At 43.8% G+C, this 144,179-nt stretch overlaps 1 protein-coding gene and 1 pseudogene across 4 annotated transcripts; one reads left to right on the forward strand and one right to left on the reverse strand.

Moving 5' to 3' along the window:
* Window positions 1-16,225: 16,225 nt before the first annotated feature.
* Window positions 16,226-98,994, reverse strand: TAC3 (tachykinin precursor 3). 4 transcript variants are annotated; one of them, XM_088473188.1, is made up of 7 exons: window positions 98,940-98,994; window positions 92,029-92,179; window positions 33,071-33,173; window positions 30,807-30,839; window positions 24,609-24,662; window positions 21,196-21,262; window positions 16,226-16,957 (listed from the first exon to the last, which is right to left on the reverse strand). In XM_088473188.1, exons 2-7 carry the CDS (start codon window positions 92,137-92,139, stop codon window positions 16,939-16,941), a joined length of 387 nt encoding a protein of 128 aa, XP_088329314.1. In that variant the 5' UTR covers window positions 92,140-92,179; window positions 98,940-98,994; the 3' UTR covers window positions 16,226-16,938. The 4 variants fall into 4 exon arrangements, with proteins under 4 accessions (XP_088329314.1, XP_088329315.1, XP_088329317.1 ...); XM_088473189.1 differs by having other exon boundaries at window positions 98,898-98,957; XM_088473191.1 differs by lacking the exons at window positions 92,029-92,179; window positions 98,940-98,994 and adding an exon at window positions 36,266-36,448.
* LOC148523567 (5S ribosomal RNA) lies at window positions 25,664-25,783 on the forward strand (annotated as a pseudogene).
* Window positions 98,995-144,179: the final 45,185 nt, after the last annotated feature.

Raw genomic sequence — 144,179 nt, forward strand, 5'->3', positions numbered from 1 at the left:
TATAGGATACACCCCTAGCTCCACCTCTGGCTTTAAAGGGTACTGAGGGATTTTAGGAGCCTGTCTTTCACCTTTTAAGCTAACCATTACAGGAGCTACGTTTGCCATTAATCCAGTGGCCTGTCCATCTTTAGTCCAAAGGGAACCCGGTATTTGAGATAACATCTCTTTTACCTGAGATGGACTTTGCTCTAAAATGGTAGAGTGAAGCATTAACCTTTGTGGAGTGTCCAATATATCCCTTACTTCATGCTCAACTCTCTCTGGGATATCAAGGAATATACCATCAGGGGTACAGTAAATTACACATCCCATTTTACATAACAAATCCCTTCCCAGCAGGTTAATAGGAGCCGCCGCTGCCAGGAGAAAAGAATGCTTGGTATGCAATGGCCCAATAGTGACCTCTGCAGATTTGGTTAAAGGATAATGCTGCACTTTACCCGATACTCCCATTGCTGGTACTGTCTTGCTGGTCACCTGTAAATTTGATGGAGAATTTAACACTGATTTGGTCGCCCCTGTGTCTACAAGAAGTTCAAGTGTTTAGTACCAGCTATGTCTACTGTCATTGTAGGTTCTTCCCTAGTACTCTCAGTTAACCTGACTGGCTGTAGACTACAGGTATGACCTAACCCCTAGCGCTGGCTATCATTCTCTAACAGAGCATTCACTGCCACAATGTGGGCAGGTGATTGCTGGAATTTCCCTGAATTTTGGGGTTGTCCCCTCTTCTTTACTTTACAGAACCTACTTACATGTCCTAATTGGTTACAATTAAAACACCTCCATGATTTAAATGTGTTTTGTGTCTGTGTGGTTTGGGGTGCGTGAAGAGTTTGCGGCTGTGTATGGTATGGGTTTTGTGGCAAGGTATGTTGATATGTGTTTTGTTACTGAACGTGGTATGGGTGTTGTGTCTGAGTGTACATTTCCTCTAAAGCTTGAATGCTCACTGCCATTAGCTTCTCATTTTGTGTTTCTCTCATCCTGAGGATGTTTTTATTGTGTTCTATAACTTTTTCACGTCGGTATTGGAGGGGAGACATGCCTGTAATACCACTCGCCAATCTTTATTCGTTGGCTCGTGGGCATTACCCAAATCCTTAACAAACTTTTGACACTTAGCTAATTGTTTTCTAGGATTGGGGAAATCTGACATTATGGAATGTAACTCTGCCCTCGTTCATGGACAATGCATAGTTACTTCCCTCGTGGGAACTACACCATCTCCATTCGGATTCCCATTGGGAACAGTTATTGTCTGAACAGGATGGACGCCTACCACTTTGCTATTGTTAGAGTTAACTATGGGAACTCTGGCCTTGGTACTTGGGGGGTTCAATCTGCTACTGCTAAACACAGGCATTATTACCGGATAAACGAGTGAAAGAGGCAAAACGTCATCTTACATGGACGAACATCATCATTCCTGAACAAAAGTCCAGGAATGATGACGTTCGTCCATGTAAGATGACGTTTTGCCTTTTTCTGAGTTCCGTTTTTTTGGAGGGAAAAATCCGAACTCAACGTGCAAACTCGAACCTATCTGAGCCTGCAAATCCCTAGTCAAGACCATCATGACCATCGGGCTTGCAACGAGACCCTTACGGTAGTGTCTCATGGCCGCAAGCCCCAGTGGACTTCCTGCTGTAATAGAGCAGGAAGTCCACCTACTGACATCATGAGTGATGTCAGTAGGGCCGCCCACAAACGGCAGGTGTTCCTACAGGAACGCCTCCATTTGCCCAGCAATCCCTCACCCTGCCTAAAAAACGGGGCGAGCTGTCGATCTACATCGACAGCCGCCCCATTTGTTGCGAGCACCGGAGCGAGTGCTTTTTGTGCTCACTCCAGGACTCACGCGTACGCACTGGCCCTCCATTGACCCGCTTGCAGTGCTATATGCTTGCCAGTGGGTCTGAATCAGGCCCACAATGCGTTCTTACCTGCATATGGCGCCTTTCCACCCTTTGTTGTGGAATCGAGATCCGTTCGCTATCGTGCGACTTCCGGTGGTGTGATATCAGCTGCGAGCCCCCATCTATCGATACCTCTTAATCTATATACCCTAAATGTCGCTGTTTAGCGCTACAAGTCGCATAAGAAATAATTGATTTCCAGACTTATATTGTGGTTCCAAAGCACATAAGTTCTTATTGCACTAAAAGAAAGTTACACGCTTTGATCTAGCACAATTAGCACAAAAGACAATTAAATACAACATATACAAGCAGATACATACACGTGCACTCTGGTCCTACTAAACAGTCATCTCTCCAGAAGCCTGTGGTCATCCAAGAAGAATGGCTGTATACTATAACCAGTAAGCAGGCTATATACCTTACAGAACAAAGAAACTAGTTAACAGGTTTCCATTGGGTCTTGCTCCTGGACATTCTGGTATGATGCAGGTCATTGGACAGTTCATACAGCATCACTGGGGGTATGTTTCAGTTCCTCAGATGTTGCTTTGTGTGGTCTTCCCGCTGAAGAACTGGTTTAAACTAGTCAAAAGACACTACATATAACCTTTTTAGAACAAATTGAATATGTAAGTGTGAGAATATTGTGTAGTTTCGCTAGTTTGCGTTGTGCGTATGTGTGGGTGGGTGCGCACTCAAGGATGCGTGCGCATGCTAAGGTGCGTCGTGGACTGCACCGATATAAATCATGTGAGCGGACGACCAAATCATCAGATAACATTTGTATTGCGATCATATGCAATTATTCGACTTTGACAGCTGTCTTTTGGTAGATGTTGCTGCTGCTGTTGCTATTGTAGGCAATGCACCTACCCAGTGGGCTGTCACAGTCATGTAATCCTTAGTTTGCCCTGTCCCACTTGTACACATATCAGTGGTCAAGTGGACAGTGGGTACAACGACATTTCTGAGGACATTAATAAGGTTTTTTTTAATGTCCTTGTACAGTCTTGGAATTGCTGTTCTAGCGAAGTGGAATCTAAAAGGGATCTGGTAGTGAGGAAACAAGACCTTAATTAACTGTTGAAAACCCACTGCAGTAATGGCGGATACTGGATGCACATCTAATACCAGCATAGCTGTTATGGTGTCAGTAATCTGCTGTGCAAATGGGTGATTGCTGTCATACTTGTTTGCCCTTGCAAACAATTGTTTGACAGTTAATTATTTTTTGGAGGATACTCTAGAAGTAGTCTTCCTCCTAGTCCCCTTCTGGGATGAAGATCCACTGACAGCAACAGCAGCAGCAACAGGCGTAGTCATCAAGGATCCTTCTAAGGAATCACGGATAGGAGAGGAGTCAATCATGCTACAAATACCAACAGGTAGCTGGATGACTATGCTAAACGACATGAGTGGGCAGCACAAACACGTGGCCCATCTAGGAGTGACACTGCAGTGGCAAACAGGATGGCAGTTTGAAAAACTAGGCCCCAAACAGTACATAATGCAAAGAAAAAAAAGAGGTGCAAGATGGAATTGTCCTTGGGCCCTCCCACCCACCCTTATGTTTTATAAACAGAACATGCACACTTTAACAAACCAATAATTTCAGCACCAGGGTCTGCCACAAGACTGTGGCTGAAATGATTGGTTCGTTTGAGCCCCCACAAAACAAGCTGGCAATTAATCTGTCCCTGCACAAACTGGCTCTATGGAGGCAAGATGTCGTCCTCATCCTCCTCATCCACCGATTCCTGACCCTCTTCAGTGTTGTGTACATCCTCATCCTCACAGAGTATTAATTCGTCCCCGCTGGAATCCACCACCACAGGTCCCTCTGTACGTTCTGGAGGCTGGTCTCCCTGGAAGAGTTGATAATTCATTTTTATGAACATCATCTTCTCCACATTTTGTGGAAGCAACCTCCTACGCCTTTCGCTGACAAGGTTCCCGGCTGCACTAAACACTTTTTCGGAGTACACACTGGAGGGGGGGCAACTCAGGTAAAATAGAGCCAGTTTGTACAGGGACCTCCAAATTGCCTCTTTTCCTGCCAGTACAGGTACGGACTGTCTGACATCCCTACTTGGATGCTGTCACCGATGTAATCCTCCACCATTCTGTCAATGGTGACAGTATCATATGTAGTGACAATAGACATGTCAGAAATTGACGGCACGTCCTTCAGTCCGGACCAGATGTCCAAACCAGCCCTTGACTTATGACACAGGCGCACGCTTGGCGCTGCTGCCGTGTTGATGCACGTGCGGCTACTGTGCATACATTTCGCACACTAACACAGAAAAAAAGAATTGTTTCTTTTTTGTGGAGTGCAATTTGGGGGTTACACCACCCTTTAGCAGACAGACGCACGCTTGTCGCTGCTGCTTTGAGGATGCAGGTGTGGCTACAGCCCATACAATTCACAAAGACAGAAAAAAAAGAAGAATTTTTTATTTTTGTGGAGCGCACTTTGAGGGTTACACCACCCTTTAACAGACAGATGCACATTTGTCACTGCTGCTTTGAGGATGCAGGTGCGGCTACAGCCCACACAATTCACAAAGACAGAATAAAAAAGATTATTTTTTTTGTGGAGCGCACTTTGGGGGTTACACCACCCTTTAAAAGACAGAAGCACGCTTGTCACTGCTGCTTTGAGGATGCAGGTGTAGGCTACTGCGCATACATTTCACACACAAACAGAAAAAAAGAAGATTATTTTATTTTGGTTGGAGCGCACTTTGGGGGTTACACCACCCTTTAATAGACAGACGCACGCTTGTCGCTGCTGCTTTGAGGATACAGGTGCGGCTACAACCCACACAATTCACAAAGACAGAAATAAAGAAGATTATTTTATTTTTTTGGAGTGCACTTTGGGGGTTACAGCACCCTTTAATGGACAAGCCATCTGGCCCTTTACTTATGACACAGGTGCACACTTGGCGCAGCTCCTTTGTTGATGCACATGCAGCCACAGTGCACACAATTCACAAACACAGAAAATAATTCCTCCACCATTCTGTCAGTGGTGACAGTATCATATGCAGTGACAGTAGACATGTCAGAAATTGACATTGTTGGCACGTCCTTCAGTCCGGACCAGATGTCCAAACCGGCCCTTGACTTTTGACACAGGCGCACGCTTGGTGCTGCTGCTGTGTTGATACACGTGCGGCTACTGCGCATACATTTCGCACACAAACACAGAAAAAAAAGAATTGTTTATTTTTTGTGGAGTGCACTTTGGGGGTTACACCACCCTTTAACAGACTTATGGGACACAGGCGCACGCTTGGTGCTGCTACTTTGTTGATGAACATGCAGCCACAGTGCACACAATTCACAAACACAGAAAATAATATTTTATTTTGTTTGGAGTGCACTTTGGGAGTTACAGCACCCTTTAACGGTCAAGCCAGCCAGCACTTTTCTTATGACACAGGCGCACACTTGACGCTACTTTGTTGATGCACGTGTGGCTACTGTGCACACAATTCGCAAACACAAAAAAAATATATTTTTATTTTTTTTTGGAGTGCACTTTGGGGGTTACAGCACCCTTTAACAGATGAGCCAGCCAGCCCTTTAAATATGACACAGGCACATGCTTGGTGCTACTTTGTTGATGCATGTGCGGCCACAGTGCATACAATTCACAAACACAGAAAATAATATTTTATTTTGTTTGTAGTGCACTTTGGGGGTTACAGCACCTTTAACGATCAAGCCAGCCGGCCCTTTACTTATGACACAGTCGCACGCTTGACGCTACTTTGTTGATGCACGTGCGGCTACTGTGCACACAATTCACAAACACAAAAAAATATATTTTTTTTGGAGGGCACTTTGGGGATCACAGCACCCTTTAATGGTCAAGCCAGCCGGCCCTTTACTTATGACAGAGTTGCACGCTTGGCGTTACTTTGTTGATGCACGTGCATCTACTGCACACACAATTCACAAACACAAAAGAAAAATGTTTTTTTGGAGTGCACTTTGGGGGAGCACCCCTGATGCACAGATCACCTCCTGGACAACACTGCAGCACCCCTCTAGGACTACAGCCTTTATGGGACACTGCACAACACAGTCCAGCCAGCCCCTATAGACTTTGGAGTGGACACAGCCCCTATGACTGCAACTGACTGCACAGCACAGCCCAGCCAGCCCCTATGACAGCAGCACAACACAGCCCAGCCAGCCCCTATGGACAACAGCAGCACAACACAGCCCAGTCAGCCCCTATGGACTGAGAGGTCACAGCCCTTATGGACAACAGCAGCACAACACAGCCCAGCCAGCCCTAGCTCCCACCCTCCCTCTTCACTGTCCACAGCCGGAGTGAGAAATGGCGCCGAAGCCTTGATTTCAGATCCGAGTCAGGTGGGAAAAGTCGAGCTTGACTCGGATCGGGGGGGCTCGGGGGCGTTCGGATTTCAGAAATCCGAACCCGCTTATCCCTAATATTATCATAAATAAATAGTGCTGATGGATTCTCAGAGGTCAATTGTTAGGTGGTTGTGAGGAGTGAGTGTCCCATACACTGTGTTATATCACGCTCCGCATGGCATAATAGCAGCATGGTATAACTCAATGTATGAGACATTTATTTCTCACAACCACTTAACAACTGACCTCTGAGAACCCATCAGCATTATCTATTTACGACAGTATGGGAGTGATAAATCTAAAAGAGAGTGTCAGTGTTTAGTGTTAGCGTAGCTTTGCATGACATAATAAACAGCAGGAATGAGAACTGTATGACTTCTATAGTCCACATACCAGGATTTAACATTATACTTTATGTGAATATGGATGATATATCATTATAAGTTCCCACTGGTCATATAACGATTGGTCTGTAAGAATCTGTCTATACAATTCTGACTATAGAACAGTGGGAAATATAATAGGAGAGATAGTTCATAAGCTTTATATTATGTATCAGCTAACATATGGTTAACACAATTGCAGCACTAAATTAATAATGAACTAATAGTATCACTGTCCAGACTAACAAAAGCTGATTATGATTACAACACTGAAGAGGCAGTATAGAATGTATATTGGCTAATTAAAAGCCATATCCTTCAGTTTAATATGATTGAATAATATGGACTTCATATAGAATTGCTGTATCTGCCACTATTAGTAGTCTTTTTGCGTCAGAATAATAATAACGATAAGCCCAATACATAGAGAATAATAAACCAATAATCTAAATATATTTGATATACTTGAGGTATTGATTTTATAGAACTAGTATATGGATTCTGTGCACTTATAAACGGGACATATGAGTGGATGTGATTGAATAACCAATGTAGTACACATAGTGATGGAAAAGAGGAGAGTTGTCTGACTCCCTGGAATACAGTCCTATTTGCAACATAGTTTGTGTTAGATCTGCCTCTTTGTGTCAAAAGCACAAGAATTACAAATGTATCCAGTATAACTGGAAATCTAAGGTTTACTGTCTTATGTATTTTCGATTACACACTGATACAATCTGCCTGCCAGAATAAATAACAACTTTGATGGGAAGAAATAAGTGGATTTAATTAATGATTGACATATATATATATATATAAAAATAACAATATAAACCACTATTATATATATATATAATTTTTCATGGAAAATAAATATACAGACGTGTATTGGTCATATTAATTATTTTAATACACCATCTCTAATTCTTTGTTCACATTCTTCTTTCTTTTAATATTTCACACACTGTAAAGTAAAATATGCATAATATTTTAAAATACCAATAAAAGTTACATTTTAATACTAACTGTGCATCTAAAAAGACAACTCTTTCTTTATCTGTGTGGACTTTAGATCAGCAGTCAGCAGCCCAGGACACAGCAGACAGCACCAGCACCTCTCCCAGCCCTACACTACCCACCCTCCCTGTTCAGTCTCCACAGCCGGAGTGAAATGGCGTCCATCGCGTGGTCCCTTATATACTACATTGATCATAGAGACGAAAGCTTGCGAATCGCGAGATTTCCGACTCTATGGTTTTGCCTTGGTTTCGAGATCCTAGTCAGGTGGGAAACTCTGAGCCTGCTTGGATCCGACTCGGATCTGCTAAATTCTGGTGGGTTCGGATCTCTGGAATCCGAACCCGCTCATCTCTACCAGGAAGTTGCATTGCACCCATATATATGTGCTGGATGGAGAAATAGACACATTTGTACTTAATTTGGTGTGCTGTGTGACCAGCTACTGTATCCTACAGTCAGTAATCAACCCTTGTGTCAGTGCTGACTGTGGAATCTAGATGAATCTAGGGGGTATTTTTACAAAAGTGCTTGTTTTAAGAAGTGGAGTTGTTGCCCAAAGCATCCAATCAGATTCTAGCTTCTAGAAGGTGCTAGATAAATGTTAAGTAGAATCTGTTTGGTTGCTATGGGCAACATCTCCAGTCAGGGGTGTAACTAGAGCTAGGGGTGCCCTATAGCAAAATTTTCATGGGCCCCCCTAGGTTCCCGCCTCCCCTCTCTGCACTCCCCCTTCCCTCTCCACGACTTACCTCTGGTGGTCACGTCCTCCTTCAGTGTGTGCTGTGTAGAGCAGGCACACCTCCTCTCCCAGTCGGCCACGCCTCCTTCCAGTATCAGTCAATGAGGAGAGCTGGAGGCGGAGCCGACCAGGAAGGCAGATGTGATGCACAGAACATTGCTGGAGGATGCGACCATGGCTGGCCTGTCACCATAGGGGTCCGGGCATCATTGTAGCCACAACCCCTGCACCTAAGGTAGTTATGCCAGTGTCTCCAGTTCTAAAAATCCGCACTTTAGTAAACATACCCCTAGTAGTCATACCCCTAGTAGTCTCCCACAGCAATTCCACAATCTTTGCAGTTGTACCATTGCTTTCTTAGGAACAAGAATGTTTACATAACATATAACTATTTGTCATGAAACACAGATTTGAAGCTGAAACCAATCACAGCTTGTAAAAATCAGAAACAAATTCACCTTGGATCAAAACATAAAAATAGCATTTAAAACAATACAAACTGATTATTACACATAAAACAATTTGAAGTATTTAAATGTTTATTTCATTAGGTCTCAGAAATAATCATATCGATGATGTTAATATAAGTGGCATAAGCATTCTAGTACATATATTGCTTTATGTAGCCTGAATTCTTTAAAAACACTGGTTAATAGAGCACATGTACAGTAGTGTGTCAGTGGCATTTACAGTGCCTGCAGTGTGCAAGCATAAGGAACCATTAATCGCTGGGTTCCTGTGGCTGATATATGCTGAGACCTGAGAGCTTACATGTTTCCTAGTTTAAATGGTAACTACTGTTATCTCTCTATGAAAACTTTTTTTTTTATGTCTCTTTTTACTTCAATCTACAGATGTACCCAGATTAGCAAAACTAGTACAAATGGCTGTCTATAGTTGCCCAAAGAATCTATATATTACAATAAAAGGCTAGTGACAGGTTGGTTAAAACTCTTTTATACCTGTTTCAGACCGTCGACCCGGGAAATACACAGGCTTATCAATCCATGAATTTCCCGGGTCTCAGTCCTTGATCCTGGTACATACCATGGTCGTGGACCTGGGACTTCGACCCGGGCCATTTGTATCCACACATAGCAAAAACCCGGGTCAATGCATGTTCATGTGCAAAAACCCGGGTTTATGTACTGTGTGTGAAATGGGTATTACATATCTTTTAACAAATCAAATCATAGACATTCCAGGTGATATATTTGAGAGCCAGATTGCTTAATCAATTGTGCAACTGTAATTGGAACTATTAACCTTCGTCATATTACTGAAAGTCATGACAAGTATATGCGATAAATGACCAAGAATTTACCTACTACAGTAAATGACTGGGTGCCCCTAATTTAAATTTAGATAATAAATGACAATACAAATACTTAATTCTAGATGAATATGCTTGAACATAATACAACATAATCAGACGTACTGTAGTATACAATAAAGTGGGTGAATATAAAACTGTCTGAAGTATGATAATATTATTTCTAAGGATTGAATCAACTTCATTTTATGCTAAGTAGATCAATTCTCTACACTGAGAGTGCGCACAGAAGTCAACGTAATACACAGTGTAGGAGTTTGGAACGGTGCAGATAATTGTCTCGCTCAGTGTGCTTTTAGTCAATGCTAGTTTGTGGAAATTGCTAAGCAGTTCAATCCATTAGTTCAGAAGAGTGAAGAATGGAGCTACCTCAATTGTGTATGCTGCTGAAGACTGTGAGCTAAATTGGTTCATTGTCTTTCTTATGTTATATAATAAATCGTGTTTTCATGGCTTGTGCTCCACATGACTGAGAGGAATTCTGATTTTAGCCTGTGAACCAGACATCATTTTCTCTGGATGAACTTATTTTCTAAATAAAGTTGAAAAGTATACTAAGTGGCACATTCAATTAGACTGACTTCAGTTGACTTACTTTTCGCCGTCATCGGAGGTTTTCAGGTCAAAAACTTATCGCACTCGTCCCCGCGGTCAAGTCCAAATCAGCGAAAACCGGACACGGCGAAAATGAAAACAGCAAAAAATCCTTTCATTTTTTGGGGAAATCAGCCTGGCATCCCCCAAAAGATGCTCTGATATGGGGGTTCACTACAGGTACCCCCGAATAACCCTGCTAAAGGTATTTTGGGTCATTAAATGGTCTCAATAGGTGCCATTTAGCGTCTTTGAGCAAGTGGTGAAGAATAGTATTTACCACAGTTTTTTTGGAAAATTAAGTAGTCCCTTCAAATTTGGGGTACATGAAAATGGATGCAAGCATATCTAAAAATCGCTAAAGTCAAGCATTAAAAAGCGCAAAAAAACACACCTTCAGCAAACACCTGCAATCAACAAAACACCTCCCCATACTTGCAGACCCATCCAAAGGCTATTTCGCTAGTTTTTGAATTTGTACCCCCACTTTGAAGTATTTCGACCCAAGTGCTTTTTTGGGGTGTCCTTTGCATTTTTTAAAGTTTTTTTTTACGGCGTTAGCGTCAATGGGGGAGTACAAAGGGTGCAGAGTGGTTTCCGCACCTCTGCACCCCAAAACCGCAATTCTGCACTTTTTTCCACCGGGTAATCATAGGTGAAACTTTTTCAACTATTACATTGCATTGTGTTTTCGCACCGGTGAAAAGATGCTACAATGGAATACGGGCATAACTGAGAAATACGAAAATGACATCATCAGTGAAAAAGTTTCACCGAGAGCGGGTTTTCACAGCCTAATTGAATACGGCCCTAAGTGGTATACAAAACAAAAGAAAAATAGTGAGTATAATGTATAACCCTTAAAGTGCACAACATTTTTTTTTAGATACACAAAATAATTGACTTCAGTTTCAGACTGGTTATTTAATTAAATAGGAAGGGTAATGGTAATAACTATTCATTTATGGTAGGGTGACGGGACTTCATAATGCTGGGGTATTTGGGGACTAATAACTGAATGTCTGAGTTTAGGAAGGCGGGATGTTTATTAAATACGTACAAATACTCATTTTTCAATCTTGGGCTATTTGAGTGAAATGGGCATACAGTATTTAGTGTAAATGCTATTTATTTAGTGTCAGTGCTGGTGTAAGTGTTGAGGCATATTAAACTTGGGTTCTACATATTTAACGTCAGAATTTGTTTGGGGAGATGAGGCCTAGAAGGTTCGCTCATTGCTAGCTTCCATACTTCATTTACCTATCTTCTTTTCCAAAAAGTTCCCCAACATTCCAGGTTCCAGACCAGCAGCATATAATTTTAGCTGCAAGGGATAGGTAGGAGAAATCGGGACAGTTCTGCTATCTGTCCTGATTCTGGTGGGGCCAAGGCCATAACTAATAGTTTGTGAGTGGTGCCAGCGTATAGAGTGCATGGCTTTGTGGGTATCACTGTTAGTGCCACACAGGCCTTGCTTCTAGCTTGTAGAGTGCCTGTAACAGCATCCTGCAGCCAGGATCGATGTGTCACGCTCTGGCTAAGATGATTCTTCACCATGAGATTAGAAGGCCCAGGTTGAGGAGGGAATAGGAGGCGAGGGGCCTGGAGTGTCTTCCTCATCCACCAGTACCGGATGCTGGCAAGACCTGACCAAAGGCACGGAGTCTAACCTTCTGGGAGTGTTCACCAGTGACCCCTCTAAGTGGGATTTGGGCTTAAGCTGCAAGCGGTAGGCAGGTCGCAGTCCTTTGGTCAAGTATCCGGCACAAGTGGGAAAAAATGGAAGAACACTACCTCAGGGCAAGCACAGGAGAAAGATATTGGAGGATTGTATTGAAGTGACGTACAGAGAACTGGTTTCAGTAGCAATGCTGGTACAGGAGATGGTATAATGAGCAGGTACTGATGTACTAAGTACACACACTGTGACTTTTAGACGCAGCACTGACACAGGAGAATGGTATCACAAGATGGTACTTGAATGATGAACTCAGTACACACACTGTGGCCTCAGACGCAGCACAGGAGAATGGTATCACGAGATGGTACTTGAATGATGTACTAAGTACACACACTGTGGCCTCAGATGCAGCACAGGAGAATGGTATCACAAGATGGTACTTGAATGACGAACTCAGTAAACACGCTAAGGATTCAGCCGCGGAGCTAGCACAGAAGATGACTCGTAATAAATTGTACTCAGAAGCCGTTCTGAGTACGCACACCATGGAAAACAATAGGAACAAGTCACTAGAAGGAACGGAGCTTGGAACCTGGAATACTGCAATAGCAAGTTAACACTGGAAGTAACAATGTTGTACAGGCAACTTCCTGTTGTCCAGAGCCCAGTCATTCGAAGTTTAAAAGAAACCTCTATATGATTCAACACATGATTGACGCTGGGAGTATCTGTACACACTATCACTGCTCTATAGATACCTTCACTTGCTTCGTACTACCGTTCATTATTGTAAGCGAGGTACGATAACTCCGCTTCTAATTTCTGGATATAGAATAAACTATCCTAGGCAGGAGAGGGCTATCCTATAGTAGGAAACCTCTGCCCAAAGAAACCATTTCATGAGTCTCTCCCCTCCCTGAATAGTGAGTGGGGTTACGCTCCGTCATACTTATGTCTAGCTATACATTTATGTGAATCTAGAGATTCACTGCATTATTTGTGTTACACGTTTTTATTTGTTTTTATGTACCATTGTGATAATCCATCACCATTGAGGATTTCTACTGAACAAAAGTAAAGAAACCCAATCATTTACTTTAAGCTAAGTATACATGTTTTTTTTGCCACTCAAGGTTAGATGACATAGATATTAGTGCTACTATACACATCATACCCAAATATTGTTTATCTGCTTTGTGATCTCTGTGGTAGATCTTTTGACATGAAAAGAGCTGCATTTTATCTGTAGAGGAGCGCCAAACTCACCTTACCTATATCAGCGGAGGGCTCGGATCCCTCTTCACATCCCCGAAAGTGGGTATCCGAGAACAAGCTCAATCTGAAGAGTTTGATGAATATCAGGTGGCCCATTTAGAACACCTGATGATTAATAGCCCGGTAACTAAAATATGCTAGCGTTTCCGCATGGTTACCGGGCCATTTATCGATGATGAATAGGCCCCTTAGAGTGTTTGCCAACATTTGAAGTTCAGGTCCCAGGCAACTTTGCTTTTCAGCAAGTGGATGATGGCTTAAATGTTTTTGCCGCAGCTACAAGATTCAGCTTAAAAAAAAAAAAAGTCCACAGTGGTAGATGGTATGCGTAGCTGCCCATTCCCAACGTCCACTGCGTCCATCTCACTTGTTGTCCTGACAAAACTAAATCCGGCAATTATATCTTTGATACTTGCTACAATATTTTGCCAACAAACTCTTTGAACATACAACCGCTACTGTGCTGTGGAAGCCGCCGGGCTTCTACAGCTTTCACATACCGCTTGTGTACAGAGGAGAGGATCGGCTTAAAAAGTGACAGCCTGCTGCCACGTTGCTAAGATCCTATCCAGCTGGAAGTAATCACAACTTTTGGTTCTAGCGTGGGCTTCGGGTAATACCCGCTCGGACATTTTACACTTTGGAAGCACGGTCCGGTATACTGAATAAGCTTTCTTGTTAGGAGGACTATTAATTGCTGGCAAATGTTATCTAACTTGGAGACCAATATTCCAAAAAAGAATTACAGATGCACAACTCCAACATTACTCATTATATATAATAATACATTTTCCAATAGAATTTTGCAAATAATAAAAGAGGTTTTGGCATAATCATGCCCATGGTTATGGGCCTACCCAATGCGCCCAAGTAATCTCTGAGGGTAGGTCCCTAACATACTGGGGTTGAAATCCAGAGCACAGGACACTCCCAAACCAGCCCAGCTGAGCCACCCCAGGGCATCACTCCAATAAGAAAAGGTGAAGTGTAAAAAGGTGTAGGACAGATAAGAGCAGCTGCTGCTGCATATAGTGATAAATAAAGATGTGAAAATAATACATATATATTAAACTAACAATAGAAGGGCTAAAAGTGCAAGGAAAAATGTGTATATAATGTGATGCCCTGAAGCAGCCCAACCAAAGCAATCCAGGGGACCCACGCCCCAAAAATCAACCCATAGCTGCACTACAGTATAAAATTTTTTAGGATCTACCTAGATTGTTCCTCTTGTTAAAGTGCAGTCAAAATACCAGATCCCTGCTTAAAACCAATAAGAGAAAGGTGGGAAGGGGTGCTAGCCTAGATTGAAGGCATCTCATATCTTCAGGTGTGCATAGGAGACACTAAATAGAATATGTGGAAAGGGATTGCACACCCTGAAAATATATATATATATCGACTTGTTGCTTGGATGATACGGGATGTGACATTCTGGTCTTGACAAAGGGCACTGAGGGGCCTGAAACGTCGACTGTACATATTGTCTGAGGTGATACTATGAATTATTAAAGTTGTCTACCCACTGTATGAAGATTGGTGAGTGGTCTCTCCTCCTTTACATTTGTATGTGGCTGCCTATGGATGGATTCCGTTAGGTGTCCTGAGTTATGCACCCCAACAAGCTGACAATTTTTTTTGGTGAGTGCCATTCCTACATATCTGGACTATATATATATATATATATATATATATATATATATATATATATATATAATGGGAGGTGCTACCTGTGGAGACTATTGTTGCAAACATACAAAAAAGAATTACATATGCACAACTCCAATTTTACATTTAATTAATATCCTGACTGATACTATTCACATCAGATATGATGAATATATGAACTGACTAAATATTTTAGGTGCTGCTATCACATGGTGACTATTTGAATTGATCTTTTTTATATATATTGCACGCCCCCTCATGGGGGGAAGCCTTTTGCTGCAGCGCTGGGGAAGAGGGCGCTGTGAACTCCTCAGCCCGGTGCAAACACGGGGGGGGGGGAACGATCAGTGTGATCACTCACCTCCACAGGCAGAGAAGACTGCTGCTGCTGCTTCCCTGCAGAAGTGAGCAATCTCCCACTGCAGCCCAGCACACAGTGTGCTGGGCTGCTGACAAGAGGGAGGGGGGTTGGCGTCAGACCCGTGCCCCCGCCAGGCTCTTCCAACAAGCACAGACCCGGGTAATTTGTACCTGCTCCCCTCTCCACTCCGTGCCACAGGGTACAACATCTTGTCCTGAAATAAGACATAGCTGAGCTTGTGGCATGGAGTGCAAATTATATCATTGGGGTTTTTTTATGGACAGTGCTATATGTGTCGGTGTATATTGTGGAATGGAGCTTTTGGGAGCATTGGGGCACAGTGGTGACATACGGGAAGACTGATGCGGAGTTGGACACATATGCACAAAACAAGCTCTAAAAAAGGCACTCGTAAAAATAGCCCAGTAACTCCCATGTGTTGAGTCGGAAGCTTCACAGTGCATCTAGCTCTGCACCAGTAGCACATGTACCAGGTGTGCGTCAGGTGTGCTTACACCCAGATACACTTATACCCAGCCTGGTACTAAGCACACATTTGTGAACATATATATAACGTCCGGCTCTGAATCAGGCTCTGTGTTTACCCAGCTTCAGAGTACACAAATGCATATGAGTTTGGCTTATCAATCATGGAATGTCAGTGAGTTTCCAATTTGCCACATGTAGCCCACAGTTGTAATTACAATTTCATAAATAGTTATAATAAAAAAAGAACCTTAATAACTATAAATACAAATAAAAATGATACCATTCTGTGGCTTTAGGGACACCCATGGATTTCTTACTGATGAGCAAATGTATACCACAAAACAGTTCATCCACTTTAATTGTGCTTTTATGCTCTTACTATTACTGTGTATTACAAATGGTACATTATGCTAGCAGAAAAAGACTCAAAACACAGGATATCATATGTAAAAATATTATTATTATTGAATGTGATTGTTTTAATCTTAAGCTACAGTTTATTTTTAAGCATGGCTGGTAATGTGATAGGCACGGCATTATGAGTGGGGACATAATAGAAGTTTTACGTAGAGCACGAGAGAGAGGGGTCGCCTTGTATGTCTCACAGCAAACTCCAAGCCTTTCTTCTTCCGTATCTCCTGCAAGCCACCGATCTTCATCCATGGTTGTATTTCTGTCAATATGGCAGACAAGCCAGCAAATGAAAGTACACAGGTACTGCTACATGTTTGTCTCATTGTTCACCAAAAAGGATCTGTCAATATTCAAATGCTATTTACAGAGATCATAAAGGAGTCAAACCTCATGACACAAAGTGACAACAGAGAATGGACAAACATGTCAGTGTATGGTAAATATGATGTTAGAAGGCATCTAGAGATAGACACCTTTGTCTGATATATGATGATGTACTGAATCAGCATGATGGAGACACAACCAGAAACAAAGGAGGGTGAAAATATATTGCGACAGATGTGGGGGCTTTTCATCTGTGGTACAAAATAAGAAATCCAGCGTGTTTTGCATTGGACCGATAATGTTTACGTTCAGAAGACCACCTGTACTGTACATTTTAAACTGAACGTCTGAACCTGTAGATTTTAAAAAAAACAAAAACAATAATAATATTAATACATATGTCTGCTGAATGCATGCCTTCTACAGCTATTAGATGAGATTATTACATCATATTTCCCATTGCACTGTTTTACCTAGATCAGTTTTGAACAAAGCCCAGGAACCAGAGAACCAATGGACCTGATGCAACAGATGCACCTTGGGCTGTTGCACTGCAGGTGGGACAGATTTAAAATTTGCAGTGATTTAGATGTGAGTGGAGACAGTCCAAACTTAAATTTAAATTAGGGATGAGCGGTTCGAATTGGCTGAAAACCGAACACAACACAACTTTGAGGTTCTGAGTTGAACCGAGTCCCATCTCAGATCACTTTGAGTTCCAAGTAGAACTGAGGGCCTGATTCAGAGCCGGACGCTCTTTCAGAGAAAGCCACCCACAGCTAAACCACCCACAGCTTTTGCGAGCGGCCAGGTGATGGTCGCGATGGTCGCGACCATCGGGCTTGCGACGAGACCCTTGTGGTAGGGTCTCGTCCATTGCAGGCCCCAGTGAGCTTCTGGCTCTAATAGAGCCAGAAGCGCACTACTGAGGCCGCCCCTAAACGGCAGGCGTTCCTTCAGGGACGCCTCAGTTTGGCCAACCACCCCTCCTACCCACCTCCAAAACGGGGCGAGCTGTCAATCACAATCGACAGCCGCCCCGTTTTGGTGCGAGACCCATAGCGACAGAGAGCCTGTCGCTGGCCGGGTCTCACGCATGCGCACACCGGAGCCAGCTCCGGCATGCGCATGCGCAGTGGGGGACCATCGACCCGCTAGCGAGCGCTGTGCACTCGCGAGCGGGTCTGAATCAGGCCCTGAGTCCCGACTCGAGTCTTCTCACAAAGTTTGGAACTCAGATCTAAAAACCGACTCTTGCATGTTCTGGATTACATTTAAGCCCCTTCCTCGTGATTTCAGGTGCTGTGAGGTGTCAGAATTGACTTTAAATGAATGCTGTTGATGTTACTAATACTATAGGAATAAAAACAGGTCCAAGTTACATGATCTTACAGTAGCTGTTTTTATAAATTTTTAAAGAAATCCAGATCCAAAAGCAAAACTGGACCCAAAACACTTGATGGTAGTTTTGCCAAAACCAAAACATGATGATGATGATTTAGAACCAAATCCAAAACACAGAGGTCTGCGCACATCTCTAATGTAAATGTCTGCTACCTATCATTTATCTAGTACAGTCTGTAAAATTACAGTTTATTGGTTGCTATGGGCAATAAACCTGTCTGGAAGGTTTGATACATCTCCCCCTTACAAGAGATGTATTAAACCTCTAATGATGGCTGTGGAACTTCTAAGATACCTCCTCCTCACTTTCACTTGAGGGGCTGGAAAGTGGGTCTTGGTGGTGGTGGGGGAGGGTGGAGGCGTTTCAGTAGGCTGAAGTTTTGCCTAGGGAGCAGAGACACCTTAATGTGCATACACACGGTATGATATCTATGAGCGATAACGATCTTGTTCACTGATATATCATTCTATAGTTCATTTTTATGCAGTGAACGACCAACGATGTGCTCCCGCATGAACGATAACGATATCTATGACCGTCCATACATGCAAGCCAACTTGCACGATATTGTCAACTTTGCGTGTTCAGAGATGTGGCAGGATGACTTCACTGAAAGATATCTTTCAAGTCGTTGGTGGTACAAGTCGTACTGTGTGTATGCAGCATTACACCGGCCCTGATGTCAGTATAAAAATAAAGCTGTTGGATATATGTGGGCTACATGCAAAAGCAGCCAGTATTAACCCTGCATTAAAAAATAAATGTATTTGGCCAGGTGCAAAGTTGCTTGATTTTTTTGGCTTTGCTCCCAACTCAGAATCAACACCAATGTGTTTAATAATCAACTGTGGCTCATACCTATTAAGGGTTATTTCTACTGATTTATATGGATGTACCCCTTCCTTGGCTCATTAAAGGATCTTCCTGGCTCCTAGACTGAATGGCTCATAAATTCTATATTATTCACATCAACACTATATACTTATGGGAAATCCTACTCATATTAGTATTTAAATCCCAATCTGTGGCTTCCTGCTTGCTGCCATACTCCTCCTCACATCATGATGACACTGACCCTGTCCAAGACAGCTACAGTATGTCATCAATCGCATAGGTGAACAAGGTCATCACACATGTTATGTAATAGTTCCATGATTATTGTGATGATCTTATATATACTGTATTCCTATCCACTTCTAATATGGCGTACACAGACTAGTGAAAAATAAAGAAAGAAGGTGGTCTGACCATAGTCAAATTAATCTTAAGAATGTCGCCTTAACACTGCCCTACCATCTTGGACATATTTTCCAAACGTGTCCCACCCCCCGTATTTCTCTCACAGTATCAGCCAAGAACTGGGAGGGGTGTGTGAGTGAGAAGACAAATTGCAAGCCGCAATCAAGATACTGGACATTATCACTACTTCCTCTGCCACCATTTAAACATGATGAGTTTTATTGATTTAGACCCATCAGTGCCCTGGGAACAAGACTGCATGTAGCTGTCACCAGGACCATGTCTAGGAGAATGGGGCATGTTAGTTACACATTTATCTAGGTGGTACTGTAGATTTAACATACAGCCTGTATAACGTTTGAAGGACCACCTTAATTTTTTTTTTTTTTACTCCTCCTAATACCTAACACAGGACATTATTGTGGCTTTAGTGCAGTTTATTAGAAGTTCCTCGATTTGACCAGGTCTGCTCTACTGTATATCTTGAGAAAAAGCATGTTTGTCCTCCATTTGATGTCATATTATTGTATGAAAATACAAAGTAATGGCGTTAGTCCACTTTTTGGGAGGGAATTTAATAGTTTTATTGTGGCTGCAGCTCCCATCTAAAGTGACGGGAGCAAATCAATTATTTTAGGCACTCATTACTTACTGCGGAACTCTGCTCACAGCCTCCTGAGGTGCGAGCAGAAATCTGCCCAAAGTAGGGCTTTTGGATGCCTTTACCACATCTCGCCTTGCTTTTGGGTGCCTTAACTGGCACTTTAGATGGAAGAAGCCACTTTACGCCGCTAAACCCCTGCATTTTGGGCATTAAGTGATGGGCGCCCTACAACAAATGAATATCTCCCCTTACTTTAGACAGGAGCTGCTGCGATACAGCAATTTAATGCCCCCTTTTGTGTTAGTAATTTACTCCTGAAGATTCCAAAAAGTCTGGTTTGAAACGTTCAAATTGTTGACATTCAGCATGTAGACATCAGAATGTCAATATGGTCTGAATATCGACGTTCAGGATATTGACATTTCAAGAATATCGACATTGTGCATGTTGACATTTGGTATGTCGACCATGTGGTTTCTCAGAGGAGTTTTAACTAACCCTAACTGCGTTCTAACCCTGACCTTAAAATTGGCAAAAATCGGGTGTCAACGTTGTGTCTATTGACAATCACAATGTAGACACTGGTATGTCGACATTGTGCCATTATGGATATCAACATGTTCAATATCAACCTTCTGAGCTTACATTGATTCTAACTATATATGTACATAGAAGTTTTACATGACAGACAATGAGCTTACTTAGTTTATGAAATCATAATTGTCATCCAACTAACAGTTAATATTGGCTTTAATTACTTAAGTGACTAAGGGGGTCTATTTACTAAGCAGTGTTAGGAGAAGTGAAAAGTGAAGAGTGAAAAGTGATAAGGTGCCAGCCAATCAGCTCCCAACTGTCATTTTTCAAACACAGCCTGTGAGATGGCAGTTAGGAGCTAATTGGCTGGCACCTTATCACTTTTCACTCTTCACTTTTCACTTCTCCTAACACTGCTTAGTAAATATACCCCTAATATTTTTTCAAAAAATATACACAAACTAGTCAACTTAAATACTAGGTAAATAACATGATTCAGTTTATTTTTTTTAACAAATATTTGTTAATAAAATAATACTGAAGAAGTTTAAATATGTAACCAGCCGGGTGGGCTTAGATCCAACAGCCGCCGGCAGGCTTTTCTGACACGGTTGCATCAGAAGTGACCATGTCAATGAAAGCCCAGCTTGGCGTGATTGCATCTGATGCGACTACACCAGGCAAGTTTATGTTTGCACCATTCTATAGTTCTGAATGTGCTGACGACAGGTGTACACAACATGCATGAAGTCATACAAATCTAGGTGCAAACAAAAGAGAGTCTATGGCGTTCCAACTCAACTTACTTAGTTCTGCATTTTGTTGAGTACCTGGAATCAGACTCTGCTTCCTTTTCTTCAATTGCTGGATTCCCTAGAAGTAGGCAGCATTTCAGTGGTTAGTATGCCAAAAGGTTAGTGTGATATTAGATTTACCATTCCTACAGGGATATTTTCTGATTGGAGGCATGTAACACTGGATAGATCTGTTGTGAGTCCTACACATAGATAAGCATACCGTAGTTCCTCACATTTCCAGATTTAGTGAAGATTACCGCCATATTATTAACTCCATAGTACTGTTGATATCCCCCCTACCCACATATTTGATTCCACGAGTACCTAGATGCTGGATCATCAGACAGTAGTATCATACAGAGGGCAAAATGTATAAAACCTTCTTAAGAGGGCATGGAGTAGTTGTCCATATCCCATACCAACCAATCAGCTTCTAGCTGTCATTTATCTAGCACATTCTATAAAATAATAGGTATAATCTTATTGGCTGCTTTGGGCAACTTCTCTGCTTGTTCTCTTTAGAAGGTTTGATAAATCTCCGCCACTGTCTCAACAATGTGGGACATCAGCAGCAATGTGGAGTATAATAAACTACTAGGACTGTAGACATGAACATTCCTCACAATTGTGGTTTGTTTATTAATAAAACATGAGATTGGTGTGAGTGTTTCTTACACATATACATATTTAAACTTGTTAGCATACATGATTGATGGAAGATTGCAGAAAAGTATATACATATACCAGTTTATATTAATCTGTATACAATTTGGTTACATTTGAATAATCAAAGATTAATTTAATGAATTATTATGCATTTGTTTTTCTTCTGCTTCGTAACCTTGTATGTGCTTAGGGTATTAAGATATACTATGCTTTGTTTTTAATGTAGTCTTGTATAATCTGATACATGCAATTACACTTTTAAAAATGTGACATTTTAAACTTTTTCAAGCTATTTGCAACAGTTCATATTCTTATGTATTTGCTAGCAGTGATTACTGTGTTTGTGGTACTGTAGTATTCTTCTCTTTGCTAAGAGCTATGAATTGTTTTATATCTATTTAGCGATCACGATAGTATTAACACTTTCTGTGCAGTTAATTTAAGTGTGCATATAGATGCAATTGGGATTTCTGGGTACTGCACTAAGGGCCCCATTTAACATGAATACATAACCCCTTTAGCACTCGCTAAAGGGGTTATGTCATCCTTTCAGTTTCTACAAACAGCGCTACTCTAAGATTACTGCTGGTTGTCACTGCCCTGCTCTCTCCATCTTTAGATAGGTAGAGCGATACGGTCCCCATTGCCAGAAATGGGCTTCAGCGAAGCCTTCCAGGCACTGGCGGGTCCCTGCGGGGTGAAACAGTCATGCACATGTGCAAGGCCATTGAGAGCCTGGCCGGGCTCGGGTAATGGAGGGGGCGTGGCCTAATTGCGGTAGGCGTGGCCACGCCCCCTTGGAAAAAAATGAAACAAACATTAATTTTTCAGCGCCGCGTAGCGGCGCTGCGCGCTGGGAAGTGGGGCGCTGCAAGCCCCCCAGCCCGGTGCTAAGCAGGGGGGGGTGCGATCAGTGTGATCGCTCCCCCCACAGCCATAGGAGACTGCTCCGGCTGCTGCAGCAGCCGCGAGCAGTCTCACACAGCAGCCCAGCACAAGTTGTATGCTGAGCTGCTGGGCTGGAGGGAGGGGTGACGCCAGACCCCTAGCAAGCCCGGGCCTGGGTAAACTGTACCCGCTCCCTCTCCCCTCTCGGCGCCCATGCACATGTGCAGACTGACCGTCGCACATGCACATGACATAGAAACCCGTTGCTGGCAGCGTTAGGCTGCCAACAGCTGAGCAGAGGACACTGCCGAGGAGGGGTTCGTTGCTGGATCTCATCGGCGAGGTAAGTAATTATGAATACCGGTTTCATATTAATTTGTATCACTGCGATACTAAATAAAATATGCTGCTGGAATTAAGGTTTGTTAATAAATATGGCCCTAAGTGTGAATTGCGCTCGCTCTTTGCGGTCTGTTGACGCCTCTAAGTCTGAGCGAGCGAACAAAACATGCTCTCGCTATTTTGTAAAGACGCCCCCTGGCTATTCGCATCATACATCATCTCCGCTATTTATTAGATTAATCGAGTACATCGAAAGGCGTCTGAACTGCTCGCAGTGCTTGTGGTTGAATTTTCCTACAGCAATCATGCGAACAGTTCAGGCTAAGAAACAACCAAGTGACGTGGCCGATGACGCTGCTTTGTTAATTATGCACACCCTTAAAACGCCCGTTTTGACCGTTTGCCACGCCTGCGTTCGGATCACCACTCCCCGTTTTCAAGCACCTTCCCCTGTTACCACCCACAAACGCCTCATTCTGTCACTCAAATTAGCAGGCACTCGCTATTTTGCGAGCGCATGATTTCTGACCGCAATGACTGGTTGGAGCATGCACATTACGACCCATACGCATGCCCAGATGTGCGAACATCGCTCGGAGCAAACGAGCGGCTGCTTACGAGCGTCTCTGAATCAGGTCCATTGTCAGGCAATCTCCCACACTCATATATCTAAATGTATTTGTCCACATCGGTCGATATTTGTGCTCTGCGCATGCATCGCAGTGTGTGTGCGTGAACCGGCTGCTGCGATCGGGAACCGATCGCAGTGAGCACGCAGTCCAATCGCATAGTGAGTGACAGGAAGTGACCGTTTGGGGGTGGAGAGGGAGGTTGGTCGGTGGAACACAGGCATGCCTGTGCGTTTGAACGCCGCTACAGGGGCATGCATAATTAAGCCCCTGCGATAGCATACGCTGGCAGAGGTTTAGATGGCGACAGAAACTTTAGCAGTTTGTGGGGTAGGGTCAGGTCAACCACAACCGTGCGGATGGTTCTGATGTCACACGATGTTACCAATGTATTTGCTGACTTGCGGATGCATGTCATGGGAAGTAGGCAGCTTTATACAGTGATGGGCGTCTTGGTATAGTGCTGTGGTTGCCGTGCGATTGCATTCATTAGCAGCTAGCGGGTGCGTACGAACGCAGCCATGTGATCCCTGCTGAATCAGGCCCACAATGTAGACTGATTATAGGATGCATGATAAATAAAAAGTAATGAAGTTGCAATAATATGATATCCAAGTATTGTAGTGCTTTAGATTATTTTATAAGGGGAGATGGCTATACAATGTTTTGGATTAAAAAAAAAATATATATATATATATATATATATATATATATCACTTCAGGTTTGTTAGTAAAACCTTTATCAAATGTGTTTTTGAGTTAAAAATCATATTTTTCTAAAATACAGCAGCGAGATGGGGAATTGTTTTGTATTTTTACGTTTCATTTTCTTTTAATAATTCAATTTACTTTGAAGAGCTGTGCAAATGATTTATCAAAGCATTGGTAATTACATACCTGTCTGCAAATTCCTCTTCCCCATTAGACCAACAAAGAAATCATGCATGTCTCCTGTCAGGCATCAATAAGAGAATTCATTTGGAGAACAATATACACATTATAAGCCTTCTACAGATTTTCAATAAGGCCTGCCCAAATAAATTACAGTAAGCTGGCTCAACTATACTTTTATATTTTAGTCTTACATAATGATCTTATTTTATAGCGTTTAGGAGGCAGGTATCAGTCCCTGTCTTTTGCACCAATCACAGTTTCTCCAGGAAGCTCATTAACATATGTAAATTAATCAATGTAAAAAATCAATTTAAATTTGAAATAAAGGTCTGTGGGCGGGATCTATTAACAGGGAAACTGCGGTAAAACCCCCGAAAACACCATTTTCAAGAGTTCTACCACATTCCCCATATGTACAAAGCCCCGGAATGCATCATCCTGGTGGGTAATGCCACCTTCAGTAATTTGCGCCCATTTTACTACCAACTCTACATCACCCTCTAAGGCCCTGATACTGAGCTGGACTGAAATCGAGCATGCGTGTATATTCGCCCATACAGTATGAGTGGCACACCTCTATCAGTATGCTTTGCTTTGGTGCAAGTCATCATAAGTGCAGACTTACACCAGCACTATGAACATAAAACCGAAGAAGGAAGTAGGGCTTGTTACTGGGGCACTCTTAAATCAAAATTCACATAACATATAGCTTTTATTATTGATCATTGAAAATTAATAAGGTCCCAAAACTACGTATAATTACTGGCAGTATTAACATGGAGTGTGGCAAAATAATTTTTTTTTTATTTTTTTTTTTATTTATTATTATTTATGTTTTACGGGGCTATCAATCTCCTGTATGGCAATGATGTATGTAGGACTATCTCATAAGAGGAGTCCGCTTTGTTAAAGAAATATACAGAATCCAAAGAAAGTATTTGCATTCTTTGGATTCTGTATATTTCTTTAACAAAGCGGACTCCCCTTATGAGATAGTCCTACATACATCATTGCTTTGTGTATACCAGGGCATTTCACACCACTACAATTGGTAATACACCTACAGCCATACCACACTGAGTATGCCCAATCTCGTCCGTATCTTGGAAGCTATAAAGTGTTGGGCCTGATTAATACTTGAGTGGGAGACCACCAAGGAATATCAGGTGCTGTAGGTTAGAGTGTATAGAAGGTGAATTGGGATAGAACCGTAACACAGCAAATTCTATTTACAATATTGTTTTCACATACATATTGACTTGTCAATCAACCATCAGGGTTTTATATTATGTGTTCAGGGTTATCAGGGTAATCATCTCATTACGCAATTCATGTATATGTCATGTTTTGACCCCTATGATACATTAAAACTGGAGAGTGATACCCCATAAAACATAAATAATAATAAATAAAAAAATAAAAAATAATAAAAAAATAATAAAACTAAATTATTTTGCCACACTCCATGTTAATACTGCATGTAATTGTACGTAGTGTTGGGACCTTCTTAATTTTGATTTAAGAGTGCCCCAGTAACAAGCCCTACTTCCTTCTTCGGTTTTCTGTTCATGTGTTATATCTTGGGCTTTGGAAGCACCACCAACGAAGTATATTGTATATTATAATATAAGGATGCAATATGTTGGTAGATAATAATTCATTATACAACTAATGGGTTCTGTGCGGTACCCCCTTCCCCTCTTTTTCTATGGATTACACCAGCACTATACCATGTACTAATGATATGCCTGGATATATTTATATATGTGCTTACGTCACACTCTGCTAAGTACCCAGTTCCATCAACATGGCCTCACTGAATTGTGCCTACTGATGTGTCCTCACTCGTCTTTGCTGCAGTTGTGCCAAACAGTCCCTCTCGGAACGCCTGGTCCCTTAAGACACTGCTAGCGATGGGCGTCTGTTTTGCCAAAAACGCGTCTAAGGGCCATATTCAATTAGCAGCAAAAAGTCAGAATCCATGGAAAAGTATTGCGGATGACGTCGTTTCGCCAGGCGGAAACTTTCCTCCGTATTCAATGGCAAACACTTTTCATGTATGCAGAAAGTCGATGCAATGTAATAGGCGAAAAAGATTCGCCTATAAATAGGTGGTGAAATGAAGTGAATTTTTTTTATTTGGGGGTGCAAAGGTGGGGAAACCACCCAGAACCCTTAGGCCAGCCCCCCAATAGATAACTATAAAAAAAAAAACTAAAAAAAAGTGAGGAACACCCCAAAAAAGTACTTTCGTTTTGGGGGCACAAAAGTTCAAAGTTGGGGTACAAGCATACAAACTAGCGAAATAGACTTTAGGGGGGTCTGCAAGTATTGGGGGAGGTATTTTTTTGATTGCATGTGCCTGTAGTTGGGTAGTTTTTCACAATTTTTTAAACTTCACTTTAGCGACTTTAAAATATGCTTACACCCATTTTAATGTACCCCAAATTTGACAGGACTACTTAATTTCACCAGAAAATATTGCTTAATGCCATTCTTCACCACAACTTTAGTACCCCAAATAGCTTTATTGGGGCTATTCAGGGACCTCTACATTGATCCCCAATGTTAGTGCATCTTTTTGGGATGTTCTGGCAGTTTCCCTATTTCTGACAGTACTTCCCGCCTGTTCTGACTTCGCGGCTTGCCGTTTTCGCGTGTTTTGGAATTGAATAGGGCGAATAGCGGGGGGCGCCCAATAAGTTTCCGCCTCCAAAACACGCGACGTCAGCTGAAAGTAGAGCAGGTGAAAAGTCTGGGACTTTTCACCACTAATTGAATATGGCCCTTAGTTGCAACGCATCCTTGCTCATCTAGCCTCAATACACCATGCAGCACGATTTGCTTGGCGTGAGTGAGCCATCGGGTCCCGTGCAGCTCAGCTAATGTCTGCTATCTTTTTTTTTTTGCTGAGAATGCATCTAAGTGGCAATGCGTTGTGCCTACAACATGCCATGAGACTGCTTATTAATTTGATTAGTACAGTAACACATGTATATCTGTGGGCAACTCTGCTAGTGTTGGGCGTCTCTCGATGCAACTTCGCACCAAGAGACTGTGAGCCGTATTCAATTTGAGCCGAGCCGCGTTAAGTTAATGTGGCCGGACTTAACGCCGACTTTGCCTGTTTTGTAGGCATTAAAGTTTTGCGCGCGTGCTCGCTTTACCCCATATTCAATTTCAAAGTACGCGTAAACGGCACCCGGCGATACTGTAACAAGCGCAAAGTACTGTCATTTTTGGGAAAATCAGCCTGTCACCTCCCCAAATGATGCTCTGACATGGGGGGTTCACTATGGTATCCCCCGATTTGGCTCGCTGAAGGTATTTGGTGTTTTATATGGGCTCAATAGCTGGTAAATAGCGTTTTTCTATACCTGATGCAGAATAGTATTTAGGAGTATTTTTTCCAGAAAATAACTTATTCCCAGCATATTTGGGGTACTTGAAAATGCGGCTTTGAATAAGGTGATGCAGAAGAGCATTTAGAAGTTTTTTTAGGGCAAAACAACTAAATTTGCATGCTAATTGGGAGACTCAGTCGCACACAGATATACATGTGTCACATATCAAATTAAGCATCAAGGGCCCGTATTCAATTTGAAGCGTTAAGTCCGGATCCGCGTTAAGTTACCGCCGATGACATCATTATCGCCTGTTTTAGTTTTACCCCGTATTCAATTTGAAAGACTTTCCGCCTAGGCGTTAAGTCAATGCAATGTAATAGGCGGTAAAGTATCACCTATGAATGGCAGGCGTTAAAAAGTGTAGGATTGGGGTTTCGGGGTGCAACGTTTCTTGAACCCCCCTGCAGCCTTCAGACAGTCCCCCAAAGGTAATCTGTGCCAAAAAATAAATAAACTAAGGGCACCCCAAAAATTGACTTTGAAAAAGGGAGCAAAAGAAAAAAAAGTTGGGGTACAAACTTAAAAAATAGCGAATTTTACTCTGGGGGGGGGTCCCTAAGTATGGGCCAGGTGTTTTTTTGATTGCAGGTGTATGCGGCAGGTGGGTTTTTCACTATTTTTTTTAAGTCACTTTAGCAACTTTAAAATATGCTGAACCCCATTTTCAAGTTCCCCAAATCTGATGGCCATAGTTGTTTTGCCCTAAAAAAAACCCTTCTAAATGCTCTTCTGCATCACCTTATTCAAAGCCGCATTTATGCACCTGCCGCGGCTATTAAAAACCCAGACTTCCTTCAGTAGTTAAAAATGGGGGTACCCATAGTGATTCCCCATGTCTACACATCTTTAGGGGGGTCCCTAGAACATTTCCTGAAAATTCCTGTTTTGTTTAACCTGTAAAAAAAAGTAGTAAAAATTTACCAAAAAAATGACAAAGTCCCCCCCAAAAGCCAAACCAGCCCCAGGCTTGCCAGCCAGTTGTGGTTTCTAAAAATATGGGGAACAAAAAGTGTAGGGTTCCACCATATTTTAGAAACCAACCCAAGGCTGCAGGGACCAGCTCTGGTTTTAAATATAGGGGTAACGTGGGCGAGTCACACCATGTGGGAACTGTCAGTTGCCGGAGCCAATCAGCGGCCGCTCTACAGACAGCGCGGCCGCGGATTGGCTCTCGGGACTGCCAGCTCCGTGCATGTTCCGGCAGCTGGCATTCGGGAGCTATGAGTATGTGTGGCAACACACATACTGATAGCTAGTGCGTGGATCGGGTAAACTCGTTTTTTTGTTTTGCCAAGTCCCGGGGATCCTGCGGAGACCAGCGCCAGGATATAGGCAGTATGAATTCTTCTTTGCAGTGCCATGTTTTCGGATATTCTACTGCAGAAGAGGATAGAATCATCTGGTATACTTAAGTATGTATGATTGGGTAGGTGTGTGTAATAAAATTATACTATTCACGGTGTGTGTGTTTTGTCTTTTTTTAACTATTTATTTTACAGTGAAGTTACAGGTGCCGCATGTCTGCTGGCACTTGTTGTTCCACAAGTGCACAATGGCAGGCATGCTGGCACTTGTAGTTCCACTGTAAAACACAATATTTTTACATTATATGGCCCCCCCATTACCTCCATACCCACCAATCCAGGGGTATGGGGAAGAGCCCCGGGCTTCAGCGTAAGCCTGTGGTGCTCGGGAGGGGGAGGACCCTTCTTTGGGGGGTCCCCGACCCCCCGAGATCACCGGCTTGTACTGACCAATTTGGGTTGCTAATGCTTTGGACCTGGAGCTCCGGTGATTGGTTCTCCAGGCTGTGGCATTACACCCCGGTCGGTTGGGTCTGGTGCTGGTCTTAAATATAGGGGGATCCCCAAGTTATTTTTACCCCTATATTTAAAACCAGAACTGGTCCCTGCAGCCTTGGGTTGGTTTCTAAAATACGGTGGAACCCTACACTTTTTGTTCCCCATATTTTTAGAAACCACCACTGGCTGGCAAGCCTGGGGCTGGTTTGGCTTTTGGGGGGGGACCTTATGTAATTTTTTTTGGAAATTTCTACTACTTTTTTTGACAGGTACAACACAATGGAAATTTTTGGAAAATATTCTAGGGACCCCCCTAAAGATGTGTAGACATGGGGGATCTCTATGGATACCCCCATTTTTAACTACTGAACGAAGTCGGGGTTTCAAATAGCCGCGGCAGGTGCATTTTTGCAGAATTTAAAAAAAATGCATTTTGGGACTTAAAAATATGCTAGTACTCATTTTCATGTACCCCAAATTTGATGGGACCATTTTTAAAAATGAAAAAAATAAGCTAAATGCTCTTCTGCATCACCTCTTCAAAGCCGGGAAAAAAAAACAACTGCTGCAGCTATTTAAAAACCTGATTTTCTTTTGCAGCCAAAAAGGGGGGTACCCATAGTGATCCCCCATGTCTGGACATGTTTAGGGGGGTCCTAGGATTATTTCACAAAAATTCCTGTTTTTTACCGATGATCCAAGTATCGCCGGGTCCCTTTTTCGCCTACTTTCAAATTGAATATGGGGATACGCGGGCACTTGCGCGATGCTTTAACGCCTGGAAAACGTTAAGTCCAGGCCGCGTTGAGTTAACGCGGCTCGGCTCAAATTGAATACGGGCCCATATTGTATAGTGTGTACCCAGCTTAAGTTTTCCCGAGTAACTAAGGCTGTTTTGACACCCAAAGTGAAATGGCGCTATATACATAACTTCATAATCATAGTTATTTTTAATTACTATTTAATAATCAATTTTATGAATCTTTACTTACGTTTTAAGGGCAACGAGGGGAATTCCTTAGAGTCTAGAAAACAGCAAAATAACCTAGTTATAGAGGATCACGGTGCTGATTGTAGTGCATTTCTACATTATTAGTCCAATATGTCAGTGGAAAGTTTATCACCTGGTGTTTTCATCACACCTGCTGCTCACATCTGCTTCCTGCCTGACTGCACTTTATACAAGCTACATGCTGCTATCTATTATGTATAAATGTTACTTGTACATCATTTCCATGCCCCAGTGCCCTGCACTGCTATCTCCTATGGCATGTTATAAATAAACTATAAGGGAATTATATTAATAACACATGCAGTTTATATGCCATGGAGGTCATTCTACTAACAAGCCAGTGTACAAGCATGTGATTCCGATTAATAATAATATTAAAAAAAATTTATTCAGTGTTACAAAAATAGAAAGTTTTAGGTAGCTGATCTTGTTACTTTGCGATGCTCAAGCTGATTCCATACTTGATGGATATGTCTACTTCCTTCATAGCTCTTGCAGTAGCTCTTCTGTTACTGGTGTGTAAGGTATTTTCTCCACCCCCAGCCACTAGCGGCTTCACTCAGTGTCGTAGTCAAGGTACAAATAGTTTATTATTCAGGTGACTTTGGCAAACACATCTGGGGTGGATGGCAAACCATATACTTCATGCATTAGTATTAGGAGAGGCTTCCCCTGGCTACCAATATACATTTTATAAAACTAATGGACTATTACATTACAAACATGTAATTTTCCTATTTAAAATCAGTGACATGCTAGTAGCTCTTGTGAACATAATTACATTTTTCTCAATATTTATTAGAATTGATCTATACTTTAAACTAGTCCTAACCTGCATCTTAAAGATTTTTTTTGTGTGAGACATCTTGGCTCTTTTTCTTTACTGGGCTGTGACTATTAGACATGTTTTTGATTTTAACCACTTAACTGGTGTGGTGGCATGGAATGCTTCCGCAGTCAGCCGTGCTTCAGCTGACAAGGTCGCAACCCATGCCACTGTGCCACCCCACTGCTTCCCCAGGCTTTTAAAGAGGAGATCTGTTCTGCACATGTTCAAAATGGATGTCCTCTGACTCCCCTAGGCAGTAACCATAACTGCCAACATCACTGCCAAAATCACTCTCCATAATGACGTATAAACGGCATTCTGGAGCGCATACGCCGAGTACAAAAGTGCGAGAAGAGGCAGTATTTGGCTGATCTTTGCAAGTGTAGAGATTAGCTACAGCAGGGGATACTAATCATCAGTCCCCTCTGACCCTTGCTCTGCTGCGCTTTGCATGTGTGGAGGGGGAGGGGTAAAGTCCCATAGGGGTAGGGGGTAATAGCCCGGGGAGGGGGAGAGATCTACTTTCAGTGGGGATGGGGTATGGGTACAATTACATTATTTGATACTGGAGGAGGGGTTAAGATAATTAAAAAAAATTACACCTGTTACAGAAGAGGAGGAGGAGGATGTGCAAAAACAGGGATGTTTTACACGGGGGTGTTGGGTTATTCTCTATTACAGGTTGAGTCTCCCATATCCAAATATTCCGAAATACGGAATATTCCGAAATACGGAATATTTTCAGCATGACTGAGATAATGAAACCTTTGATTTTTGATGGTTTAATGTACAAAAAATTGTCTAAGGCACAAATTATTAAAAATATAGTATAAAATAACCTTCAGGCTGTGTGTATAGGGTGTATATGAAACATAAATGAATTTCATGTATGTACACAAACTTTTTTTAATGCACAAAATTATAAAAAATATTGTATAAAATGACCAGCAGGCTGTGTGTAAAAGGTCTATATAACACATAAATGCATTCTGTGTGTATATTGGGGTCCTATTCCCAAGATATTTCATTATAATATGCAAATATTCCAAAATACGGAATATTCCGATATCCAAAATACCCCTGGTCCCAAGCATTTTGGATATGGGAGACTCAACCTGTACTACTATTGGGATATGGGGGGTACTGTTAATAGGATCTGTGACTACTAGGGGGTCTATTGCCAATTGGGGGTAAGAGGTAAGTTTACAACTGGTGCCTATGGATATGAAGGGGTGCGAGTCACCCTCAGGCATATTGTTTGATTAATAAAATATATAAATATATGTTTAAAGAATACTTTCTAAACTTTATTAAATTTAAAAAAAATAGACAATTTTTGAGCGGTTTTGAGGAAAAAAAATGTAAGTTAAGTGATTAATTATATTTCAGTGATTTGCGGTAAAGTTCAATATTACCTGAATTTCTCCTGCCCATGAGCCCAACAAAACCGTCATAGGAATCTTCATCATATAATCTCTTCAGAATGGATGCTGGAAGTTTGTAGATGTCTGAACTTTTCTGTTATGAGAAACAACAAAGAAAATCCATAATCACTTAAATAGGTGAGCTAATCATTAGGGGCCCATTTAGCAACGAGATGTATCATACGCAACAAGTTTTAAACTAATTGTCTATGATAGTGGTGCTCCAGCCAATCAGCTCCTAACTGTCATCTGTTTGAAAAAATGTTTTAAAACTTGTTGCGTATGATAAAACTCATTGATAAATGGGCCCCCATTAATCTCTTGTGGAGGATCATTGTTCTCTTGAACCCAGTTGAATACAGGGCCTGATTCAGAGCTGAACGCTCTGACCAGAGCGCTCGCTCTGAATCAGGGCCCTCCTACCTTTTTTTGGAGCGTCCTCATGGACGCTCGCATAGCTGTGGGTTACCACCCACAGCTATAGCGAGCGTCCATGAAGATGGTCGCGATGGTCTTGACCATCACGACCATCGGGCTTGCGATGGAGACCCTGCGGTAGGGTCTCGCTGCCGCAAGCCCTGGAGTGATTCACTAGTGATGTCAGTGGGGCCGGCTTGAGATGGTAGGCATTCCCATGGGAACGCCTCCATCTGGCAGGCACGCCCCCGGCATGCCCACTAAAGGGGGCATGCTGTCAATCAACATCGACAGCACGCCCCCTTTGGTGCGAGACCCGGAGCGATGGAGAGCCCGTCACTCGCCAGGTCTCGCGCATGCGCACGACGGAGCTCCCTCCGTCGTGCGCATGCACAGTGGGGAAACATCGACCCGCTCGCAAGCATACTGCCGCTCACGAGCGGGTCTGAATGACCCCCACAGTCAGGTATAATACAGTCATACAAAGTAAATCCACAGTGAGCCCCACTGAGGGCCCACCCCCTCCTCAAGGCGTCAGATTCCAGACTGTGCACTGGAATTATACATTATTACTCTATTAGAGGGCCAGTTAACTGGAGGAGAAAGACCACTGATAAACATGGGTGCATGGTTCTTTTCTATAGAAACTACATCAAGATTAGTCCTCCTGCTAAACAAAGTCGATGATCACAACACAATCCTGTCCCCTCCACTTGTTAGCTGTAGGCTTTAACACAATTATCACTGGACCTGATTCAGACCAGCTCGCAAGACGAGATCGCTCGCTGGCAAAAGGGCCGGATATGTAAATTAAGCGCTCGCACTGCGTCGCGTATGGACGCCTACTGTGTGTTAGTGAGCTACGGCAAAGTGCACTCGCAATTGTCTGAAGACGCCCCCTTGCCACTCGCAACACACGTCATCTCCGGGAAATGTATGATTAATTGGGACCATCGTGAGCCATCGGAGCTGCTTGCAGCCCTTGGGGTTGCCTTTCCCCACCGCAAGCACAGCGATCAGTGCGGGCTGAAATACATGCAGGTGACATGTACAATGACGCTACTTTGCTAATTATGCATGCCCTTTAAATGGCGTTTTGACGGACAGACACGCCTGCGTTCGCAACACCACTCCCCCGTTCACAAGTACCTTCCCCTGTTACCACCCACAAACGGCACTGTCTGTCACTCAAAGTAGCGACCTGATAGTGGCTTACAAGCTACCAAAATCAGATCGCAACGAATGGCTTGCGCACGCACACTGCGAATTATACGCATGCGCAGATGGGTGAAAATCGCTCACAGCGAGTGATCGCGCCTTAGCGAGCGGGTCTGAATTAGGTCCAAGGTTCCTACAAGTGACTCCAATGACATTGTAGCTTTGCATTCATTCACTAACCTACAGTTAAGTAATTCCAGTGGTAAGAGCCTAGATAGCTGAATCTTTTGTTGTTGTTGTTGTTGCAAAGACATGTATTTCACAATTAATAGACCTAGGGCATTTCTCATTGTATTTTAGACACTGAGTACCATGGTCCCCTATTACATGTACAATGCATTAATGTAGTATATACAGACAAGATCATCATCATGTGCTTAATTATTATACATATGTTACATTATACTGCATTCTCTGCACTATGGTGTATAATTCATAAAGGAGCCCAGACCATGCACTCTCTGTAGAAGATGGCATCACCCTCCGTTGACCGACCAAACCCTTTAAGAATGGACCCCTACCACTGCATTTCCCCGGTTGGCCCTGCATGGCCAAGTCCAACACTACCCCCCCATTCCCCCACTGACTCATGCGTCAGCTGACACCCGCACATGCTTAGTAAGTGCACAGGTGATCCCGGAAGCTGAGTGATAGCTTAAGCTGTAGTAGTAGGGACACAGATGACAGCAGCAATGTAGTAGTAGGGACACACTTGACAGCCAGGGGCAAACGCAGGAGTTTTAAAAGGGGGTTTCCAAACGGTTGATTTAAAAAATAAAAAAAAAAGCAACTACATATATATTTTTCCACTGTTGCCACTTCTTACAGTGGAGACTCCAGGCTGCATGCTGGCACCCAGGTCATATTGTATTGTAACCCCAGCAGCACAAACAGAGATGGTGGCTATCTGTGACTCCAACCAGGAGGGTTTTACAGCACATAAATAAACAACAAAGCAATTATATTCCCCAATCATTCCTTTCCCTGTCACACATAGCAGCAGCACACACACTGTATCACACACTGGAAGCACACACACCGTGTCACACACTTGAAGCACACACACCGTGTCACACATAACGGCAGCACACACACTGGAAGCACACACACTGTGTCACACACACCGTGTCACACATAGCAGCAGCACACACACTGGAAGCACACACACCGTGTCACACACTGGAAGCACACACACTGTGTCACACACACCGTATCACACACTGGAAGCACACACACCGTGTCACACATAGCAGCAGCACACACACTGGAAGCACACACACTGGAAGCACACACACCGTGTCACACACTGGAAGCACACACACTGTGTCACACACACCGTATCACACACTGGAAGCACACACACTGGAAGCACACACACCGTGTCACACACTGGAAGCCCACACACTGTGTCACACACTGGAAGCACACACACCGTGTCACACATAGCAGCAGCACATACCCTGTCACACACACCCTGCCAATCACACCACCCTCTCAGTGACACACAGCAGCAGCACACACCTCTCTATACTGTGAAGTACAAATGCCTACTTCCTGCATCCAATGGGTTAATCATCACGAGTCAGTTTGCCGGCAGAACGGGACTCTGGAGGAGTATTGGGGTGAGGAATGCAGGCTGCCGCTGCCTGTGTTACTACTTCAGACATAGGAACACACACTATTGCACTTTTGAAATTGCCGCGTTTAGCTGCCCGGGCTGTAAATTTTCTGACATCCGCCTCTGGCACTGCACGCATGGACCCAATTACACTGTTTATAAAGAGCGGTGCCAGGGCTTTTAATCTGCCAGAATGCCACCTCAAGCCCTAGAACACCCTGTACCTTTCTGATGGTGTCATCCTTTCTTTTACTCTTTCTGGCTATATGAGCTGCCTGTCACTCCGTTGGGGTGCCATTTTAGACCACCCCCTCTGTATGATGATACCCTGGTGCACTACACAGTGCCTATGCCATCCAAGGTGAAGTGCACCTTCCTCGGGGCTACTCCACTGCAGCATCCCCATAGGGAGGTTTCACCGTTCTCAGTCAAGGTGTCCTCCTCTGCTCTGCTGCTAGCTGCGGAGTTCCTTCGAGGTGCCGGGCTGCTTGGTGATCCTCTAACTCCCCTGGGAGGCCTGCAGTCAGTGCCTGGGCAGCTCTAATCGTGGTGGGTGGCCTGTGACTGCTGCAGAGACAGAGACAAGGCTGTCTCTGTCACTGGAAAAAAATAATTTTGGTCCTTCAGGGGGGGTTTCTGGGTACTCAGAAACCCCCCCCTGCGTGCGCTACTGACAGCAGCGGTGTAATAGGAATATACATGACAGCATGTATATAGTAGTAGAGTAGTAGGGACACACATGACAGCAGGGGTGTGATAGTAGGGACACATATGACAGCAGGAGTGTGATAGTAGGGGACACATGACCAGAGCCGGCCCTAGCCAAATTAGTGCCCTAGTCAAGATTTTGGGTGGTGCCCCCCCTCCGCTCCCATGGGATCCATACACATATATACATATATATACACACACCCACATATATATACACACACCCACATATATATATATATATATATATATATATATATATATATGAGTGTAGATATATATATATATATGTGTATAGATATATATATATGAGTGTGTATATATATATATATATATATATATATATTTGAGTGACCGTCATATATATATAGCTGTGCTTCATATTATTTGTCCCACCCTGAGTCAGTCTTCTTACCTGTGCAGCGAGCGTTATTTTACAGTGGCTGTGGGCTGTGGCTGGGACAAGATGGAGGCGGAGCCATGAGTTGTTACTCATGGCTCTGCTCCGCAAAGGCCCATGGGAGGTGTGGCAGCGGCTGGGCATGCGCAGCATGCCCTCCCGCGGCCATCTTAGCGCCTCCGACCTGTACTGTCAGAATAAGCTTCTATGCAGAAGCTCATTCTGACTTTGGGGCCAGGCAGATGCGGATGATGGTCACATGACCGGCCGCCTGGCCATCTGCTGCACTGCCCGATCGGAGAGCTCCGATCGCGGCAGCACGCTGGGGGGTTAGCTGTGCCGACGGGCTCTCAGGCTCTGGGTAGGTGCCGGTGGCACTGGGAAGCAGCAGCGGCTAGCGGCAGTTGCCGGCGGCAGGGGGGGTGAGGGAGAGGAGGGATTGGAAGGACTGACAGTGTGACAGATTAGGAAGAAGAGGTGGCCGCACGCAGAGCTCAGCCTCAGCCCTGCTTGATGGAAAATGCCCCTAGCATGCAGAGTCGCCCCTAGGCATTTGCTTATCATGCCTATGCCTAGGGCCGGCTCTGCACATGACAGCAGGGGTGTGGTAGTAGGGACACACATGACAGCAAGGATGTGGTAGTAGGGACACACATGACAGCAGAGATATAATAGTAGTAGGGATGACAGCAGAGGTAGTATTAGTAGGGACCTAGATGACAACGGAAGTGTTATAGTAGGGACACATGACAGTAGGGATGTAATAGTAGTAGTAGGGACACATGACAGCAGGGGTGTAGCAAGGATGTAGTAGTGGTAGGGACACATGACAGTACGGATGTAATAGTAGTAGTAGGGACACATGACAGCAGGGGTGTAGCAAGGGTGTAGTAGTGGTAGGGACACATGACAGTAGGGATGTAATAGTAGTAGTAGGGACACATGACAGCATGGGTGTAGCAAGGGTGTAGTAGTGGTAGGGACACATGACAGTAGGGATGTAATAGTAGTTGTAGGGACACATGGCAGCAAGGATGTAGTAGTGGTAGGGACACATGACAGTAGGGATGTAATAGAAGTAGTAGGGACACATGACAGCCGGTGTGTAGTAGAAGGTAGGGATTTCGAAGAAAAAAAACAAAAACTATTCGGTTATGTTCTTCCATCGATGGAGGGAGTCCAACTGGTTCTCTCCCATCGATGGCAAAAACATTCAACATCGGCCATAAACCATCAGTGATTATGAATCACCAATGGTCGATGGCCATCCCTAGTAGCAGGACAGCAGGGATGTAGCAGTAATAGAGAAATTCAGAGGGTGATGCTAGGGTAGAAGTTAATTACATGGGAGGGGACATTAATTGTATGAAGGGGGTGCATGAACTGACCTGGGTGAAGTATGTATTAATTATAGGGCATGAAGTTATCTGTGGTAGGCATGAATTGATGTGGTTTGAGTTGAAGTTGGGGGTATGTGAATTGAGCTATGCTGCGCAGGAGAACTTTTAATTTTCTGAGGCTTCGTCCACTGGTGTGATCATATGATGGATGACTGCTGGGTGGGCTGCTGTCTCTACAAGTTAAGAGATCCCAGCACACATATTCCCCGATCATTTTGAATTTATGGTGCTGCTGCTGGTTGTCAACCAACACCTTATCCATTACATTTAGAATGACTGCATTTTTCATGTTACTGTATTTACCTGGCTGAGTGTAAGGGAAGTCTACTGCTGGTGATGCCGCCTCCATCCTTTGGTACAGATTGAATTGTGGAACTCAGGGCCTGATTCAGAGCCGCTCGTTAGCGGCTGCTCGTTCGCTCCGAGTGATGTTTGCACAACTGCGCATGCGTACGGATTGTAATACGCATGCGCGAACCAGTCAGTGCGGCCAGAAATTGTTTGTTCGCAATATAGCGAATGCCTGCTATTTTGAGGGACAGGAGGAGGCGTATGTGGGTGGTAACAGGGGAAGGTGCTTGAAAACGGGGAGTGGAGATCAAAACGCAGGCGTACTTAAAGGTGAAAACGGGCATTTTATGGGTGTGCATAATTAATACAGCAGCGTCATTGACCACGTCACTGGGTTATTTTATAGTCAGAACTGCTCGCAAGATTGCGGTAGGAAAAACCAACCACAAGCACTGCAAGCAGTTCATACGCCTTTCCATGTACTCGATTAATCTAATAAATAGCGGACATGACGTATGATGCGAGCGGCCAGGGGGCATTTTGTACAAAAAAACGACCGCAAGTTTTGTTCGCTCGTTCAGACATAGAGGCGTGAACAGACCGCAAAGAGCGAACGGTTCATTTGAATAGCCACCACTTTTTTCAGAACGAACGGCCGCAAATAGCGACCGGCTCTGAATCAGGCCCTCAGCTCATCCAACTGTCTTCAGTAAGGCGATGCAGAAAGGTATTTATATTGGGATACTTGATTAGTGTTTGTTTAGGAGTGTGTATGTATGTATTTTCACTGAATTTCCAAGGTGCATGGAGAGTAAAGAGGTTGGAGTGTGGTCTAGTAACAGGGCATCAGGCATTACTTGTCAATCCCTCTTCTGGAGGCACAAACTGGGCCAGTCAGCCTGTGCTCCAGATACTGCTATTCTCGTCGGTGGATCCCTATCTTCCTTTTTGGCCTAAGACCTGCCCGATTTTGCAGCATGTCTGTCACTCTCACAGAGAGGCCTATTCATCAAACATGCGGAAACGCTAGTTTCTGCATATTTTAGTTACTGGGCCATTCATCATCAGGAGTCCGAAAAGGAGCGCCATCTTCTTCTGCTTCGGTTATCAGATCCCTGCTCCTTCCTGTGGGAAGGACTTCTGGGGATCCCTCTGCTGCCTCCTCACTACCTCCCCGGTGGCTTTGCGCATGCATGACCTCAGGTCACGCATGCGTAGCCGCGCCGTCGGGAAGGAGGTAAGTAACACAGCTACTTCTGTAGCTGCAATACTAACCGAGGGGACAGCTGCTTTTCGGAGCAGTTTTCCCCGCACCGGAGCAATGATGAATTGCTCCGGTGTCATGCTTCCCCTGCTGTGAGTTGGATACTTAAGTATCCCTCGCAGCGAGATGATTACTTAATCATCGGAGGCCATATGGCCTACGACGATGAATAGGCCCCACAGACTTGTAGGGCAGATGCAATTTGTGTGCACAGTCACTTGAGACGTGGCCACATGCAGCTGGGCATATATTTACATTTTTTAAGAAAAAAATAGTAAAATCTAGATTATATACAATGTATTATATATATATATTATATATACAGTGTATATATATGTATATATATATATATATATATATATATATGCACCTATTTAAAGAAACAAAGTTTAATTTATTTTATTCTCTTGGTACTTGCTAATTAGACAAATGCCACTACAGATGCAGCATCTTGCCATGTTTTAAACCTTATGCTACCTGCCTGACATGATGACTTATTCACTTACTTGATGCCAGCAACAAGGTAATCAAAAGCAGCAGTTCTAAAAGATGCAGTGCTAGGCTGAGGTTGATCTACGGCTTCATCCACATTGAAATCGCTTCTGCCAACATGTATTTTTATATGAGGTGTTATAGTTGTATTGCTTTGCATAGGGGCCCTGTCGCTGGAGTGGCCCCGCATGACCAGCAGCGCTATACAGACTGGTGGTAGCAGCACCTTCACCCACCACACAAGAATATCAATGTGTGCCCTGAGCACTGACTGCTGTGTACCCTATCCGATTCCAGTGAATGCGGGCCCAAAGCATCTCCCCCCACCCCTTACCGTCCGCACTCATCGTGCCACACCGATCTCTTGCATTGATGATGTTAATAAATTTGGTTTTGTTATTGCTCAGCTTTAACTTGATGGATCGAGATAAAACAAAGTGCTGGTTATTTCTAGGAGTTTCCACTACAAAATTATGCAGTTTTCATCGGTTCAGTAGTTTTTACGCCAACTTGGTACAAACAGACAGACACAACGTTCTTATTACATTAGTATAGATAAAAGAAAATAATAAAATATTTCTTGACCATGCCCCCTCTAGTGACTGGTCTCACCTCTCTGCTTCATGGCAACGTCCCTTCAGTGCCGTGCTGCAGCGAATAGGCCTATATCATTGTATTTCCTCTCTGGGCCCTTCATATCCCAGTCTGCCACTGCATCCATCCCATTTCCTGCAATACTTTGCAGTTCATTCCTTTTTCTACTTCAGGGTCCTTAGGGGGTCCACAGGGTTGACCTTGGGTATAGGTTGGGAACCAAATCCGGGCACCACGCAGTTAAAGCTTTCAGCTCTCAGGATGCACTGGTCCACTCTCCCTATAACCCCACCCCCAAGCCAGAGGCACCTCAGTTTTAGTTAGTGCCCAGCCGGAGTTGAGTCACCCTTGGCGCAGGGGGGCTGCTTAGCAGCCCTTAAGCTTAGATTTTATTTTAAGAGTTTTAATTTATTTTATTCTTTTTTATTACTCTTCAGAGCGGCAGCATCAGACTGTCCATTGGTCGTCCAAGCTGCCGCTCCTACACCCCGCAGGCGCTGCGGCGCCAGAACAAATCTGGGGATCGTAGCGGGACCCAGAGTCTGTACTAGCCGGACTCTGAAGGAATCCCTGGGTTGCTGCTGAATCGACGGGGATAGGTAAGTCGCTGGTCACCGCTTGCGGTGACCCGCGTGTACATGCAGCCTTATGCCTCCAGGCGCTAACTGTGGCGGTGGGCTCCCCCTCCATAAAGGCATACCCCGCGGGTCCACTAGACCAGCAGGGATTATAGTGGCAGTGGGAGCTGGCATCCCGGGGGTTAATTGCTAGCCAGGGGAGGCAGCCTTCCCTGTCTAGTGGCTCCTCCTCTCAGCTCAGCGCGCCTTTCCAGCGCATGGTGTGGCATCCCTGAGCTGCTTCCTCCGTGGGCCACGCTTCCTCTGAGGTCTCCAGGCGGCCATTTTCTCTATGGTGCAGCAGAGAACTCCTAGGATGACAGTGAGGGCCTAATTCAGACGCGCTCGCGAGCCTTGAGTGCTCGCAAGTGGGTCGATGTTGCCCAAGTGCGTCGTTATGGGTCTCGCACCAAAGGGGGCATGCTGTCGATGGTGAGTGACAGCACGCCCTCTTTGGTGGGCATGCTGGGGGCGTGGCTGCTCAGACGGAGGCGTTCCCATGGGAACGCCTACCGTCTGGGGCCGGCCCCACTGACACCACTAGTGATGTCAGTGGGAGTGCTTTTGGCTCTGATAGAGCCAAAAGCACTCCAGGGCTTGCGGCAAAGAGACCCTACTGCAAGGGTCTCGTTGTAAGCCCTATGGTCGCGATGGTCTTGATACTAGTCTGATTAAGAGCGCTACTACGCCTTACATCCCTGCTCTGACAGATTCTATGGATACGTAGGTGGTAGCTTTGCCTGAAATCAAATATACTCGCTTTCAGGGGCTGTTGCCCATCCAACCATGGCTAAATGCTATTGAGAGATGGGCTGATGCATTAGTAGACCATTTTTCCCTCAAAAACTTCTGGGGATCAGATGTCTCTTGCTTACATTCAATATGCAGATTTCATATGATGGAGTAACAACTTTAGGTACCAGTCTCCTAACCTTCAGGGTTTCGGCCGCGACTGTATCTGCCCACCATACCCTATGGCTGTGCTCCTGGAAGGCAGAGGTGGACTCCAAAATAGCCTTTAAAATGGATTACCCTATAATGGGGAGATCTTGTTTGGCCCTGACCTTGACAAGATTGGAACAACGTTGGCAGTATAACAAATTACATTTCTGCTTTCAGCTACTTACACTACAAGGCCACGAACTACATCTGTTTAGTCCTTTTGTCCTCAGGGAAAGCCTAAAGGTCAGTTTTTTCCTAGACTGTCAGCCTCCACGAGGGCCGCCATGCCCAGAACCAAGCAGACCTGCAACTCCAGACGCCCTGCTTCTAAACCTGATGAGGATACACCTTCCGGCTGACGGGACAAGCCTTTATCCCAGAGTGAGATACCAGTGCTGGTGTCAAGTCACCACGGATGCTTGGGTAAGAGTTGAATTCTCTCACGGGTACGCCCTCTCATTGCTCAGACAGCCTCCCCACACTTGTTTTGCTATACAGGCCCTTCTTCAGACCCGAACAAGGCTTTACAAATCCAGAAAGCCATACAGTCCTTGCGGTAAGCAGGAGTAATTATGCCAGCCCCATTATCTCAGCGGGGGACTGGTTATTCTACTTTCTTTCTGGTGCAGAGGCCGAATGGTCCTCATTGGTCTATCCTCTATCTGTAATCCCTTAACCAATTCCTAAAAGGTGCCTAGGTTTAGGAGGGAACCCCCTACGCTCCATCATCTGAGCTATGGAACCTGGGGACATTATGGTATTGCTGGATATTCAGTACGCATACCTACAGGTACCTATAGAGCCCTCTCATCAGCGTTGGCTCAGGTTTGCTGTGCCACAGAAACACTTCCAATTTTTGGGCTCTGCCTTTTGGACTGTCCACAGCCCCACTGGGGTTTAACAGATTTATGGCTTTTATGACAGCCCACCTGTTCAGGGTATCCGACTGCTCCTGTATCTTGATGACCTCCTGCTCTTAGCAGGATCACCAAGGTACTTTAAGAAACATTTTCAGTTAACCATTGCTTTTCTTCACAAGCACGAATGGTTAATTAACTGGGAAAAAGTCCTCCCTGAATCCCTCACAGGGTATGATCCATCTGGGAGCCCCGCTGTATTCCCAGAATCAGAGAATCCTTCTGACGTCAGACAAGATCTCCTCTCTTCAACTACGAGTGTGCAGATGTCTCCACAGTCGACAAGTGTCATTACACTCTGTAATGCAGGTTCTGGAATCCAGGGTGGAATCTGCTCAGTTCTATGCCAGGCCTTTGCAAAAACTGTTCCTCTCCACATGGAACGGGTTTCTCCATCGGATCACTGTTCAGACGATCATGCCCTCTCCGGAGGTGCATCTGTCTCTATCTGGGTGGCTATGGCCATCTCATCTAGGGTAATCCTTACTACGAATGACAGTCTCTGGGGCGCAGTGACCAGTCCGCACTCCTTTCAGGGCAGTTGGACGTCTGTCGCTTCCGCTCTGCCAGTCAACTTATTGGAACTTCAAGCTGTCTTGGGCCCTCGCTCTGGCCTAACACATGCTTCACCGTAAACCTGTAAAGGTTCAGTCTGATAATGTCACAACAGTGGCTTATATCTAGGAGACACTCGTAGTTGGGCAGCAATGAAGGAAGTGTCACACATTCTGACACAGACCAATGGTCTCCTCCTGACCATTTCTGCAGTGTTCATATCCGGGAGTTCTCCATTGGGAAGTCGACTTCCTCAGCCATCACAATGTGCATTCTGGGGACTAGTCTTTTCTCCAAGAGAGGTTTCAATCCCTAGTGAGCAGAGGGGGCCTCCCAGAGGTGGCCCTCATGGCCTCCTTACTCTATCACACACTGCCGGTGTTAGGGTCCAGAACTAGAGGTACTGGAGCAACCTTCAGTGACGCATTATCAGTGAAGTGGTCCTTCAAATTTGTGTACCCATTTCCTCCGGTCTCCCTTCTTCCTAGAGTTCTTTGGAAGTTCAATCAAGACGGAGGTACTGTCCTGCTGGTGGCTCCAGATTGACCCAGATGTCACTGGTACTTAGATTTTCGGAGTCTCTCCATTGACACTCCGTTCCTGCTGCCTCAATATCTGGACCAGTTGTCTCAGGGTCCTTGCCTTTCCCTGGACCTGGATCGTTTGTCTTTGACTGCGTCCCTACTGTGGTCCTAAGGCTTCTCTGGCTCTGTCATCATCGGGATGTTTCGAGCGTGTAGGCCAGCTTTTGCTGGGATCTACCTCTGAATGTGGCTGTGAAAGAGCTCCAATATTAACTTATCTCAGTGCCATCATGCAAGGGCCAGAAGACTTAGATTTTAAATAGCTCAAAACTTACACAAAAGAACAGACATGGTTGTAATAGGAGCTACAACAGGATATACCACCTAGCAGAGTCTCTTGTTACAGACAATGTGGATGTGTGGGGCTTTGAGCTGGTGCAATGCATGATGGGAGGAGGTATATAAATTGAAGCAGCCAAAAACAGCTCCCTTTTCTCTGCCATTTCCATTCAAGACACAGACACACACCTGTCTCACTGGACTCCTCAGACTATTCAAGGTACTCTGTCCTCTATAATAACTTGTCTTCTATAATAACTCTATTGCCTAAACTTTCCTTTCCTGTCTATCTATAAGAGCTAACACTCACACTAGATAAGACAATGAATCTGAAATCCTCTCTCTCTCTCCTTTTGTCTCATCTACATGCTCACATACTATCAGGCCTCGCCATGAGGTTTCACCCCACATACATAGCAACACAAAGACACAAGGACGACCTCATGGCTACCATGCCATGAGGCTCTAACACATAGCACACTCTCTCTCTATACTCACACATGTATTTTCACATATTCACATCCATACACATAATTGTTTTCTCTGATAGATTGCCCTCCACAATTTATCTATAGACTAGTAGTTTCGCCGGATGTGCTGGGGGAACAATTTACCCTTAATTATATCCCCCATACACACATGCTTATATGCCCCATACACACACGCTTATATCTCCCATACACACACGCTTGTACACTTCTCACATACTTCCCGCCATGTGTTTTCTTTATCTCACATTCTTATACACACGTACACAGAGGATAGCAGAATTATATAACACATGCATACAGTTCCTTACATACACACATACATATAAACATATATACATATATTTGCATGAACACCAAGGTTATATACTAGTGAAAGATTAAATTGAATATGCATTGAAGTTTATTTAGTAACTGCATGGGGTAATTCATTACTGGGATTAAAGTTAGAAAATCACTTCTGAGATTATGTACTGTACTGCATACTATATTATCCTTTGTATTATTTGTATGTAAACCATTTATCTTGCAATTCCCATTTCAAGGTTTCATTAATATGCAATGATACATTATGGGTAAGATATGCAGGGGACTTGATAGATTTGTCAAGGAATATTTGGGTGGCATTGGCTTTGTAATAGCTTGCATGTTTAGCTCACATGGAGCTTTGGTTGTTATGCATAACATAACAATGGCAACTCTCTGTCTGGGTTTTTTATGGTAAAGGATGGAAAAAGTAAAAAGACTTTTTGGAAGATTAATAAAGTAATCTAGGGGGTCACAGATGTAGCAATATCAGACAGAGAAAATAGATTAAAGAGGAAAATATTGTGTCATATTCCTATAATTAATTATAATCATCACTATTGATGAAGAGAAGATTTTGTGTAACTATGAGACCCTCAGAGAGGAGTGAAGGTTGTGCAGACACCAAATTAAAACATATGGTGCCCGAACAGGCCTGTTTAAAATTGTGATCTCCAAAGGCCACGGAAAATCACAATTAGAAACAGAGATTTTTTTTATTTGCTATAATGGTTACACAATGATATCTTTAATATCTTGGTGAAATATTCTTAAGGGAAAATGTAATAGTATTCTGCCTATGGTTAATGCTATAACATTTCTTTCTCTAGCTGGACTAGGGAACTGAGAGTTAGTCAGCACTAGGTTTGATTGATTACAAACTTGAGATATTTTATAAGGAATGTTATAACAAATTTTCTATTTTTTTTTCTCTTCTCTCCTTTTCTGAATATTACTTGTGACCAACTCATGTAGAACACTTTATTCTGGTTATTTTGTTTTTGTTTTTTTTATAGGGCAGCCTCCTACTGACCCTGTAAAGAAAAACATTTCTAACCTGTATTTCCTATAGAAGCACGTCTTCGAATGTTGTCTAGCGGGCACGCGTAAGCGACGTAGTAAGAATTTTGAGCAGACATTACGCACTGGGAATCTCTAGTAAGGCGTAAGTTTGCAACTTTCGCTGGGTGATCTCAGGTCTGTAAGATAAATTCTCCAATCTGAACCAGGATTGAGGACTTCATTTCCATTTATACAGACAGAAATAGTAATACACCGGTCATAACTCAGGTAGATATGGATTTTCTTACCATTAAGCTAGCAAAAGACAGCATGTTTAATCCAGTTTTACCAACTAGCTACACATCAGCTGAGAATCTGTGGTCACAATTGTTAGATCAGGTTTGTGTATATAACAGGGAAAGTAGTGGTGCAACAAGGAACCAATCAAATGCATCTGATATGGCACCTCATGCAACACTACTTGATATCAGGGATGATCAGGAGGGTTTAAGTACCCCTATGATTTATCCTGCATTACCAGTGGTACGTACACTGGAATTCCCATTAACAACGGGGGAAAATACTATTGGTTCAGGGGTACAAGAGAATAGAAGTGGATGGGAAGTATTAGATGCCACTTCTAGCTCTGTACAAGCCCACAATAGGAAAAAGGATTTGTTTTCTTTTAATCAACCTCCTCAAGAAAATGATATAAAGAGAACAAAAATCCTGTTAGATCTCAAAAGAGAATTTCCACAATATGATGGTAATTTAGATACCTTCACTTCATGCGATATTTTTGAGTGACATTGCACACAACTTAGTGTAGCCCCAGAAGATCGCATGGATTTGTTCAAATTGTGGTTACCCATTCACCTCAGTCAAAGGTATAACATCACTGGGGACTTTGCCCCCAAAAATGGCTGTTACCATGACAAAGAGGAAAGACTTTCTGCACTTATGATTTTAACAACAGGACATAAGGAAAAAACTCCCAACATCCTTGCTAACTTTAAACCCACCATACAACATGAGCCATTAGCTATATGTGGTAGGTTTGAAGCCATGTATAGGACTATAACCAATGACCATAGATCCCATACTCCACCAGGCATGATTCTCACATTTGTGGAAAAGTTCACATACACAAATGTCAATCTGCGCACAATGGCAGAAAGGGAAACCACAATTGCAGGTGCAGCCAGAATAATTGAGGACTTCAGAAAAGAACTATTGAGTTCTAAGAAATCTGTCCAAGTTAGGGAACATGATATGCACGGAGGCATAAGGAAAGAATGCCACCATGCATATCGTGAACATGGTCAAACAGTATTTCAGTCTTCTGCTCCGCCAGCGGAGACTGAGAATCTGGTCTGTTACAGGTGTAGACAGAAGGGACACATAAGAAGAGATTGTCCTAAACAATTCCCTGACCAATCAGGAAATACTAATGGCTTCAAAAAGCGATATAGTAATTCTGTACGGACAAAACATTTGCCCATCCCACACTTCCTGAAAAGTGTGGCAACTTTAAATGTGCAAGCAGAAAAGAATTCTGCTCCACAGGTAAAGACAGCACAACAAAAAGAAGTAGCAGTCTGTACAACAGAAGTTCCCACAGGAATTCTGATGCAGATGGATTGAAGGTCAGGGATCCCAAAGGATCTGTCACCAATATGTAACCTCATATTGGATCCTTCAGGGAGACCCCATATCATGGCAAAAATAAAAAACATTTGGTTACAAATTATGCTTGACACTGGAGCTGAAATTTCAATTACCAATGTGGAACATGATTTAGACCCAGATAGCCCTCAGTGTATCGTGATCGGCTTTGATCACGAACAGGGGGGTGAGAGCTCATAGGATTAATGAGGTCCATGTAGAAATCAGCAGTGATTTCTCATTAAACATCCCAATGTGGTATTACACAGGATCCGATAACATAATTGGAACTTATGTATTCGCACAAAATGGCTGGATTCTGGATCTGGCAAATGGTATGGTATGGAGGGGTCCCAGAAAATCAAAGGTTTGTGTTATACAACGCCATTTTCTGAGCTCACCCATACACTCAAAACTCAAAAACAACATGCTTGTCCATAAATGGCCAGAGGTTTCTCACAACAAAGACCTTGAACCTATTGTGTACAAGTATCCAGAATTATGGGCACAAGATAAAAATGATTGTGGAAGATTGGTTGATGTTCAGGTAGACATTCAAGGGCCAAATCCACCGCCACAGCGACAATATCGCTTCCCCCCTGAAGCTATGGAATCTGTTGTAGAATCTGTAGCAGATCTAGAAGATAGGGGAGTGGTTATAAAGGGAAATTCAAAGTGCAATAATCCTTTATGGCCTGTTAAGAAGAAGGATACGAACACATGGAGACTCACAATTGATCTCCGGGTTCAGAACAAATACACCCCCATGTCAGCACAGGTAGTTGCAGAAACACCAGACATAATGGCGAGGATAAATGGCAAAAGCCAAGTATTCTCAACCATTGATGTGGCTAATGGATTTTTTTCCATAGCTTTGACTGAAAGTTGCAGGTACAAGTTTGCTTTCACTGTACATGATACGCAATACATGTTCTGCATCCTACCCCAAGGGTTACATAGTAGTCCGACTTATTTTCATCAGGCATTAGCAGCAGTGCTGAGTGTTTTCTCACGCCCAGAATGCCTGTTACAGTATGTCGATGACCTACTCCTTCATACAGAGACCATAGAGAAACACTTAACCCTCTTACAGGAATTGTTAGGCCTCCTGTCACGTGCAGGACTGAAGCTGAGTCCTCACAAGGCAAACCTGGCTAGGTCAGAGGTAACATTCCTAGGCATTAAGATTGCCCTCGGAACAAAGGGTATCATGGCTGTCCGTGTGGAAGCAATGATAAAACTACCCAAGCCAGGCACTCTGCAGGACTTACGTAAGTTCCTGGGTGTTGCAAACTTCATGAGGGAATTCATAGAGGACTTTGCTACCAAAGCAAAGCCCCTCTATGAATTACTCAGAGGTGAAAAACCATCATTGAAAGGATGGGCGGAAACACAGGAGCAAGCTTTCACCACACTTAAAAGAAGTTTGACCTCCGCCCCAGTATTAGCTACCCCACATCCAGATGGCGAATTGGCCATCCAAGCACATGCTGGTTCAGTCTATATCAGCGGTCCTCCTTCAAGAGGTGGGAACAATGATAAGACCTCTTGGATATTTCTCAAGACTCCTTTCACCAGTTGAAAGAGGTTTTGATGAGTGTGCAAAGCAACTTGCAGCCATTCATTATGCTGTCAAAGTGACTGAGCATATTGTAGAGTTCAGGCAGCTCAATGTGCAAACACCACACTCCATTAACCCTCCTACTTCGGGACACACTTCCTGGAGTCTCTCAACAGAGGTTTGGGAGGTGGATAGTGGACTTCAGTGGAAGGAATATCAAAATCTGTCACAAGGCTAAGTATATCCTTTCTCAGTTGTTAAACACAACTGGAACAGAACATGATTGTGGTCAGGTAACACATTCCTTTACTACACCATTCTTTAGACAGGTAATGCACCCTGATGATAGAATCATCTTTGTTGATGGGTCACGTTTTCATCTTGATGGGTCATATGTGACAGGATATGCGGTCTTGGATGAGACCACAGGAACTCAGAGTCTGGTTAGACTCCCAGGTCACCTGTCAGCCCAACGTGCTGAATTGGAGGCAGTGAAGGAAGCACTCTTCATCCACCCCCCAGGGAGACGCACTATATATAGTGACAGCTCATATGGAGTGCGGTCTCTCACATTACGTCTTGAGACTTGGCAAAAATGTGGTTTCGTGGACAGCCAGAATAAACCTCTGGCACATGTTTCAGTTTTAAGGGAACTTTGGGAAAGGGGTAAGACCCATCCCGATGATGCAGCAATCATCAAAGTGTCTGCACACCAAAAAGGGAGTGATCCCCTAATCTTGGGTAACAATGCAGCAGATGAAGCGGCAAAAATGGCAGCAGTATCTGGGATCTTCGGGATTCGGATGCTGAAACTTTGCCCTCAGTCCAGGTGGCAGTATGTAGAAAAGTCCTTGAAGAAGGACTGGTGTCAGGCAAAAGATGCTGTTCTTATGACTCACAGAATTTCACCACAAGATCCCTGGTCTATAAGACAGGGTATACTGTGCCACTCACCAGGAGAAGGATTAGAACCTCTCCCTGCAGTATCCTCACATCTTCAAGTGGAACTGACAAGGCTTAATCATCAGCTCCTTGGACACCCTGGCCGGGATAAACTTTTCTCTCTTTTAAAGAGAAAATTATACTGGTCAGGAATGTTCAAAACAGTAGGAAAAGTCACCCAACAGTGTTTGGTGTGTGCCCAAATCAACCCTCGGGCACCAGCACTTAAGCCAGTGTTACAGCATGTGCCTCCTGCAGAGGGGCCCTGGTCATCCTTACAAATAGACTTCATAGGATCACTACCAGCTGGCAGCCGAAATTGTCGCTATGCCTTGGTAGTAGTTGACATGTTCTCAAAGTGGGTAGAAGCCATTCCTACAGTGAATGACTCAGCGTCCACTACAGCACGGGTTCTATGGGAACAGATTTTGCCATGCTGGGGTATCCCTAGGATCATAGAATCTGATCGAGGGACCCATTTCACTGGCAAGGTCATGAAAGCCCTTTGTGAACTTCTGGACATAAGGCAGCGCTTCCATGTTCCTTATCGTCCCCAATCAGCCGGGGTCGTGGAACATATGAATTGGACCATCAAGGCCCGGTTAGCTAAGTCACTGTTGCAGAAGGGCTCTTCTTGGGTAACAGCCTTACCCTCAATACTCATGGATATTAAGGCTACGGAAGCATCCACCACAGGGATCACTCCGTTTGAGCTCATGACAGGTCGCAAAATGCCACTTTGTTTCCCTAATGAGCCACAATTGTTAAACCCCATGAAAGATGCTATCACAAGAGATGTGTTCCTGCAACAGGTACAAGATAATATCAAGGGATTGTTGCCTTATGCAGCTGCATAAACCCTATCTACAGGGGGAGACACCTATGCCCTCTGTAGGTGAGTTAGTAATGGTTAAAGTTTTCCATAAAGCAGGTCCTTGGGATGCAAACTGGGAGGGACCATATCAAGTCCTTGAAACAATGGGTGATACCATGTTGAAGGTCCAAAGACCAGTAACTACTAAGATAGACTCTCAAAGGAGACGCAAGGTTCTCTGGGTCCATATAGACCAGGCAAAGACGACCAAGACCTCTCCAGCCCAATAAGGTGCCGGGGTGCTCAATCACTAGGTAGGGTAAGAGGAAGAATAAAACAGGAGACTGGTCTTTTTGAAATTCCACATAGGGTTATACCTAAACTGCCTTAAAAAGAACTATACTCATGCCTTCTCTCTTATCAGATCATGGAACCAGAAAGAGAAGCTGTTTCCCCAGTTCCCAAAGGACACAATTACAATTCAGCTTTAGGAACCAAGAGGTGCAGGGTAAAATGCCCTCTAAAAAAACTAAGCTTATGGATACTGGTACTACTGGTAGGTGTGGTACTGGTAGGATCCGTTACCCCTCCTAATAACAAGAGCGAAAAGGGGGAGTCAAATAGAACATCGCAAGTAAATGATATGAGATCTGAACCTATTAATCAGTCAGGTCTATTAACAGTAGAATGTAAGGAAGGTAAAATCCAGACGCCCTACCATAATTACACCTTGTATCAGGCCAATGGTATTTATATGGATTTTGGAGAGAGGGTTTTGCTGATGGTAAAGTCCAACACTATACACCGATAGAAAATGTGTCTGCTATTCAATATGAATTACATACATTATGCTTGAAAGAATACACCCACTTTAGAGACACTGATTCAGTGGCCATTAAATCCATCCGATGGGTTTCAAAGGACCCACATTTACATCTATATAGGAAAACAATTAGTAATGTCACTGAAGTTGTGTGTACTAGAGATGGTGTCTTGTACCCCAAAGACACCACAGGGGGAGAATATGATGGCTGGTATATTTTTAAAGCCACCTTTATAGTATCTTATGTTCAGGAAAAGTTACGTGTTAGAACATATTTTGATAGACCCATACCATTATAGGTACTATGAAAGCATATTGTATGTTAAGAGATTCCAGACTGTTAATTATAAGGGAATCCAAATACGCCCAAGGACACATCCCCACAGATTACTTACAAACTAGTGTCATGATGCTGAAATTAAACTGCAGCAGCACAGGCCAAGTAATATGGAACGATCATGTTGGATCAGTGGACATGGAAGGTTTGTACAGAGCAGTCATTTTGAAAATCAGAACCGATGCCAAAAGCCCTAAATACACTCAGATAGAGAGATCACCATCCATACGATCTTTTATGATATCCATAATGAGAGATAGGTGTACAACAGAAGTTACTGGGTACTATTTTATCACCTATGCTCATTGGGAACTAGACAAACAAATGGTAATGTCTGACATGAATCCATGGCGGTGGGATATAGTTTGCAATGGTATAGACACCCCCATAATTGATGTATGGATGGATGGTACCCCTATGACTGAGGAGTACAGGAATAGATAAGTGTCCTTTGATTGGAAGGACCCCAGTGGTAGAGATATCAATTTTGATATCAAAATAGATGGACCTTTCAAATGACCATTCTGTGAAGCAGTAGATGAAGGGTGTTGGACATTTTCACATTGGGTTTACCTCTCCAAAATAAAACCTATAAAATTCCTTTCCTTACAACCAGGGGATAGTGACCAGTGGTACCTGTTTGAAGGGAGAGGACAGATATGTATGACTATAGTCAGAATCCCTTATGAGACAGAAAACCTACAACCAGTAAAACCACACTTAGATGCCTGTAGAATCCCTGCCCATAAAATGGCAGATGTAATTGCTCCCCAATTCTCTTCTCCATGGAAAATAATAACGGACGTTAAATTTGTATTGTATACCTGGAGGATTTCAGTAGAGGACTTCAGAGTAGATCACTGGGACCATAGATGTGAAAGGTTTGTGAGAAACCAAACGACATGCTAAAGGGTTGGATACAATCTGGACAAGAAGCAAGAAGAGATGGCTTGAAACTTAGGAAAAGTAGGAACAAAAGAGATATTATTGCCACATTCTTGGGAGGAGGGGCATTAGGATTAGGGACTCTAAATACCATGGACTTAGAAGTTCTGAGGAGTAAACTTGGGAATCTGGCACAACATACAGGAGAAGGAATAAAGACCCAATTAGATGTAGATCACAGCCTTCAAAACTTACAGCATTCTCACATAGATGCCACAACTTCTCTATCTTTAGCCCATCGAGAAAAGTTTAGGGGTTTGGTAGTGGGTTTAATTGCAGAACAAGATGGAACACACTTAGCTCTGGCATGTACACAGGTTCAGCGTGAACTCTCAAATAATCTGAAACACATAATATCTTCCCTCCATAATGGTCACTATCCATTCAACCTTAGACAGCGGATAAAACCATTTGTCCCTTCATTTGCATTGAATCACACAAATTGGTGGCTCACTCAGTGGCATGGTTGTCAGAACCTGACATGTATTGCCTCTTCCCTAGCTCCTGTTTCAGGTAAGGAAAAGCAAGGGTATACTGCAGTGAACTTGGGCATTCTCGTGTCTGCAGAGACAATTCTCCATCCACGTCTACAATCTGACATTTTAACATATGAAGGATTGAATCCGTATCTATTTGATACAGATGGTTGTTGGAGATGAGAGGATGCCATACTGTGTCAAGGAGATCATGAAAGGGTTCTCAGACGTCAGTGCTGGGACTCTGAAGGATCGTGCTTAATGGATGCTAGTCCAAAACCATCATCTAACTTAAAATACCTGGGACAAGGATACTGGTGCTGGTATCAACTGCAAAATGCCTCATATACGGTATATGCTACTAACTGCACGCAAAGAGGAACTCTCCTCCGAGGAGTGTATGGTACCCTTAATCCCATTCTAGGTATCAATGTAGCAGATGAGAGAGGAAGAACGCCAGTGACCCCAGAGAAGCGACTAGACATTCGCCCAGACACCCCAGTGAGGCTTCAAAAGATTCCACTCGGTTTTGGTACAGAACTCAAGAACTGGCTTCTCGACTTCAGGAAAGAGGATGACATCCTGAAGGAACTAAAGAAGAATGAGAACCAAGCAGCTATCAACCTGGATCATGATGCCACCAAAATAACAAATATTATACACGCATTAGAAGAAGACTCTAAAGTATCTTGGTGGGAAAGTATCTTTGGATACAGTCCAAAGGCAACATCATTCTTCAACCTTCTCATACACCCCATAATAGTTCTAATTTCTACTTCAGGGTCCATAGGGTATCCACAGGATACCTTGGGTATAGGTGTGACGTCAGTCGCTGGGCACCATAGAGTTAAGCTTTTCAGCCTCCCAGGATGCACTAGGGTCCCCCTCCTATACCCCGCCCCCGAGCCAAGGCACCTCAGTTTAGTTTGGTGCCCGGCCGGCGTCGGGTGCACCTGTCGGAGTGGGGGGCTAGAAGAGCCCCTGAAGCTTTCTTCAGTGCAGCTGTGGCTGCACATCTGGATGTACAGCATGGACAGTCAGTCCTGACGTCCATGCTGTCTTCCCTACACCCCCGCCGGTACCAGAACACCGGTAACGATCCGGGGATGCTGGTGAGCATCTGGGGTCACAGCTAGCGGTGACCCCAGATGTTCCGGACCATGGCCGGATCCAAGGGGGACAAAGCTAAGCAGCTGGGTCCCGCGGTGGGTCCCCGCTGGTCACATGGTCCTAAGTCCCCAGGCAGGGGGCTCCCTGGGGACAGGCTGCAGCGTGGAGCCAGGCGACCAACCTGCGCTTTCCACTACCCCCTGGGACAGCGGACCGCAGCAGAGCGGTAGCGCTGCGGCGTCCCAGGGGTTAAATGCATGCCAGGAGAGCGCGCCTTCCCTGTCTCACAGCCGGCGCCTCCCCCGCTGCACACAGCCCTCTCTGCATGCTGCTGACTGGTCCTGTGGCAGCGCTCCTCCCCCAGGCCAGCCTCCTAGAACGCATGGTGAACGCTGCTGGAAGCGCTGGACGGAAGCATCGTGGTCTGGGTCCCCCCGCATACCTCTCCTCCGCTGTGGCTCAGGTCTGTGTATGCAGCGCTGTGTCCTACCAGGCCCTGTGTCTGTGTAGTTGAGTGATCAGCGCTGTTAGTGCAGGAATTGTTATTTCTCTGCATTGTATGTGACTGTGCTAGCGCTGCCTGTAACTTTTCTTCTCTAAACTGTCAGCTTTATTACTGTCCCTGTTCTTCTGCTAAAGCCCTTGCGGTGCGGTGCTGCAGGGTGGTCTCTCGCCTATTTAATACTTAATTGGTGAGAGAGGTCACATACGTGGTGCCATCATGTCTGAAAGTGATTTTCCCCTCCGGCTACAGTGTACCACGTGCAAAGTACCGTTAGCGGAGGGGGAGGGTAGCGCGGAGGGCCTTTGCCAGCAGTGTTTGTCCATGGCGCGGCCTATTACGGTTACAGCACCGGTACAGGAGCCGCCCTGGGCTTGTTTTGCTCAGGCGTTAACAGCTTTAGTGGGCCAGTTAGCTCCGCAGCCCGTGTTTACTCCGATGGGTTTGTCCCAGCAGTCTGTGGTGTCGTCACCCATGCAGGGGTTCCCACGACAATTGGTGGTACCCCACAGTCTCCCTATTTCCCCGCTCCCGGGTTCTCAGGAGCCAGCGTGGGTTAACTCCCTGACGAGTTCTGTACAGCACTTGTCGGATGTGTTGCAAGGGGAGTCTGTGATGCGGCCTCATAAAAGGCCGGTGGCGTCTCTGTCCGCTCCTTATGAGGATGACGAAGGGACGTCTGATGATGGGGAGATTCTGGATCCTTACGATCAGGAACCTCTCCATACTAAGGACGCTGATGCTAAGTCCAAAGTATATATTCCTGGACTTATTCGGGCGGTCCGCACAGCCTTGGTGATTGAGGACGAAGTTCCCCCAGCGGCTAAATCTAAGTATGCCTTTTTCAAAGATGTGAAGGGCGATGCCACAGTCTTTCCTCTTTCGGGTCAGTTGGTGGACCATTTAGAGGAGGCGTGGAAACAACCTGGCAAAAGATACCAGCCGCAGAGACGCCTGGCGGTGGCTTATCCGTTCGCGGATAATTATTTTGCTAAGTGGGAATCCCCTCCACAGGTGTATTCTCATGTGACCCGTCTTGTCCGTAGTGCCACATTGCCGATGCCATCCATGTCCTCCCTTAAGGATGCTACGGACCGCAAGGTAGAAATCTGCCTGAAGTCCGCTTATTCCCTTGCAGGGGGGGCAGCACGGCTGGCTATGGCCATTTGCTGGGTTGCCAGAGCGATGGAGTGCTGGGCGGATTCATTAGAGGCTTCTTTTGAATCCGACTGTCCGGCCGAACAGGCGGAGTTGATTGGCAATCTCCGTGATTCGGCCACCTACATCAACGAGGCGGCTCTAGACATTAGTACTCTGGTGTCTAGAATTTCTTCAGCAGCGGTAGCTGCTCGTCGCACCTTGTGGCTGCGATCCTGGAAGGCGGACGCAGATTCCAAGAAAGGTCTGGAAGCGTTGCCGTTTACCGGAGAAGTTCTCTTCGGTCCGGATCTGGATAAGATTGTGGCCACGCTGGCGGCAGCCAAATCTGCTTGTCTCCCGTCGGCCGCTGCTCCTTCTGGTTCGGGACCATCGTCCTTCCGGTCATCTAGGGCCCAGGGCAGGCCCAAACCACAGTCGTTTCCTCGACAGGCTGGCCCTAAGAAATCGGTCAAGCCCCAGAAGCAGGCATGGAGTACCAGACGTCCGGCCCCCAAGCCAGATGACAAGCCTGCGGCCTGATGGTCCGGGCCTCCCTTTGGGGATCCCAGGGTGGGAGGCCGCCTGCTACAGTTCGCCCAGTGTTGGTCGACCACTACGACAGACACTTGGGTTCTGGAGGTGGTTTCCCACGGATACGCCCTCTCCTTCCGGCACAGACCCCCGGCTCGCTTCTTCACCATGGGTCTCCCATCAGACCGGAACAAGGCTACGGAGCTGCGGAAGGTATTGCACACTATGCTCCAGGCTGGAGTTATAGTGGCTGTTCCATTCTCCCAGAGGGGCCAGGGTTTCTATTCAAATCTATTTTTGGTACAGAAACCCAGTGGGTCATATCGTCCGATTCTCAACCTCAAAGCACTCAACAAGTCTTTGCGGGTCCCGAAGTTTCGGATGGAGACCCTACGGTCCATCATTCTGGCGCTGGAACCTGGGGACTACTTGGTGTCATTGGACATACAGGACGCTTACCTGCATGTCCCTATTCTTTTGCGCCATCAACAGTTCCTCAGGTTTGCAATCCGCAGCGACCACTTCCAGTTTCGGGCGTTACCTTTTGGCCTGGCAACAGCACCACGTGTTTTCACCAAGGTGATGGCGGTCATGGCGGCTTCTCTGCGGCTGCAGGGAGTCCGCATGTTGCCGTATTTGGACGACCTGTTATTGGTGGCAGGATCTCCAGAGCTCCTGTTACGCCACTTGGACCTGACCATTGCACTGCTGCAACGGCACAGCTGGCTAATCAACTGGCAGAAGTCCACTCTAATCCCGTCTCGGAGGATTCTGCATCTTGGAGCCTTATTGGACTCGGGACAGCAAAGGATCTTCGTGACGGAGGACAAGATCTCTGCTTTACAGTCAAGGGTGCGCAGTTGCCTGCACAGCCGCCGGGTGTCCTTACACTCGGCGATGAGGTTACTGGGCTCCATGGTGTCGGTGTTCGACATGGTGGAATACGCCCAGTTTCACTCCAGACCTCTGCAGCACCTGATCCTGTCCAAGTGGAACGGGCTGCCTCAGTCTCTGAAGTCCCAGACGATTGTGCTCACCCAGGAGGTTCGCCTGTCCCTTGCGTGGTGGTTACAGACGACCCACCTCAACAAGGGACGTCCGTTCTGGGTTCCAAATTGGGTCCTGTTGACAACGGACGCCAGTCTTCGGGGCTGGGGAGCAGTTTCGGGTCCACACTTGTTCCAGGGCAGGTGGACGCCGACAGAAGCGGAGCTTCCAATAAATATCTTGGAACTCCGTGCGGTCTTCAATGCTCTCCAGCAGGCACAGCGGTTTCTCCAGGGTCGCCCGGTGCAGGTCCAGTCGGACAACGCTACCACCGTGGCCTACATAAACAGGCAAGGAGGAACTCGCAGTCGGGCGGCTCTCGTAGAGGTCTCTCGGATCCTGGTTTGGGCGGAGCGCAATCTTCCGGCCATATCAGCGGTCTTCATCCCGGGAGTGCTAAATTGGGAGGCAGACTTTCTAAGTCGCCAGGACGTTCATCCGGGGGAATGGTCCCTGCACCCGGACGTTTTTCAACTACTGGTGGACAGGTGGGGTCTTCCAGAAATCGACCTCATGGCGTCCCGGCACAACAACAAGTTGCCGGTGTACGGGTCTCGCACAAGAGACGAAGGGGCATCTCTGGTGGATGCTCTGTCCGTCCGGTGGACGTTCCGGTTCGCATACCTGTTCCCTCCGGTCTCCCTTCTTCCACGGGTAATCCGGAAATTCAAACAGGAAGGAGGGACGCTCCTGTTGATAGCTCCCGCGTGGCCCAGACGGCACTGGTTCTCAGACCTTCAGGGTCTGTCCGTGGACAGTCCTCTGCATTTGCCGCTACGACCGGACCTTCTGTCTCAGGGTCCTTGCCTTCACCCGGACCTGACTCAGCTGTCTTTGACGGCGTGGCTGTTGAGACGGCCATGCTGAGGTCCCGGGGTTTTTCCAGCTCTGTGGTGCGTACCATGTTACGAGCTCGGAAACCGTCTTCCGCGAGGATATACCATCGCGTGTGGCATACGTTCTTCCAGTGGTGTCGACCGAGAGGTTATGCACCGCGGGAGTTTCGTCTGTCTCGGATTCTCGCCTTCCTGCAAGCGGGACTAGATCATGGGCTTCGCCTTGCTTCTTTGAAGGTACAGGTTTCGGCCCTATCTGTCTGGTTTCACCGTAGGATTGCTACAATCCCGGATGTGCGCACCTTTATGCAGGGTGTTCTCCGCATTCAGCCGCCCTTTGTTCCACCTGTGGCGCCTTGGGATTTGGCTGTGGTCCTGAGGGCTCTCCAAGGACCGCCGTTTGAACCACTGGGCTCAGTGGATCTTAAATGGCTAACAGCTAAGACTGTTTTCCTTCTGGCCATTGCTTCGGCCAGACGTGTTTCTGAGTTAGGGGCTCTTTCTTGTAGACCCCCTTTCTTGGTTTTTTATGGGAATAGGGCAGTGCTCCGCACTCGGCCCGAGTTTCTTCCCAAAGTTGTTTCCCAGTTTCATGTTAACGAGGAAATAGTTGTTCCGGCCTTTAACTCACCGGGTCTTTCCGTGGGTGAGGCCTCTTTGGATGTTGTGCGGGCCTTAAGGACTTATGTTGACCGCACTTCTTCGTTTAGGAAGTCGGACGCTTTGTTTGTCCTCTATGGCTTCCGTAAAAAGGGTTGGCCTGCTTCAAAGCAAACTTTGGCAGCCTGGATCCGTATGGCTATTTCTGAAGCTTATCTTCATGAAGGCCTACCGGTCCCTCCTTCTCTGAAGGCTCATTCCACTAGGTCTGTGGGTCCTTCGTGGGCAGCTCGACATGGTGCCTCGGCAGTTCAGATCTGCAAGGCTGCTACGTGGTCCTCTGTCCATACCTTCGTGAGGTATTACAGGTTTGACACCTTCGCCTCTCAGGATGCTTCCTTCGGGCGGCGGATTCTCCTTTCTGCACAGGAGCGTCCCCACCCTTAAAGGATACTGCTTTGGGACATCCCCAAGGTATCCTGTGGATACCCTATGGACCCTGAAGTAGAAAATATGAGATATGGTAAGAACTTACCCTTGTTATCTCTATTTCTACAAAGTCCATAGGGTTCCACAGGACTCCCGCCCTGTCGCACCTGTGCTGCAGATGGGCTTTGTTCTGGTCACCGGTTTTTCCATCTCCCTCTGGTGAGAGTGTGATTCTTGTGTGTATCCAGATCTTCTTTCTCTCTCTTCCTTCTCCTCCTCCGGCCTATGGCTTGATAACTAACTGAGGTGCCTTGGCTCGGGGGCGGGGTATAGGAGGGGGACCCTAGTGCATCCTGGGAGGCTGAAAAGCTTAACTCTATGGTGCCCAGCGACTGATGTCACACCTATACCCAAGGTATCCTGTGGAACCCTATGGACTTCGTAGAAATAGAGATAACAAGGGTAAGTTCTTACCATATCTCATATTTTTTTTAGTATTGATTATGTACATTGGGTTAATAATTGTCTACCGGAAGATAAAAAGACTGAATGCAAAACTAGAAGACACAATAAAACTATACAAGGAAGACCTTTTAAAGACTAAAAGTCGACAAATGAGGAACTACTAAGGGTGAGGGGGGGTAATGGACCACTAAGATACCAACATCATTTCCTGGACTTTTTCTTTATTATTTTTACTCTCTTCGGGGGGGGGGTAAGGGGGGTTCCTGCTGTGAACAACAAGGAATACCCAGATGTTTTTTATATCTCCCCATAGCTTTTGAAACTTTAAAGAATTGTTTGAAATTTTGACTGGAAGGACTTTGTGTACAGGCTGGAAGGACTTTGATATATATATATATATATGTATATATATATACACACATTTTTAAGAATACGTTGATTGAAAGATTGTATCTGTTTATTGTAATGATGTTGACTCCTAAATGGTTGTTTTTGTTTAATATGTGCAACTACAGAAGTGAATGGGAAGGTAGGAGGAAGTAATGTGAAGTACATTCCCAATTTGTAGTGTCGGATTTCCGACAACAGGGGGACTGTGAAAGAGCTCCAATATTAACTTATCTCAGTGCCATCATGCAAGGGCCAGAAGACTTAGATTTTAAATAGCTCAAAACTTACACAAAGGAACAGACATGGTTGTAATAGGAGCTACAACAGGATATACCACCTAGCAGAGTCTCTTGTTACAGACAATGTGGATGTGTGGGGGTTTGAGCTGGTGCAGTGCATGATGGGAGGAGGTATATAAATTGAAGCAGCCAAAAACAGCTCCCTTTTCTCTGCCATTCTCATCCAAGACACAGACACACACCTGGCTCACTGGACTCCTCAGACTATTCAAGGTACTCTGTCCTCTATAATAACTTGTCTTCTATAATAACTCTATTGCCTAAAGTTTCCTTTCCTGCCTATCTATAAGAGCTAACACTCACATTAGATAATACAATAAATCTGAAATCCTCTCTCTCTCTCCCTTTGTCTCATCTACATGCTCACACACTATCAGGCCTCGCCATGAGGTTTCACCCCACATACATAGCAACACAAAGACACAAGGAGGACCTCATGGCTACCATGCCATGAGGCTCTAACACATAGCACACTCTCTCTCTATACTCACACATGTATTTTCACATATTCACATCCATACACACATAATTGTTTTCTCTGATAGATTGCCCTCCACAATTTATCTATAGACTAGTAGTTTCGCCGGATGTGCAGGGGGAACAATTTACCCTTAATTATATCCCCCATACACACACGCTTATATCCCCCTAACACACGCTTATATCTCCCATACACACATGTTTGTACACTTCTCACATACTTCCCGCCATGTGTTTTCTTTATCTCACATTCTTATACATACATACACAGAGGATAGCAAAATTATATAACACATGCATACAGTTCCTTACATACACACATACATATAAACATATATACATATATTTGCATGAACACCAAGGTTATATACTAGTGAAAGATTAAATCGAATCTGCATTGAAGTTTATTTAGTAACTGCATGGGGTAATTCATTACTGGGATTAAAGTTAGAAAATCACTTCTGAGGTTATGTACTGTACTGCATACTATATTATCCTTTGTATTATTCGTATGTAAATCATTTATCTTGCAATTCCCGTTTCAAGGTTTCATTAATATGCAATGATACATTATGGGTAAGATATGCAGGGGACTTGATAGATTTGTCAAGGAATATTTGGGTGGCATTGGCTTTGTAATAGCTTGCATGTTTAGCTCACATGGAGCTTTGGTTGTTATGCATAACATAACAATGGCAACTCTCTGTCTGGGTTTTTTATGGTAAAGGATGGAAAAAGTACAAAGACTTTTTGGAAGATTAATAAAGTAATCTAGGGGGTCACAGATGTAGCAATATCAGACAGAGAAAATAGATTAAAGAGGAAAATATTGTGTCATATTCCTATAATTAATTACAATCATCACTATTGATGAAGAGAAGATTTTGTGTAACTATGAGACCCTCAGAGAGGAGTGAAGCTTGTGCAGACACCGAATTAAAACACTCTAACAGTGGCATACATAATTCTTATGGTATTGTACCTGTAGCAAAGATCCTCAGGTGTGTAGGATTTCCAGAAGTTCTGGCATTCCTTCCTGCTGGCTTGGGTCTAGCCCTCTGCCTGGCTTCCCTGAAAGTGCGTGTCTCTGCACTGTCAGGATGGTTCAGATGTGGAATTGCTCCGCTCTCGGGTATCAGATCCTCCTTTAAGGGTGTTTTCTGTATTCTACCTCCATCTATCCCCCCTAAGGGCTCCTTGGGATTTGGCAGTGGTTCTTTGTGCCCACCTGGGGCCTTCATGTGAACCACTAGTTTGGATAGCCCTTGCATGGTTTATGGCTTAGAATCTCTTTCTTATGATGTTTGCATCTGCCAGGAGAGTGTCAGAATTGGGAGCATTCTCATGGGGCTCCCTCTTCTGGATATTTCACCAAGACAGGGTTGTGAGTCAAACTTGCCCTGTGTTTCTTCCTAAAGTGGGTTTTGAGTTCCATATTATTCAGGAACTTATTGTACCGACATTTCAGTCTCCAGTCCTATCGGCTGGGGTGGCCTCATTGACTGTGGTCTGGACTCAGGATATACGTGGTCCATTCATGTCCCTTCAGGAAATCTGACTCCTTATTTGTGGTCTATGGATTTCTGGATTTCACAGGAAAGGATGGCCGGCCAAAACAGATATTGGCTGGATGGCTTCGTATGCCTATCTCAGGGGCCCACACATAGGAGGGCCTTTATGTTTCTGTTGATGCTTATTCTACTCGGGCTGTGGTCCCCTCATTGGTGGCTCACTGTGGTGCCTTGGCTGTTCTGCCTTGCAAGGTGGTCACTTGGTCTTCTGTCTAGACCTTTCTAAGGTTCTATGCATTGGTTTGCTTTGCTACTCAAGATGCTTCCTTTGGGTGACAGATTCTCCTCTTAGCACAGGAGCGTCCCCACCCTTATAAGGACTGCTTTGGGACATCCCCAAGGTCAACCCTGTGGACCACCTGTGGACCCTGAAGTAGAAAACAAGTGATATGGTAAGAACTTTCCTTTGTTTCTCTGTACACAAATTTGAAGGACCACTTCACTGACAATGCATCACCTGAAGGTTGCTTCACTACCTCTAGTTCTGGACCCTAACACCGGCAGCATGTGATATAGTAAGGAGGCCATGAGGGCCACCTCTGGGAGGCCCCCTCTGCTCACTAGGAGTTGAAACCTCTCTTGGAGAAAAGACTAGTCTCTGGAATGCACATCGTGCACTTCCCAATGGAGAACTCCCAGAATGAACACTGCAGAGATGGCCGGGAGGAGAACATTGGTCTGTGTCAGAATGTGTGACACTTCCGTCATTGCTGCCCAACTACGAGTGTCTCCTAGATATAAGCCACTGTTGTGACATTATCAGACTGAACCTTTACAGGTTTACGGTGAAGCATGTGTTAGGCCAGAGCGAGGGCCCAAGACAGCTTGAAGTTCCAATAAGTTGATTGGCAGAGCGGAAGCGACAGACATCCAACTGCCCTGAAAGGAGTTCATAGGGTCCACAGGGTGCCCGCACTGACACACCTTGCTTCTTATGGGCTGTGTTACTGGTCGCCGGTTTCCCATCTCCTTCTCTGTGAGTATGGTTCTTGAGTGTTCCAGTCTTCTCTCTCTTTCTTTCCTGCTCCGGCCTTTGGCTACTTACAAACTGAGGTGCCTCTGGCTTGGGGCCGGGGTTATAGGGAGAGTGGACCCAGTGCATCCTGGGAGCTGAAAGCTTTAACTGCGTGGTGCCCAGATTTGGTTCCCAACCTATACCCAACATCAACCCTGTGGACACTATGGACTTCGTAGAAACAGAGATAACAAAGGTAAGTTCTTACCATATGATCGGCCAATGTTTTCCTCACTTAAATTTGTGCCACTTTTATTGCGGACTTTCCTAACAGCATTTGTTTAAATTATTACACTATAGACCGAAATAGTATTTTGTTTCAAAGATATTTCTTTGTGTTTAACGTCAAATTAATATATATATATATATATATATATAATTATCTACAAAATATTACTTTGTATTTATCTACAGTGAGTCTATTTTGCCTCTTACTGTTTACAAGCAGTATCCTACTCTCACTACTATTATTATTTATTATGTGTAATAAAGGGCATCTGTCCATGATCCATCTGCTGTTGCAGCTGCTATGTACCAGGCAAAACTGAGTAATCTTGGGCACAATTACAGGAAAACATTCACTCTTATTCCTGAGTAAAATAAACCACAATATACTGTACCTGTGTATCATAGTGGCTAGGAGGGAATGCTAGTAATCATTTTAGTAAGCAGCATTTACATTTTTTTACCAACCAGGGCTGTACTGGAGGCCCTAGGCCAAGTGTTGTCTTCTTTGGTATTGTTGTGACCTTGAAATCCTGCATGTACTGCAATTATTTACAGATCTGGGAAGGATTATATATGTATGTAATAAACAGCAAATTAAAGCGTGCTACATCAAAATTAAAAGAAAGTGCTTGATTCAGAGGTGCACGCAGACACAGACGCGGCTACTTCTTTTACTGCAGCCGAGTCAGCGTCTTTATGCTAATGCCGTGACCAATTCTGAATCTATTGAGACGCCCACTTACGGCGGCACTATTCCATCTCAGTGGGCCGAATTCAATTCAGTGCGATGTTGAATAGTCGCGGGAGGAAGCCCCCGCAGCTATTCAATTCAACATGCTGTAAGCATTGTCGGGAATGGGTTAAGTCTGAGAATGCCGGTTATCACAAATTAACCTCAGTGTTAAGGTGCATTAACCGGCATTCTCTGACTAAAGTGCTGGGAGCGTGGCTGGTAGCGTCGTGCTAAGCTGGCAAACAGCTGCGTGCCCAGCACTTTTGTCAGATTTCGCCTCGCATCCTCATGGGGGTGTGAAATGAAATCCTTCAGCCGTCCAAACAGAGCGGTGTATTGAATAGCTGTGGGAGCCCCTTCCCGAGGCTATTCAACATCGCACTAAATTGGACTGGGCCCAGTGTGTCTGTAGGCGCACCATCAGTGCATCAATGGCTGCAATATCGAAGCTTGCACCAGCCCTATGGCAGACAAAATGTCTCCAGCCTCTCTAGCACTTCCTCTCTCCTGTGCAGGCTGCAACCGATAGGAAGAGGAAATTTAGGCTGAGGTCCACGGGGCTTGTGGGAGAGTGGAGCTACTTCCTGAGTCCTGCTGTGCTGCCGCAGCACAGTTTGTAAGTATGGCAGTAGTGGCAGGCGAGAGTGTGTCAGGGCGCCGTCAGATTAGACGGCGCCAGTGGGGTGACTGTGGCCATGCCCACAAGCTGCAGTGCCTCGGGCAACCACTCTGCTTCCCCATCCCTAGAAATGCCACTACAATATGTACAGTATGTATCTTCTGAAAAAATACCTTGGGCAAAATTTACTAAGCGGCGGTTTGACGGTGGTTTCTATTCTATTCTAAATACCAGGGGTTTGGTGGCGGGTTCTATTCTATTCTAAACCCCGGGGGTTTGGTGGTGGTTTTGCAGCGGTTTCTAAATGACAGCCCTGTTCTATTCTATTCTAAAATATGTTTTGACTGTGGTTTGGTGGCAGTTTTGCTATCTGCAGATTTACTAAGGCCAAAACCACTATCAAAACACATTTTAGAATAGAATAGAACAGGGCTGTCATTTAGAAACTGCTGCAATACAGCCACCAAACCACCGGGGTTTAGAACAGAATAGAACTCGCCATCAAACCGCCGGGGTTTAGAATAGAATAGAAACCGCCATCAAACTGCCGCTTAGTAAATTTTGCCCCTTAATTCTGTCAAACTTGCAATGACATGCAGTCTTATATGCTGTACATTCATGTGCATACATACATACTCTCTTGAAAGCTGCGGGTGGATCCATGAATTTTTGGGTAGCCCCTCGCACCCCTGGAAGAGTAAAGTGGGAGATAGTTGCTGGGCATCCCGGATATTGTGCCAAGAATCGCGGCTCTGTATGGAGGGGGTGGGGCTAAATGACGCAAAAACGTGTCATTTAGCTCCTATGTCTACTCGCGGTCCCGTGATTCCCAGCAATTTGCCATCACAGGGGCGGGGCCTAATGCATGGGAGTCCAGCCCCGCCCCTGAAGTGGCCACCTGTGTCTCAGGCATCTCCCAGGGAGGAGTGATAAAATATCGGCATCTATCACATTCATGAGACAGAGAAGCAATTCCTCAGTAAGGTCATCTGAAGGCTTTCTTCTCACACTCCTCTCTTTCATCATTATAGGCAGCCTCAACAAAATAATTGTGGTTTTACTTAAGCAGCACGGCAAGAATTAGGCACAGGAAAAAAAAGCAGATATATGTAAATTGCCAACAGTCAGTTGGGGCATTCACTGCAGTATAGACAGCCTGCATTGCTGTCTTTAAAAGTACCGTGCCACAGTTCTTTGGCCCATAGAACAGTGTCACGGTACTTTAAAAGGCAGCAATGCTGGCTGTCTATACTGCAGTGAATGCCCCAATTATGGATTCAGAACTATCAGCCAGTATTTGCACTGGCAGTAATCAAGAGTACATAGTAAAACACAAGGGATCCAGCAAGGAGGTTTGGAGGTTGCAGTCCCTAGCACTGGTTACTGGCATGATAATTGGTGGTAGTGAACACTATAATGCTGGGTACACACTGACAGATACATTGGCCGATCAATTGATCGGCCAATATATCTGCTGCCCATCGGCCAGTGTTTGCACACGATATGTCACATATTGCATCGGCATATTGCAATGGCTGTGCTGCACAACCAATGGACAGATTTGTCTGCAGACATATCTGTCCATCGGCAATTGTGTATGGACGGTCTGCAGACCACCCGTACACACACAGCGGCAGCCACGAGGAGGGGGTAGGACACGCCTAGGTTTAGGGCTCCCAGGGGGGACTTAGGTTAGGCACCCCCCCAGGAGGTTAGGGTTAGGCTAGAGGAAGGGGGGTTAGGATTAGGTATCCTCGGGTGGGAGGTTAGGGTTAGGCACCCCGCCGGGGGACTTAGGTTTAGGTGGCAGGAGGCAGGGGGGTTAGGTTTAGGCACTTGGGGGAAAGTTACCATTAGGTACCCTTAAGGGAGGGTTAGGGTTAGGGGGTAGAATAGGTTTAGCAAATACTTACCTTGGATGATCAGGATTTTCACCCCTGCCGGGCAGTCACTGCGATCGGGTATCATGCGCTCGTAGCACAAATACTGAGCGCTACTTTGAGTGACAGATTCCATTTGTGGGTGGTAATAGGAGAAGGTGCTTGTGAACGGGAGAGTGGTGCTGCAAACGCAGGTGTGTCTGGGCATCAAACCTGAGTTTTATGGGTGTGCATAATTAGCATTGAAGCGTCATTGTACACGTCACTTGGTTGTATTTCAGCCTGTAGTGATCGCAGTGCTTGCGGCGGGGTAGGGTCTACCTCAAACGCTGATTGCAATTCCGATGGCTCTTGATGGCTCTGATTATTCATACACTTCCTGGAGATGACGTGTGCAAAGTAACATAAGTGGGGGTCTTTATACCGGCATGCGCCACTCTACCATCGCTCTCTAAGACATAGAGGGCGTCCTCATACCAGACAGTGCGATCGCAGAATTTGCATACCCGGCCCCTTTTGGATGCGAGTGATCGCGGCTTAGTGTCCGGGTCTGAATTCGACCCCTATGTTCTCAAGTATAGTAACAAAATATAGGACCTCATGCAGACCCGCTCGCAAGCGGGTCGATGGTGGGGCACTGCGCACGTGCCAAGCATGTGCCCATAGTGAGTGAGAAATTCACTCGCTCTGGCGCTCGCTACAAACGGGGTGGCTGGACAAACGGAGGTGGTCCTGAAGGAACGCCTGCCGTTTATGGGCGGCCCTACTGACATCACTCGTGATGTCAGTAGTGAGCTTCCTGCTTTATTTGAGCAGGAAGCTCACTAGGGATTGCGGCAGACAAGACCCTACCACAAGGGTCTCGTCGCAAGCCCGATGGTCGCGATAATCGCGACCATCACCTGGCCGCTCGCAAAAGCTGTAGGTGGTCACCCATAGCTTTGCGAGCGGCTAGGGGGCTGGGTTAAAAATAATAAAGCGGCCGCCCTAATTCAGAGCGAGCGCTCGCTTTTTGTGAGCGCCTCTGAATGAGATCCATAGTGTATGAGCCTTGAAAAAGCTAATGGTGAAATGGCCATCGGCTTGTGCACGGCTGCTGCTAAAATTATGAGTCCTGTCTGTGCTTAGAATATATTGCTACAGTGTGCCCCATACACTATATTTTGTTACCATACTTGAGAACATAGAGTGATACAATGTTATTTTGACACTTCTCATACTCTGCTGTAAATGGCTATGAAATAATTATAATCAGCACAGCCTCATGTGAACAAAGGGCCTGATTCAGACCCACTCGCGAGCGGCTGTCCGCTCGCAAGTGGGTCGATGGTGTGCACTGAGCATGCGCACGATGGAGGGAGCTCCGTCGTGCGCATGCGCGAGACGCGACGAGCGAAGGACTTTCCTTCGCTCGTTGTGTCTGATCAAAGGGGGCGTGCTGTCGATCTTGATTGACAGCACGCCCCCTTTGGTGGGCTTGCCGGGGGCGTGCCTCCCAGATGGGGGCGTTCCCAAGGGAACGCCTACCATCAGAAGCCGACCCACTGACATCACTAGTGATGTCAGTGGGAGTGATTTTGGATCTGATAGAGCCAAAATCACTCCAGGGCTTGTGGTCGAAAACCCCGACCACAGGCTTCTGGTCGCACTGGCGATGGTCGCGATGGTCAAGACCATCGCGACCATCATCCTGCACGCTCGTATGTGCTGTGGGAGGTGACCCACAGCTATACGAGCGTCCAGGAGGACGCTCCATTTTTATGGCGGACGGCCCTCATTCAGAGCGAGCGCTCTGCTCAGAGCGTCCGGCTCTGAATGAGGGCCAAAATCAGCAATATAGCATTTCTATGGAAGGAGGTGAACAGAACAGGATCATATAAGTAAGACAGCAGCCATTATAGTTTAATAATTATTTTAATACACTGTTTTCTGATCTTTACACATCTATATATTTTAATGCTTCACCAATATTTTGAAATTATATAATATTTTAAATAGGTAATAATAAAAGTATAAGTTTTAATATTTGTTTGGTCAGAGTGCACTCTATTAGATGCTTTCTTTTTCTTCTTCTTTGACTTCATTTGGTCCAAGACTCATAGCATCAGGGTAGCACCATATGTCCATATCTGTACTATAATGAAGAAATGTCTAATAATATGTGATATATGATACAAGGATATAGAACCAATAGTTATTGGATATTTAATATTACAGGTCCCCTAAATACTGGTGCGGGATTGTTCTAATGTAAATCGTCATTACAAACATGGGCTACACGCCATAATCCCAATGCTAGAATAGCAGATCTGGTAGAAAGTAAAAGGAATATGTCCCAAACATGCTGTCCCTAGGGTAGAAGGGCTGCATTTACTCTATGACTATTGATTATTGTGCACATCTTTGAACCATTAGATATTAGTATAAATCAATATATATATATATATATCAATGTTTTCCCTTTGAAAAGCAGTGATAAATGTGGGAAAAACATAAAGAGAGCCCTCTGCAGAGCTTGCAGCTGAATAGGTTACTCCACCTGTTGATCTACCGCTTTCAGACTTGCTAGAAGTGGCTACTGATTGCCGATGGTGTTGCAGAGGATTCGATGCTGCGTCTTAGGATGCAGCACTCAGATTTGCAATGCTGACAGGAGCTCCACTAACGCCTCCTGCTGCATTAGCATATGTTTGTATGGCAGCTGCACCAAAAGACGCAGCAGTGATGCTAACAGCGTTCATTGCTGAATCATGCCTAAAATACACAAAGTAACAGCATGTGGTGCACGCAGAGGACATAACATGTGCAGCATAAAGGAGACATACAGGAGACCTAAGCTATAGGACCCTGCTTATGAGAGCTTACAGTACAGACTAGAGGGGTAGGGAAGTGAGAACTAGTAAAAGCGAGCTGTGACCATAGAGGGATCGAGTGCAGTGGCGTCACAAGAGGGGCGCGGACCTCACCATGTGTCACCCTCCAAGGGAGTGACACCAAAATGCTGGCTACTCCTCTTTAACTGGGGGCTCATTGTGACTGAGGAGCCCGCAGTATGGGGAGAGACCCTGGGGGCAGCCCGGTATCCCTAGGAGTGCTGGGCATGCCCCCAGAGTGATGAAACAGGGGAGGGTGAGGGGTGCCATAAGGCCACACCCCCTCCCAGCCAGATCATGCCCCTTTTTCACCCATGGTTGACTTAGGCATGCAAAAGGGATTCACTTGCCGCACTGGGTGTCCCTGACTCCAGTGTCGCCACTAGTGGCAGCTCCAGAGGTGGGGCTGCAGCACAGTTCAAAATTCAAATAGGGGAACCAGAACAACTGCCATTTCAAATGCTGCCAAACATAGATGGCTGGGACTCACTGGTAGTTGGTGTGGCTCCCCTATTAGAATTTTGGACTGTGCTGCAGCCCCACCTCTGGAGCCGCCACTGGACGCCACTGATCGAATATCTAGGCCGTGATAGCTAGACAAACTTGAAGTGATGGTTTTTGAGAGAGCGTTTGAAGGCTTTAAGATTGGGTGATAGTCAGAGTGATTTAGCATTGGTAGCATTTAAAAGGTGGGGTCAAAGTGGGAGAAGTCCTGGACCCGGAATCAGAGGAGGTGATAAGCGGGGTAGAGAGCTGAAGGGCGATTATGATGAGGTCAGCAATGTAAGATAGGGAGACAATTTTGAGGGCCTTAAGGTGCGTATCCACTACATGAGAGACGAACGACTGTACGATTACAACATTGTAATCGTGCAATCGTTCATCATCCTGTACAGTGGATAATGTGCCCACACTGAATGATATGTAGTTCAGTGCAGACACCCTCCCTCATCCCTGAACATGCACAACTTGTCGATATTGACAGGTTGGCCTACATGTTTAGGCGATGTCAAATGCCGACAATGACCAGCTGGACGCGCATTGCTTTTCATTGCCGGCATAATTACTGCACGATTACTGAGCGATTGAACATGTAGTGGATATGTGCCATTATACACGAAGGTGAGCTGGTTGAATTAAATAATGTAAGCAGTAGGGAGCCAGTGTAGGGATTTGCAAACAGCGAGCAATGCATTTTATGTACTATAGTACAGTATGTATGTATATAATATACGGTACTTGCTTATCTGTGTTTCGATTGATATGTTTGTAATTAGGATTATTTAAAATTGTACAGGGAAATATTGCTGAATTACACAGTTGCTGTAGTGTGACTGAGAGGCAACCTCGGAGAATGTTTCACAGGGGACATCTAAGATATTATTGTGATTTATTTCAATCTGTGCCTTGTTTCCCTTTTTGAAGGCAATTTAGATGTTGAAACCATTTGCCTTTGTTCTAATAAATATGCATCATGTGCAAAAGTGTCAAATTGCACATGGGTACATCTTACTTCAATATTTTGAGTTGCATGTATCCAAAACTTCCCACCCTACTGCTTCCAGAATGGCTCAAGGGTGTTTACGTGCATACTCAGTAAGTGTGGAGATTTAATGCAAGTACAAGTACGCCTCAGTGATTGATGTCTTATAGTTGGTTACATATAATTCTTAAATACGTCTCCTACCAAGTGGAAATTCTGCACCCACACAAGACAGATACAGTTTTTGATCATGATGATTTCTGCATAGTCACTCTGTATCTCTGTATGGATCTGTTGCATATGTCCTAAAGTAGTAGTAGTAGTAGTACATACTGACCTTGCAACATTACAGATGTATATTTGTGCTTAAGCAAAAGCACAATCATTTGCTTGCAAATCTAAATACCCCCCCCCCTGTGTACAGGGGGTCTGATTCATTATGGATCGCTATTACGATCGCAGCTGCAATTATGCACGTAGTCCCACTGTGAAAATATGCTAATGAATATTAACGCAATGCCGTCGCAGCCTATCATAAGGACGCCCACTTCACCTTACACACATCCGTAATACATTGCAAGTCTGCGAAACCATTGTTAACTTTGAGTCACTTTTTAAACACCTGTAACATGAAGGAGCTGATTGTTTGGTACTTTATCACTCTCCACCTTATCACTCTCCCAGGCTTAGTGCATCTCCCCCTTAGTTTGATTGTCATCATCATCATCATCAGGGTGCACTTGCACCAGCCTATACATAAAATAGAGATGTGCGCTGACCCCCCTGTTTTGGCTTTGGATCTGGATTCATCCTCGTGTTTTGGTTTTAAAAATAGCTAAAATCATGTAATGTTTGCAATCCAAAACCCGAAATTCAGATTAAAAATCCGAATTCCGAACAATGGGAAGATCAGAACCGTGACTCAGATTTATCTGGATCTCCTCAGAAGATCAGAACCGCGCGTCGGATATGTCTTGATTCACGAAATGTGGGTGGATTCGGATTTCTGGAGAACTGAACCGCACTTCTCTAACATAAAACAAATGATACATCTGGAACCAGGTGGATTTATGCTTCAGTCCTACTCTGTATAGGCCCTAAATTCCGTTGACACCCGCTATCTGAAATTTGCCTATGTGACAACGCATCATTACATCCCAGTTACACCACTTCAGTCTCAACCGGAAATGTGCTTGAAATGTTTACAATTCTGCATTACATGTTCTTGTGTATGCTTTGTTCCAGAGCATGTGATAACACACAAGATACACTCTGCAAACAGAGGGCCTGATTCATTACCGATCGCACCTGCGATTACGCACGCAATGGGCCAATTGTTGCGCTCTGCGCATGTATCGCAGTGCGCGAGGCAGCCATTTCAGTGACTATGCAGACTCACTGCAGAGTGATTGACAGGAAGTGCCGTTTGTGGGTGGTGACGGGATGGCGAAACGCAGGCATGCCAATGTATAAATTAGCCACTGTGATGCCGTACGCAGCCTGAGTCCTCATAGTGTGCAATGAAGTTAGCAATTCCTGAGCAAGGTCAGAGCTTGTGCAAGTATGCGTGAGGCTGCGATGGTACCGATGGTTTCGCAATCTTGCTAAACATTACTTATGTGTGTAAGGTAAAGTGGGCATCCTTATGTTATGTTGCGATGGCATAGCAATCACAATGGATTAGCATACTGTCGCAGTTGAACTGCGTGCGTATTTGCCATTGCAATCTCAGTAGCGATCGGTAGTGAATCAGGCCCAGAGTCCTTTGTCAATATATATGCAAATATCAACAAACTGCCCTCTACTCACTCCCTGTGTCCAAACATACGTCAAGAAAATACTCCTCTCCTCATGCTGTAAGAGGTGAGCTAAGAACAGAAAACTCCTACATGTTTAATAATAAACATAATGTAATGATTAAAACAAGAAGCTGACTGGATTCCCACAATTTAATCAAAGTTATTTAACTGAGCAGGTTGGTTATAACCTTCTTAAAGTTCCTCATACCACACTTAGCATGGAGAGGATACATCTGTATAGCTGTATAACATGTCATTTATTGGGGCTGAATACGCAGTGCTGATGGGTGAAATTAGGGATGTGAAGGTCTAAGGGGGTGGGCGAGAGCATGGCCTTTCAGCTTAAGAAACACTGCTGTCTAGACTACGCACAAATGGTAAATGCATATATTATCCGGTCCGTAGACAGGGGTGTGATACGTTAGGTCAATAGTTATAAGGTCGGCATTGTCAAAATGTCTGCGTGTTTGGCATGTCGACAGTGACCAGGTAAACAGCCATCATGTCTACACAGATGACATGTCGATATGATAGAATGTTGACATAATGCCCCGGGTGGCCCAGCAGTCACTTACCTGGCCCTGACAGCTGCAGCAGCTCCAGCACGGCACGTAACAGTCACTTCTAGCGCAGAGGTCTGAAGAAGCGACGGATTGGGTAAATATTTCTGGCTATCACTAACCCTCATCCTAGTGCCAAACGCTCACTCCTGTGTCGTGTCCACATTGCAGTGGAAACAATATAAATGTCAACATGGTAACTGTCATCAGTGTGACTGGATCCTGTGGACAGTATACATATACTTGTAAACTACCCTTCATGCAATATGGTTCCATAGAAAGGAAACACCATAATGAGTATGTATATTATTGTCCTTTTGCATGCAACAATTATCTGGATATAAGTGTGATTGTGCAGTACATATTTGTATGCACAAATCATTTTAGTTATCTATCAGACACATACATTTGGGAGATACACTATTCTGCTCTCTGATGTTCTTCAGAGGCACTTTGTCTGACATTTTCCAGATTTGTGTTCCATATAGAGATGAGCATGTCAGCAAAAGTAAAAACTACATTCTATGTACTGACTGCTGTCATATGTGTGCCGACCTTCTTCATTTTAACTATTATTAGTGATTGTTGGAGCCTCTCTATCTTAAATACCTCAGGACAGGAAAAATGAAGTCGTACAAAATGAATGTAATGAAAGTGGTGGCTGATGCCTCACTACGGAATCACTATGATTTAGAATCGGAATCGGTATGGTTAGAATCCCGACAGCGGCTGCCCGACATGGGTGAAAATCCAGATCGTCCCAAAGGAAAGTATAGACTAACCTAATTCCCTCCCCTAACCCTAACCCTCCTTAGGGGTGCCTAACCCTAACCTTCCTCCCAGTGCCTAACCCTAATCCTCCTCTAAGTGCCTAAACCTAACCCCTCCTTCCCCGGCACCTAAACCGATGTCCCCTGGGGGGGTGCCTAACCCTAAGTCCCCCCCCGGGGGAGCCTAACCCTAACCCTCCCTCCCCCTATCCTGACACTATCCTCCCGGTGGGGGTACCTAACCCTAAGTCCCCCCCGGGAGCCCTAAACCTAACCCCCCACCCGCGCCGCTGTCCGCAGCCGGCGCCCGGCATCCCCTCGGTCGGGATGCCGGGCGCCGGTCTCCTGGAGTTGGTAAGATGATGCTTGTCATTTAACCCTCGCCGGGATAAAGCAGTCGGGAAGGCGGCTGTCAGGATTAGGTCCGCCGGCTTCCCGACTGCATACTCTCACTACTGCCACTACAAAGCAGATAGAAACACCTAGAAGGGCTATGCAGATATTGAGAATATCTCACTCCACAATTGCAATGTAACATCCAGGATAACATGACTTAGGGGGAGATGTACTAAGCCTTGAAAAGTGATACAGTGGAGAGTGATAAAGGACCAACCAATCAGCTCCAGGTGCCAATCAGCTTTTTCAAACAGAGCCTGTGAAGTGACAGTTAGGAGCTGATTGGTTGGTACTTTATCACTCTCTACTGTATCACTTTTCAAAGCTTAGTACATCTGCCCCATGTTTTCATTCATAATATTACTGCAGTTAGCTTGCATTCACCGGGAAACATCCTAAACCCATATCTATCCAGTTCCTTGTCTTACTGTATGTACAATAAAAATTCCCTTCTTCCACATTCAGCACCTGCACATAAATAGGCGCACAAAGACACAAACCAGGAACTGCTGTTAACTGCTTCATAAATGACCCCCATTGAGTTCAAATAACATGCAGCATCCAGCCTGGGTGCATTACTAAGTACTTAGGTTCAAAGCTAGTCTAAGAAAATTGTCAGGCAAATTTCTACTCATTATATCTAAATAGCATAAACAGAAAATAAATTACTTCACAAGAACAATTTAAATATGATTTAAGAAGAAAGAGTAAAGAAAGCTGGATGAATCATACCTCAGTCTTCCTTTTTACCAGAGACAGGGAATATACTGAAAATAAACCCAATAAATGTAGAGTTATATCTAAAGATGAGCAGTTCGGTTTTAGCTGAGATGTTCACGCTAAAGGTGCCTATCCATTAGGCGACCTGAAAGTCTGAACATCTAGCGTTCAGACCTTCAGGTCGCCGAGGTGCGGGCACCGCACTGAATGGCGTTCACTGAACGTCATTCAGTGAAGGAGCCCGACCTCCTATTCCTGAACATGCCGAACCTGAAGAGTGTCGTCAGGTTGACGGGCATGTTCAGTAGATGGCAAGGACCCAGCGGGGATGGCAAGGACCCAGCTTGCACGCGCATCGCTGGTCTTTGCCGGCTATCCATTACCGACTTTGTGACCAATGCAACCAACTCCTCCTGGTCTTGGTCGGATTGTTCACAAAGTCGGTTAATGGATAGGCCCCTTAAGTTTGGATCTCAGAACGAGGCCAAACATCATCTTTCACAGACATCTTGGCATGAACCACTCATTTCTAGATATGTTTTACTCAGAGGCGTAGGGAGGGCGGTTCCAGCGGAGCTCCATGTGCCAAACAGGTCAGAGGGCGCTGGAGCCGACACCCGGCATCTGCTTAATCACTGACAGACTGTCGGGTGCCGGCTCCAGGTGCTCTGCTTCCTGCTTGTAGCAGCGTCGTGGATGTGATGTCATGACATTACATGCTCAAATAGAGGGGACCAGCCCAGGCGACTAGTGTGGATGGGGGGAACCACAGCAGTGCACATGCACGAGAATCATTGATGTTAAATGGTGTGATGTCGTGCTGCATTTCTTCTCTGTATCCCGCCTAGGAGCAAGTGTTGCATCATCGGACTCCCAGCGACGGCCATCAGGAAGTTCCATTTGAACTGCATCGAGGTTTTAACATCCCCTTACCGCGGCCGTGTACAACACTGCCTAGGTTAAGGTTAGTAAATTATTGTAAATTATTGTTTCTATAAATCCCTTAACTGTTATTCTTTGAGAGGAATCTACAGGCGACGACAGTCACAGCATGGGTTATCAATCAATAAACCAATCAATTTATGATGGTTGGTTTTATTATTTTTTATGTCAAATTTGGATTATGTTCTTTTAACTATGATATTGCCGACATATTTATAATGTGGCTGCGCACTTCTTTCACTTTATGGGATCTATGTAGTAATAATCTGGGCGCTGCCATGTTTATTAGCAGTCAGTATCACAATGGATATTTTAATTTTTAATGAAAATATCCCTGCTATGTACTAAGGTTAACTCGCAGAGACATCAGTAGCGATAACCACTGTGTCTGCGCGTTAATTCCCTGGCATATCGGGAGAAGAAACAGAGCCGGCCCTAGGCACAGGCATTCTAAGCAAATGCCTAGGAGCAATCCACGGCTCTGTAGTGCAGCCCCCCCCCCCCCCCCGCACTACCCGCGATCATTGTAAAAGCCGGGCTTGGAAGGTGCACAGAGCAGTTTCAGGTTGCCCATTACGCATTTTAAGGCACGCCGTGACGTGATGTTACATGATTACACCTGCCAGGAGCTGAGGACAGAATGGCACTCGCAGCAGCCAGTTCCACGAGGATGCTGACAGTCACAGTCAGCAACCTAGCAGGATGGAGTAAGGTGTTGCTGCTACAGGATACAAGTGGGGAGCCAGGAGGAAGAGCCAGCATGTGATGCTGCAAGCCTCCAAGTCTAAATGCTTTGAATGACATATTCCGAGGACTGACTACAACTCCTCTAGTAAATCACCTTTGTCTCTCTAAAGGTGCATACACACATAAAGATTTTCTGTACAACCATCCAACTAGTTGATTGGTTGGAATGAAAATCTGGTAATGTATGAAAGCAAATGACAATCAGCAATTTGCTCCCAAATGCCGGAAAATGGATGAAAACTGTTGTTTGAACAAATTGTTTAGATCAAACATTTAACAAACTTGTCTGACGACCATTTTCATCTGTTCTCTGGCATTTAGGAGCAAATTGCTGATCATCAGTTACTCCCATACGTTACCAGATTTTCATTCCAACCAATCAACTAGTTCGATGGTTGGACAGAAAATCTTTACGTGTGTGCCCAGCTTTATGATTGTCTTCTGGTGGCTGGCAACACCCCTTGACACTATTTTATGAACCCCCATTATCACATTCCCCTGGTTGACCCTTTGTGCTCTAGACAGAGACTGAATAACTCATTCTGTCCTAATAGATTGCAATCAGATAACTTACATTTAAGGATTAACGCTTTATAACCTTACAGCAGTTACATAATAACTAAGTAAAGTCTCTGATAACCTGTCAAGTGATGATCTTACATTATTGTACTCACTGTCCCCTCCCTTGTTCTGTCCCATCTCTCCAGGGGTCCCCCTTCTTTCATCAGTCTCTCTTTCACCATACTTATTTCCCCATTTACTCCCACTCTTTATACCTCTCTCTCTTTCCACCCCACCCTCCTTATTTGCTCCTTCTATAACATATTCTCTTCACTAAGGGCTCTGCCTTATGTTCTACTCTGCTGCACAGGCTGTGGGGCCTATTCAACATCACTAATTTTTTACAACAGCAGGTGAAAATGATCACTTTCCCATACTTTTGTAACAAATAAGTGTCAGGGTCATTCATCAAGTTCTGAAAAAGCATTTTTTTTTAGAACTTGATGGTGTTACTGAACGCCATCCTGAGATGGCGTTCAGCCCCCGGTAATCTTCACAGGCTGCTGTTTACATGGCAGCCTGTGAAGATTTACATTCTAGCCACAGCAGAGGGATCTGTTCAGATCGGACACCGGAGAATGCGGGGCGAAGGGCAGTGGCAAACGCAGCATCTCTAGTGGGGTTTCCAAATGCTTGATTTTAGAGCGACTGTGGCCAGTCAATGAAGAGGGCACAATTAGTAATTATCCAGCTTTAATATGCGTCATACAATGTGTTTTGTGTGTCATCATTCCAGCATATACAGGATCACAGTAAGCTATTAGATTCGGCAGTAGGCCATCCTGCCTGAGCTGAATGTTTTTATGTTAGATGTGAGCACCATTCCAGAGCATTGGAGCAAGTCCGGGAGCCTGGAGGAGCAGCAGAAGAACCTAGCACTTCCCTGGACATATATGTACATATTGGGCTCTATAGCAGTGCATCTCTAACAGTGCATGTTTTCCATATCTCCTAGTTGTTGCACAGGTTATTTATTACTGGCTGATACATGTTAAAAGATTCGCAGGTGGTGCTAATTATTTCATTTGTGATACTGAGTAGAACATGTAGCACTAGTAACATTCTATTATATTACTATTCTACTGTGGTCATGGTATTTGCTGGGGAGGGGAGTTTCCAGGCAGACGGAAACCTCCCCTGTATTTGCCTATGAAGGGGGTGTAAGCCAGCGGGGAATAGAGAGGGAAGAGACAGTGAGGAAATCCTTGTGGATACACAGCTGCAGAGCAAAAGCATCACTTTTCTGAAAAGCTGATTCCTCAAAAAGAGCAGCTTTTTGGAAGTGATATTTTTCCTAGGGAGGCATGATGAATGGCTCCAAAACATCTTTTAAACTCGCAGCGAGTTTAAAATATGATTATCACCAGTGATAATTATGTAATGATGAATAGGCCTCTGTTACTCTTAGAGGTATATTTACTAAAGGTCGATTTTAATTGATTTAAAATCGATCAATATCAATTAACATCGATGTTTTGTGTTCTGGGCCTAAATCACATACTTAAAAAACTAAATCAAAAATTGTCTGTTACTAAATGTGCAAATTAGCCCCAGAAACACAATATCAATGTTAATTGATTTTTATCAATTTTAAATCTATTAAAATCGACCTTTAGTAAATATATCCCTTGCCAGTCTGCTCCCTAACTCACTCACTCTAAACTCGCCCACTAACTTCAGAAATGCTCAAGCACAGCTGAATGGTACTGGAGGAAATCATTCGTTCATGAAGACTATGGGGTCTATTTACTGAGCAGTCTTAGGAGACAGAGTGAAAAGTAATAAGAAAGTGATAAGGTGCCAGCCATCCGCTCCCAACTGTCATTTTTCAAACACAGCCTGTGAGATGACAGTTGGGAGCTGATTGGCTGGCACCTTATCACAGACTTATCACTTTTCAATCTGTCTCCTAACACTTCTTAGTAAATAGACCCCTCTTTCCATGTTCTCTTCCTTCATCCTCTCTTCCTATGGCTCTGCTCTGTCTCATGATATTTAAAATGAATTTCAGAAACCCTAAAGTTTCAGGGCTCTAGGTTGCCCGCAGGCCTCCACCAATTTATTTAGTTCAATGTGGCATAATATGAACTGTCAGCACTACAATGATGTTTCATGTTGACATTCATTTAAAAAAGAAAAAAAAAGGTTGAAAAATAAACCTGTAATTAGAAAACATGACCTGAGTATAGAAATGATGTTACAAAACTTTACTGCTTAACTAATGGTCATGAGACAGAGTGGCAAAGGGTCAAGGTAACACATTTCTGCAATTGAAACTGGGCCTACCCATTAGCAAATGTCTAGTTTTGTCTATGCGGGGAAGGTGGCCGTGACCGTGGAAGGGCATGCGTAGCCACTCCTCCCATGGACCTTTGCAGAGCAGAGCCATGAGTGACAAGTCACAGCTCTTCCTCCATATATATTATAAATATGAGATTTAACTCATGATAAATATGGCCCATAATGTGTGTGTGTATGTATATGTATATATATATATATATATATATATATACATATATATATATATATATATATATAGCTTTTTGAGTCCGCCTACAAACAAGATGCTAGGGGGCACCATCCAAAATCTTGCCTAGGGCACTAAAATGGCTAGGGCCGGCCCTGGGAAGAAAGACTCCTCCAGGGAATCTTGCACTTCTCATGTGCACAGTGTCAGTTTCTGGAGGCTGCGGGAGATGGGCCCCCAAAGACATCAGTGTACAGGGACTCAATAGTTATCTTGCTGGCCCTGGAGAAGCCGCTGACACACCCTAGATAAGATAAGAAAAATAGGTGCTAATTAAACTAAGTAAGTAAATCCCACCCCAGTGTACTGGCTTCCCGCTCTTTTAGCAGGCAGCAAGGAGGCACAAATACGCCCAGTAGGCAACAGGTAACACAGTCCCCTTGGATCAGCAGAAGTGTAATGATCTCTGTATAAGAAAGCTACAGGGAGTACAGGGGTGGGTTGAGTATGGCAAAGGGTGCATTTATTATCCAGCAAAAAATGGTCTCTGTAGACTATTTATGATTATTTTCCATTTATATTTAGGCTCATATGATGACCACGCCCACTTTAGCAAAATTCAGGAGAGGGGAGGGGGTGCGCCATAGCATAGGCATGCTCCCGGCACCACGGTTACACAACTGCCAATCTGCTTTAATTACTCTCATGCCTTGGTGCGGTGGAACTATTGATGTGACCTTGACGTTTTGTAACGCTAATATTTGTAAAATATATTTTTTTCTCGCCTAATGTAAAACTTCTACATTATGAGCCGCACGCACTGCCCATGCCGGGTGCAGTGGAGCAGTTTTTCTTCTGCGTATGCATTCAGATAGTGTGCACACAGAGTCAGTGCTGCTATTACGTCGCACGGGAGACGCATGGTCTCAGAGATGCCTTGAGAATGTTGGCCAGTGACAGGGAGGTGGCTCAGCAGACGCACAGAGCAGAGATGGTCCGTCTTATGGGCGTGTTATGGGACTGTGGCAGGTGTGTCACTGATAGTGGTTGTGTACAGAGACGCTGCATTGCTCACATAGGAGGCCATGCTCCATCAGAGACTCTGCACCTGCCATAGGGCATCTAAACATGCACCAAGCACTATTTCAGTGTATATGGATGTTGCCAGTGGGCGTCTCAGTCCTTGCACTTTCGTATGCATGGATGTACACCAAGGAAGGGATGTGTAGCGGCATTAGCATAAAGTGGCAGATGGGCAACCACCAAAAGACATGCAATCAGCCCCATACTGTACGTCTGCTGAATAGAAATTTGGTCAGCTGACCTCTCTTGAATCACTGAACATCCTCGTCCAACGACATGGTGCTTAAATGATACTATCCTTCATACAATACGATCACCCGTCTCAATACCCTTCTTACGGATTATTTTCAATTAATTGCTCTCCCAGACATTTCTCCCTCCACTCTCTGGTTGGCCCATAAAGCTGTTCTACATGGACATCTGATTAGTATAGCCTTCAAAGCTAAAAAAGATTTTCTAACTCGTACTAACTGCCTCTCCATCTGCCTCCAACAACTAGAGTCACAACATAAACAGTTCCCTAACCCTTCCCTTCAACAAGAACTTCTTGCTGTTCGACACTCTCTCACTCTCCTTTTTTCCTAAAACACAGCTAAACGTCTAATATGGTTACACAAAACCTTTTATGTAAAGGAAGATAAGGCTGATAAGATTTTGGCATCTAGGCTCCATATGACAAGAACCCATAGAAATATCCTTATGTTTAAAAATTCCAATAATTACCTTCTTCACGACCCGGCAGCTATTCGTTCTGAATTCCAGAGCTTCTACAGTAATTTGTACAACCTACACTCTGCCTCATCCCCTACTTCTGTCCAACCCTATGAGACGGCAATTCAAGAATTTCTTTCCGCTGCCAATCTTCCTCAGCTGTCTCATGAAGCACTCCGGGGTTTGAGTGAGGAGATCTCAGAAGAGGAAATCATAATTTCCATTAAACAACAGGAGTCCGGCAAGTCCCCTGGACCTGACAGCTTTACAGCTGCATACTATAAAAAATGTATGGGATATCTGGTTCCCCACCTGCACTCTTTTTAATACTGTTCTACAGGGGGGCTCCTTTGCTACGGATATGCTAGAAGCCAGAATTGTCATGTGCCTAAGGAGGGTAAGGACCTGCACAGTTGTGCTAGTTATAAGCCTATCTCCCTCCTCAATCTAAATATTAAAATATATACTAAAATTCTAGCCTATAGACTTAACCAAGTCCTTCCCTCCTTGGTCCATTATGATCAGGTCGACTTTGTGCCGGGTAATCAAGCTCGGGATAATACCTGTAGGACCATACATTTAATCCATGCCATAAATTCTAGGAGGTCCCCAGCTGTTGTCCTTTCTCTCGATGCTGAAAAAGCATTTGATAGTATCTCCTGGACCTTTATGTCCCAAACCCTATGATCATTAGGGATATCAGGAGACTTCCTGACTGGTGTCATGACCCTCTATTCCACTCCCTCTGCTACTATTCCATCAACGTAATCCCCTCCAACTGTTTCCTTATCTCAAATGGCACCAGGCAGGGCTGCCATCTGTCCCCTTTGATCTTCGCCCTAGTGATAGAACCTCTGGCCTCCCTCGTCCGACTAAACCCTAACAATCATGGAGTGCAGGTTGGGAATTAATCTTCCAAGATCGCCCTTTTTGCAGATGACATTCTACTTACCCTTACTCAACCCCGGATATCTTTACCCAACCTTTACAAGTTATTAGACCGTTATGATGTGCTCTCTGGATATAAAATCAATTTTTCGAAATCTGAGGCCATGCCCCTCCATATCCCCCATCAGGATACTGAGGCCCTTAAATCCTCCTACAGTTTTAAGTGGCAACATAGAAAAATGAAATACCTTGGGGTCTTCCTGACATCCCGTTATGATCTTTTATATCAGGAAAATTTTCCATAGCTTTTTACATAACTACAAGCGGATCAGACTTCCTGGAAATGACTTATACTCTCGTGGCTGGGCAGGATCATTGCAGGGAAAATAAATATTCACCCCAAATGGCTCTACCTTTTCCAAACCCTCCCAGTGGTGGTTCCCCTAACCCTCCTTCAAAACGTTCAGCAATCTGTCAACCGTTTTATTTGGAATGGTAAACCCCCTCGGCTATCTTTGTCCATCCTTAAAAAACCTATTTCCAAATGGGGTAGAGGTCTCCCGATTTTAAGATCTACTATCTAGCTTCACACTTTTCCCAAATAGTTTCCTCCTACTCCCCCACGGAAGGTCATCCTGGCTTGATATTGAATCTAGCTATATCAATTCCCCAGACCTATCTTCCCTATGGGGCTACAAAAGAAAAACCGTCCTCCTCCCTCTAACCTTCCTCCAACACTTAACTTCCTATGGGTCTTATACTCACTTAAATTTGAGATTACCAATCCTATATCTCCTCTTACCCCCATATGGTGTAACCCCAATTTCCCCCCAGGTTTACATGCAGCCTGCATGAAGTCGTGGATAACAGCGTCCCTCAAATTTCCTGCTGATTTTTGTTCACAAGGGCTCTGGCTCTCTCTCTCAGATCTACAACTGCAATATCCAACTCAATCTCTAAATCCCTTTGAATATTTCCAAATACGAAATTTTCCCTACCACAGACCCCACTTCTCTGTGACCTCACTCCTTTTGAACAACTCTGTAAACATTGCCCCATGTCCAAAGGGATGATCTCTCAAATATACGGCATCTTCATTGATGCTGCTCTGCCTACTAATAATCCTATGAAACATCCTGAGAGATAGATCTTGGCCCTCCATCTGACGAAGAGCCTTGGGATGACATGAGACTGGCAATTGCTAAAACCTCTATCGCTACTCGCCTTAAAGAAACTTCTTACAAATTGTATTACCGTTGATGCTATACCACAGTATGGCTCTCCCATATGTTCCCTTCTGCTTCACCCCTCTGTTGGAGAAACTGTGGCCTCCGAGGTACCCTAACCCATATCTGATGGAGCTCTTGAGCCTTTTTGGACCTCGGTTCATGCTTGGAGACCCGATTCCAAAAGACCCATGGACCTTCCTATTAAGTTACCCCCTCCTGACCTCAGCAACCACTCTGTTAAATTGTTGTCCCACATTTTAATTGCTGCCAGAAGTTTGATTGCTTGTAACAGGAAAAACCCTCTTCCACCAACCGTCTCTGCCCTAAAATCACAAATCCGACATATAGCGGAAAAGGAAAATATTACCTACTATCTTCATGATAGAGGCTGTATGATTTCTCAAGTTTGGGCTCCGTGGCTCTCATACGACAGCGCTTCGCTGCCTCTGCTCCTTGCGCTCACTACCCATATGTGATTCATGCGCGGTGGTTGAGTCTGCTCCCCCCAATCCGACTTCTCTATGCAAACCTCCCTAATTAATTTAATATTCCTCTCTCCTGTTCTCCAAATGGCACGTTTTTCTTTCTACCTTATAATACTTCTTGTCCAGCATTCTCTATGATATTTTGTTTCTCTTGATAGTCCTGTTCCTATCCCCCCAATACCCTCCCACCCCCTCTACTGACCCCCCCAATATGCTTATCGCTATTTATTTTATTGAAAAAAAAATGTATACTGTTTATTATATTTGTGTTTCTCTATGTTACTTCTCTGTGAGTTTTCTAAATTTGGTAAATGTGCAACATGTATTCCATACAGTTCTGAAATATAGATTTCTGTGATTTTTTCATATACATACACCGACATGATCACAGTGTTCCTTCTTCTTGTTGCTATGAGGAATCCTATTAAATAATTTATAGGCCTATCTATTATGCTTCTCTCTGAAGTTTCTGTATGAGGTAGCTACAGTATATACCGAAAGCTATACACAGGAGTTATCTGATAGCTCCTGCATTCAATTAAATAATACAGGATCAGTATGAAATACCAACAGTTGGGAACTTAACACTTGTTGGTTGGTAGGATAACCCTCCCCCTCTCCCTACCCTAACCCTAACCCTCCCACTTTGGTGCCTAGCCCTAACCTCCCCCCCTAGTGCCTAACCCTAACCCTCCCCCCCAACCCCGCTTCTTACCTTCGACATCCCGGTGGTCGGGATGCTGGTGCCGGTTATGTAAGCAGTTATGCGGACCGGTGCCGGTTATGTAAGCGTCGGTATCCCAATAATACAGGTTACCGCTGTGCCCATTTGTTTGAGAGGGCCCCACTGCAAGTCAGTGCCGTAACTAGGGGTGTGCAGGCAATGTCATAGCACAGGGAGCAGGGACCTGGGAGCGGCACAATCGCTGTCCCACAACACCTGCTTGTGGCTTGCAACATGCCTGGAACCACACCATGCAGCAGTGCTGCAGAGCCATCCCGATCACACAAGGGACACTCCAGGCAGGCATCCTGCAGCCTGTGGAGCTGCACGAAGCATCCTTAGGACGCTACGGACAGTGCTGTACTTCCTAGATCCTACTGCCCTGTCCCCTAGGCGTGACAAGTTTATTCTGTGTTAAGACAGAGAATCTGATAGGAAGGTAGAATGGGAAAAGGTGAATCATTAGTATGTAGCCCACTATGCTAGAAAGAGATGTCCAGCCATTGCCTCTAGCAGCAGATAAATATAATAAAGTATCAGGCGTAGTGATAGTAAAATTAGTAGTGAATTAGGGAATAGGGACAGTTAATAATACAGATGCTGCAAAAGTAAAAGCAAGTGAAATAGATCAGTTATTTATTTATTATTTATTATCAGTTACTTATATAGCACCAGCATATTCTGTTGCACTTTACAATTGGGAACAAAATAGTAATAAAACAAGATTGTGTAATAACTCAGACAAAGAGATAAGAGGGCCCTTCTCACAAGCTTACAAGCTATAGGGATCTATATTAGTTCAATATAGGCACATACTGTACATTATCAGGGGCATATTAAGTGAGGATGTGGCCCGTGTGTGGTCTCTGTCGGGGCCTCTCCTTTCTAGCTGGGGTGCAAGTGAGTAGACTCTGGTGCTGTATCCTAAAATGACAATGGCAATTAGAGGACTGTAGTGCTACATGTAAATATCACTATTGTCAGTATTAATTAGATTTGCCTTGCATGGGAAAGCTATGGCTGTAGATAGACAGTGATAGCAATCACCGGCCGGTGAGGGCTTCATACTTAAGGCTTGATTTTGAGTCACACAGAAGGCCTGATTCAGAGATGGACGCTAATGCTTTCTCTAGTAAAACCACTATCTCAACAGCAGTTGCAGAAATATGCAAATGCTAATCTCAGCCTTCCCCTTGTGCACCAACGTATGACGGAGAGTACATGCGCTGAGACGGCCAACTGCAACGGTGCTTGTAAACACTCCACCATCGGAAGTACCATTGCATTTGTGATAGCCTAGGGGTTACTCAGCTATTCATCTCAAGTACTTCCAAATATAGCGTCTGAGGCTGTGGATGTGTGATTGGGAAAGCAGCCGCGATGGAAGACACTACCTAGCAATCAAGGACCCCCTCAAAACCACTTTAACGGCACCCCAGAAAACAGAGAGCCCAATAGAGTCTTAATTCCTTCTACCCTGTATCTGGAGAGGAAGTATTGGCCCTCATCTGGGCCTCCCCCCCATCCACCTCCCCCCTTGACCCTATGCCTTCCCGCGTTCTCCGCTACCTCTTTCCTCCTGCCTGTTCCCATCTTGCCCATCTCCTGAATCTCTCCTTCTCTTCTGGCACTGTGCCTTCTGTATTCAAACATGCCTTTGTCTGCCCTTGATCCTAACACTCTCTCCAACTACTGACCCATATCTCTCCTCCTTTTTGCCTCAAAACTCCTTGAGCGTATTATTTACTCCTTGACTCGTTTCAGTCTGGCTTTCATTCTATCCACTCCACTCCACTGAAACTGCTCTCACAAAAGTCAGCAATGACCTCCTTGCTGTCATGTCCAAGGGCCACTAATCTCTGCTCATTCTCCTTGACCTCTCTGCTTCTTTTGACACTGGACCACCCTTTCCTACTGCAAATCCTTCACTCCCTTGTTCTAGATGACACTGCCCTCTCCTGGCTGTCCTCCTACCTTTCTGACCATTCCTTCTCGGTCTCCTCTCATGACTCCTCTCCCCCCCACTTCCACTAACAGTAGGTGTTCTCCAAGGCTCTGTTCTTGGACCTTTCCTATTCTTCATCTATACATCCTCTTTAGGTGAACTCATCAGCTCTTTTGACCTCCAATATCATCTCTGTGCTGATGATACTCATATCTACCTTTCCTCCCCTGGCCTCTCCCCCTCTCTTCTCACTTGTATCTCAAACTCTCTGCTGTTCCTGGATGTCCCCACTTTCTTAAACTTAACATGTCTAAGATTGAGCTGAACATCTTCCCACCCTCCCGCATAACCTCACTTCCCACAATATCATTATCAAATGATGGCACAACTATCTCCTCTAGCCCCAAAGTGCACTGCCTTGGAGTTATAATGGACTCCTCCCTCTAGGGCTAGGTCAATTCTGGAAAACGAGTGATCTATAGCAGAAAAACATCAATATTGAGCAATATGATGGTGGCGAATATGCCAGATATCAATTAGACTGAGGTTAGCATAGTAGCGACTCAAGTGGGGAAGTTCATAATGATGCTCTTGTCACCTATCAAGGGAGTTTTCCAATGTTTTATTAAAGTCATCCATACATATAATAGGAGTGTTAGGGGAAAGGTCAATAAAATCACCACATTTCTTAAGGACTTCACTGCTGTACGCGGGAGGAATGTAAACTAACAAAATAAAAAGAGAAGTATGAACCAGAGATTTCATGAGCACACATTGACTCCATGGATCCATCTGTATCCTTTCAAGAAAAACTACTGTAAATCAAATTTAACAATAAACATTTTAATTGATCACATGATAATTATATAGGAAACTAAAAGAGGGAAAAAGCAAAGTATCCAAAGTGAAATGTGTCATGTTAGCAATCACACTACATTGGTAGACTGGTGAAAAGTTACTGTGGTGCTAGTAGATACAGAAGTGCAGCAATATCTAAGGATTGGATGAAATGGCTGGAAATCTCTGTATAAAGTTCCTGATTGCTCCATTAGAAGTGACCCTGAGGGTTACTGTAACCAGCAGGTAAGCACCATATGTGAAGGTGCTGTACTGTGCCTGCAAGGAAAATAGTAACAAGTCTCAGCAACAACGCATACTACACTAAATGGCACTGTAGATCCTGTGAGTCAATGCTTGAATCTCATTTCTCAAATATAAATAGATTAACAAAAACATATGCACGTCAATATATTTTGGGCAGTTACCCAAACCATCCTCCATGTAGAGGTTTTTCTGTACATACAAAAACATATGGAGCTAACAAACAAATCCATCTGGCTGATTTACATCCCTATTGTGATAAATAACAGAGAGCCTACTTAATCGAGCAGGGCAAATATAAAAATATGAACACTTATTTATATAGCGTTATATTCTGCAGCTTATATATATACAGGGGCGCTGACAGACGTGCCGGGCCCGGGTGGAAGGGGAAGTGGCCTAATCGCGGGAGACGTGGCCACACACCCTGAGAGAAAAAAAGAAAAATAATTTTAGCAGCGCTGTCAGGGAGGGGGGTGTTGTGAGCCCCTTAGCTCGGTGCCAATCCAGGGGGGGGAGCAATCAAGCTAAAGAATAGAACGCTATATAATTTTAACCCTTTGGGTGTTTGGAGTCTCACAACACTGGGGAAGACTCTCCCCAAATTACCTCAACATTGTCTTTTGGTCCAAGCTACTGACTCTTTTCCCCATCACAAACCCTCCGTGAGTTTGTTGCCCAGAAGTGCAGTACGTGCGATGTCGTGATGGCGCAATGCAGCTGAGCAGGTCCTTCACTTTGCCAGGGGCACCCCAACCCTTAGACATATTACTGAGTGCCAGTCTGGCCAACACTGCACATAAGTACTAATCAGATCACACATCAAGTAAAGCCCCACTGAACTACCTGTGTGTCACTCTGAACCCACTGCCTGTGTGTCACCCCTAACCCGCTGCCTGCCTGGTTGTGATGAGCTACAGTACACATACAGTATTTTGCTTTCCTGTAAGTAAAGTAAATGTAGGGTTCATTTGTGAGGTAGCACTACCTCTATGGAAAAAAAGCCATAACCATTGTGAAGGGAGATTAGTTTCTATATACCAAAAGAAAGTCCTGTTTTCCCTGAAGAACAGCAATAAAATTGACATTGATAAGATAAGTAATATAAAATGAAAGCTTGTGTAACCAATGTTATTGCATACATTTGGCTTTGTCGTAGAGGGGTTAAACACATCTGGACATATCAGGGTTAAGGCAAAGGTAAATTACATCTCCCACTGATGTAGATACTGCATTAATGATTTTCAACTTGGCTATCTAGGCAACCTAATCAATATGCTAATTAAGCCTTGATATAAACTGCACATTTGGGATCCTAAGTAGCTGGAACAATATAATGCATTTTCTGTATACTCTGCCTGAATAGTTGATCAGTTATAATAATAGTAACCCACATGATCATAAATATTTATATCAACAAAAGTAGCCGCATGTTCTCTTTAAAAGGAAACTACTGTAAACTGATACATTAGTTGTTAATTAGTGTTGTGCTCTTTGGTATTCTGTAAAAGGACTGTTTTATGGTTGAATTAAATTTCATGAAATGAATGGAATGTTCACTTTTACCATGTGATATATAATACCAATAGGCTCTTGAAGTAAATTTTCCAATAAAGTTTACTAATAAATATACTGTGTTAAACTCTATTCAGACCTGTCCATTTGAATCACAGCTTCAATGAATAGAAAGTGTGAAGCAATTAAGAGGACATTGAATATAATAGTGCTGCTAGGAATCTCTCTCACCCACTGCAATCTTTTCTTTGTATGGCCAGCAATTTCCCAGGATATACTGAATTGTGCCATTTCCCAAGTTCTTAGTAATACAGTACTATACATGGTAACCATGGTTCTTGCAATGGTGTATGTTACAGTTATCACCTTCACAAACCAACTGAACCCTAATGATAAGATGTCAGTCTCCTTGTGTCCTACCTTGAACTGAGCACCTGAATCCTGCGTGTCCTGTGGCTCCCTGCAGCTTCCTTGACATGTTCTCACCGCCATCAGGAAAAGAATTGCCAGACCAACTGCAGAATTCCTCATCTTAACAATGGCACAGGGCTAGCAGATTTTCCTATGTCACCTTTTGGGCATAACAGCAGAGCAGTGTTATTAATTTAAAGCAAACAGAATGATAAAAGTGTACATATAAAATGTCAGAACATCTGTCTCTCTTGATAAGTTTAACATACAGGATTGCTTTACTGGCTGAGTCACGACAATCCTATGCTTTATAATCATCACTTGTTATATACTCTAAAGTTATAAATGGTTAGTTAGTATTGACATCCCTTACACATTCATGAGACTCAGATCTTTTAAGGAGGAGGTGTATTAGAGCTTGGAGAGAGAGAGAGAAATTGGAGAGAGATAAAGTACTGATCAATCAGCTCCTAACTGTCAATTTTCAAAAACAGCCTGTACAATGACAGTTAGGAGCAGATTGGTTGGCACTTTATCTCCCTCTGCATTATCTCTCTCCAAGGCTTAGTACATCTACCCCAAATCACAATATGAGAGTACAATGGTAAATCACACATCAGAACTTTGCTAAATTAATTTTTAAATAAAAGCTGATTGTATTGTAAAGGTTGCTTTATACCACACTTGTTACAGATGTGCGGAGTGGAAGTCTGTAATACATCATAGGGCAAAATATGTAGTCCATGGACCATCATGAGGTCCCTTGATGGAACCATGGCTGTATGATGATTGGAAATCTTGCTTAAAGCTGAAACACCAAATCTTTGCCAAAACACATTTGGCGTTTGCTACTGCTTGTGACAAGGGGGCTAAGATTAAGGTGGGGAGGGGGCATCTAAGCACAGTTAAAATAGAGTAAGAGCATGGTTACACAATAAAACATACCATGATGACCACAGATGCTCATGTGCCTATATGACGGCAAATCACTTGTGGATGCTCAATCTGTGGCGCAAAATCCGATGGTTGGCGGTCACATCTGTTACACTTAATTTGTCTAAATTCCTCTCATTTATATGCTATTAATATTGTAATATTGCTGCTGCGATTGATTCTGTGCGGGTTTGGTTTTATTCGGTTCTTATCGACAAATTAGCGCAAGTCTGGATTAGTTTGGATTTATCTTATTGGATATCCTAAACACCTGAGAGCCAGATAGCCAATAGGATGGTGTTTTTGAGATCCGAACATATCCGAGTAAATCCAAGCAAAACCGTACCGCTCATCTCTAGTTATTACAATAATGTTAGCAATTGGGCCGCAGTAATAAACTATATTTCTATGTAATCTTTTAATGGGGAAGTATTATATTGCACTTAATAAACACTGTCATTTTGTATAAGCATCTTTTACTAATTTAATTTTTCTTGGTGTTTGCAACTTTACCCATTATTAATAACACTGCCTTGCCATTTTGGGCTTGCCACTTAGATACCAGTTATGTGGAAATTCTGAACAACTCAACATGAGCCCCAACACTGGAAATGGGTTGGCAGATATTAGGGATCCCTGATAAAAAGAAAAAAGTTAAACGTAAACTTAAAAACAAAAATGTATACATGTATTTCTGTCCAAATAATTGTCTCAGGTCCATAATAAAGAAAGCACTGTACACAGACAAACTAGTTGTGTATATTTTTGACTGAATATCTGGAATACGAGTGTGTAACAGTATCTGTTAGAAGTCTGTTCTTTTAAATATTTAATTGTTTTATCTATTTCATTTATATAGAACTAAAATACATATACTGCAATATGCTATTAACAGAAAATGTAAAGTGCTTAGATAGGCTAAAAATCAATAATAATAATAATAATAATAATAATAATAATAATAAAATCTCAGCAAATCCAACATAGAGTGAAAAACATGAGAATGGTGAAGAGATGAATTGTGTTAAAATGAAAATATACCCACTTTATAAATTGTGTTCACAAGTTGTTTTCTGTGTAGATTCAGTAACCCATTATCAGCATAACGATTGTTATTACACAGACGGAATCATATTTGTCTGTATACTGTACGTGTGATCATTAGTATAGAAGTAGGAACTGCCATACTGCTGACGGCACTGAGGTCATTTCAAATTATTGTTCATAGACAGTCATAGAAAAGTGTCATCTACTGAGCACATTCCCAAACATGGAGTCAGATCATAACCTAAAGCAGGACCATTTAGCTCAGAGTACTTCATATATTTAGCAAAGTTGGCTTCAAAATATTATTGAAAAAATGCCTTTACATAAAAGGTATTACTGTAGTATAAGAGAAACTATTTTAATGGTACATTAGTCCTGAATCATATTCACTGTCCTTCTACCTGGTGAAAAGCATGAGGTACGCGTTATCCCTGGCACTTTTATTAACGTCTGTCGTGACCTCTTTTATGTGGGATTAAAGTTCATTCAAATCAGCAAGGTAAATTATATTACCCATGTATTTAATTTCATAAATAAGTGATAGGAACTGTGACCCGGTGCTTGATTTGCCATTCACTGTTCAATGATTAAACTTGTATAGAAAAAAGGAGTAGTAAGAAATATCAGTTAAACGCAGAACAGAGCACAAGATGTGACACAACCAACACTATATTCATCACTTGATCAAGTAAAGAGCATTACTATAGGCAAGTGATACTATACTGGGGACATGCAAAAGTGAAAATAACCTGTAGGTATTACCTTAGCCTCTAATAGAAATCAATGTATTTTCTCATTTTCAGAGCAGCACAGACACATACGACAGCAGGATGTATTGCCAGTAAAAGGCTGCATTTGCCAATTATATTTGTTTATGGATTCAAGAGTAAATACATGACTTTATTTTACAATGTATGATTGATTAACAGTAATAGACTGACATGGTAAACATGGGGCTAACATTGTTAGAATTTAAATCAAATTAATATATCTTCAAAAAGCATTGTTACTTTATGTTTGGCAGGCTGTATTTATGGCATAATGGTAAAACATAGATGATATTGACAAAACCATAGCTTATTAGTTCAAATGAAAAAAAAAACAAAAAAAAAAACCTTACAGATATAGGACTTCAAAGGAACTCCAGGCAGAATATCATTTTAATACTGAACCTCCACACATCTAGTAGAGCCATACAGTAGGTCCCAATGCACAGAATCAGAGATGGTCACCCCCATACTGTAGCACCTAACAGATTATTCTCCCTCCTAACATGACAACCTGATACCTTGTGCAGGGTTGTCAGGGAGAAGCTGATTGGACGCAGCACAGCTCTGTCTAATGTGTTAGGAAAGGAAGCTTAGGATAAAGCTTCTGCTTTAGTTCTTCTTAAGTGACAACTAAATATAAAACACATTAAGCTTTATGTAAGATATATCTTATTAACATTCACAATTATATATGCAAATATTTTGGGAGCGTAACAATATTTGTGATAAGGTTAATATTGTGAAGGAAGCAATTTTCTTTTGCACAACATATTCTATATGTAAGGCACACCTATCTAGATCTAAAATGACTAGAATGTATATAGTATACACCACAAACACTTGCAGTGATATACGTATTACTGTAAGTGTGTGGACCTGATTCAGACACGCTCGCTAGGAAGCTTTCGCTCGTAGCTGGCTGAGTTTCGTATTCTGAGCATGCATATGCATCGCAGTGCGCATGCGTGAACCAGTGCGAGAGATCGGGAATCGTTTGCTCGACAAGTATAGACTGCCCAGCAGACTGAGTGATGGGAGAAGAAGTTTGTGGGTTGTGATAGGGGCTGGTCATTAATAGCAGGGGAGTGGAGGTGCGAACGCAGGCGTGCCTGAGCATCTCAATGCTGTTTCAGAGGCATGCATAATTTATAGACAGCGTCATTGTACACATCACCTGGCTGCTTTTTACACTGAAGTACTTGCCATGCTTGCGGTAGGGTATAATCAACGTCAAGCGCTGCGAATGCATACTTGATGGTACTGATGGTTGTAGACAGTTCCTGGAGATGACATGCGCAAGTGGGCATCTTAAGACAGGCTGGTGGGCGTCTGTATACACAAAGCGATCGCATGCTGAGACATAGTGGGCATGCTTACGCCTTGCTGTGCGATCGCCTGCCCTGCCGTCACTTGGCCGAATTTGCATATGCTGGGAGCGAGCGTACACATCTAGCGAGCGGGTCTGAATCAGGCCCTAAATACCATACCTCCTTGGAATATTTACTTGTATGTTTATTACAAGATGACATTCAAATTTGATATACTTGTGTCTTTTAATGACCAAGTTATTAAATAAATATTTGGATCTATCCCATAGCAGCAATTGCTGATTTTTTAATTAAATCTAAAAAAAGAAAACTTTATTATTATGGTGTGCTATAATTAGGCCTGTGGTACTTTTAGCTAAGTATACACAGCTTAGCTGTTGTACTGTAGGTAATTATTAAAACAATTTCCAATGTACTGCACTCTCCTAGAGCTACAGTATTAGCCTTTACAACTTGTCGACTACTAATTTGTAATTAGTGTTGCATAGTATAACTCTCTGTAGTATACTACTTATAATCTAAGTGACCACAATGTGAAATGTTCTTTTCATGCCTGTAGCGTGCATTACATTCAAAGGGAATCGGTATGTAATGCCGGCTATCAGGATGCCTACTGTCAAAATACCGACAGCAGCATCCTGATGGTTGGTATCCCGACAGGGGTTGAGTAAGTATACTTACCCTCCCCCCTTCTCCCCCTAACCCTCCCTTCTTGTAGCCTAACCCTAATCCTCCCGAGTTCACACCCCGCACCCTAACCCTCCCCATTAGTGCCTAAACCTAAGTCTCCCACCTTTGTGCCTAAACCTAACCCTCCCCCTTTGTGCCTAACCCTAACACCCCCCAGTGGTGCCTAACCCTCACCCCTAGGGGTGCCTCACCATAGCCTTCCCGCCCCAAAATCTAACTATAACCCCGCTATGCTACCTAGACCTAACCCTCCCCCCCCTCGGCTAACAGCTAAGGGCGCCCCGGACTTACCTTGTTCGGGGTAGCGTCCTTCTGGATTCTGGCGTCGGGATTAAGATAGGCGTCGGTATTTCGATGCCTATCTTAAGTCCCTTGTCAGGCTTCCATCGTCCGGATTTAGACCGGCTGCATCGCGGCCACTGGTCTCATAACTACATTCCATTCAAAGATATGCTATCATGTTCTCTACTGCAAAGTTACAGTACAGATTTTTCCTTCTGTAATTTAATGCATTACTTCTTTTTAGTTAGCATTGTCTTTTTTAATCTTTCATCTATACATATAATTACATGCTGTTAGTATTCTCTCTAAGCAGAGGTCTAGAATTAAAAGATAAAGGTTAAGGTCTATTTACTAAGTGTTAGGAGAAGTGAAGAGTGAAAAGTGATAAGGTGCCAGCCAATCAGCTCCCAACTGTCATCTCACAAGCTGTGTTTGAAAAATGACAGTTGGGAGCTGATTGGCTGGCACCTTATCACTTTTCACTCTTCACTTTTCCTAACACTGCTTAGTAAATAGACCCTTTAGGGGTCTATTTACTAACCTGTGTTAGGAGACAGAGTGAAAAGTGATAAGGTGCCAGCCAATCAGCTCCCAACTGTCATTTTTCAAACACAGCCTATGAGATGACAGTTGGGAGCTGGTTGGCTGGTACCTTATCACTTTTCACTCTGTCTCCTAACACTGCTTAGTAAATAGACCCCTTAGTCTCAGAACATTGCACCAATGTGTGTCTGCATTAGGAATCTGTCATTCAGTGCACCCCAATACAATGGACATTTCCTAAACAGCTTTATAAAACTATCACTTCTGGATCTATCTATCAGACTATTTATTTTCCACATTCTTTTTTCCCCATGTTGTCAAGGTACATTCAAGTTTCTATCAATTTGAAATAAAAGCTATGCTCTTAAAACACATGTACTTATAAACATAAACAGCATGATTTTCCTCTCCGTAAGCTGTTTTATTTTATGTGTTACATAATATTCTTATTCATTTATTACTCCAGTGTTCTGTCATTGTAAAAATATAGAGTGTAAAATTGCAATTCTGAGTCACTGTGTTATTAATATTTATCAAAATATGTCACATTCCAATGAAAAATAGTGATGTCATCATTCTTTACTACAGTATCTTAATGCATTTTTAAGAGAAAGACAAAAAAACTTCTCAAATGCTTAGGATTATATACTTACTTAGATAGAGTGATAGTAACAAGCGCTCATAAATCTGTGCTTGGCCAGAGCCACGGTTATTTAAATGATAAAATACCCTTTATTTTGCAGTTAGGGATTTATTTGTTTCTACAGAAAAGTGGGATGAATCATTTTAAATATGAGAAGCCAATAAGGTTACCATGCCTGTAGTGCACATCTAAGACAAAGCTGACAGTCTTTTTCAATACTAAATACTATTTGGAACAGAAGGTAGTTATTTATAATTAGTTATAATAGGAATGTGAGGATATTGGGTTTTTCGTGTATAATACAGTCTTCAATATTCCCAAATATGTACTGGATTCATTTTAAACACTCTTCACTAATTTGGATATATAAACACAAAGGATTCAGCTTGGTATCACATTATGGAAATATGCAATTTACTATTTGTTTTACTTAGTTTTCTGTGTATAGCATGTATGTGAATATAAAGTACATCTTCCCTTGATAGTCACACAGGGGTGAATAGTTTAAATTAGTAAAACTAAACAACTTTCCTATCCACATTTTGAATACACTATATAGCAAATGTCATAAAATGTACATTCCTATTACAAGCAAACATAAACATATAGTCTTCACATGCAATACACTGATAATCCATTTACTTGCAGTTACACTGTAGTCAGATGTGGTAGTTGCTGCTGTACCTGTGAGTTCTCACGCTGATCCTCTGTGCTGGTAGAGCTGTGAGATGCCTTGAGGAATCTGAATAGCGATCTCTGCCTTTAAATACAGACACGAGTCCTCGATGATGCGATGTTCCTGTCACTCAATCCTGTTTCTCCCTCTCTTCAGAATAACTCATCCAATTTATCTTCATTCCTACAGTCTATGCCTTTCTCGTTCTAGGTCTCTTTCCAGCCTTTTGCCTATATATCATATACTGTATGTTATCTCTGCAAATGTTTTCCTTTTGTAGGCATTCTTTTTCTATTAATTATTATTATTATTATTATTATTATTATTATTATTATATTTATCCATATAATATTCTGTGTTCAATATCTCATTCTCTGTGCAGACCTATTTTCATTTGTGATATTATTATTATATGTATATTTGTTGCAAGGCAATTTGTAAAATAGGACATTAGTTCTGCATTATATTTATCACTAGCTGGAATACTCGGTGCTGCCCGGGTTGAAGACTGGACCCTGAAGTACACCTGCAGCCTTTATTTGTCCTCGCCTATAACCCCATTCTATCGATCCTGATAAGGCCCCCTCTGTTTGCTAACATGCATGCAAACAGTGGTGTAAGTATCATGGGTGCCAGGGGCGCAGCTGCTATGGTGCCTGAACTGCCTCTGTGGTTCACTGCTTCCCCTGTACACAGTCATGCCACAAGGGGAGCCCGGGTGACAGTGGTGTTGACCCGCCAGCTGATTACAGATGGCACACCAGCAGGCAGACATGGAGAGACTGCGCCGCCGATCAGCAAGCAATCAGAGCTTGTGGACCGGCAGCCAATCAGCAGTGGTGGCTCCTGATTGACTGTTGTCCATGTGTTCCAATTGGCTCGTGACCAGTGCCAGATTCAAATTGCGCCGCCACTTACTGTCTATGACTGCCGTGACCTGCTGGTATGCCAGCTGTAATTAGCTAGTGGCCCTGCACCAAATCCACACCTGCTGGCTGCTGATGGCATACAGGAGGAGGCGAGAGGCTGCTGGAGGGACACGGGGAGGTGAGTTGCTGGGTTTGTGGCATAATGTTATAAGGAGTGATAATATGTTATATGGGGCACTACTACTATGTGGCATAATCTGTAAAGGGCATTACTGTTTATGTTATAATGTGTAAGGGGCATTACTGTGTGGCATAAGTATAAGAGGCACTACTACTGCATGGCATAATGTGTATAAGGGGTACTACTGTCTGGCATAACCTGAATGGGGTCTGTGTGGCATAACATGAATGGGCTCTGTGTGGCGGCAAATGTATGTGTATTTTTTTTACCTCTAGAAGGGCCTTTTAAGATCTTGCTATGTGGCACACAAAGTTCTAGTTACACTCTTGCATGCAAACACTGAGGGCTGACTAATGGGATGTAGTTATGAGACTGGCGAACGCGATGCTGCCAGTCTCAATACCGACAGCTGAATCCCGACAAGGGACTTAAGATAGGCATCAAAATACCGAAGTCTATCTTAATCCTGATGCCAGAATGCCGAAGGATGCCAGCCCGAACGAGGTAAGTCCAGGGCGCCCTTAGCTTTAGCCGCAAGGGGGGGGGGTTGGTTAGGGAGTGTAGTGGGGTTAAGGTTAGGTTTTGGGGGGGAGGTGAGGGTCAGGCACCCCAATGGGGGACAGTTATGATTAGGCACCCCTTGTGGGAGGTTAAGGTTAGGCACCCCCCTGGGAGGGTTAGGTTAAGTGTGGCACCACTAGTGGGGAGGTTATGGTTAGGCACCACTAAGGGAGGGTTAGGGGGGAGAGGGGTAGTTATAGGGTACTTACCGGCCCTGTCAGGATCTCCTCCCTATGGGCTGCCAGCATCAGGATATGAACCGGCGGCTATTCAGCCACCAGGATTTCATACCCATTCCCTGACTAATATATATGGACACTTTAAAAAGACAAACTCTGGATTTAATATGAACTTGCATGAGTCATAAAGTTTGACACTTGCCCAGACTGTGAGGTTAAAAGGATACTTTTGTAGCTTTCAGACTGCCAATTTCCACTGAAGCCACTGCAGCCAGCCCCAGAACCTGTGTAATTTAGGATTGTCCCCATTTTTAGGGATTGTGTGACAGTGTGTGGCCCTGACAAAGCTCAAACCTACAGTAGGCAAAGCCTAATCCTGGTCAAACTACACCACCATGCCAAATTTGGTGGAGCTAGGTCCAAAGCTCTGGCCATGCATAAAGGACAGACAGACAGACAGACAGACAGATATGCTTTCTCGCTTATTATATAGATTAGCTCTATTAATGTTACCTCCCAGACTTACAAACAACCTTCAGCATTGCAATAACAATAACTCCAATTACACTATGCTTTTGAAATTATTTATGGTGTGAATACAGATATTTTTGGACCCCTAGCACTATTGGGAACACTAGTAGGAACATCCTATAAGCCTTCCAAATAAAACTAGTCATCATCCAACTACGGCCAGTCATGACAGTGTGCCCAAAAGAAAAGGTAAAATGTCCCATTGTGTGTCCACATCCAGCAAAGCATGCAGAGCTACAGTACTGTAGTCTGAAATGGTTAATTACAGTTTAATCAACTAACAGGGTAACTTGGTATACCTCTAAAACCTCAATTCAGACACACATGCCATTGGATAGACAATGAGGAACATATAGCTGATATACCCTCCGCAGCCTTTAATGCCAGCAGATAGTCAGTATGCCAATACAGTTTTACATGCAACTACAGTAGAGCCAATTTGCCCAGATATGCTACCAGGTAGCCAATATGCCCTCATAGATTTTTATGCCCACATTTGCTATACAGAGGCGTATGAGCCTATATTATATTGGATTTGTGATATCATATTTATTCATGTCATACAGTCCCAATTGCCCAGTGTACTGATGGAGCAAGGTGTGGTTCTCAGGGGAACAGTCTTGTTCCTATCCCTTCCTGTGCTCTTGCGCCTCCCTCTCCTTATTTAAATGTAAATATGGGCATAGTGGGGATGTAAGTCAAACACAGCAGGAAAGACTGCTCCCCCAACAAATTGGTGAACCCTGATCAACATTAGACCACATGACACTTTCCTTAGCATTGTGTCTTATTTTAGGACGATGGGACTTGGCAGACTGGTATGATGCAAATGCTCAGTAGGCATGAAAGATACATGTGTGTGCCAAACAAGCTTCTTACCTCTGATGAAGAAAACATCACATGAGGTTATCAGCCAAAACCACAATATTTGCTGTCTTACAGTCTTGAAGCTGGAACCAAAACTGCATATGGTTTACAACAAATACTACCAAACTGTTGTGTATGTAAAGCATGTCATTTTATTGGTCTCAACAGAGCCAAAACTAGGGGTTAATATAAGTGGTGCCACCTTCCAGGGTACAGGGCCTATAGGGCGGCACTGTCAATGCCCCATGGTACCTGCATTTGGCTTGTAGGGTCCCTGGAATAGCACCCTGCAGCCTGTAGAGCTGCCCGGAGTATCCTTTCGATGTCTTGGACTGTGGGCCGGCACAGGAAGGAATGGGACTGGTTCTCAAAACACATGGAATTGTGACCTAAAAGCTGCTATTAAATGCTTGGCACTTACTCATTATGGACATGATACAGAGTTCAGGGCCAGCACTAGGGGTGTTTGACCAGTGCGGTCGCACAGGGGTGCCACCCATAGAGGGCGCACCTATCCCCAACATCCCGATTTCAGCGGGACCGCAACCAAGTCCCAGAGTGAACCTCATTCCGGGGCTTGGTGCATATGAGAAATGCGGTCAAACCCGCATTTTCAGGGATTGACCGCATTTCTCCCCTTGATGCATCCCGCGCCTGGTGGGTCTTTACATCATAGGAATTCCTTTTCTTCTTGTATTCAGACACAATAAACACCTCACACTGGTGTAATAGCAGATAAACTGCAGAAGAAAGTTCATAAAAAAAAGATTCTTTTATTCTGTGTCACAGCAAACAAGGAATACACAAAATGATCACTCGCCAAGACATAGTGGGCATTTTAATGCCTTGCCGTACGATCGCCTGTCTTGCTCGGCGTGCGTTATACGCTGGGAGCAAGCTAAAGCTTTTAGCGAGCAGGCCTGAATGTGCTCCCTGGTTCAGAACCCTTTGGACACCCCCTTGATGGCTAATTAAGCAAAAATAATGTTTTAAATAGCTTAATTCCCCCTAATAATTACGTCATTTTTGGGGTGAAAATGTAAAAATTGTTGGAAAATGGGTTTAAAGTACTGGGTTAGGAATTTGGGGGGGGGGCTGTATGGATGGGACAGGTGTTTCTGCAGCAGGTGTATTTTTAAAATTTTTTAAAAACTGCACTTTATAGACACAAAAATATACTAGCATCCATTTAAATGTGTCCTTAAGTTAACTACAGCAATTATTTTTTTCAAAAACTATTGCTTTTTATCATTTTTCAACATTTATGCAAATATGTATATATATATATAACACCGAAAATACTTTTACTAGGGCCACTAATACACTTCTATATTGATTTACTAAGTCAGTTAGGCTTTTTATGGGTTACAGACTGATTTCTCCAAAATGTGCTGTACTTTGTGCGAATACGTCTCCGGCGTTAATCTTTCGTTTTATCGTTGCCAACTGAATTCCGGCCCATAGGATGATAAATTTCAATGGGTGTTTGTCGCAAATTATAATTCCCAGTACAAGGAAATAGAGAGGGTTTTAAAAAAAAAAAACTGGTAGATTTTAAGAAGAGACATTATATACCCGAAAAAACAGTGCATATACTGTATATATTAGAGCAGGGAATCTGAAGACACAATTGATGAAAAGCTCACATCCAGGAAAGGCTGAACGATCTGCTTGCAAAAGGTCAAAAGGTTTTTATAGGTTTGGTATGTGTATAGGTTATCGGAATATCAATGAAAATAGAACAACGAAATATGAAAGAGTGACAATAAATAACTGAACATAAAATAATTCATTTTATTACTTGCAACACAGCGAATGTGGTATATGCAATAGAATGCGACTGTAGAAAGTTTTATATTGGCTGCACATCTAGACCTTTGAAAATAAGAATTGGTGAACACTTGACAAATATTAGAAAAGGCGTGGACACACATTCCTTGTCTTTACATTATAAAAAAAGAACACAACTGCTCACTGAGAGGGTTAAATATGTGGCCAGTTCATTGGCTAAAACAGATGAAGTACATTTATACTTATAAAACTATGGTACCTATAGGGTTAAACCATGATTGTAATTTAAAATGGTTTTTGTGACATTTTTATTGGAACTTTTCTAATTTAAAAAAAAAAAATAACGTTATTTTTAATATTCTTGGGGTTTTATACATCTTATTTCTCTTTATTTATCTGGACCACCCTTTTAACTATATATATTGTCCCATGAGGTGTATATGTTTTTATGTATGATCAGGGGCACTGACAGCCGAGTCGGCCCGGACGGAAGGGTCGTGGCCTAATCTTGGAGATGTGGGCACACCCCCTTAGTATAAAATACATGTAAAAAATATCAGTTTTTGCTGCGCCACTTTTGATCACTCCCACCCCACAGGCATAGATAGGAGACTGCTGCGGCTGCTGCACAATAGTCGCGAGCAGTCTCCCACTGCAGCCCAGCACACAGCAGCATAAGCTGGGCTGCCGTGAGGTAGGAAGGGGGGAAAGGGCCCCTCCAGCAAGCCCGGGCCCAAGTAATTAGTATTTTAGTTGAAGCGCCTATGTTATACGATTGAAACCCTTTTTGAAACTAAGAGAAAAAGACAAACTCTTGTGTGACTATCTCTTCCAAAGAAAAAAGTTGTATAAAATGTAACTTTTATTAGTCAAGTTAAAATAGTGGTTGCCTTACACGTGTATCACAAAGTCAGCCATATAAGGAAAAAGGGAATTCCAACAATATGGCTTTACTATAAAATCAGTTTAAAGTTATATGTGTTTTAAAAGTAATAAAGATCTATCAGAAAAAGGGTTCACTGGTTGTGTAGCAAATACATCTTATATATACTTTATGTATTTGTATTGTGTAGTAGAGAGTTGTTTTATTTTTTTCTTAGTTGTTTTGATCCTTCTTATTGTGTGCTTATTTCTAATTGCTGTGTATTACAATTTGTGTTAGTGTTATTTGTGTCTCATTTTGTGTTAGTTCAGTGTTAGTGTAGTCAGTTCAATGTTTGTGGATTTGTTGGGAGGATCTGGTGAGGGGAAGGAGAGTGGGTTCTGGTAGTGAGAAGATGATGAGAGGGCAGCAGATGGCAAATGAGGTTGGAGAGCTTGCGGTGCCAGATGACAATGGCCAATTGCAGAAAAAAAAACTAGTTGTTATATACGGTTTTCACAGGAGAACTGTGCTCTCATAACTCATATACACTTCTATTACCTCATACTAGGCAGCCAAAGTAGCATATAGAAGGAAACACTAATTGTCAGATGCTTGATACAGTTGCAAAAAAAGAATTGCAGACATTAAGCATCTGTTTCCCTTTTCAGGACCAATATAGTGACATGCTGGACAAATAATTCAGCAAGAACATGTCCAAGGGGATGTAGTTAGCTTGCTGATGCCCGTGATGCTGGCCGTCGAAATCCCGATGTCGGAAGCCCGACTTGGGACTAAAGATAGGAGTCAAAATACCGACGCCTATCATTAACCCCACACCGAAATCCCAACAAGCCGACATCCCGAATGAAGGTAAGCGGGGCTCCTTAGCTGTTAGCCGCGGGGGGGAGGGAGGGTTAGGTTTAGGAAGCATAGCGAGGTTAGGGTTAGGCTTTTTTGGGGGGGCTAGGATTAGGCACTTCTGGGGGGATGGTTAGGGTCAGGCACCACAGGGGGGGTTAGGGTTAGGCACTAAGGGGGGATGGTTAGGTTTAGGCATCAAGGGAGAAGGTTAGGTTTAGGCACTTATGGGGAGGGTTAGGATTAGGTGGTGGGGAGGGTTAGGGTACAAGAAGGGAAGGTTAGGGAAAGAAGGGGAGAAGGTAAGTATACTTACCGGACCCCTGTTGAGATCTTCCCATTGGGATGCCTCTGTCGGTCTTCTGACCACCGGCATCCTGTATGTCGGGAAATCATACCGATTCCTGTGCAATAACCCATTGCCAAGACAAGAGGACAGAAACATCACAACTTGCTCTGCCTGAGGAATGAGGCACCAGTGTGGCGCTTAAGGCAGATACTGTTCCTACCACAGAACAACTGTTGCAAATGACCAGTACTGTTCATGAGATCTGCAGGAGCAATTCACAGAGGGAATAAAAAATGACAGATGGACCAAATAGTTTCTAATTTAATATGTGGCTTATGCTACAATAGAGACACATGAATAATTGTGAATTACTAATACCCTGGAGAGCATGAACAATAACACTTTGGCACGAACTTGGAATTAAGTGCCTTAACATGTGTCATACAACAAATGAATGGAAGCTGTAAGGAAGCAGTGTCCTAATGGAGGCTTTCTATGCCCTCGACATCTCCAGAAAGTACAGTACAGGCAGGTGGGTAGGTGGGAGGCATGGGATGGGTTGGATAAGCACATTGCAGCAGCTAAGAAACAAAAAGATTTTGTAATGATTTTCTCAAATATTGTATTTATCTTTTAGTTTCTGAAGTAAGAAGTCAATCATTGGTCAAACAACTTAATTAGAATTATTGTTGTTGTTTTTGTTTACCCTCATCTGCCTCTCTCCCTCTGTATTATCCACATCTTCTGTTGGTAAGTACTATAACTATTGGCCCAATCACTATATTATATGTGTTTTCCCCGTCATGAAGATATTATTATTTTTGCCCTTTAATCAAATTTAATTGCTCCCTTTCTATTAAGCAAACAATTTATTGGGCCTTTCATATTATTATTATTACTATTATTATTATTAGTAGTATAAGCAGTAGTAGTAGTAGTAGTAGTAGTATATAGACTATTACCATTTAAATATGTTTCATTACTTTGACTCCCTCATTAAAAATGTTTTGCCCCCACAACAGATCTATTAATGTTTGTAGCCTTCTTAAGTATAATACACCACATGCTGCTTGAGCTACCGTATCTTGTCTATCAGAAACAGGTATAGAAAAATCTTTTATTGGCGTTTTGAAGTTAATAAATTGCACTCTTTTTATCTTTACTTCTCCATCCATCTCTTACTGCTTCTAACGCTTTCTCTCTCTGTCTCTCCTGGCTGACACCAGCACTTACTGCATGACCTTCTCCCTCACACTTCTCTCCGAGCGACTGCTGCCTGCTTCCAACTGTGACCGGCCTTACCGCCTGACACCAATCATGTGACGTCCTCCTGGCTTCTTGAGAAGTTGCAGAGGCTGCTGGGAATTGTAGTCCATGGTCTGTATGCGCTTAAACTTTAGTGTGATGCTCAGTGCCGGCACGGCAGCAATCCCTCACATAGTGGGGAATTACAGTTGTACATAGTATAACATCAACGCCCCCATTTACCAACGAAGCATAACCCCTTTAGCGTTCGCTAAAGGGGTTGTGTCCTCGTTTCTGCATTTAACAAACAGCGGTGTTCTAAGATTATAGCTGTTTGTCACAGCATCGCTCTTGCCATCTTTTAGATGGCGAGAGCAATGTGGTCTCCATTGTCGGTAATAGAGAATCGGCACTGCCTTTCTAGGCACTGCCGGGTCCCCGTGTCATGCACATGTGCAGAAGGACCACCGCGTATGCACATAACACTGAAGCCCCATTGCTGAGGACCTCAATGAGGATGAAGACTTTGCGGGACCTTGCCGGAGGGGTAAGTATTGGTAATACCAGTGAATTTTTCGTTAGTATCACAATGATATTAAACAAAAAATTCTGCAGGTATTTGCATTCGTTGGTAAATGGGAGCCTAAATCATCTAACAATTTTCTTCTAACTGAGGATAAATGATACAGAGAAATAATATATATTGCCCAGTATAGATAAATAATGAGAGCAGCGGTTCTAACAGAATCTGCAATGTAATCATGGTGACGATTTCAATGTAAAAGGTAAAGACAATGGGCCTGAATCAGAGGACGTGCTCTGGCATTAGAACTGATGAGGTAAAACCATGGGTGTTCCTGGGAGGTAGCCAGAAAAGAACACAGAAAAAGGCCATCTCATGGGCGTCTTATGAGAGTGGCAGTGAATGATGCTGCAGAGTCGCAGACACAGAGGCCATGTTTAGCCCGAGTTCACAATGGTGAGACGAAGGTGGAGTGTTTGGAACAGACAATGGAGTTGCACTGTTTACAGGTATTGAAAGTGGACATTTCAGGACTTGCACTCAACGGCACACATTAGTATAAGGGGAAAGCTGAAACTGGCATTTGCATATAACCACTGCTGCAACTCTGAAAAAAATTCTCAACTGTGGCTGCAACAGCATCTACTCTGAATCAACCAAAAAAAAGCAAACCAAAGCAATGGTGGCTTTGGATTGCTCTTTTTAGGCTTGATTCAGAGTAGACCTACTCTGGAATAATATTGAAGTAGGTCACTAGCAAATTGCACTCACAAGCATTGAGTATAAGTTGCTGGCTTTATCTGAACACAATAAAAATATTTATTTATTATCATGGTTGTCTTAACAGCAGTGTGGGCCCTGGGCAAAGCAATGCACTGGGGCCCCTACCCACCCATTCACGGGGAAAAATGTAAATGGTCAATAAAATTAAACCCTCCTGCATGACCATCAGACCTCCCACACATGCGAGAGACTCTGTCTGACTGGTCTGAAGCCGGCGGATGAAGTGAAACTGGAACTGAGGTGAGTACTCGTCACCGGGGGGGAGGTTAGATCAGAATACAGTGCACCAGTGGCCGACTTATAAAAATATCACAAATTTACCAACTGTCTGCGGCTGCAGGGGGGCGGGATGGCGGGCCCCTACAAGCTTTGGCCCTTGGGCAACTGCTCAACAAGCCCAATAGAAGAGATGGCCCTGTTTATTATCTTTGTTTAGAGGAACTAGTTACATTATTTAGTGATCTTGTTCTAATGCTTAGGAAGTTAATGAAATGGTGGATACATGTATTTTATGATTATTATTACATTTTATTTGTAGACAGTGGCATAACTAGGGTTTTTGGAGCACAGCGCAAAATGAAGAATGGTGCACCACCCCACCCCTCCCCCCACTCACACAAGTAAATTTAAGTGGCCACTGGAAATGGGGCATGCCAACATGACACCACCCATTTCTCGTCACTCTGGGAGCATTCCTTTCCATATGCACCTTACCTATATGGTGATTTCTCACAATGTGGAACCTCTGAAGAAATGTATCCTCCCAGGGAAAATGGTGTCTTCAGTCAGTATTCACTATTCTAGTTGGTCACATCGTCCTGAAGATGCCTGTTTGTGTAGGAATAGGTCATCATCATCATACAATATCAGTACAACCAGACGCAATGGGGATGGGCGGCTGCGGTGGAATGGTGGTGGGCAGGTAGGTGGTTGGAGCAAGTATGATGCACTGGTCAAAGCCACCCCCCCCCCTCTGCTGGCCTGCCACGGCGCCCAGGGCATATGCCCCACTCGACCCATGCCACTGTTTATAGGGCACCACAAATGGTCCGCAGTGCCATACATACAGCAACATTAGGACAGTACAGGATACACAGAACATAACATTACATTAGAGTAACCAAAGCATAAACAGCACAAGTAACAATTAGCATAACAATACTCAGTACACAATACAGCTGGGAAGCAAGTGAGCGAGGGAGTAATCGGCAAAAGGTGTAACCTGACTCCAACAATTGACGGCATGACTAGCAGGAGTAGAGCCACTGGAATAGACAAACAGCTATGAGCAAGAGGAATTTCTGGCTAAATGGGCGAGTAGGTGATGGTTGTCATTGAAGTGCTAGAGAAGAGGGCTGTGAGAACAGGTGGGAGTAGAACCCTGCTCCTAGGAGCTTACAATGTATGAGAGAATGGAGACAGACAGATACCATGAGGCGTGAGTATGTAGATGGGGACCTGAGAGTTGGAAGTTGGCAAGATAGAGATGGCTGAGGTAGCAGGGTGGAGTGAGCGACCTGGTGACAGGGTTATGTGGTGGAAGGGTATGCTTTCATGAACAGGTGAGTTTTTGGTGCACGTTTGAAGTTATGCAAAGTTGGGAAGAGCCTTTTAGAGTGAGGGAGCTCATTCCAGTGAAGTGAGCCACGCGGGCAAAATCTTGGATATGAGCCTGAGATGCAGTTAATAGGGTCTAAGAGAAGCGATTGTCACTGGCCAAACAGAGATGGTGGGAGAGAGTATGTAAGGAGATGAGGTTGGAGTTGTAAGGAGCAGTGGAGTTAGAGAGGGCCTTGTATGTGAGGGTGAGGAGTTTGAAAAGGATTCTGTAGGGGAATGGGAGCCAGTGCAGGTTTTAGAGGAGGGGAGAGGCAGATGTGAAATGGCGAGAGAGGAAGATAAGTCTAGCTGCAGCATTGAGAACAGATTGGAAGGGAGCGAGATGGGAATGTGGGAGGCCACTAAGTAGAAAGTTGCAGTAGTTGAGGCAAGAAACGATAAGTGAGTGGATAACCAGTTTGGTAGCATTCTGTGAGAGAAAGGGCCTGATGTGAGCGATATTGCGCAACTGGAACCAACAGGATTGAGCCAGAGATTGAATGTGGGGGGCAAAGGAGAGGGTGGAGTCAAGGGTGATACCCAAGCCACAGAGTTAGGGAACAGCAGAGATGATCATGTTGTCAACATTAATAGAGATATGGTGGGAGCAGAAACTCTGTTAGGGGGAAAAATTATGAGTTTGGTTTTGTCCATGTTGAGCTTCAGAGATCACTTAGACATCCAGGAGGAGATGACGGAGAGGTAGCTGGATACCCAAGAGAGAACAGACGGGGAGAGGTCAGGAGAGGAAAGGTACAATTGTGTGTCCTTAGCAATGAGGTGGTTTTGGATGCCAAATGAACTGATGAGTTCTCTCAAGGAAGAGGTGTGCAGGGTAAAGAGCAGGGGACCAAAGACGGAACCCTGCGGGATGGATGGAAGGGGGTGAGGTGGAGTCGGAGGCAGAAACAGAGAGAGAACGGTTGGTGAGGTAAGAGGTAAACTAAGCATGGGCGGTGCTAGAGAGGCCAATTGTCCAAAGGATGCAGAGGAGGAGAGAATCATCTATGGTAATGAAAGCTGAAGAGAGGTCCAGGAGGATAAACAGAAAGTTGGCCCATGGATTTGGCTGAAAGCAGGTCATTAGTAACTGTGACTAGGACAATTTCAGTGGAGTGAAGTGGGTGAAGGCTAGATTGGAGAGGATCAAGTATGGAGTTGTCAGAAAGCTATCTGGTGAGATAGTTGTAGACAAGCTGCTAAAAGTAGTTTGGAGGTGAAAGGGAGAAGAGAAATGGGGCAGTAGCTAATGGGTGAGAATGGGTCAAGTTTGGGTTTCTTAAGAATAGGTTAGACAAGAGCATGTTTGAATGGTGAGGGAAAGAAGCATGTGGAGAGATAAATTGAAGGTTAAATTGAGGATGCGAGAAGGGAGGGGGTCCAGGGAGCAGACGTAGGGGGGAGAGGACAAGATGAGGGAGTGGACTTCATCACCTGTGGAAGGAGCACAAGGTGGGGTGGCTGGGGGGAGCAGATGGTGAGGGGAATAGGGCTGCAGTGGGGAGATGGGAGGAATTATTGTGACAGATTGCATACATTTTGGAAAAGTAGAGGGTGGATGGGAGGGGAGGATGGGAGGGGAGGAGGGGGGCAAAGGAGAGTTTTGAAAGTACCAAAGAGGGGTGGGGAATGGAGGTCTGGGAGGAGATGAGTGACTGGAAGAAGGATTTCTTGGCAAGGGAAAAGGCCGAGCTGTAGGAAGAGAGGATGAACTTAAAGTGGAGGATATCTGCCAGAGAACGAGACTTTCTGCAGAGTTGCTCAGTATGGAGTAAACATTTTTGTAGGAATTGGGTCAGTTTGGAGTGCCAGATTTGGGGTTTGGAATGGCGGAGGGAGATAGAGGAGATTGGGGCAACAGAATCGAGTGCTGAGGTGAGTGTGGTGTTGTAGAGGGAGGCCAGCTGGGTATGCAGTCGGGAAGCCAGCGGACCTAATCCCGACAGCCGGCTTCCCGACTGCTTTATCCCGGTGAGGGTTAAATGACAAGCATCTAAATCTAGACGCCTGTCATTTTACCGACGCCGGGAGACCAGCGCCTGGCATCCCAATCGAAGTGATACCGGGCACCGAGCGTGGATTGCCGCAGGGAAGGGGATGGTTAGGTTTAGGGCTCCCGGGGGGCACTTAGGGTTAGGTACCCCCCCGGGAGGTTAGGGTTAGGCTAGGGGGAGGGAGGGTCAGGGTTAGGCAACCCCGGGGGGGACTTAGAATTAGGCACCCCCCCCGGGGGACTTAGGTTTAGGCGGTGGGGAAGGGGGGTTAGGTTTAGGCACTTAGAGGTGGGATTTGGGTTAGGCACTGGGGTGAAGGTTAGGGTTAGGCACCCCTAAGGAGGGTTAGGGTTAGAGGAGGGAATAAGGTTAGTGAATACTTACCTTAGGGACGATCGGGATTTTCACCCATGTCGGGCATACCGATTCTGCCGTTTGGGTTGGGCAAGCTATGGTTGATAGAGGAGAGTATTGAGTGAGGAACACAGGACAGCAGGGTAGAGAGTCTTGAGATTGTGCCTGGTGACGATGGTTTTGGGCGAGGGGAGGAGCGTAGGAGATGATAGAGTGCAGGAGAGTAGATGGTGATCAGAGAGGGAGAAGTCAGAGAGTGCACACAAACTGTAACCAGACTTCTCTTCTCTCCCGAACGTTCAGGAGAATCACGTATTTCTCCCAAGGTCCCAAGAGAGTACACGACCCTTCCAGATTCTACCCATGCTCTGTGAAATGCTGTGTTGGAGCAGGACCTCCCACCTAAAGCCACCCTTTCTTGACTCCCCTATCCTTGTATCCCCTGGAGACCACCTTTAAAAGCTAGGTAAGTATATTGTAACTCTGGCGCTATAAAGTTTTAGCTCAATGGATGCTTTGGACAATATTAAGGTTTACATTTGCACTTTTGTGAAATACAAATACAAATCTTTGCTTGTGCCTTATTTTCCTCGGCTACCCCAAATACAGTGTAACTAAAGTAGACACCAAATTCTTCTCCATCAGGCCTTACTTTAGTAACACCACCTCAGCCCTGTGATTTTGATGCCAGATCAGCACCACGTTTGCTCAGTGGACATGACTTATTAAAATTTATGTCTTCAATTAAAAGTTACAGTGCTTCTACATGAAAGGTTATAACAGTGACATACTTCAAACAGAGCAAAAACAAACCTCTCCTTAAGGAATATTTAATTATGGAAGCATCGTAGGGACAAACATAATTACACAACATAGGAGGTTGAATAATATACACCCACCAGGCATACATGCAGTTAAAAAGAATTGGTTTATTAGATATCAATTAGAAGTGAAACAGGCTATGGATGAATAAAACACTGGCTTATATAACATTTGCATAATTACAATAAACGCATCAAAAATCTGTAATAATAAATAAATAAGCTCAATTAATACATTTATTCCATGCATTCTAATTAGCAAAGAGAGGGGAACATATAAATTATATTTGTCAAGCTGTAAGGGCATATTTATCATTTATCAGATTTTAGACCCGATAGTTATAATTCCTAAATAACAAATAGCTGCAATAAGAAATTATTTACCACCTGAATGTATAAAAAACACATCCAAAAGGAGCCCATACCTGTGATCTGATAGTAGTGAAATGATCGCATTAGCGGAACCTTAGATGCATTACTGCACATGCGCAGGCTGCTGACAACGCATATACTGCAACCATTGACAGGGAGCATTCTGGAGTAAGCCTCTTCCTGTAAATTTCGGAATGCAAAGCTTGGTAAACCTGATAGCTTTGCAGCACCAATAGAGACCTATCTCTGATATCTGCTGCGGTTCCTCATTCATGCATACGGGTATTTTCAGGAAATATTCCGCAAATATTATTTCATAAATAGGCATCTTTGTGTGTCTTTCTACTACGCCATCAGACTTTTGGCCTGATTCAGAGATTTACTGAATGCCGGTATTGACGCAGATTGAGCGATTGTTAGCCATTGCGCATGCATGAAAGCCGTATTGTGCAAGCACAGTGATTGTTTTGCGATTATGCTTGCACAGAGGATTTACTCGCAAAGTGAATGATAGGTGGTCAGCGGTTCTGGGAGGTAAAGGGGGGTTAAGGAAATGCAGGCGGGTCTGACCGTTTGCACACCATTTCATGGGCGTGCATAAATTAGCCATTCACAGCTTGTGTCAGGAGCATGGTCAGATTATAGACAGGGCGGTCACACAGGGGCTCCCACAAATTGGGGCCTCCCATACTGTCGCAAACATTGCCTGTACCTGGCCAACTCTGAAGACCTACTTCTCATCCATTCGGAAGGAACGCTGCCTTACAGCGTCCTGCACGCCAGCTCAGTGTCGAACTGGGGCATAAAGGGCCCACCGGGGGAATGCAGTGGTAGGGGCCCATGCTTAAGGGGTGTGGCCAGACCCCAGAGGGGGTGTGGCCAGCCACCAGAGAAGCTTGGCTAACCATTAGTCAAATCTGGTTGTAGTTTCTATAGAAAGGAGCCAAGCACCCATGTTGATCAGCGGTACTACTCCACCAGATAACTGACCATATAATTGAGTAACAATGTATGATTTGAGGGCTGGAACCTGACACCTAGAGTAGGGGAGGTGGGCCCTCAGGCATAGGGCCCAACGGGGATTTCCCCTGTACCTCTGTGGGCCAGTCCAACCCAGCGCCAGCTTCTGCGTGTGGAATTTGCACAGCTTTCATGAGATTCCGTGGAAGCACCTGCACCTCGGCATCTGCTTAGGGAGCACAGATGGATCCCACAAGTGACCAGTAATCCGTTACTGTAGTTACAGGTGGCACACCCACTGGGGCTACAGTGTAAAGCAGTAGCCGAGTCTTAGGGAGCCCTGTCTGACCAGTGCCCACCAACCGAACTGAAACCCTCCCAGCCAATTCATCATACCTGTGCATTCCAGAGACGGTGATTGTCACTGCAGCCGACCGCAGAGTGCCTAAATTGCACTAGGGTCTCCGTGGGCTACTGCAGAGGGGCCCCTGCAACCTTGTTGCCCCGGGGCCTCCACAAACCTTAATTCAGCCCTGGTCAGGAGAGACGCCTGTGTTTGAGACAGTGCAGACTTCACTTAGAGACTGTGTGGCTGCCCAAACTGAGTCGATGTTCCCAATGTTTACGCTGTTTCACGTCGTCAGATTGATATGAGAAGGCAGAAGTGGACGTCTCTATGTTCGAGTAAGATTTTAGGAAGACATTAGCACATTGCACCATGAGAGACCGCAGTTGCTTTTGCTTTAGCTTAAATCTCATGGCTGTCAAAGTTCCTCTCTTCAAACTTCTAAAAAGTAAAACTATGCATCTTATTAAATAGAGTATAAATAATTCCATAACATTTTTAATTTTGAATAGAGTTAGCTTAAATGTGTTTACTATTCTGGCCTTTTATCATTCAGATAGTTTATTATAGGTATGGACAATAGAATTTTATTTAATAACATTTTTCATTCTCAGTATATACTAGAAAAATTATTCCATGAAACCCTGCACCCCCATAGTTCCGCCACTGGAGGTGGAGCGCCGATCAGCGGCTCTCCTTCTCCATGTAGCTCCTCAGCAGTGGCCGACCTGGATGACAATGGAGCCAGGTGCCCCCTTTAGGCCTGGCGCCCGGCGGCAAATGACTTCATTGTCTCCGGGAGTTCCGCCACTGCATCTGTGTAACCCTCAGGTGAATTTCATGCAGCTGGGGCCAGTGAGGCTGCGTCAGAAGATACAGACCCTGGCCTTAGCATGCCCAGAAAACAGGGCTGACATCCCCATTTCCCCCCGTTTTCTGTGGTGCTGCACTTTGTCGCCCCGTCCCCACCCCCAAACTTCCATAGCATGTATGTCAATCATGCTGTGGCATAGCGGACACTGCAACCTTTGTCGCAAACATTGATCAGCACATGCGCAGTACAGATCCTGCTCATGTGCCCATGGTGTACCATCGGAGTTGTAAGCATACCATCGGGTTTGCATACAATTCTCATCAGGCCCATGATACGGTACAGTATGGTGCAATGGAAATAATTTATAGTTACTGATACATTTTGAATTGACAGCAATAAACCAAGCAATATCCAGTAAAGCTGGAAATAGTCTTCATCGTGTACCTCTGGTAATTGAAGAAACATCATAAAAGTTCTGTATGGTATGTACCATTGCTATCCTTTAATCCTGAGATGGTCATATTAAGTAGTGGGAATGCTTAAATGATTTATTGTTTTTAGGTTTCTTTTGCCAGACTGTTACTGGTAGTCTGGGACAAGGCTTCCAGTCTACTGTACTGCAGTAAGTTCAGCCTTAACGCTGCGAGGATCGCAGGTGAACTTTGTATTGCTGTACTTACTAACATTGCATTTGTTAAATAAACCCCTTTATTCCCTTTCCAAGATGGTACTAACTGCAGTATAGATATTGTTGCAAATTGCCATTGTTGTTGCACAATTGCCATTGCCAGGTTTTGAAATAAGAGAGGGTAAACATAGGCACGTCATGAGGGGTGTGGCTACATCACATCAGGGGCAGGAAAAAAAACACATAATTTAATTACTGCACACATTGGAACCTTCCTCCACTACATACGATTGGAGAATATCTCTCAACCATGAAGATAAACATTCACTACAAACATCCCAGCAGCACCCAGACACACATGCTTGCTGTATTCGCTGCCAAAACCCCAGCAGCACCCAGACACAAACTTATCCCCACCTGCATTCACTGCCAACACCCCAGGACACACCCTCATCGCTGCATTCATTGCCAGCACCCCATCAGCACTACGACACACACCTTCCCCAATGCATTCACTGCTAACACCCTGGAAGCATCCCAACACACAAACACACACTTTGCTTTAATTGCCAACACCCCTATTCATTCACTGCTAACAACCTATCAGCACCCAGATACACACTTATCCCCACCTACATTCACTGCCAACACCCCAGCACACACCCTCACTGCTGTATTCATTGCCAACACCCCAGCAGCACCCAGACACACACCTTCCCCAATGCATTCACTGCTAACACTATAGAAGCAACCAGACACACAAACACACACTTTGCATTCACTGCCAACACCCAGCAGAATCCACACAATCTCCCCCTATTAATTCACTGCTAACAACCCAGCAGCACTCAGACACACACCCTCCTTCCCTGCATTTACTACTGACACATTAGCAACACCCATACATACACTCTCTCTTCCCCTAAACTAACTACTGAAACCTTAGCAGTACCCAGACACACACTCTTTCCCCTCCTGCATTTTATTACAAACAACCCAGCAGCAGCACCCAGGCATGCACTCCTCCCCTAATTTACTACCAACAGTCCAGTACACAAATCCTACATGTTGCTGATCAGGGTCTTCTTGCTATATGCTGTTGCTGCTCCCACATCAACAGCAGAGAAAGCAAATCCTGTTTGCGTAATTGGGAAGAACCAATAAAGGAGGGAGGGGCCATTCACTCTGCACCTTTTATGTACATTGCTGCAGATTCCATGCTTGAGACTTGTCCCCAGAGACTGGACTCCGGAGTGGCTGCACTGGGAGAGAGAGGAAAGTGGGACATGCCCGTGGGCTCCCTGCTTATTCCTGGTCTGGGGCACATAAAGCAGAACTTAGAGCAATGGAGGAGGTTAGTGTGCCTCCCATTGTATCCTGTATTACCCCTGATAGGGCCGGCTCTAGGGGTGTTTGACCAGTGCGGTCGCACAGGGGCGCCACCCATAGAGGGCGCACCCCTCCCCAACATCCCAATTTCAGCTGAAGTGGCCCGCGGGTGGTCAAATCGGGAGGTTGGGGACCCCCACCGCCGCAGCTATGCAGTGGTGCCTGACCCCCAGAGTGTGAATGGTGCGTGGCATCCATTCACTGACGGCAGAGGGCTGGGGGAAGCCCAGCCAGTGACGGAGGGCTGGGCTTTACCCCCAACCTGGCGTTATTTGAAGGCATGCCATGCGGGCATGCCGCCAAATAATGTCATGCAGGGGGCGTGACCTATGGAACTGAGGCCATGCCCCCAATCTCGGTCGGGCGCTATGTAGTGGGCCGGCACAGGGTGCTCAGAACCCTGGAGCCAGCCCGGACCCCTGAATCCTACCCATCCAATACTCCTCTATCTAAATGGACAACCCATCTCTGGTAAAAACAATCTTTATACCTTCAACTGGGATGTTTATATCGAGCCTGGGCAGTTGGGATGATGAATAAATGTATATCCTACATGACACTTTTTTACTTAAGCAACTACGTTCTTAAGGAGCTATTATTGCTTTCAATGTCTCTAGCCCCCACCCATACACTTTTATTTTCTGCACCCCCATGTTTTAACCAAATAAAAGAAAAATCGCATTACAAATTATTACAAATTCTAAGTACACAAAGGCAGATAAAACTGTTTTTCTTACATTTAGATGTCTTTGTGCCTCCTTAGTCCAATATTAAAATCTCCAACCACCAAGCCTCACTGCTTATCATTCACAACCCTCCTGGCTAAGCAGAGCAGATGACGTTCAGTAATTATTGGCTGTAAATAAGTATTACTTTTTTTGCAGGCAAGTTTCACTCTCAATTACGATTAATTGTTCTCACTTACAAACATAATTGAAGTGCTGTAGAATGGAGAGTATGTAGCAAGATAGACATTCATATAAGTATTGAATTATTTTGAAAACCAAAAAGGAGCTGTTTGAATTAGATGAATCCTTGGTTGGAATTACTATGCCACAAGTAAAGTCATTTTATGCAAAACAAAAGCAGCATATTACTAGCTCTATTTAAAAAGGAAAGCAGAAAGCTTCATAAAAACATTGACAGATCTAGCAGTAGAGATAAAGGAGCCCGTTGAGTCTTTCACAGTGGCGAAAGAGAGCATGTGATCGGTGCGCATACGCCTCCCAGCCGAAGGGCGCTATTCAGTAAGGGGGAAAGCAGATAGAGAATGTCTCTTCCTGCTTATCTCCCCTGATGGCCACATAACGCCATCCTAAGATATGATGTCTTTCGCAGAGATGAAAGACAGCAAGTGATCTGTGCGTATGCGCCTCCTATCCGAGGGGGCCGGAAAGCATAAGAGAGAAAGCGGGAGGAGAACAGTCTCTTCCTTTTTATCTCCCCTCATGGTGCACATAACACCATCCTGAGATATGTTTCAGGGGTCTATTCATTATGTTAATTATCGGGGTCCAAGCGGACCCCGATAATTAACATACTACTTGCCTGATTGGTGGAAGCACCATTTAAGATTAGTAACGATTGATAATGAGCATATCACTTGTTGATAAATCTCTTGGGCCAAAATGAGAGAGTTCAAATTGGTTACTACTGTAACTAGAAGAGAAACAACCTAAAATGAGATTTCTCCCCGAATTACTTCACTGCTCCTTTTGGACCTAGAGTTCACGCAGGCGCACAAAGCTCCAATGTCTGGCGGAAGGAGCTGGATAGGGGCAGAGAAATCCGCTAGGATCCCTCTTCGCAACCCAGGTGACTCCTTCCCATAAAGAAGGAGCGGGGTGTATACTGCGAGCGGGAGCAAAAGCCATCTGAAGATGGTGAATGCTCCCGCAGTCAAGTTCCAAAAATATTGTATTTTCAGAGCTTGATAAATTTCTGTCCCCATACTGGTGTATGGGGACAACGGGCCACGTCAAAAGTGAAAGGTAATCAAGATATATTGTATCTGTAATCTGTGATATCTCTTGCATTACCTTTTTAATGAATGGCCTGAAAACTTAATTTCTACAAAAACAGGTGAAAATATTAATTTCATCTGCTTTTGCAGAAATGAAGTGATAATGAATAGGTCCCTTAGAATTTGAAGCTTTGCACATAGGACCTCATTCAGACCCGCTCGCAAGCGCCTATGCACTCGCAAGCAGGTCGATGGTGAGGCCCTGCGCAGCGGCCGCAGTGCGCGTGCACTAGCTCCAGGGCTCGCTACAAAAGGGGCGGCTGTCAATGTTGATCGACAGCTCGCCCCGTTTTGTAGGCGAAGAGGGGGGGTGGCCGGACAAACTGAAGCGTTACTGACGGAACACCTACTGTTTATAGGCGGCCCTACTGACATCCGCAGTGATGTCAGTAGGAAGCTACCTGGGGCTTGCCGGAGACGAGACCCGACCCCAAGGGTCTCGTCGCAAGCCCCGATGGTCGCGATGGTCTCGACCATCGCGACCATCACCTGGTCACTCCCTAAAGCTGTGGTGGTCGCCCACAGGTTAGCGAGCGGCCAGGAGGTCGGATTTTAAAGAGGAAGCGGCCGCCCTCATTCAGAGCGAGCGCTCGCATTTTGCGAGCGGCTCTGAATGAGGTCCATAGTTTTAAGTAAAATTTGTGCACAGCCCCATTAAAACCTATGACGGTTATAGCACTGTTATCAGCGGGCCTAATAATAATGTCATCATATGTACCCAGATCTTTAAGGGCCTTAGGGCCTGATTCAGAGCCGGACGCTATTTGCGCTCGCTCGTTCTGAAAAAGGGGCCGGCTATTTAAATTGAGCGCTCGCTCTTTGCGGTCTGTTGACGCCTCTATGTCTGAGCGAGCGAACGAAATATGCGCTTGCTATTTTGTAAAGACCCCCCCTGGCCGCTCGCATCCTACGTCATCTCCGCTATTTATTTGATTAATTGAGTACATCGAAAGGCGTCTGAACTGCTCGCAGTGCTTGTGGTTGGATTTTCCTACCACAATCATGCGAACAGTTCAGGCTAAGAAACAACCAAGTGACGTGGTCGATGACGCTGCTTTGTTAATGATGCACACCCTTAAAACGCCCGTTTTGACAGTTTGGCACACCTGCGTTCGGATCACCACTCCCCGTTTTCAAGCACCTTCCCCTGTTACCACCCACAAACGCCTCATCCTGTCACTCAAAATAGCAGGCATTCGCTGTTTAGCGAACAAACGAATTTCGGCCGCACTGACTGGTTCGCGCACGCGTATAACGATCCATACCCATGCGCAGTTGGACAATCATCGCTTGGAGCGAACGAGCGGCTCTGAATCAGGCCCAATGTTTGCACCATATTTGCCTACTTTCCCAAAATATCTGGGAGACATCTGAAATTTGGGGTCCTCCTGGACTCCCGGGAGAGCAAGGAACCCTCAGAAATGCCACTCACTTCCTTAACAACAAAAACATGTTTCATGGTAAAACATATGTGGGAAAGTCAGACAATTTTGTGCATTTTCCAGCTAATGGCAATGCTTGGCCTACAGTATGTTCCTGATGCAAACTGTTAACAAGCTTGATGCTTTTGCACCTGTTACATAGGGGGTTCCTGCTGCTGTGCATTACTCATAGCTTCTAAATGTCCCCTTTTTGGTGTGATAGTCCCAATTTGAGGATTCAGGGCCTCATTTTGCTGCATACATAATTGCGATTGCAGCTGCGATTTCGTACGGAACGGAGCTGCGAAATCGCAATGACTGGTTGGCGCATGCGCATTATGACCCATACGCATGCGCAGTTGTGCGAACATTGCTCGGAGCGAACGAGTGGCCGCTTACGAGCGGCTCTGAATCAGGCCCTTAGTCTCAGATTTGGAGAGGTTCATGCGCAATTTGAATGGAGCCGCCATGAACTTTGCAGCCTCCTCCATACCTCTCCAGTTTCCCTTTGAAACCCAAGTATGAGTCTCACTTTGCATGTATCTCCAGTCACCCTTTGCAGCCCCCTCCAAGTGTCTCCCTTTGCAGGTCCCTTTCCATGTCTATCATTGCAGTCCCCCCCCCTTATTTACATTTAGTAGCGATTGCAAGCGCCGTTCCGTTCAGCTCCTCAGATCAGCCAGGACCCCAGCCTCGCTGCCTAATGCTTACCACTGACAGCTCCTGCACACTCCCACACACTTACATCCCCCACCGCTATATATATATATATATATATATATATGTATATATATATATATATATATATAGAACGAGGGATGTAATCTCTAGTCGAGGCAGAACACAGAGCGTCACTCCAGGATTTAGTGCAAATTAATTTACTTAAGCTTCATCGTATCAAGGCCCCGCCATCAGGAATACATATATTCGACGGGGCCGTAAGGGCCTTGAAAGGGTCTCCTAAGGGTCTCCATCATATTTTGACTAGTGTTTGATGTAAGCTCATCATATTCACTGATTTTATTGAATAAACACTGTTCTATTTTATTCCGATTGAAGTGTTTAATTCAACTACTGATAGTGGCCGTTGGGCCTTTTTTGGGTGTATTCTTGGTGGAAGGTATTTTTCAGCAACATTACAAGGAATCATAGCAAACCCTGAAAACGGGATCTATGACATCTACAAAATCATTGAAAGACCAATAAAGGACTCAATAATTTCATTCTCCGGGAAAAGAAAGGGAGATTTACTCTTTGTGTCGACATCTGGGACTGATCATTGAAGTAGCTTTATTGCTGCATTAACTGATGATTTTTTGTACATTCAGTTTGTGTTGTATACACTTTGGGTATTTTATTATATTTTTATTCTGTACAGTATAGTGCCCTTTCTCTTTTTTCTTGGTTTCCATTTCTTTCTATATCTGTCTAACAGAAATATTAAGTGAAAGGTGCAGCCATCTATTTTACTATATTTAATTGTTGGTTACATATCAGTATTACAAAAAGTTTTAGCGCAATTAATAGGGCATCTTTGTATATATATATATATATATATATATATATATAACAGCAGCAGAATAGCAGCACTCGGCGGACTTCATAAAAAAATATTATCAGACATATTTATTGCAACCCATACTCAGGATACAGGACGGGTGGCAATAATCCCGAAAAGTCGATATTATGGATTTTGTCTAATTTATTTTTTTATGAAGTCCGCTGAGTGCCGCTATTCTGTTGCTGTTGTTCATTCACCTTTGACTGGCACCTTGGCTTATATGTATTGTATGGGAGTGCCGACTCTATGGACATAGAGGCACCCTGGTGACGGCACTGCTGCACCCCAAGTAGCCATAGCGTACAGATTGGGAACTACTGCCGTAAGGAATACAATGTAATATAACATGTCCAATGCAGCATCACAATGTGCAGCAAACAGTTAACTAATATCATGAAGTTAATGTATTGCAAATTCTAAATCAGAACACTGAGTAGAAAATGAGACAACCATGTCAGATTTCTCATATTCCTTTCACTCTTGCTTACCACAATTTAAAGTAATATGGGATACATAATAGAAGCATTATGAGAATTTGAGCAAGATCAACAGGAGTTGGGATCTTGCTCTAAGGCAGGTTTTTGTGATATTGTAACAAAATGTTATTTGGTTTTATAAAATACTGTACCAGACCTGTATATAAATGACAACACTTAGCATAATGGAACAGCGGATGTTGCAGCTTATGACATCACAGTCTTTATTAGTAGTTTGTGGGGGTCATTCAGACCCGCTCGCGAGCGCAGGATGCTCGCAAGTTGGTCGATGTTACCCCAATGCGCATGCGCACGACGGAGGGAGCTCCGTCATGCGCATGCGCGAGACCCGGACAGCGACAGCCAAGCTGTCGCTCCAGATCTCGCACCAAAGGGGGCGTGCTGTCGATGTTGATTGACAGCACGCCCCCTTTGGTGGGCGTGCCAGGGGCGTGGCTGCCAGACGGAGGCAGTCCCATGGGAACGCCTACCATCTGAAGCCGGCCCCACTGACATCAGTAGTGATGTCAGTGGGAGTGATTTTGACTCTGATAGAGCCAAAATCACTCCAGGGCTTGCGGCAGGGAGACCCTACCGCAGGGTCTCCGTCGCAAGCCCGATGGTCGCGATGGTCTTGACCATCGCGACCATCATCATGGACGCTCGCTATAGCTGTGGGTGGTCACCCACAGCTATGCGAGCGTCCAAGAGGCCGCTCCATTTTCATGTAGGAGGGCCCTGATTTAGAGCGAGCGCTCTGGTCAGAGCGTCCGGCTCTGAATCAGGCCCTGTGTTCCAATGCACTGTCTTTGTGGATATCTATACATTTTAGCTGATCAATGGGTGCTCTCTGTGGTAGGTTGGCAAATGTTTTGCAAATTAGCCATTTTATTAAGTAGAAAGGAAGTTTACTGGGTAGGATTAGAGACATTGCCTTCATGTTTATGTTGTCTACTAGACTTTCTTTGTAGACTTTTTTTTAGTACGAGGCCTTAAAAGGGTCAAAGCCAGGTCAGCCTTTGTTTTTCAGCTCCTTCACACTAGCTGGAATAGCAAATTCATGATACTTAACTATGTTTTAATTTTGACAATATTACGCTATTATAGATATACAACTCCTAGCTGTCAATTTCAAACACATGACAGGAGCTGATTCATTGGAGCACCATTTAAGATTAGTAACAAGAATATCACTCGTTGATAAATCTGGACCAAAGTTCTAAGGAGAGTCCATTGGTTGCTACTGTAACTACAAGAGGAACATTCATACTGGATTATGGTATAGTGAAATATCTATGCTTCTGGAGGGGTTATCCCAAAGGATTTACATGCTTTTGTCTCACCAATCTAAGGTGAGCACATAATATTATTTTTATAAGACTGAAGTATTGCTAAACAGACTACTTTTCTGCTATCTTGGTTTTTTTTGTCCCTGAAGACTGCACAAAGCAATAATTTTTCTATATACATTTTTTGGTGGAAGTAACAGGAACCAGATTCCCTCTTGGCTTCAATTTCAGGTCCAGAGAATATAAAAGATCTCATGAAGTTGCATAATGCTGCACTGCGGTGCAATTTAATTGCAATTACAATGGAAAAATGCACTGCAGCTTTGTTCCTGCACAGATGCACAGACTCATTCATCATGACGAATGGAAGATCTATAGTAGATCGCTGTTCCACCAAATCCCACCAAGGAGTGAACCACCACTGTGATTTTTTAGTGTGTTGGTGTTGGTTTTAGTTTCAGCAAAATCAGGCCGGTGGTTTGGTTTTGTAGTTTACCAAAAAATTTAAATATAATGTAAAATGGCAAGAACATTTAAAAAAGAGGTATATTTGTTCAACTAGTTTTGTGACCATATTGGGGCTATGCTGTTATCTGTCATAAAAGCCGTCCCCATAGCTTTCATTTGAGGACTGCACAAATGCCAGATGATCTTTAGATGGCATTAGCTACTGTAGCCTATAGGCCACAACACCATATTGTTTTCAGATCCTTTTCCATGGCCTGTGTGGGGTATAACTTAAAATTCAGAATGTCAACAGGTTCTGAATCTCGACAATCAATGTCGACATGGTCATTAGGTCAACAATCAATATGTAGACATGGATTTAGGTCGACATGGATATTTTGGTTATTTTAGCCTAACCATAACCCCCACCCTAAAAAAAAAATATGTTGAAATTTTAGTGTCAACATGTTAAGTGTTGACATTCTGAACAAGTTGATATATTATCCATGTCGACCTAAAAGCATGTCTACAGTAAACATTGATTGTTGATGTAATGGCAATGTCAACATTTGGACTGTCAACATTCAGAACCTGTCGACATTCAGAATGTTGACAAGACAGCTAGATACCACATGGCTTGATGGCCAATTATGAACATTATAAACAAGCTGTCTCCATACCCGGGAGATAAAGATAGCATAAGCTATCACTTTAGTTCTCACTCTTCACTGGGACAAGCTCTTATTGGAGCCCATTTGTTGCCAAAAGAGTATTGTTAAATTGTCCCAATAAAACACTTCTTGTTGCTGCAATATGTGGTGATAAGAAATTAATCTCAATATGGAAATCTTGCAAATATTAACAAATCGGCCCTAGAAGTATGCCATTATAAGTGATTTGTGTTCCTATTGTAATTTACATTTATTTATAATTATTTACAGTCTGTTATATATTCCCAATTTTCAATCAATATTGAGTCTCCATTGCCAAAGACTTTTTCTTGTGCCCTTCCACCCTTATGGATTAAATAGCACACAGTATAATATGCCAAGCACTTCAGCGAAAGAGAATGTCATTTTTGAGGCTGAAATGCTTGGTATGTTTTGACCCCAACAAAATTAAAGACCTTATGGGGTAGCTGTACCAACCAATCAGCTCTGTAATTTTACAGGCTGTGTTTGAAAACTGACAGGAGCTGATTGGTTGGTATTTTATCACTGATCACTTTGTCTCTCTCCAAGGCTTAGAACATAAACCCCTAAGAATTTTTTGACTATGGCATCTGAATTCTTTTTTTTCCTTATCAGTTTATAACTTTTATTATTTTAGGATTGTTATTCTTTAATGTGTAATAGACTAATAGAAGCAGCATTGGGTGAGTACTGTAAATGGAAAAGAGCAGCTCCAGCTATAAAATAAAAGCCCAGCATTTCCTTGTACTAGGAGATATATGATGCAGTAAATATATATAATAGGGCCCAGAGCAGTAGGGGGATTGAGGCTCTGGACCCTTTTGTCCTGTGCATAGTTGAAACAAACAAAATGGTGTAGATGACTGAGGGGACCAATAACAGACACTGAATCATCCTCTTGGTCCGCTCTTGGTTCTGAGCCTATCCGATCCCAAATTGGCAGAGGTTGTAATCTGTTGCATGTAAATGTCAGTCTCTGTTCTTTTGCTGTGAGGACAGCTGTACAGACGGTGTAATGGTTAGCATTACTGAGGTCGAGGGTTTGATTCCCACTATGGCCCTAACTGTGTGGAGTTTGTATATTCTCTCTGTGCTTGCATGGGTTTCCTCTGGGTGCTTCGGTTTCCTCCCACACTCCAAAATGATACTGGTAGGTTAATTGGCTCCCAACAAAATTAGGGAATATATATTGCAAGCTCAATTGGGACAGGGACTGATGTGAATTGTCAAATATTTTCTGTAAAGCACTGCTAATATGTATGCCTATATAAATAACTGGTAATAAATAAATAAATAAATACAGAGCCACTTCTCTTGTTTTATATTTTAGGTGTAATTCAGTATTATAATACTTTATCTTGTGGCACCATTAATCATAATGTAATTTTATTTTTATTGTTATATGCACAGTGGTGGGGGGGGCTCTTTATTTTGGTTATAAAAAACGGGGTCTGTAGTTATCTTAATTCATCCTGGCAATGGACACATGTGGAACAAACAAAAAGAGCAGCCTCAAACTGATATTGAGATGACAGTATAATAAGGCGTAAAAAAAGAATACAACTAGTATCGACCCAGCAAATGTCAGGTTGGAGGGTCTATCCTCATCCCTCCCCTGCCCTCAGCATTACTTTCCTGCAGTCCCGACTCCTTTCTCTGTATCCTAGGCAGTGGAGCTGTTATCTGGGGAGGGGGGCACAAAGCACCCACTGTACATGTCAAAGTCGCAGGTAATGCCATGGCTAATTATTTTATATATATATATATATATATATATATACACAATTTAAAAAACCGGCACTCACTATCAGATGAGTCATACTGTCTTGCTGAGGTGCTCACCCTGAGGCTGACAACCCCTCCACATAACTCCATAAAATAAAGTGGCACTCTCAGACTGCTTTCAAGTGAAAAAAGTTGAACTTTACTGCAACAAGGTTTCGGGGTCCAACGGGGGCTGGCCCCCGAAACGTTGATGCAGTAAAGTTCAACTTTTTTCACTTGAAAGCAGTCTGAGAGTGCCACTTTATTTTATGGAGTTGTGTATATATATATATATATATATATATATATATATATATATATATGACAAGTAGGGTGAAACAATACACTGCACTGCTGATCGATCATCAAGTGAGCATTTTTAATTCAACATTACGGAGATCTCGTGCCCCATCGTCAGGAAGAGATAGACAAAAAGATAAAACAATGAGCTTACCTTATATCCTCCACCACAGACAGGACAGTGAACACAACAGCCGCATCGGTTCCACGAGACCAGGGTGTGGTGCGTCCCGATGACGTCAACGCTTCTGTCCCGTACAAAAACTGTTACAATAGAAAAGGATAGACAAACAATATTGTACAAATAATATTTCAAATAACGACATGTAAATGACTATGGTACACCCCTCCAAAAATCAATAGAAACAACAACTATGTCTCAGATTTAAGTTAAACTGTTCCACGCAATACATTCATTAAGTCCTTGGGGTGCAACAGTACTTAATCTAAAAATCCATGAGGCTTCTAACTTTAGTAGGGACTTCACTCGATCACCTCCTCGTATGTTTTCCGGAACGTGGTCTATGATTTTATATTTTAGAGACAACGATTGATGTTGTTTCTCTCTGAAGTGACATGCCACTGGTTGATCCATAGGTTTATTGTTCAAGGCAGCTTTGATCGCTGACCTATGTAGAGCCGTGCGGTCTTTACATTTTCGGGATGTCATGCCAACATAATAAAGCCCACAGGGGCATATGATGATATAAACTGCAAAGGTTGAGTTACATGACAGTACATGTTTGATGCGAAAGGTTTTACCTGTGTGCGGATGTTGGAATGTAGTTCCTCCTTGTAAATAACTGCAAGTGACATGATAACACCCTGGTTTTCTGCCCAGTGAAATATTAAAATGATCTGATTTTGAATTGGTTATGTCTGTTCGTACAAATATGTCTCTTAGAATACGCCCTCTTCTGTAGCAGGTCATTGGTTTGGATTTATGGAAAGATGATAATTCCTTATCACTGGCCAATATTGGCCACAGAGCCTGGCTTGCTTTTGGAATCATCGCACTGCTGGTGTCAAAGCTAGTAATCCAGGTAAACGTGTCCTTCTTATTACACTTATATTCCCTGGGATTCAGTAACATGGATCTGTCCATATTTAGGACTTGTTGTTTAATAACCAAAAGGTTTTTTTGTCTATAACCTCTGTTTTTAAATTTAATGATAACTTTTCCAATTCCTCTGCTAACTCATCTTGGTTGCTAGGTAAGCGAGCTATCCTCAGCACCTGTGAGTATGGTAGTCCTCATTTGAGAGGTGACGGGTGATGGCTGTTATATTGCAAAAGTGTGTTTCAAACCGAATGTATACTGAATGCTCTGGTGGAAAGCTGTCAATTATTAAAATCTATGGACACATCCAAAAAGTCGATGGTAGAGTCGCTCCATCTGTATGTAAATTTGATTGGTGAATTAGAGATATTAATGCTTTCCATAACTTCAACAAATAAGGTTGAACCCCCATTTCATAAATGGAACAGATCATCTATGTACCGTGTGTACAGTAGTATATGTTGGCTGATACTATTAGATTCAAAGAACAAAACTTTCTTGTTGAAACATAAACATGTTAGTATAAGATGGTGAAACAGCTGATCCCATGGCACATCCAGATTTCTGTATATAAAATTCTCCATCAAACATAAAAAAATTTCTTGTAAGAATCTTTTCTAGAAGTAGAATAAACAGATCTTGATTGAAGGCAACCGCGTCGTCTTGCTGTTACAGAAAATCCCATGTGGCCGCCAATCCCAAGTCATGAGGGATACAAGTGTATAGATCTTTTACATCAATGACACACATGATTGTATTAGCCGTGACATCTGTTACATTATTGATAAGGTTCAGGAATGCTGTAGTGTCCCTAAGATATGTTGGTTGCTTGGTTACCAGAGGTTGGATTATGATATCCAGAAGCTGAGATATCGGCTGGTACAGGGAAACCCCGAGCAGATATAATTGGTCTGCCCGGGTGGTTGGTGGCACTTTTATGTATCTTAGGGACTGTATATAGAATTGGAGTAATAGGACAAGGTTGTTGCAATGACTCTAGTATTTTTAGATCTAGAAGATTATTGGTATATGCCTCTTGTAGTAAACCCGTTAGTTCCAACTGGAACTGCTTAGTAGGATTTGTGTGAAGTTTCTCATATACCTCTGAGTTGTTTAATTGATGCATTACTTCTTTTCTGTAATCATGAATATCTTGCAGTTCGATTCCACCCCCTTTGTCTGCTGTTCGTATTATAATACCTCTGTCTTTTGCTCAGATTTTTTAGGGCTTGTTGTTCTGCTCTAGACAAATTATGGTGATTTATAGAGGTGGCTTGAGAATATTTGGACATGGAATCATCAAACAGTCTGGTATATGTTTTAATAGAAGCATTGGTAGAGGGTGGGTCAAAGTGGGATTTCAATCTTGATGTTTGAAACAATGTTAACGGACTATCACTAAATGTGGTAGTGCTATTTTGAAAGTGTTCTTTCAGCTGTAAGTTGCGATTCATTTTATGTAAGTCCATTTGCTACTGGAAATCATTGTGGGAGTTAGTGGATATAAATGATAAACCTTTATAATATAAACTTGAAATAGGAGCACTCACCATGTTCATCATTAAGAAATATCCTGAAAAAAATGTATTGCCATCAAAAAATACCATCCCATTGCATATGCCTCAGAATTGGCTTCAGTATAACAAAACTTTTATAGGCTTAGCGGCATAACAACAACCCATCTTCGCTTAGTATCATCGATGTTTCGGTCAGACCATTTTTAAGATTGCACATCATGTCATACATGCATAAACCACCTCAGAAGTTGGATTCATGTTTGTATGTGGGTGCGCACTGCTTTAATATTGAATATATTGGGTGCAGTGTTAGGTGCTTGAATCAGGGTCCACACATAGCATTTCATGTTATAAATAAAAGAAAAGTGCTTTACTGTCAGCATAAATCTGCAAACCAAAATAACAAACGCCTAGCCCCATTTAGGCACTTACACACTTCTTCGCACCTGACTATCCTTGGGTGTGTCAGGTTGCAACCTAGGATCGGAAGTTACTCACCCCAGCGCCGGCTTCCCCTGGTCACTCGTGTGGTCAGGCGCCTGGTGTGGTGGAGGATGAAGCGCTGAGTATTATTCCTATAGCCATGTAGACTGCCTTGAGCTGTGCTGTGCCTTGGTTACTGAGGTCGCCGTCATGGACGCAGCCAAGACAGTTTGCATCACCTGACTTACTTCCCTGTACCCAATGGTAGCATGGTGATTGTCAGCTGATGCTATCTACCAATGATCTGCTACTGCAGGTTATAGGAGTGACATGGGCGTGTTGATGACATTGGTTGTGTACAGAGACGCTGAATTACTCACATTGGAAGCCATACTCAGATGCATGATCTACACCTAGCATATGGCTGGTGAAAGTTTCAATGGTGCGACCGATGGTGGCATCTAAAGACACACATAACATGATTGCAGACCCTGTACACACTGACCGTGGGAGTCTCAGTCCTTGCACATTTGGATGTACACCTGGGAACGGCTGTGTAGTGGCATTAGCATAAAGTCAAAGACGCAATTGCAGCAAAAGATGCAAGGGAGGCTACAACTGCCTCCAAATTTAGAATCAGGCCCTATGAGAGATCCCGCCTCCTTGACAGACCCCACCACCTAAACAGACCCCACCCCCATTAGGGCTGCTTCCATTTATTTCCCGGGCTGGTTTAACATCCCAATCAGCAACAGTTTACATTTATTTATACAAATTATGATTTTTTTTATTATTATGTTGTTATTTTTGTATTTTAAGATTGCACATCATGTCATACATGCATAAACCACCTCAGAAGTTGGATTCATGTTTGTATGTGGGTGCGCACTGCTTTAATATTGAATATATTGGGTGCAGTGTTAGGTGCTTGAATCAGGGTCCACACATAGCATTTCATGTTATAAATAAAAGAAAAGTGCTTTACTGTCAGCATAAATCTGCAAACCAAAATAACAAACGCCTAGCCCCATTTAGGCACTTACACACTTCTTCGCACCTGACTATCCTTGGGTGTGTCAGGTTGCAACCTAGGATCGGAAGTTACTCACCCCAGCGCCGGCTTCCCCTGGTCACTCGTGTGGTCAGGCGCCTGGTGTGGTGGAGGATGAAGCGCTGAGTATTATTCCTATAGCCATGTAGACTGCCTTGAGCTGTGCTGTGCCTTGGTTACTGAGGTCGCCGTCATGGACGCAGCCAAGACAGTTTGCATCACCTGACTTACTTCCCTGTACCCAATGGTAGCATGGTGATTGTCAGCTGATGCTATCTACCAATGATCTGCTACTGCAGGTTATAAAGCCGGCCTCCGGACAGCAGGAAGTTGCTTGTGCAACGTTGTCGCTACTGAGTGTATTTTTGCTGTTACCTCGTTCCAGGTTCCTCCGTGATTACTGGTGATCCAAGTGCCGAATCTCTCTGCAACAGTGCATCCAACATCTAGCCTGTGTGCAAAATAAGTACCATCTTTCTCTGCAACAGTGCTCCCAACATCTAGCCTGTGTGTAAAACAAGTACCATCTCTCTCTGCAACAGTGCGCTCAACATCTTGCCTGTGTGCAAAACTCATACCAACCTTCTTTGCAACAGTGCATCTGACATCTCGCCTGTGTGCGTTACAGTACCACCTCTCGACGCAGTTTTGCAGCAAGGACCCCTTTCTGGTGTACAAGTATCAAGTGCCCATCTCGACGCAAGTTTGCGTCCAGAACCCCTTTCTGGTGTACAAGTTTCTAGTGACTATCTTGACGCTAGTTTGCGTCCAGGACCATTTCCAGAGAACTAGTTACATAAGCCTTTCCTTGTCATAACAGTGCGTCCAGCATTCCAGTACAAGTATCAGTCTCCTGTACTAGTACTTCTCCTTGAAGTATATTCCCAGGGCCATTGTTTATTTGTCTCTATTCCCACGGTATCGGACACCAGTTCAAAGGACTGCGACCTGCTAGTTTGGTGCAGCATAAACCCATATCCCAATTTTTGGGGTCATTGGAGAACACAGCTGGTTAGACTCTGCACATTTGGACTGGTCTCATCAACGTCTGACATCCGTGGATGAGGATATCTTATATTCAGGCCCCATGCCTCTGATTCCTCCCTCAACCCAAGACCTCAGCTTTCACCCCATCAGCAGGGGAATTCTCCATGGCAACCGTGACAGGGTGGCTAGTCTGCAATAAAGTCCAAAGTCTATCTCTGCTTCCTGCAGAGTCTATCACAGGCTCTGGCTTGGCTTTCACACAAGTTTCTCTTGTGGTCCTCCCTGCCTCCTGCAGGTATGGACATTGGCTTCCTTAACCTGCAGCTTAGCTGCTTTTATGTCACACAGGTCTGGACTGAGGTCCCCAATGGCTTGGCTTAGCTTCACTGGGCTCTCTGGCTGCCACAGTCCCACTTAGACTGTCTCCAACGACAGCCTGACTGTTCCACCTTCTCATCAGCCCACACCCGGGCTCTCTCCACAAGGCAGCCCCTAGGTGTGGCAAAATTTAGTTTAACTATCCTGTGTGGGTGCATATCTCCAGCTCCACACAGAATCCATGGCACACTATCGCCATCTTTGGTGATCATGGCACAATATAATATATATATATATATATGGTATTCAACACTTCAGTTTTGCAAGGGGAATAATAGAAAGTATAGGGAATGAACTACGCTGTGTGTGTAATCTATAGGCTGCTCAGTTAATGGGATTTCTTCTGTGGTTAGTAGGAAACAGAGTCGAAATAATCCAGAGGAGAGGAGTAAGGTTGTTGTTTTTTTTCTTGTGGAGGCCAATATGGGTTATTTTTCCCTGTCAGGGGGTCGATGTGTTATTACTTATTTTTTCTGTGGGGCGCAATGTGATTTATTTCTTTTTTTTCTATGAGGGCCAATGTGTTTTATTTTTTTCCTGTGAGGGGGTCAATGTGTTTGTTGTTTTTCTTGTCGGGGTCAGTGTATTTATTTTCCTATTGATTCCAATGTGTTTGTTTTTTTTCTTCTTGGGGTCAGGGTGTTTTTTTTCCTACTGAGACCAATGTGTTTTTTTTTTTCTTTAGTAGGGCTAATGTATTTTATTGTTTTCTGTTGGGGCCGATGTGTATGATTTTTTCCTGTCGGGGGTCAATGTGTTTTTTTACTTCCTGTCGGGGGTTAGTGTGTTTGGCCCCCACAGGAAAAAAACCCAATGTGTTTATTTTTTCTTTTACAATGTTTTTTGCCTACGCATGCATCTGAGTTACACTGCATATGCGTCCCAATTGTGTTCATACAGAGTTGCAGTGCAGATGTATGCATGAAGGAGTGTATTTGAAATGTGTTGGGCATTCCTAGGTGGTTACAGGGGGTTGACTAATCAGACGCAGATGTAGCGTAGTATGGGAGTGTTATAGGAGTGACATGGGCGTGTTGATGACATTGGTTGTGTACAGAGACGCTGAATTACTCACATTGGAAGCCATACTCAGATGCATGATCTACACCTAGCATATGGCTGGTGAAAGTTTCAATGGTGCGACCGATGGTGGCATCTAAAGACACACATAACATGATTGCAGACCCTGTACACACTGACCGTGGGAGTCTCAGTCCTTGCACATTTGGATGTACACCTGGGAACGGCTGTGTAGTGGCATTAGCATAAAGTCAAAGACGCAATTGCAGCAAAAGATGCAAGGGAGGCTACAACTGCCTCCAAATTTAGAATCAGGCCCTATGAGAGATCCCGCCTCCTTGACAGACCCCACCACCTAAACAGACCCCACCCCCATTAGGGCTGCTTCCATTTATTTCCCGGGCTGGTTTAACATCCCAATCAGCAACAGTTTACATTTATTTATACAAATTATGATTTTTTTTATTATTATGTTGTTATTTTTGTATTGATTAAAAGTGTGTATTTAGGGGTGTATTCATGAAAGCTTGGAGAGAGATAAAATTGTGAGATATAAAGTACCAACCAATCTTCTACCTTACCCTTTATTTGTTTTAAAAGATCTGTGTCCGCCTCTTATGAATATTGATACATATGTTGTTGTGATAATTTGCCTTATACGCAAAATATATCTAATAAGGGCTTTAATAGGGTGTTTTGATATCTAGCTCTGCATAAACTTGTCTTTTTGTTTATTATTTCAAGGTGTTTCACCTTCTCCCTATTGCTCAGCTGCATGTATCTTAGCAATATATTGGGTATGTTTTATACCTTTGAAGGACAACAAAGTCATTCCAACACCACAGGAGCATTTTTGTTCTGTTCTGCTGCTGTCACAACTTCTAGGAACATGGGGAGCAAGCGTCCTGGCTCTGGTGTCAACCACAATTTTATGCTAAAGACTGGGCACGCCGCTACTTCGAGCACACAGTCCGGAACTAGGAGAATAAGGAGGTTCAGAAGAGATAATTGTCATTGTTATAAGGGGATGTGGGTCATAATACCAACCAAGGGGAGTTGTTTCCCATAACTCATCGTTTGAAGCTCATTTGGGCATAGTCATCCCTTCAATGTAATTAATATGTTTGTGCTTTAACCTGTAAATAAATAATAATAACAAAGAAGAAGAAGAAGAATAACAACAGTAATAAATATACTGCTGCTCATAATAATAATAATAATAATAATAATAATAATAATAATGCCCTGTCTTTCAAAAAGAGTTCTGATATCTTATCTACAACTTCCCAGTCTATAGGACTGTGATTCCCATTAATAATTCCTTAATAATATACTAATAAATAATTACATAATAAACATAACTAAAATAGATGTATTAATATTATGTATTTCTTAATATTGATATTATTTAGTTATATTATACTGTTGTTTGTACTGTAACATTCTCAGGCTTTGGAATTCCATGTATCAGCTCTGCAACAGAAAGAATAACAGCTGTCACAAATAAGGAGTTATACTGTGACAGAAATGAACTCCTGTCTAGCAGGCTTTGGTTAGTGATACAGAAACTCATGTAGAGTTGGATGCATACAATGTGGCCCCCAAAAAGATGTATTTTTGCAACATTCGTCCCGCTCTGCAATGGTGGCAAGTGTACTAGGTTTACACCACTTTGAGTGTTAGTAGAAAACGCTAAAGTTACAGTAAAGTGTCTGGACAGTGATATTAATAAATAATTAAATGCATGACCATGTAAAATACAACTGAGTTGAGACAAATATTAAATAAAAGCACTAAATACTGTAACTTCAACTTAATACAATCATCTCTTGTCTTCCCCATTAAAAGATGAATTGGGAATCTGCTTCTGTGCTGTGTTGCAACTATCAATGAAATAATTTGTATAAACTGCAGCAGATTCTGTAATATTAGTACAGTATTAGTATAAGCAGAAGGGAACGAGTCCCACTCAAACCATCTCATGCAGCCTCCAGTCATTAACTCATCATCATCATCATCCTGCACCAGGGTTTGAGCACATACAAATAATGTGGCTCCTAGCAGGCGCATATGTGCCTGAGTTATGATCGACATGAACATGGTCTTATATATACTCCCCCAATGCTTACATGCTCCTTCCATCCTCTATTTTGTTTCTCTAAGTATAAGGAGGCATAATGTGTCCACATCTGCATAGGAACAGATGCGTAAGAATTTCAGGTGTGTATGTGCAGTACAAAAAACAGCAGCAAAAAGATACATATCTCCAGCTCCACAAGACTCTCACAATGTTCAGGTTCTGTTTTGTAGGAAAATAACACTATCTTATAGACAACAACAAACACCTACCCCCCAATCAGGGAATGACCTCACTTCTTGACAGCAGCCTCAGTGAGACCTGTCTGACAGGCAACTGCTTCCTGAACACAGTGGCCATAACAGGAGAAGAACAGTAGAGATATCCAACAGACAGGGTATAGGGTGGGATTGGTTTATGCTTTATGGTAGGTAATAGTAAGAAAAAAAAACACAGGGTTAAAGATTTAATGGTGTAAATTAATATGAAGGATGGTAAATGAATACTTAGGGAGGTAATTAGGGAGTTAATATCAGTGGTGGCTCCAGCGGTGGGGCTGCAGCACAGTCCAAAATTCAAACAGGAGAGTCGCGCGTTAGTCCCTCACCATCAGCTCCCTGGCCCCTGTATCTCCCACCAGCAGCTCCATGCCCCTGTTTCTCTTCTCCCACCAGCCGCTTATTCCCCCCCCAGGGTCCCTCTAGCAGCAGCTCCCTGTCCGTGTGTCTTCTATCCCATGAGCAGCTTATCCCCCCACCGTGTCCCTCTAGCAGCAGCTCATTTGATTGTCTGCCCTGGCTCCTCTTCACGGCTCCTCAGTTCACTATGCAGCGGCGGTGACGGCATGACGTAATATACGCTGTGCCACAAAAGGAGCCGCCAGGATGCAGGGCCACACAGTGAGTGAGAGGAGGGGCAGGCCACAGGTGGAGGAGGAACATGGAGCCAATAACCAAGGATAGGGAGGCAGCCGCATTAGGAAGAGTGGCGCTCTGTCTGTATGACTTCTATGCAGGGACGTGGCGGAGGGAGAACTAGTTCCGCTTACCATTAGAGGTGACGGAACCCAGTTCCACCCCGTCCCTGTAATGCAGAGAACATTACAGTGACTGACCTATGATGAGGAGAACATTACAATGACTGACCTATAATGAGAGGAACATCACAGTGATCGCCACCTATTGCAGAGAACATCACAGTGACTGACATATAATACAGATAGCGTCAGTGACCACCATACAATAGAGAGAGCATCAGCGACTGCCATATAATACAGAGAGTATCAGTAACTGCCATATAATGCAATGTATTATATAACTGCCATATAATACAGAGAGTATTAGTGACCACCATATAATACAGAGAGCATAAGTGATTGCCATATAATACAAAGAACATTAGTAACTGCCAAATAATACAAAGAGCATCACTAACTGCCATATAACAAAGAAAGTATTTTTGCCCACCTTACAATATCATTCCCTCATCAATAATTAGCCCTTCCTCAAAAACTATTAACTACTTCGGCATCATCGTAACAACCCCATTTAATGTAATAAATATGGTATATACCTCCCTTTACAATAATTATCTACATAATCCACGTTATTAATTAGCACAAACATCCTCAAATAATTTCATTTATCTGAGATGCTCTGTGCATACCTCCCAACCTCTGGCGGCACAGTCCCGCTATTCAGGTACTGTCCTGCCGTCCCACCCACGGGCCGCAGTGTCCCGCAGTGGTGGGAAGTTGGGAGAAATCAGTTTAATTGCTGCTTTGCATAGCAGAGCAGTGGGTGAATAGATGTCGTGCACATGCACATGGCATCTCTTCACAGGGAGGGCCTGGGGGCAGCCTAGCATCTCCAGGGATGCTGGTCTCGCCCCAGAGTGATGTAACGTGGGCATGTCATGAGACCATGCCCCATTTACTGATAGACCATGCCCCTGTTTTGGCAAGCAGATGTCCCGACTACTGGACCACCAATGTTGGGAGGTATGCTCTATGTATTGTGCTGTATGATGGTCACTGTGATGTTCACTGCATTATATAACAGTCACTTTGTTTCTCTGCATTATAGAGTGGTCACTTTGATAGCCTAGCTTTACCTATGCCTGCATAGTCCCTCAATAAGCTGTCTTACAAGAGCTCCTCTGAGCCACCTTTCCTGTCTGTACTATCTCCTTATACCACCTGCACCTTGCAGGACACAATAGGGCCTCACACTGGACCCTCTAACTCAGTTCTTCGCTGAGCATTCTCAGCCCTATACATAGTTGTTACTGTGTGTGGTCACTTATGTTTTCAATCCTGTGGGGCCTGAGCAGGGGACAAATTAGCTGCATGTAACTGGGAACCACTACAATGCACATCACAGAGTCCAAAGTTAGCAAGAATCTCAAGAATCTGACATCATGATAAAGTGACGTTTTGCCTCACTTTCAGATCATAGATGAGTAGGAAATTCTGAGTCTAAGGGCTATATTTACTAAAGTGATCGTTTTTAGACATGGAGATGTTACCCATAGCAACCAATCAGATTCTACTTAATATTTAACTAGCACTTTCTAGAAGATAATAGCTAGAATCCGATTAATTGCTACTATGGGCAACATTTCCACTTCTAAAAACTCTCACTAGTAAATGTACCCCTAACTTCCAACTCAAATTATTAGAGATCTAAAATATATATTCAACAGAATCTGACCCAGTCATTTTTATTTATATCAACTACATCAATCATAAAAAACATTCAAAATGGTTACACTGGTAAAATGATTAATTATGGAAAAAGGAGGATATAGGTCAAATAGAGCCCTTTGCATTTTGCTGTACTTCAATAATACGTTTGAATTTCAATAATCTAGTATGGGTTAGGGTATGCAAATTCTACCAATTAGTGAAATATCAGAATTTATTTTAATAAGAATACAAGTAATAGCTGCAGGTTAGGTTCTGGCACCAGCTGGAATTCAGACCGTCACTGTTGGCAGTAATTGTTAAATAGTGTGACAGGACCTGGAGGTCTTACTGGGAGATCTGGTTACAGAAGCTAATTGTTATAATATATCTCCTCCTTATCATTTATTTTTTTGGCACCACAAAACCCCAGAGTGCATAAAAAATTAAAACAAGTCATAGATTAAAAGCAAACAACAAAATCCAATTACATATGAAAATGTATTTATACTAGATAATTCTACAGACAGTCTTGTAAAACCTCAACACCTTCCACTTACGCAGCTTTTTGGAATGTTCCACCTTACTTGAACTGATGTTTCAGATACAGTAAATGAGCAACATGCAGGTGAAGGACGTAGTAAAGTAAGTTTGCAGAATCTTGGTAGTAATCCAGTCCCATAATAATAGATGGGGCAGATCCCGCATGACATTATGGCATTACTACCCACCCCCCCACCTCTCCACATGACTTTACTACATTCCCCATATGGTATTATTATACTTCTCACACTGGCCCTTACATAATAAGTATACAGTATATTCTCCCAAATAATATTTTTAATATACCCTTCCAGATTATATTAGCACATCCAACATCACAACACTAATACACTACTCAGATTACATTAATACACCCCCTCCAGATAACATTCATACATCATGACTGAAGATACTTCAAGAGCACGCTTTAGTCTCTGCATCAGCCAGTGTGCCTAGGAGAGGAATGGAGATTTAATGAAGAGGAGGAGGAAAAGCAGGGAGGAAAAGAAAGAAAGGGGAACGGGAGGAACAGATCTTTGAGCCAACCACTGGGAAACAGAGCTCAAACAGGGCCTACCCCAAAAATCCTCATAATGTAAATCACCTGCTAGCTAAATTAGGGTGAACCTGGACATTTTTGACCTAATAATACATTGAAAGGTAAAGAACAAAATAGTTCATAGTGTTGGAAATGATGTGTGTGCAGGTGCTGATATTGCAAAGTTATATAGTCACACACCATCGGATGACTCAAACTATAAACAGCCCAGTTACTTGACATGTGGTGTTGGTTTATTTAGAGTAAGTAGGCAGAACCGTACTCACTGTTATACGCACACTGGTAATGAAGTGGAGCTTGAGTGGAGCTGCGTTTCATACAGTTCACTAGCCAGTGAGTGTATGCTGCTTTTGGGTAGCAGTGCAGGATGCAGTAACATCTTTATAGCCAGGTTCTCTCTATTAACCAGGTTCTCTCTAGGAGCTAAGTATGAGACTACTGTCTCCCACCATGTCACTCTTACACAGTACAAAGACAAGATGGTCTCTGCATATGCTCAGTAGTTACCTTAGTGGCCATCTTGGGACAGGGTGTGAAGCCTTCCTGGATGGACAGGAAGACTGGAGTCTGCACAGGTGTATACTCTTTTTACTACACATAGTAGACTCCTTTTAGGCAAAACAAAACTGTTTTTGCATCTATCCACCATTTTCATTGCAGCTAGATTCAGAAGCAGTTAATTAAAATGTGTTCTGGTACCTCTACTCTACTTTCTACTACTCTAGAATGAATACCAGAGTAGTATATGGAGTTTTTATCCTGCAGCCTGGGAGATTTAGGAACTTCCCAAGTAGCTCCAAAATATAGTAGCAAGTAATAAGTGTTTATCTCTGCCCTGGAGGAGGAACCCCTGTTGTTATAAAATTAATAAAGTTTTCCCCTTATGTATGAACCTTGTTAGAATTGAGGGCTCTAGTTAAGGGTAATTATAGTTAGAATAACCTAAGAATGGTGATATATTCTTTTACTCACTGTAATAAGAAACAAATAGTAGAAGCATCAACCAATAATATTAAATAGGTATTTTATTGAAAATATATAATACAATATATATCTGGGGTGTTCAGTCATTCACTCACAGAGTAATCATGTAATACCATAGTGTTAAAAACATTAAATATGTTTTTAAGGCTGTATGTCTATGTAGGTTCTCATTTAGAGTAGTGATTTCCACGTTTTACTCCTTCTTATTGAAGCATACAGTAACCAACCTGTAAGTGAATTGCATGAATGTAGTTTGGAGAAGGACTTGGGGTAGACACTCAAACTGGCAGTCTGGTCTCAAATCAGGGATGAAATAGCCAAGAGTTCAATTTCCACATGCATCTGGTCGCCTACATTCTTTTTTCCCAACTTTTTCTGTTTGCTGCTGGCACAACTGTGGGGTGTGAAGTACCCTGTCCCACATTTGGTGGAGCTGCCCTAAGCTGCAACAATATTGGCGAAGGGAATGTAGTTATCAGACCAGCGGATGGCATGCCGTCAGTCTGAATCCGGACGCTGAAAGTCCGACACGGGACTTAAGATAGGCGAAGCCTATCTTAATCCCGACACTGGAATACAGAAAGACGCCAACATGAACGAGGTAAGTCCGGGGCACCCTTAGCTGTTAGCCACGGGTCGGGGGGAGGGGGGTGAGTGTTAGGTTTAGGGGGGCTGGTTTGGAATAGGCACCCCTATGGGGGGAGGGCTAGAGTTAGACACCACTGGGGAGGGTTAGGGTTAGGCACCACTGGGAGGTTAGGCACTAAGGGAGGAGGGTTAGGTTTAGGCACTAACGGGGAGGGTTAGGGTGCTGGGTGGGGAGGGTTAAGGTTAGGCTACTAGAAGGGAGGGTTAGAGGGAGAAGGGGGAAGGGTAAGTATACTTACCTGACCCCTGTCAGGATACCAGCCATCAGGATGCTGCTGTCTGTATTTTGACTGGAAGCATCCCGTCAGCCAGTATTACATACCGATTCCTGGCAATATACTAGACCTAATACAGGCTGCAGCACAAATCTCTCTCCCCATTCACCATGTTCTGCTTCCACGTCCTGATTCTGAAGTATCCAAGTACACACAAACACTTATAGGTCACATACTCACTGCGTCTAGGTGTCTTATTGCTCTTAATTAGAAGTTGAATCCTCTGGCTCTTCCCTGTCATATCCAAATGAAGTGGCAGATTCTAGCGCCTTTCCTTTCCTACCTCTCTCCCTCCCTATACTACTAACATCCCCACGTCTCTCCTCCTTCATCCCATACACTAATACTTCTCATTATACCCTCGTTCCATGTTCTACCCTACCCTTTGTTATTGTATTTCTTGTTTTCACTCACAACACTTGTGTAGATATCATGGATCATGTATTTCTTGAAATGTCTCTTTTTTTCCAAACTGTATTCTCTATTAGGCATACTCACGCTTTCTTTGTTCCCTGCATTTATTTATCCTCCCCTCATCCCCCTCTTTATGTATCCCCCTTTTTTCTCTTTGTATACACTCTGTTACATGACAAAATGTAAATAAGACTTGTTTTTATTTATTTTTTAATAAATAAATAAATGTGGATTGAAAGGGTTCAATCCTATTGTGTGCAAAGGGTGCGAGTTGCCGTTGCAAAGGCGTTAAAACGCCGGCACCGGACCGGCACCTCGCACCCTTCGCGGCCCGCTCTGACCCCGAACTAGCTGAATTTTGCTTGCAGCTCTATGGGGTTGCGAGCAAAATTCAGCGAATCCAGGCTGCCGTAAAGTGCGGTCATTGCCGTGATGACTCGTGCCGGCGAGATCATCGCGGCTATTAGGATTGACCCCAAAATATCTATAAAATGCCACGACTACCCCACTAAAAATAAAAATAAACATTAACTTGGAAGAAAACTACAAAACTATAACCCAAAGGTACAAGTGATTGGGAATGGACAATAACTTTTTTTTTCTGAGAAATGTTTCTAGAATAAAGAAAGATCTGTCTATATCATATAGAATTCTCTGTGTTAGCAAGGTATAACTTGGTGTCAATTCTGGTGAACTCAGAATCACATTTAAGGAGTTATATAAACCCATCTGTGGGCTATTACTGCTTTTTAACATTATATGAAACAACGGAAACTGCACTTCTAGATTATGTGCAACTGAGTTTCCTGTAAATATGTATTTGTATGGTTGTTTACTGGGTATTAGTGGTCCATAATGCACCTGACGGTAAGCAAAAGATATGCCTCAAGGCCAGTGTCAGACTGTGGCACTAAGGCAGGGGCCCATGAAGGGGTGTGACCAACCATTGGGGATGGTATAATATTTAGTCTAATACTGTAATAATAATTAGTGACAGCATTAGTAGGCAAATAATAATATTAATAATAATAATAATAATAATAATAATAATAATAATAATAATAATCTGCACCCCTTTAGTCTAATAATAACTTTTGCCCACTTTAGTCTAATAATTTGTCATTATCTTATGTCCCCATCTGGTAAATTGGATGATGTCATTTTAAACTTAAAATCTTACTGCAGATTTTGTTGCTATGTATTTGTTAGTTCAGCTAAAATGATCACGTAGTTTATATCTGTATTCTATCTACATTTATATTGGGCATCCCACAGTTTTCAGGATAAAAATGATTAATATATTTCTGACTGCACCTCATGCCAACAAGCGTGGAATAGATTGTGTGGTGTGGGACTGAATTATAAATTAAGGAGCTCTACAGAATGAATGCTATTTGCTATAAATGTTCTCTTCTGTGCTTTCTTAGATTTTATAGTCTCCTTTTTCACCCACACATATTTACTGTTGTATATAAATTTTATATGCCCTGCATGCAGCCTGCACTCACTCTACTCACACTGCGTAACACACTCACACGCAGTGTAACCAAGCCGCAGTATGATTGACATGCGGCATTGGGATGGGGTGGCACTGCCTGCATTCCCAGGAAATGGGGGCATCGGCCCTGTTTGCTGGGAGTGCTGAGGCCAGTGTCACCGTTTATTTAGCCTCACAAGCGGGCAAGAGGTGGCCATTGAAAGTAAGCTTAGGCTTACTCAGATGGCCGATGCTGCAAACATTGTGACCGATGATCACAATGGTGATCCGATCCTGCATTTTTGGATGGAGGCATCGGATCCTAAATGCTGGCAGGAGAATATTTTTGTATATTTTTGC

This window comes from Taudactylus pleione, unplaced genomic scaffold (genome assembly GCF_031769625.1).
Source record: "Taudactylus pleione unplaced genomic scaffold, aTauple2 ptg000130l, whole genome shotgun sequence".
NCBI classification, from domain to species: domain Eukaryota; kingdom Metazoa; phylum Chordata; class Amphibia; order Anura; family Myobatrachidae; genus Taudactylus; species Taudactylus pleione.

Coding starts and splice junctions, on each gene's coding strand:
- TAC3 (XM_088473188.1), bottom strand. CDS start 92,139: ATGAGGAATTCTGCAGTTGGTCTGGCAATTCTTTTCCTGATGGCGGTG. Junction 24,663..30,806: donor CCCCTCGTTGCCCTTAAAAC/GTAAGTAAAGAT, acceptor GATGCCTGACAG/GAGACATGCATGATTTCTTT. Junction 21,263..24,608: donor GAAGAGGAATTTGCAGACAG/GTATGTAATTAC, acceptor GCCTACTTCTAG/GGAATCCAGCAATTGAAGAA.